This window comes from Monomorium pharaonis, chromosome 5 (assembly GCF_013373865.1).
Source record: "Monomorium pharaonis isolate MP-MQ-018 chromosome 5, ASM1337386v2, whole genome shotgun sequence".
NCBI classification, from domain to species: Eukaryota; Metazoa; Arthropoda; class Insecta; order Hymenoptera; family Formicidae; genus Monomorium; species Monomorium pharaonis.
In genome coordinates this window covers 16,962,551-17,106,729 of record NC_050471.1, presented here as the reverse complement: position 1 = coordinate 17,106,729, position 144,179 = coordinate 16,962,551, and the positions used below count along the sequence as shown (strand labels likewise).

The following is a 144,179-nucleotide window of genomic DNA, read 5'->3' as shown; positions in this document are numbered from 1 at the left end:
ATTTTATTATGACAAAGACGACAAGGAAATTACAATTCCCGAAGGATCGTATGAATTGCGTGATATAGATAGATATTTGAAACGCACAATTTTACAATCTCATCCCAATGTTGCGGAAAAGAGAACGTTTCACAAAGAAGATGAAGAAGAAAGCGAATATCCGGTGGTGATTCGTGCTAACAACAATACAATGAAGAGTGAGATTATGTGTGCTTATCAGATAAATTTCTTTAAACCTAACAACGTTGGATCGCTGTTGGGATTTTCATCGCGTATTCTTGAATCGCGAATGTGGTATGAATCGGATGCACTTATAAATATCATAAACGTAAACATTATTCGCATAGAATGTAACGTGACTGCGGGTGCGTACAGCAACGACAAGTGCGTACACACAATACACGAATTTTCGCCGAGGGTACCACCAGGATATAAGATATCGGAAACGCCTGCACAGATCATTTACCTTCCAATCGTTGCACGGAGCATTACTGATTTGACGATTCGCATTGTGGATCAGGACGGTCAATTACTCGATTTTCGTGGAGAAGAGATTACTGTTAGATTACACGTACGAAGACGATAACGTGAGATGCTCGTGTTGAATGAGCAAGGATACAATTTTTACACCAATCAAGAATATTCGACCGTGTGAAATAAATTGTAAGACAGTTAAAAATATTCGCTCATCTGATAAAAAGAATCTCACCGCGTCAAACGTTGAATTTTTAAAATCATTGGGATTTATCGTACGAAATATCTAAGATGTCTAAGATCTTGAACATTGGAGGCGAGCCGATCTTTGACGACAGCATCGTCAAGATTGAGACTCATACGTACAATCCGTACGCCAACACCACTTTTGGATACAGCGATGAAATAAGGATACCCATACAACAGCAGGATTTATACACGTTACCATGTGAAAGTTTTCTCTACGTCGAAGGAAGATTGGTGGTGAAGAAGAAAGACGATACGGATAAAGATGAGATAAATCTCGGAAATAATTGCGTGGCGTTCATGTTTGATGAAATTCGATATGAACTCAACGGTGTGGAAATTGATCGCAACAGAAACGTTGGAATAACCAGCACTCTCAAGAACTATGTATCGTTGTCATATGACAAAACAGTAATTATGCAGAATGCAGGATGGGAATTTTCGTATAACCTACCGGAAGGATACTTCAACTTTTGCGTACCGCTTAATGTATTATTAGGCTTTTGCGAAGATTACAAACGCGTGATTGTTAACGCTCGTCATGAATTGATTTTGATACGAGCGCGCAACGATAACAATTCTATCGTTGGAAATTCTACGGCTCAACCGGAAATTGAATTATTTAAAGTGCAGTGGCGAATGCCGCATGTTACGTTAAACGAAGTCAACAAATTATCTTTGCTGCAAGCTTTGGAGAGTGGACAATGTCTAAGTATATCTGAGTTTTCGCTCCTGGGATCTGTACGAATATCCTTTGTTGCAGAGTACGACGAAACATTCATGGGCTGTTAAAACTGCAATTCAACTCGAGAAACCGCGCTTCGTTATCTTCGCACTGCAGACTGGTCGAAAAAATATCATGTCTCAAGATGTTACAATCTTTGACGACTGTAATTTAACCAATGTAAAACTTTATCTAAACTCTGAATTTTATCCGTATGACGATATGAATTTAGACTTTCGTAAATCTAGATATGCCATTCTGTATGACATATATCGACGTTTTGGTAAATCTTATTATGGATATGAGTGTGAAACACTGCTCAATGTAATCACATTCCTGAAAAAAGGACCTTTTGCGGTCATTGACTGTTCGCGACAAAACGAATCCGTCAAGAGTGCTACCGTAGATGTACGCATAGAATTTGATTGCAAGAAAAATGTTCCTGCGAATACTACCGCTTATCGTCTCATTTTACATGATCGTGTAATTGAATATTGTCCGTTGTCCAACGTAGTGCGCAAAATCATGTAACATCAAACTGATAAAAACTGAGATATTTGGTATTAAATTACAGTCTTGAAGAGTTACTCATAATGATCGTACCGACATTTGTGGATCTGCAAGGATTCATTGTCGATAAAAAATTTATCGTAAAGGAAGTAGCGGTACTGAGAAAAGGAACTATTCTCACACATTATATTTTTGCTAGCCCCATGCCATGGCGTGTTCTTACAAAATCCGACAAGTCTTGCGCTTCTTGGTTGATTGCAATGGAAAGACGGGATGATACCGTACAGCATGGCGAAACGTCTGATTACATCTGCTGTGTGTAATACGGATAACAGCAATACTATCATATATCTTAAGGGACTTCAGAAACGAGAATGGTTGACGGACATGCTCGATACCGATGATGGGATATATATCAAGACTTTGGATGCAGATTATGAAGACATTGAATCTTTAAATAATCTAGATGTTAGTAATACTATACGATGTGAAAAACATATTAAGAATTGTGCATTACAAAATGTATTTAAAATATATAACTGGTGGTCACAACATCAATATAATTGTGGAATTTTTTCAAAATAAAGAAAAATAAAATGCAATAAAATGTTTTCTATCCTTTCCCCATATAAGATATAAGATATATAGTATGTATGAAATGGATATAAGATATATAGATGTATGAAATGGAATATGATATGTTTAATATGCTTTTTGACTGAGACGTTGACCGAGATAACTCATATAAGACGATCTCGTTGATAAATCACGTACGATAGAAAAAAATTATATGAAGCTAACACAAGTTTTTTCAATTTATTTCACAAGTGATAGTTCAATATCGGTTCGATAGTTGTATGATACACTTTGATAGCTGTATGATACAGTTCAATATCGGTTCGATAGCTGTATGATATAGTTTGATAGCTGTATGATGCAGTTCAATATCGGTTCGATAGCTGTATGATATAGTTTGATAGCTGTACGATGCAGTTCAATATCGGTTCGATAGCTGTATGATGCAGTTTGACAGCGGTTCTATAGCTGTATGATGCAGTTTGATAGCTGTATGATATGATGTAGTTTGATAGTAGTTCAATAGCGGTTCAATAGATGTGTGATGCCGTTTGATAGCGGTTCGGCAGCTGTACAATGCAGTTTGATAATGTATAATATAGATGTATGAAATGGTTTGGAATATGTTTAATGATTTTTATTTCAAACGAGATGTTAACTGAGACGTTAACTGAGACAGCATTATAAAGCTTTGAAATGAGAATGCGTGCAGATAAAAAAAATTCCACAAAGCTGACACGACTTTTTCAAATTCATCTCTCAAGTGAGAGTAACGCACATCTTTAGTCTACTGCTTCTTAACGACGCAGACAGATCGTACAAACTTGTGAGCAAAACTTGTGAAAATGCAGAGCATCCGCATTGAATATCCTGTCACTGGCGTAAGTGATAGTGCAAGTTTATGTGCAGGTGAAGTGTAAAAAATTAAATAATAATAATTATTATTTTGTTTTTAGTATGTATGCGTTGATGGGATGCCGGTTCGACGGGTCGTTATAAACAACGAGGTACGCGTGGAGGTACCACTTCCAGGTCCTCCAATCAACATCCCTTTAGGAGGGTTATTGTCGGTACGCGAGTCAATAACTAATCAAGTAAGTTTTTAGACATTTATATTTTAAAAAGTTGTTAAATTATAAGATTCTAAAAAATGCTAATTTTTTAGCCATGGATCTACCGAGAGGATATCAGAATACCCGGTTTTATCAATATTAACAGGAAATTTTGGACGCATTGGAGAAGGGATTTATTAAGAGCGCAGAACGACGATGTATTAGAACGTTCGTGCGGCCAATTTGGCGAAGCCGACGTGTGGGACCTGCGCCGTCTATTCAGCATGCATCCTTTAATAGACGAAAATCATGAAGTTTGGATATAAATACATAAATATATGAATATATAAATGATTAATTTTGGATATAATTATATAAATATATAAATATAAAGTTATATAAATATATAACATGCGTTCTCTTTCTCACTCCCTTCCCTCGCTTTCAGTTGCATTCATCTCACCCATTAAATACAATATTCTCACTCTCTTACACTCATCGCACGCTCTCGCTCACACATACCGCATGCTACACATCGCATACTATTTATCACGTTCTCTCCTTCCCACCCGTTATATCCATATGCCCGCATGCTCTCTCACTCACACTCATCACGTGTTCTCACTCATACACATCGCATACTATCCATCATATACTATCCATCACGTTCTCTCGCTCCCACTCATCACGTAGTACATTCTTGTTCGCTTGGCAGCGGGCGGCGGCGGCGGCGGTCGCGGACCCCGATTCCCCTTCTCCCGCTCCCGGGTCGCGGACCCGAAAATACCGCGTCAGCAATTTCCGCACCGCGAGATCCCCCTCCCCGCTCCCGGGTTGCAGACCCGAAAATACTGCGTCAGCAATTTCCGCACCGCGAGATCCCCCTCCCCGCGTGACGTCATACCCCCGCGCCTACGGGTACCCCCCGCACACCCGCACCCCCCTCGGAGCCCCGTAGTTAGAACCGCTTTAGTATTAACTACTCATATATAAAAAACACAATACAATATATTTATTTGAAACATTTTTCTTTTAATCATATCACTCTATCAATCAAGTCACTCTATTTCTCTTCTCTGGTGAAAATGGAAAATTGGAGCGTAAGTCGAATGTAAAGGGGGAATAATAGAAGCGTTAACAAACCTTCTACGAAGTGTAAATTAAAACAATGAAATGTAAAAGAAGTGTTAACGCTTCTTTTATATTTCATTGTTTCAATTTACGCTTCGTAAAAGGTTTGTTAACGTTTCTATTATTCTCCCTTCACATTCGACTTACGCTTTTATTCTCCTTTTACATTTAACTTACGCTCCGATTTTACATTTTCACCAGGGTTCCTTTTCCTCTTTCCATTTCCATGCGCTCTTTTGCATGGGCAAGCCATATTTTTAGTGGAGTTGACATTTCTTCGTCGGTTGCCTTAGCATGTGCATTTCTTAACACCTCTGCAAAAAAGATTTTTACATTCTTTTATTTTTTTTATGAATTAAAAAAATATCTCTGTCAACAAATGTGTAAAATTATTTTACAAATTATTAACATGTAATGTAAATAACAATGAAATTAAAAATATAGTTTATAAATATTTTACTTACTAATATTTACTTTGCATATCATTAATTTCGAAAAATTTTCTTTCTTTTTAACACCATACCAGCTGTAATGAATTGCCACCTCATTTGAAAATATTTGCTTCATTATACGCAAACACGAAGCTTTTAAATCTTTACATGTTGAACGTGTTAATTGTTTAATCTAAAATTATTTCAAATTAATATTAATAGTTAATTTCAAAAAATGTAAAATTTAAATTTATTATTTGAACACCTATTTTTTAATCTTTTGTTAGGACAATCCTAATAATTAAAAAGAAAGGATATTATCTTATAATCTGCAATTCTAAATTAAAATACTACTGTAAATATACATACATATGAAAATGCTTTTTCTCTTCTACAAAAAATTATATATATATATATATATATATGTGCGCGCGCGCGTGTGTGTGTGTGTGTGTGTGTAATTTGATATACATATACATATATACATGTAATTAATGTACATCTCACTCTTTTCAGAAAGAAATTATCTATCAATTTTTTAAATCGATTGCCTTTCTTTTTTAAAGAAGTTTTGTAATAATAGAATAGATATTAAGCTTACCATTTCATCTCGATAAATAGCATTATTGGTCAGTTGTACTTTTATTGAGTCTAGATTATTTTTGTCCTTTAATGGCAGATCTTGATATATGTATATCTATAATTTCCTTCCGTTCAGGTTCTGCCGTATTATTTGACATTTTCTGTAGGACAAGTTTTAAATACTTTTCAATGTTATTAACTTTTAAATCAATTTTTATTACTTTTTTAATGAGAAATTGTTTATAATCCTGAGATTCTCCTGCAAGACGTTAAAAAAATTTTACTTATAGAGAAACACATAAATTATAACATTTTTTACTAATCTTTACTTCTAAAAAAAACAAATTTAAAAAATATAAAAAATGTTTAATAAAATTATTTCAGAATAAATATTTCCCACAAAATTATATTAACTTATATTTCTTTATTTATATTGTTACGCGCGCCGCCCGGTACACTCTTCGAGCCCGAGTCAGCTGATGGATCAATCAATAATATCGATCGGCCGCTAGCCGGGTTCGGCTATATAGCAACGTTTGTAAATAAACAAGATCGGCCGGTTGCCGGGATAATTTCGTTAGTGACAAAATATTTGTTAAATAAGATGAAGTGACAGTTGTGAGCCGGACTCCTACCGTGGAGGACGCATCGTAAGCTCGTTCCGTTTCTTTCAATAAAATTAGTGTTTCTTTGAAAACCGCGTTGTTTATTTCTCGCGAGTGAGTGAGTGTGCTCGTGTCTCGACGCAACAATATAATAGCGTCAAAATAGCATTTTCTATGTAAAGACACAAATGACATTGCATAACACAGTAAATTATTTTAGCCTTGACATTCGGCAAACTAAAGGGATAAAATAATTCACTGTATTAACATTGTGTCAATTGTCTTTTCCTGGAAAACTAATTTTATTTAAAAATATATATATGTATGATGTAGGTATAGAGAAAATATAAAATATTTTGAAAAATTTAATACATATGGCAAAAAATGACAGAAAAATATCATGCAAAATTATTTTGGAATAAAACGTCATACATTTAGAATATACTAAACATCATAGACACACGCATTGCTTAATTGTGCTATTTAGATTTTTATTTTTGTACTTTTAAAAATAAATTACAATAATAACCTAATTTATACAAATTATCATTTGCTAACTTCCAAGGGCGTCCGCAGAGGGTGACAAGAGGGGGCATTTGCCCTTCATAAAATTAGCAAAAAATTAAGCATTTGCTCTCCCTTTGAATGGAGGAAAGATAAAGTTGTGTTAATCTTGCCGATTTCTGCCCAGTTGCTACTAAAAAGGGTATAAATTTCAAATTATAAGTATTCTCTAATTCTGGAAGTAACATTTTAAATCATGCCCCTTTTCCTTCCTGGAAAAAATCCTGTGGACGCAATATTGGCATCAAGATCTGCTTTGACCAAGAAATTGCAATTATTCTTATTTTTTATATAAGAAACATTTAGTAATACAAATATATATAAAAAATGAGAAATATAGATAAAAGTTTTACAAGTTACATATAAAATGTTTTGATAATTTAATTAGTTAAAAAATATTAACTTACATAATCCTGGACATAATTATACTCAGCTGTGTACAAATCCGTGAGATTAAACCATCGATCAGTGCCAGTGATATAATGATCGAATAAATCCTGTCGGATTAAATCCTGCCGAAAATAAAATTTTGGTAGCCTTTCAAAGAATTTTATCGATAATTATTAGCATTAGAAGCATTTTTCAATTTTTAATATCAAAGTCAACTTCACGCATTCTCCGTCACTGACTTTCTCTTGTACCTCCGCGCTTATTGACTTATTACAATGATGAATTAAGGTAAAACTATTTACCATATCGAAAAATAGTATTAGACATTTCTTCTTAGATTTTCATTCTCTATCGCATGGTGCTAAGCAAATCCGATGCTTTTGTAACACCCTGTATATTATTATAGTTTACGTTATTATATTATATTTTATGTGCATACCAGTTATCTGAATATAATTCCTGAACGCACATTTAAAAATGATTACGCATCACCTTTACGTTGCCTTTAAACTGAGAATGTTTTGCCGGCTAATAAATAATCGCGACGTGATTTTCGAATAGCGATCACAATGAATTCAAGCGCGGCAGCATCACTCATTACTGTGACAAATTCCGTATTGTCCTAGATAAAGGTATGGTGGAAAAATATAAAACGGATTTACTTACCTCTAATGAAAACCACGTTGTCCTGCGTTGTCTGTAATGCTCGTGAGCTCGTGTTCGCACGTTCACAGGTTCACACGCACATCCCACACTTTACCACGTGCTGCGTCACACGGCAGACGAAAATGCGTAACGTTACAGATCACAGATGGCATTAACATGATTTACTTTTGATATTACGCGGATATTTTGAAAATATGTGATAGATATACATGAGATATATCACATGATATTCTACGGATGTTTTGAGTATATTAGATATAATCTCAGTACATTCAGTAGGAGTTGCGAAGTTCAGTCGCTATATTCTAAGTTTATCTTGAGGATATACCAAAATGACATTCTACTGAGACGTTATATGAATGTTTTACGTATATTCGGTACGATCACACTACATTACGTATGAGAGTAGAATATTCGCACGATATCTGGTGCTGTCTGGGTTATTAATGCGTATCGTTAAGCGAGGAAGGACCAGCGTCATTATCACATTCTACAGGATGCAATTTCAAACAACTTTTTTGTTTTTTATTTGGAGTTGCATATAATATTTTGGAATCCATTAATTTTAAATGTTTATCCGTAGACATGTTTAATGCTGTTTCTTTTTTCGCTTTCAACGCTGACTTGGAAACGCATATAGCGTTAACTGAAGTCGACGAAAAACTGCTCCTGTCTTTACGTTTTAAATTAGATAAAACAAAAAATGTTCTTTCTGGGTCTGCATTGAAATGCGGAAGTGATCTAATTGCACTTATAACTGATCTTAAATTTGGATATTTATTAATATTATCACGTGTTAAAATTTCTTTCCACATATTATCGAAATTTATTGTTGCAAGAGTTTCCTTTTCATCACTTGTGTAATCGGCATGCAACGCGAACCATTCTGTCTTTAAACAATTTTCATTTCTCTATTATTATCAAATAAAGCAACTTGCGGTTCAAAAGTCTGTAATTTTTGTAAAAACACGTTATTAATAGGTAATCTCCTTCTAATCCTCGGCAGTTATATAAAATTGCAAACAATTTTTCCATATAATTGTAATAATATTTTCATGTCCTTGTTCTACTAATTTACAAAGATATTTTTCACATTCTGATCCTAATGTTATGTCACAGAGAGATTTGTGATTATCTATTTCATAAAATAAAATATTTGCGAGTTTATGTTCTGATAATAATTCCGGTTTTATAAAATTATGACAAATTTGTACAAGAAATGTGACAAATTTTATAGTTTGTAACAAGTGAATCCTTGTTTCAATTGCTTGGAAAGAGGCATTAAAAGCATTAAAGAAATTTAAAACATATTTTAAAAATAAAAAATATGCTTTCAAGTCTACATTTTGTATTAACGATGTAACCGTGAATTTTGAATTTTATTGGCTACGGATAGTCGCGGGAATTCAGGGTTCGGGCGGCGGGCTGGTTGAGCGAATAACGAAGGCAAATGATATATGCTTAATACTATGGTATTTATTATACTCTAAACCTAACCTAACTAATATGTACAATGTCCCTACGCATATATATATACAATCCTTATATCTAATATCTCGCTGTGCGAAGCGTGACGTTGCGTGCGTGGTATCTCGATACCGGGTTGGCTGCGGCGGGTGTACGGCCCGTGTGTCGGTAAGGCACTATAAAAGTGAGTATTCTCACGTCCGCCATTTTTCTTCTAACTAGCAGGAAAAATTAGGTATGTTTTGTATATATATACGTCAATAATCTTTGGAAGCACCAAACTTTATGCGACAATGAAACGAAGATATTTATGATCTTGAGACTGTAAAGGTTATTGCGATGTATTATATATATAAAACATTATGCTAGTTACTTGCTAGTTTGAAGAAATGGCGGACGTGAGAACACCTACCTACTTTTTTAGTGCTCTTGGGTGCGTCCGGGGAGACGCTATTAGCGCTACCAGCATCAGTCCATCTTCATTATGCCTGTATCACACTAGCGATTGCTGTTGGCGGTTGCGGTTGTTGTCGCTGTTGCTGTCGTACGTCGACCAATAAAAGCGCAACAGCTCGCGGTTGCTGTTCGCTGTTGCCGTTTAGGCTGAGCTCTATTTTTCGGGACAGCATCAGCAACAGTAGCCAATCAGCGCATAGTATGAAGTCGTGTACATGAAACTTTCGGCGCGAAAATTAAGCGAGCACGATGGCACCGAAGAATTTTAATAACGAATTAGATTTCTACCTTGTTGAGGAAGTTGAACGACGCCCGATGCTTTGGGACTGCACATTAGATGTTTATAGAAGAAACGACTTGAAGAAAAATGCTTGGGAACAAATCGCGACGGCTTTGGGGCCCAACTTTACCAGTAAGTTTATTTTCAGGTTATATCTTAAATTATGAATACTATTTTTATTAAATAATAATAATGCATTTGCAATGCAGCATTTTTGCTCATTATAAGTAAAAACCGATATTTGGGACATTATCGTGAACTCTGCTTTGCATTATCATAACTTTACTTTTCTTTAATTTCTAAATTGTAGTTGTGCGTTTGCAGGCGATTCTGTCGCAGATAGATGGAAAAATATTAAACAAACTTTTATGAGTAACCATAAAAAAGTCAGGGAGTCCAAAAACAAGTGCAGTGGAGCGGACGGGGACGGCATTTATGCACCCAAGTGGCACTTATACAATAAGCTTCTCTTTCTTGAAAAAGCCTGTGTTCAGGCAGAATCCTCGTCAAATCTGGAACCAGCAGTCTGGAATGAGAGGGCTACGAATACAGAATCGATGGTATCTATCTACTTTGATGAAAATCTGCAGGTGAGTCGTGAATGTTTTTGAAGTCAGTAATTGTCAGTAAACAATTCGAACATGTATAAATATAATCTCATCTCCTACTTCCAGCGGTTTTCAATGATCCCTGCTGATGATCCGGACAATGATTTGCAAGCTGTGGGTGAGGATGCTGCAACAATTGTATCTAATCCTACACCATCAATTTCTCCGGTTACCAATTCCTCTTTTACATCTTCATCTTTGACGAGTCCTCCACCTACGTCCCATTCAAGCGCCAACAGTCCTCGACTTTTGACTTCATCTGTGATTGTCCCTCCTCCTCGCCCAGCATCTGCCCCTTGCAACAATTTGTACGAAAACAGAGGAACCAAACGAAAGTCAACTGCCATCATGGAGGAAGCAATTAATCTAATGCAAAAAGTCAGTCAGCCACTGCCTCCTCCTCCACAAGATGATGCGGACATTTTTGGCAATCTCGTTGCAACTCGTCTTCGAGGTTTAAAACAAGAAAAACGAAAAGAATGTGAAAATGAGATTTTGATAGTTCTTACTAGATATTAAATCATGTTTTTTTTTTAAACTTTGAATACACATTGTAAGATTTTCAAATTAAGTTTATTCAATTTTATTTTTTTTAATAATTTATTTTCCAGTATTATCTTAACCAAAAATGGTGCCAAAGAATTTACCTAACTTGTTATGACTAGTTATGTAGATTTTATTTAGGTTTAATTATGTAAGATTTTATTTAGGTTTAATTGTGTAAATTATTATTTTACTATAAAAATCTTTATGTAGATTTTTATAATGTAAAGAGAAAAGAGCACTCACAAACTTGTTACATGCCGACCGTAAATGGCAACATTAATTATACGTGTAATCAAAGAAAATTTGATTAATTTTTTAAAAATGACTGTGATCTATATTTTGTGTGTCATTAGTTTTAGTTACAGAAGAACACGTATTTTATGTTTTTTAATTAATTTTAACTATTTGTCAATTATTGTAATTGATTTTAATTGTTCTAATTAATTGCTTTCTCACGTTTAAAATTGGTATATTGCAATAAAAATGCTTATTACAGAATTACTTGTTCAACTTTTATTTTGGTGGATAACTATAACATTTTTCTATATCATCGTTTTAATCATAAGCCTTGTTTGTTTTGTCTGTTCTGGGTCTACTCGGAGAAAATTCAAGCAGACCAACGCATTCTAATAGGTTGATTCCGATGAAGCCAACCTATTTGAGTGCGTTGGTCTGCTTGGGTTTGCTCCGAGTAGATCCAGAACAGACAAAACAAACAATACTATAGGTTTACATAAATAGTATCACTAATTATCAAAATTTTTACAATTTTAAAAATTAGTAAAAAGATTCGTTTTTATGCATACATTAATGTCTAAATTTATGCTATTAAGAATGAATCATTTGCATCTGCCACGGTACAGCTCTCACTGTATTAAAATATGCACACCACATATCTCTTAATTGCAAGGCTGGATTGGAATGTCTGTTTCCACCTTGATGAACAAAGTTTACAATGCCTTGTACTGACTCATTACGCCAATCTCCAAGCCTCATTTCGCCTCCAAATACATCCTCTTTATCGAGGAAGATAGATGGGGTATACATTGCTCGCCCAACGACTTGAGACCGCAGCATATTGTGCAAGCAACAGCATACAAGAACGATCTCCTTTGCACAGTGGGGGTCGTACCTCATTGGACTTCGAAATATCTGAAAACGAGCTGCCATAACCCCAAAAGCATTTTCGGAGCATCTGCGAGCTCTTGACAGCCTGGAAGGAAAATTTCTATTAAGTATCATATATTTTGAAATACTACTGTTTCCATAATAAATCTCATAAAAACTAAGACCTACCTATAGTTAAATATTCTCCTATCAATACGTCCAGTGCATGAAGCCCCAGGGTAAGGTATGAGTATGTTCGTAGATAGTGGAAATCCCTCATCACCCACAATGACAAAGGGAAACTCAGTTTCTGTACCGAGCAAAGGTGCTGCAGGAGGGATTTTCAATGAATTGTTGTCAATGTGAGCTTTCAGAGTAGACTTGTTCCAAATGCCGGAATCACTAATGCGGCCATTAGTGCCTACATCCACGTAAATAAAACGTAGCTGGGCATCAATCAATGCCAGCAGCACAATACTATAATTATTTTTATAGTTATAATAAAGTGAGCCAGATTTTTGAGGTGGATCAATTAGCACATGTTTGCCATCCAAGGCTCCGATACAATTAAAAAAATTCCACCTCTCTCCAAAATCAGTAGCCACAACTCTCCATTCTTCTTCGCTACATGGAAACTTTAAATAATCCACCTGTAGGACTCTGATTAGAGCAGAACAGGTGTCTCTGATAATACCAGAAATGGTACTTTGCCCCAGACGAAAGCTGAGTGATAAAGACTGCTGTGTCTCACCTGAAATTAAAACTCAATTTCCTAATTGGTCACTTAAAGATTTTGCTATATTCCTTTTGCGATAAAAGTGTACACTACCCGTAGCTAAATGTCGCAATGTGACTGACAACCTTTCAGCAGGTGAGATACATTCCCGCAAGTGTGTGTTTTGTCTCTGAATCAAAAGAGTAACTTTTTGAACCAAAAACTCGAATGTATTTGTGTCCATTCGAAGGCACCTGGACATTAGATCAAAATACAAATTACTCAAGTTCAGATGTAAAAAGCAGTTATTTTAAAAAGTAAATATCATAATTATATACTAAAAAATACCTGCGAAATTTGTTTGGATCTTTTAAAGATAGTTCCAGAAAAAGATTGTGATGATGACCATGATCTTTCCTTCGAGCCACCCAAGGTTTCACCCAAATGTCTCGAGCTGAAGTTTTAATATAGCTCTGGATAATAACACCAAATAATGCTGCTATATGAAGATTTCGCCGCTTTTTTTCGACATAATACTGATACTGTCTCAACTTTTTATTCATTCTGAGTTGAAAAAATTGCCGTAATTGACAGCTAAATAACAACAAATAAACTAACCTCAAAGCAAAATACTATGAAAAACGCGCTAAAGGCGATCTAAGCGCTATCAGCAACAGCGAGTGGAATAGCCAGTGTGATTGGACCAACAGCGACGCCAACCGCAATTGTGACAGCGACCGCCAACAGCAATCGCTAGTGTGATACGGGTATCACTACGGGGTCCCCGTGTACGGTGTCAGGATCGGTCGCTCAGTGCGCGTACCGTGATCCGGGTGATGGGCGGGGCGGTGATCTGCCACTCAGTATGTGGCGCGAGGAAGCGCTCAGTGCGCACTGGCAAGGAAGCCGGTTCTATGTTATGTCGGCACTCAGTTCGTACACTAGGAGTCTCAGTTCAATCCGCTGAGAGGTCGGCTCTGTACGCTAGACCGGGGAGATCTGCTCTCTTATCACCAGCGGAGGGCTTTTATAGCCTCCGTTTGGTGACAAGAGGAGCGGAGACGTGCGGGGAAAAAAATAAGCGGAGGAGGCTACGCAAGGTAAGAGGGTAACGGCCTCGTATCTTTGTGCCTTGACGGCAAACAGAGGAACGGCTCGTTACAACGATAATAAATATTCGCCTGACTTCGTTTTCTCACTTACAACCATTTCATTGAGGAAATGTGTTATTGTCTCCCAAGATTCAAGAACTCTTTCAATACATGAATAGTGTGTAAATCATCGAGTCTCACACACTTTCAATATTTTACGATTTGTACTTGGAAAAAATCACAAAATTTATTAAAAATAGCCATATGCTTTGGACTACTGTTAATATAACTAGCAAGTTTTCTCAAAAATTCATTACAATAATCAGGTATTTGAGCACATGAAGCTCGTGCAACCAATGCAACAGAATGACAAGGACATGAAAATGTTAATAAATTTTTACATATTTCTTTTAATTTCTTTTTAAAAGATAATTTTGTTCCTGTCATAACAGACGCATTGTCGCATAACAGGGCAAGAATATTGGCAAATGGAATTTTATGTTTATTCATTACAAATTGAAACGCGTTAAATAATTTTTTCGCACTAAAATCTCTTGCATCAATGTTAATTAACTCTACTAATTGTACACAAAGATCTAATGTTTCGGAATCTACATATCAAACAAGAAACGTCATCCATTTATTACTAATAATGTCAGACGTTTCGTCAATAAAAATAGAAAACTTTGTTTTTTTAATGTTACAAACTACACGTTCCGTTTCTACAGGAGTCAAAACATTCGAAATAATTTTTGTACATTTCGTTCGACCTACAGTCATGCTGCTCAAGACATTAGGATCTTTTCCAATATTTTGAAAGAAATTGAGAATCTCCTTTGCCGTTTGATAAGATATATTTTTTTCAGCTATTAATGCGGCATACTTAATTTCTGCTATTTTCTTTCGCTCATCAAACGTCAAAGCAGATTCGTCAATTTGTGTTTTTAAATTTTCGTTCGATTTGTTCGCTTCTAAATTGCTTTTTTCACAATTATTTTTGTGTGAATTGGATTCTGCGTGTCGACGTATTTCACACAATGTACCAATCATTTTTTTATTGCACACTATACAAAAAAAGGAATATTGACTGTCTGGTACTTCGCGTAACCACAATTTATATTTCTCAATATCCAGCCAATGTTGTCTAAACTTATAATATTTTTTTGGTTTGGTGGGATTGTCATTGTGTGAAGTAACATTTTCTTTTATATTATTTCTATGACACGCAGAATCCATGTGTTTGGAAACACGCACTGAACGTGAAAAGTTTTTATCACATATTCTACAATAAAACAATGTGTTATCATCAGGTACTTGTTGTATCCAATTCTTATAACGATCATCATGTAGCCATCCGGTACAAAATTTTCGTTTGGGTACTTTTTTCATGTCGTTGCATGTTTTCATTTTTAATAACACAGAAATAGTAAGAGGGAAATAAGAAATAATAGAAAAGAAAATAAAGCAAAGATGTGAAAGAAATTGGTAAAAGAACTGAGACAAAGAATAGAGACAGAAAAATATAAAAGATACAGAAATATACAGAAAGTCAAAAAGAAAAAGAAAAAAAGAGTGAAAAGAAACGAAAATTGAAATGGAAAATGAAAAAATATATTAATACCAAAAAATTTTAGTAGGAGCTCTGTGATAATCGTGATGTTTGCGACAGCGAGACGCCCTGTTGCAAAGGACAAGCATGAGTCGTAAAATAAATGCATATTGAAAAATGAGCGCGAGTCTATCGCGCAGTGCCGTGTTAACAGAAAATCTAGTAAGGCAATCATATTAAAAGGAACATCGCCTTTTTATTTTGATGAAATTGGAATATATTTAAATATATTTTCTAGTTCAAAATATGGAATACGCACTTTATTTTACGTACCCACACTTTTAAGACGTAATGGTTTTTTAAAAAAGATTGGTTTTTCTTTTTTGGAGTAAATTACCGAAATTATCAAAAAAAAAAAAAAAAATTTTAAATAAATTAAAGTTTAAAGTAAAATTAAAATAAAAAAATACAAAAAATATTTTCTAATAATTTCAACTTTTTTTAACTATAATATATTTTTTATTTCTGACATCTTTCATAAATAAGATAAAAGTCAAAATGACCATTTTTTTCTTAAAATTTTAATAACTTCACCAAAAAAAATTGTACAGACTTCAATTTTTTTTCAATTTGTATGAAAAAGTTCATTTTATGATAATTTTGATAAAATTTACGAGAAAAATTTAGTGCACCCCATGGAGCGCGTCAAAGTATAAAAATTTTTGAAGACAAAACACGTTCTTACTTTTGAAGAGATGCCGAAAAGGGAAAAAGAGAAAATCAAAATCTGACAAATGCTCTTTAAAGTAGAGACTTCAAGTTTTAAAATGAAAAAAAGAACTTTCGAATAGGATAAGTTTTCGCGAAGTTACGATTATTTAAATTTGAGTGAAATTTTGGTAAAAATTTTTGTTGCGTTAATTTTGTTGCTCAGTGTATATATAAACATATACACTATATTATTTATGCGTATATTGTGCATATCATAGAAATAATTTTTGTGAGTTATCAAGAGACACGGTAGTGGCTCGTTTTACATTTCCACGAAAAGAAATACTTTTTTTCAGTTGACTATTCTGGCGGATCGATATTATGATTTCCGCGGATCAACTGTTCATATACAAAGCGTAACGTGTATATATATGCTCTACATCAGGTCTGTCCAGATTCAGATTGCGAACCGAACACATTTTCACTTCTCGATAGAGACTTAGAATGTCTATTTTTTTTAGTTTACTATCCCTCTCTATTTCTTTCTCTCTGTCTCACTCTATCGAAATCATAGAGCTTATACTAATGGAAGGGGAAAAGAATCCGTACAAGTGTGTCCAAGAAGTGAGACAGAAAACTAGTTCTGTCTCATAAATACGGCCGCTCATGCGCATTATGAGGAAAAGTTATGAAACTAGTTCTGTCTCATTTCATGTCAAGTCATGTTCTACCTATCCTTGTCGCACAGTTGGAAACAGTTTCATGGCGATTACTTAAACAATTAAAACAACTTTTGAATCGCTTGACGAGTTCCCGACGCTGTTTTGGCAATAAATTGCGGACATGAATTTATGAAGTGGCGGGATTTGCACAACGGACAAGTCGACGCCGCGCTGTCGGATGCCGTAGCGACATGAACACGCGATGAAGCTGCCGATTTTAATGTTGATTTCGCGTTAGAGTTCGAAGAACATTCTTCCAACGCGCGAATGAGAGAAGCAAGAAATCGACTTAACTCCTCGTACGTCGAGGGCGCGTCGGCGTGACTAGTGTGGAGCGTCCATGCCTTACGCGTGGCCGAGTCTAATTTTTGCGACGTCAAGAACACCAAAAAATCGTTCCACAGATCGCTTGGAGTTTGATTTAATTTTTGTAAGGATGTTATCGCGTTGTTGATTTTGTCACACAAAATCTGTAAGTCGGCAGCGGATTCATGAGTCACACCTGCCACGCCGAGCAATGCAGACAGGTGAAATGAGAGTAGCCATCGCTTACTTTCGTACTGTCCGGTCAATGTTTGCATGCAATTTTAAAATTTTTCGCAGTAACCCCGAGATTCGCGAGATGTTTCTGCGCACGGCTCTTTAAAGACGACACGAGAAAATGCATACGCCCGAAATCAGTGAGATCTTTATTGTTAATAATTAATAAAGTAAAGCGATCACGGAAAGTTTCCCAATCCGCGTAATTTCCATCGAACGGCGGTATATCGATAGGCGGCAGATGCCTCAGCGAAAGAGAGGACGCGTCATAAATGCGTCGTAGATGCATTTTCAATAGACAAGACAAATTGTGTTGACTCACGAATGGCTCGAGTTCCTCCAAGCAGTCCGTCATGTAGTCTATCGCAACGTTGTACACGTCCTCGGTCTTGTCGAATTGAGCCTAGCTGAAATAGTCTAGTGTAGTCTGGGTGGTGACCGGAATGACCTGCGTCAAGACAACGTGACCTTCCTGGTAAGATAGATTCCGCCATAGATCCTTAAAAGATACGATACGGGAGCGAATTTTCGCCGCGGTGAGATTATTACGGCCAAGTTTTTTAAAGTTATCAAGCGCCCGTTCTATTGAATGCTGCCGCATCATTTGACTCGAGAGAGCTTTAGCCGTGATGCAATTTACAGTGCGAGTGCACGACACGAAATATTTCCTCCACAAACATTCTCGATCCGGCTCGAAGGACCAGCAAATGTTGCCGACGGCGTACGCTCGCGCTAAATGCCGGAACCGCTCAGAGTTGAGCGCGGAGGGCTTGTTGCGCGAATCCAGGGACTCGCTGGAGGAAAGGATGAGCACAAAAAATGTAGACCACTTAGAAGTTGTTTCGTTTAATTCACAGTCACTCTTTTTATTGGTAATATGGTAATAACAAAGAAAATGTCAATGTACAGTAGTGCTATAGTGACCAAATCGCGATAACGCTTGGGAGCGACAGATCGTTTCGGATAGCCGGAAATCTTCTAGTCGAACGCTCGGTTCCTGCCTATCGTCGTCGCGACGGAAATCTTGCCGGGTGCGTGTTAAAACGCCTTAACGGGACGGAAATCTTGAGCGCGAACGAGACGGAAGAATTGATCACGAGGCAGACGTTCGATCGCGAACGCGAGATCAATGTCGCTTCTCGGAAAATTAGCATCATGCACTTTGCACTCGCGATCCGCGACAAATCTACAATACGAAACAAGGAAATCTTAAATTCAAAATGAGTTGAGTTCAAGTTTGATACTTGCGACGAGGAATACCACCGAGTAGCGGATGTGTTAGAGTTTTAGAGAATGCGAAAAGACGAAAAAAAATTGTGAGTTGCTTGACGGGCAAGAGCAGGCGCAAGACTGACGATCGGCAATTGCGCCGAAACGTCGTGCGATCCCTAAACGCAGAAAATCATGCAGTTTTCGGATGACACGCACGGACTCACAGAGTCTCGATTCATGCCGGGAGTGATCGCTGTGTTACCGTTCGCTCATCACCAAAAGCCGTTGACACGGCACGTTGACAACGCGCGAGATGAAGCAGCGAAAACTCGTGTTTAGAGCTCGAGCTCTAAACACCACATATAAGTTCCAATTTTTTAATTTTTTAATTTTTAATATGTACTATTTGCTATTTATAGTATACCTAAGGTACTATTAGCTATTTATTTTACGTACAAACTTACATACCCCCACCGGCCTAAACTCCCGTGCTCCGCTCCAGGACCCGCGTTCACGTTCGCGAAACCGCGCCCGTTTCCGAAAGCGCGCAAAGACATACCCGATAGCTAGTGCCGCGAACAATTCCGAAACACCGATCCGCGATTCAGCGCATTCACTTACGCGCGACCCACGCATTTTATTACCCCGTGTATGTAATACATTATACTTGATTTATAATCTTCATGTCACTAGTACTGTCCGCGTCTAAATGTAAATTACTCTTTCGTTTTGTCTCAAATATAATAAAGGCGTTGCTACGTTAATCACATAAGAAAACCGAGTAAGATTATTTTCCTTTTTCCCCTCGCTCGAACCGCTTGTGAGCTACTCCGCAGCCACAGGCAGGTAGTTACAGTTTTTTAGCATGTGTTCTGTTACCACGGAGTGTCTCGATGATTCCAATTTAAAATTATTTGCATGTTCTTTAATTCTGGTACTTAAATGTCTCTTTGTCTGTCCTATATATGACGCGTTACAATTTTTACAGCATATTTTGTAGACAATATTATTTATTAGATTTATGTCAATTATGTCCTTGTGCACCCTAATAAACATGTTTAATTTGTTGATGCAACGAAAGCCAACCATGAATAAATCTTTATTAACAAAAAATGAGGCAGTTTCAGATATGTGCCTAATATACGGTAACATAAAATTTTTTTTTTATGCGCTGACTTTTAGTTTTACCTTAACTAGTTTGAGAGTTTGTGAGTTCCACTTGATTATTGAAATGTTTCTTAAGTCTGTTATTATTTCATGAAAAACAAGAACTAATGGATAACCGTTGTCCAGTAATATATTGATGCAAAATTCTAGATTTTTTTGCCAAAAAGATGGGTCTGACAACATAATTGCTCTATCTATTAAACTATAGATTGTTCCTATTTTGTGACAACGAGGGTGATGCGAGAAAAACGACAAATATTTTCCCGAAAACGTATCTTTATGGAATCAATCAATTATGATCTTGTTGTTCTTCACTCTCAACAAAAGGTCTAAAAAGCTGAGACAACGGTCTTTTTCATGTTCTAAACTGAACAAAAGTCTCAAATGGAAGCTGTTAAACATGTTGACAGTTTCGGTTCGACAAAAATTCGGTTTGACAGACAGTTATTCAGTTCGAATACAGAAAATAATGTTGTACAAGCGATATAAATAAATATATTGCAAATTAAAAGTATCAGAAGTAATAAAAAAACTTAAAAATTGCCTTATTTTAAAGTTTAAATAGTAAAGACGTGCTTAATGCGACATTTACTTGTTGATCGCATAATGTATTTTATATTAAAACATCATTTATTAATAATAAACAGCAGAAAAAAAATATATAAAAAAAATAAAAAAATTAGAGCTTGTAACGAGCCGTTCCTCCACTTGCCGTTAAGGCACAAAGATACGAGGCCGTTACCCTCCTACTTCGCGTCCCCTCCGCTTATCTTGTTTCCCCTCCGTTCCTCTTGTCACCAAAGGGGCTATAAAAGCCCTCCGCTGGTGATAAGAGAGCAGATCTTCTCGGTCTAGCGAAATGAGCCGACCGATCCTCTCAGTGAACTGAGCTGAGACTCCAGAGCACGAATTGAGTGTCAAATATAACCTCAACCAGGCTTCCTTGCCAGCGCGCACTGAGCGCTTCCTCGCGCCACATACTGAGTGGCAGATCACCGCCCCACTCGTCACCCGGATCCCGGTACAAGCACTGAGCGACCGATCCTGACACCGTACACGAGGACCCCGTATTGAGGGGAAACCGACGCCGCGGAGAATCATCCACACGAGATGATTCCTAACAACAGCTGATCGCCGTGGCTATTAGGGATGCGCGATACACTAACCGATACATGAAATATCGATGTATCGGCTATTAAATATCGATATTTTATATCGATATTTTATACAGTGATATATCGGTGTATCGATACTCTGCGAGTCGATATCGTCTTTCAATACAATAAAGTATATAGAAATTACTAGAAACATCTTTTAGGGCTTAGACACAATGAAAGGAATAAGGAACAAGGAATTAAATATAGGGAATTAGGAATAGAGAATTAAATTTTGACCAATAGGAAGTCATGCTTTTGCATGTGTCACAATAAATTTCTGTTCACAGTAAATTCTTATTTGGGTGTTTACGATAATGGCTATTCGAGTAATTTTCTCTAGGACCGAAATATATGATAAGCACAACCATCTACTATCATCATGATTCGTGACAACTCAATGCTGTCCGGTATAGCCAAATCATCACGAGCAAGTTGCGAGTTGCGAATTCCGTGAGTTTGTAGCAGGTAACCTAAAAAGTACGACATAAATAATTTGATTATTACAATTAAAAATAATCTGTTTTTAATGTATGATAAGATTATTAACTTTAAAATAGTAATTATACTGGGGGTCTCGTCCGGATGAATGACTGTGTAGTCGTGTCTCTGCGCACGCGTGCTGCAACGAGGTTCAGATTCAAAAATCGCGCCATGAGTGGCGCTGGCCCCGCTGGCGCGCCTCCATGTCATTGTGTTCTTGTTGCACGCAACAGCAACACGCAGACTGGTGTTTTCTCGATTTTTCCTCGATACCTTCTCGCTAGAGGCACAATGGGAAAAACCAAGCACAGACATCGATCCAGGTCTCCTCACCGAAGACAACGATCTCACGAACGACATTCCGGCGATCAGAAATCCCGCCGCAGATCCCGAGAAATACATCGTCACTCCCGCAGCGAATCGAGCAGTAAGTCAAGAAGCCGATCGTACGATCGCCTAGACGACAAAGAAAATATTTCTCAGACCAATAACACTCTCGAGCTAATTCTCGAGAAGCTCGCCCGGCAAGAGGAACGCCTCAGGTCGATTGAGGTTAGGACGCTCAACAGCACCGGGCTCATGGCCACACAAATTTCGGCTTCAGACCGGCAGACAGAGGAGGAGACGGTTCTCCAGAACCGGGGCTCTGAACCAGGTATGTCCTCTCGCCGACCCTCTCTCTGACACTGTCAGATTGCAGGCAAAGGGAGGACATAACCGACTCTTAACCTCACTGCATAACCTACTTTTTTAAAAAACCTTTTCAGATCCTCTCCAAGCGGAAAGCGATCGCTCGGTGACTTTCGTGGAAGCGGCACCACATCAGGAAGAGGTAACTGAGAACAACCCACTAGTCGACGAATTCTTCGGCGTATCCGACAAACCAACAGCCAACATTCCCTGGGCTTCGGGCATATTTAATTTCGCTCGATCTACAGTCCGCACCGGCCTAGAAGAGGAACGTCGAGCTCTTTTACTCAAGCAATATGAGGTAAAAGATAACCTCGCCTTTCTAGGTCCTCCGAAACTAAACAAACTGCTCATCCCAGTCCTAAAAACATCAGCTTCAACGATGAAACGCGATGAGTATCAATCAAAGTTGCAGGCCCAGGTAGCGGCATCGCTAAACGCTCTCGGCTCTGCTATCTCTGAACTACTGGGACAAGGGGAAAACGGCTCCTACCCGAAGAGACTAGCACGTCCTTAAGACAACTAGCAGACGGCTTTCATTTGCTCGCAGACCACCAGTACCGACTCTCGCTAGCTCGACGTGCTTTCATAAAACCGTCGCTCAGCCTAGTCGGAAAAAAAAAAAACGCCACCGACGATGCTCCAGTCGACGAATGGCTCTTCGGAAGCTCCCTTGCTGAAGATCTCAAAGCAGCCCAAGCCTGCGAGAAGGCAGCTAAAGAGCTTCTCAAATCAAATCCCTTCGTAGCAAAGCCTAATACACAACCGATCAGACAATCGCCAACGAAGCCACGTCCTCAACAACCCCGAAAAGCTACGAGAAATGCCAAAGCTCCTGCTCGACAGACTTCCTCGTCGGCTCGCCGTGCAGGAGCGAGTCGTACACCGAGCCGCCACCGGAAATCCTGCTCTCGCTCCCACCATCGCTAACCTCGGACATCGCACCCAGCCTTCAAGACGCTTTCTCTGGGGGCCGCAAAACTATCAGGGAAGCGTTCAGGATGCGTCAGGCACCAGAATTCTCGCTAGACGCCCTGCTGGCCTCACTTGCCCCATCCACAATAAAGCAGTACACACGCCCACTTCGAGCCTGGTAGTCCTTCTGTCAAACACGCCGGATTACACCGTTTGCCCCAAAAGCAACCGAAGTGCTTAGTTTCTTAACAGAAGAACTAGAAACAGCGGGCTCCTTCTCAACAATTAACACCTCAAGATCCGCAGTATCACTGATATCTCACAACGCAATCGGCGAAGACCCGCTGGTGAAACGATTCTGCAAAGGGGCAAGCGTTCTAAGGCCCCCTCGCCCACGATACGATTACATTTGGGACCCAGCGCCGGTCGTAGCAAAACTTGGCTCCTATTTCCCTCATGAAGATCTACCTCTAGAAAGAATCTCCAAGAAACTAGTCCTCCTGCTCGCCCTTGGCTCAGGACAACGCTGTCAAACACTCGCAGCATTACGAATCTCGCAGATTTCAACCAACGAAAGAAAAATGCTAATCAAAGTCCCGGATCGATTAAAGACGTCCGCTCCGGGCCGCAGTCAACCACTCCTATCGTTTTCGCGCTTCAACGAGCGCCGCATAGTAGGCCTGATGGAACATTTCCTACAACGCACAAAAAGTCTGCGACCAAAAGACAGCGACAATCTCTTCATCTCCTTCAAACGACCACACAGGGCGGTCGGCGTTCAAACTCTAAGCAGGTGGATTCGCGAAACTCTGACGGAATGCGGAGTGGACAGCCAATTCGCGGCCCATAGCACACGGCACGCGTCGACGTCTCTCGCGGCCAAAAAAGGAGTCTCAGAGAGTCTAATCAAAAGAGCAGCAGGATGGACCGGCGAATCGCGAGCCTTTGCCAGATTCTACAATCGACCGATAGTCGACCCGAACGAGTTTGCAAGTGCCACAATAGGCGGATCCCCCCGCGACATGCCCGCATGCAATACTAGCGTCAACTAACACTCACTACTTCTCACTCTTATAAGGCTCCACACAAATTTAAGTCATCGGGAAAAATAGAATAAAATAAAATAATAATAAACCATCAGCAAGAACAAAGTGCAAAACACCAGTCTCATCAGCCTCGCCACCCGCTCGCCTGGACGGCAAATCGCCCTCTAAACATCTACACAGTCATTCATCCGGACGAGACCCCCAGTATAATCTAAAGATTAAACGAACTTACCAAGTGAAGTTCGATCTTGATTATACGGGGGGTCTCGTCCGGATGAATCTCCTACCCACCGTCAAAACGACCTCCCTCCCCACAGTCTTTGCTATTTGCCTGAGATCTGAACAATGACATGGAGGCGCGCCAGCGGGGCCAGCGCCACTCATGGCGCGACTTTTGAATCTGAACCTCGTTGCAGCACGCGTGCGCAGAGACACGACTACACAGTCATTCATCCGGACGAGACCCCCCGTATAATCAAGATCGAACTTCACTTGGTAAGTTCGTTTAATCTTTAGATTATATGTAACACAATCATGTATTTTTAAAGTATTGTCTAAAGTAATATCAGAGATTATTTTATTTACAAATATTTATTTTGTCTATCAAGTTTCTATCATAACGGTATTATTTCAAAACCTAATATAATATTTTAATTAAACATTGATTCTCAATAAATGTTATTATTTATTAACTAACATATATATTAGAAAAGTCATCTTTTATTAAACGGATGGTGTTAACACTTTGAAACAAATGAGATAAATTATGTAAAATTACTAAATAAATCATTATTAATATTTTTTAGATTACAAGTAAAATAAAAATTTAAGTATAAATATTTTTCTTTCTTGTAACAACTGTTAATGATAAGTTGCATGGTGTTATCATTATTTTAAAAAATCATATATCTTTATGTATAAATATTATGCATGAATATTTCACTAATGTGAAACTAATAATAATGTTTACAATAAATTTTTTAAATTTGTAATACAAGTGCATAGTAAATTAAGATATACTGTAAACAGATATACGTTAGATATGCGTTAGATATACGTTATAATAGAAACTTGATAGACAAATTAATAAATAAAATATTTGTAAATAAAATAATCTCTTTAATATTACTTTAGACAATACTTTAAAAATACATGATTGTGTTATATAATTACTATTTTAATGAAGTTAATAATCTTACCATACATTAAAAACAGATTATTTTTAATTGTAATAATCAAATTATTTATGTCGTACTTTTTAGGTTACCTGCTACAAACTCACGGAACTCGCAACTCACAACTTGCTCGTGATGATTTGGCTATACCGGACAGCATTGAGTTGTCACGAATCATGATGATAGTAGATGGTTGTGCTTATCATATATTTCGGTCCTAGAGAAAATTACTCGGATAGCCATTATCGTAAACACCCAATGAAAGGAATAAGGAACAAGAAATTAAATATAGGGAATTAGGAATAGAGAATTAAATTTTGACCAATAGGAAGTCATGCTTTCGCATGTGTCACAATAAATTTCTGTTCACAGTAAATTCTTATTAGGGCCACTTGCACTAAACTCTGATTAAGCAAATCTGTCGTTAAGCAAAATTAACAAATGCGATTGGTCAATTCCAATGAACTAATCAACGATTAAGTTAATCAGAGTTTGGTGCAAGTGGCCCTTAGTCGAAATTTAATTCTCTATTCCTAATTTTCTATATTTAATTTCTTGTTCTTTGGTGTAGTCTACAATGAAGATTTAAGCTTTAAGCCGTAAGAAATTGACTAATCACAATTGAATATTTTATAAAAATCGATTATGATTAGTCAATTTTTATGGCTTATAAAGCTTAAATCTTCATTGTAGACGCCTTATTTCTCTTTATTGTGTCTGAACCCTTATAGGCGATGCGCCAAATTTATGAGTTCGAAAGTAGTTGTCGACGCTAGTTCGAAATTGCTGCACGAAATGTCGGCATGTCGCTTCCGTTCCGTTCGTACACACGTACAGGGCGTACAGCGTTGATTTATTCATTTTCTACAGTTTATACACTAGTGTTATAAATTACTTGTTGCACTTAGATTATCTAATATTATGGTGAGTTTTACATATATTTATTTATTTTTTAGTTGTTGCTATAATGATTTTTTGTGATTAATCGATATTTTAATTTCAGAAAACTTTATGACTTCCGTTAGGTTATTGGTGCTAGTGCTAGTGCTTATAGCGCTAATTGTGCCGGAATCGAGCCTTTATAACGATGTGTATAAACAAGGTATGATTAGAAATTGAAACTTTACCCTGGGCGTTTTCCAACAAGTGACATGGAAAAACACCGTGTAACACAGTAGATTATTTCATCCTTGTTTAACATTAACAAACAATAAGGATGAAATGATTCACTGTGTTAAATTCAATCGGGGTGCTCCCAGAAAATTATATGGCAAATCGTTATTCTTACTCCTTACTCTACGCTTATTCCTCTGTGTCGCTTGTTGGAAAATGCTCCCTGATAGCAAAATGATAGCAGATTACAGGCAGATGGCAACAAATTCAATCGCATTCCCACTGCACATTCATAGCAATCTGTGTCTGCATTAAGTTCAGGATTTGTTGACAAAACCTGTTGACATGCTATGCCAGCAGATTGGTGGCAGAAACCAAGCAAGATATGCAAGCAATCTGATGGCAGATTGGCAGCGAAAACCAAGCAGGAACAGCAAATTCTGCTCGGTTTTTGCTGCCAATTTGCTGGCATAGCATGTCATCAGGCTTTGTCATATTTTTGGTGGCAGCTTACCAACATCGTCAAATATTACAGACTGTTGTCACTTTTCTGCCATCATAAAAAATCAGTAGCATGCTCTGCTCAAAATCTGTTACTGCAGGCTTGGCTATCTGGATACATAATTAACATAAATTAAATTAATTTTTGTATTTATATTTAATAAATGGCTTTTATTTTTATTTCAGATTATTAATATCTAATAATTTTACGTATTGGTTTTAAATTGAGAGATAATCACCAGGCTTCCTAACCTTTATACATGCGTCATCCTTATTCCAAATAGTAGGCATACTAATTTCCATTCATCCTATTCATAACACTTATTTATCCATTTCAATCTTATCCTGTATTTTTTATAATCTAATTTTAAAATTTATTACTACATATGCAATAATTATTGAATTCTGTCTGTTAGTGCCAAAAACGAGTATAGTTTGGAAGCATTTCATTAAAATCGATGGAGGTGGCAGATGTAAAATTTGTAAAAAAGTAGTAAAAGGATGTGGCAATACGACCAATTTTTTATTTCATCTCGAAAGAAAACATCAAATAATTGCTAAATCAGAAGCAAAAGCAATTCTAAATAAAAAAAGGAAACAAATGGTAATTTATACGTATAATGTATGTTTTTGTATATTATATACAAATTATAAAATTAAAATATTTAACATATTTATATTTTTTAGGTACCATTTGAAAAGGTACTAGAGGAAGACGAAGATGGAAATTTAGAATCCACGGCTCAACCTATTTCTATATTTAAAGCGACAGCTACAAGTACAAGTGCAAATCATGTCACATTATTAAAATCCAAACAGCCAAGACTTGACGAAAGTTTGTCTAAACAAAATTCGTTTCAAAGTACGTATAGCAATAAAAATTATACTGTAAAGATATTTATTTTTTTTTAAATAATTTGTGTTAATTTTTTATAACTTTTTAATAATTCATTATTGAATTATAAAGTTTAATAAAAATTCTTTTCTTTCATGTTAAAAATAAGATTAGTTAAAAGTTGTGTATTTTTTTACTATGTATTACTTTTATTTAACAAAATTCACTGTACATATGATTTTAAAAGAAAGAAATTTATAGTCTTTGTACAATTAATTATTCTATAAACAATTATGTATATTGTAAAAATAATAAATATATTCTAAATCTAAATATCTAAATATCTATCAGTTTATATATATTAATAATACATTAATTAATAATTTTATTTTGTCTTTTTAATACCTACACTTTTCATTTAAAATTTTTTTTTGTAAAATGTTTACATTTCATTGCACATGCAAAAAACCTGTTTTTTGGAGTGGCCTTCATTTGAACACACTACAATTGGACACAGTGCAAATGGACACGGTGCAAATAAACACAAAATAATGTACACGTTTCAAATGGACATGGTTTATTTCGACACAGGAATTTTGGACACAGGAAAAATAAATTCTGGACAAATTACAATTTGGACACGATAAAAATATACACCGTGCAATTAAACATGTAAAATTTGTACACCGCAAAGTTGTACACCGCACACTTGTATACCGCAAACTTGTACACCGCAAAGTTGTGCACCACAAAGTTTTGCGTGGAAAGTCGTAAATGTGGTGCAAAGAATGACACGCACGCACGCACGCACGCACGCACGCACGCACACACACACACACACACACACACACACAAATATATATGTATATATTGTAACCGTGCTCGCGAGCGACGACCAACTTCGCTTCGTCCCTGTTCGCGGCCCTCAGCCGCCCGGGTGTCGGGGCGACCGTTCTCGTAAGGCTTCCGACACCAAAAATATTCGATTGGGCGCCAGGTACGTTAAGCGTACCACTCTGTTTACACCAAATTACAAATTGTCGTTACGTTAATAAGATCGCGGAAAAGACGGACGCTCGTTAGGTGACCGGGGCGTTAGCGGCTCCGATATCCAGCTGCTCAGCCCTAAAATGGCAGAGAGAGAGATTCGGCGCGGGTGGATGGAATCAGGAAGACGAGAGAATTATTGAAGCAACATAAATTTAACAATAAAATTAACAAATATATTTAACAGTAAGTAATACAGGATTAGACGGCTCTATGGGGCGGCAATGGTGACCTGCGCGCGTTACAAGCTGACGATCGCTTGACATTACATGTCGCGAATACGGGATAATCAATGAACGGATGATTTGACGTACGCGGGAATTCTCCGATGGGTCTAGGGTTTTTATCCGGCGCTGTTGGTGGACGCCAGCTCCCGATGGAATAACAGTATCGCCAAGGGCGATCGGGACGAACAGTAGCTCCGAGTCCACACGACACGCGGCGGGTTCGTGCTCCTCCGTTACAAGATCCCGCGAGTAATATGCGCGATAATTATTCTGAGCTCGCTAACGAAGTAATACAAGATAAGAATATGAAATCAGACGAAAGCGCAATTAACAACGATTCGCGATATCGATGCGATAGATTAAACCAAATTCTTCTGACAAAAATCATAAATGCGCGACAATTTACAGCGCGATTAATAACTTGCGACACAACTATAGGACGAAATCACAATCGACTCGGCTGCGGATCGGGACGTACACGCAACGTAATTAGAACACGCCACGAACAGCACGGAACGAACTCACGCGGGCGGGCGCGATCGGGCGAAGCAACGATACACTAATAAATTCGCGACTCTAATCTAATGATCACAAGATCGTAATAAATCCGTAACTCTTTCGTGAGTCGCCCAATCGCGAAATCGGTGGCTTTACAATTTAGGTTACAACGACGCTCATCTCACCAAGCCGGCTTCTTCGTCTCGGCCTCGTCCGGATCGGGAGGTTTCCGGCTCCTGCGTCCTCTTACATGGTAATCTCAGCTCGGGATCTGGATCGCACGCACAAGACAATACAACGTCCACAGCTCGAGTGTGGGATCCTGGATCCTGCGGAGGCTGCTCGGCGACGCGCCCTACCTTGCCTCCGATACTCCGGGCCCTTATTGGTCGATTTTTCAAAAATCGATTTTCGCGCAGCGCGTGCACGCCGTCGTCGGCTGATCGATCCAGGCGCGGTGGTCGATACTGTTGGGCCCCGTGCGCGGGAATTTCTGGCGCTTTCCTCTGGTAGGTTCCTTTCTCCTGGCCGGGCGTCTTCTCCGCCACCGGGACGTTATTTCCTCCTCGACGAGAGCGTTCACTGATGTTTCATTGTCGTGATCTCCGCCGGGACTAGCGCGGGATCGGATTCGTAGGCGCCCCGTCGGAACATCGACCTCGCGCGCCTTCGCTGGATCCTGAAAGCGTGATTTGGCGGCAGTATCGGAATTCTCGAACGACACGAATTGTAGGCAAGATAAGAGCGGTATTACCTGCAGACCCCCGCTCGAAAAGGGTCTCCGTTATTCCCTCGATGTCCACTCACTCTGCGACCTCCGGGAAGGTTCTCCGTCGAGACGAGACGTCCAAAAATTACAAAGAGATCCAGAGCCACCGATCTCCGCCGCATCCGCGATACAGCGCTCGCAAATATCTCAATAATTAATCGAACGGACAGCACGTGGGACATCACACACACAAAAACACGAGATAACAAGTTTTTGCGTCCGCTCCCGAGCGGGAGGACGCAGGACCCGCGTGATGTTAATGCGTAAGGGCCCTCAGGGCCCTGTGACGGACAGCAGCCTGCGGCTGTCACGTCACAATATATATATATATATATATATATATATTTATTTATTTATATATTCGAACTTTTATATTACAGCGAAAAGCGAAGGCGCGAAGAGCGAAGTCGTACTAAAGACGACAGCGATTTCGATGACGCCACCACAACAAGAAGAACGTGCAATGACGACGCAATCGCGATCACTGTCGTCGTCGCCGCGAGCAGTACAACGTTGTGTGCGTTCGGCGTCGGTAATCGCGATTACGCCGTCGCCGCCGTCTCGAATAGACGAACAATGTGCAAGAGAACGTGATTTGCGTTCGGCGATTGCGACCGCGCCGTTGTCTTCGCCGCGAGCAGATGGATTACGTGCAAGAGAACGTGGTGCGCATTCGGCGACGGCGCGATCGCGATCGCGGTTGCCGCCATCGCGAGCACCTGGACATCGTGTAAGAGAACGTGGTGCGCGTTCGGCGACGGCGCGGTCGCGATCGTCGTCGCCGCTGCCGCGAGCACCTGGACATTATGTAAGAGAATGTGGTGCGTGTTCGGCGATCGTGACCGTGCCGTTGCCGTCACCGCCGCCGCGAGCACCTAGACAACATGCAAGAGAACGTGGTGCGCGGTCGGCAACGGCGCGATCGCGATTGCCATTACCGTCGCCGCCGCTGCGAGCAGCTGGACAACGTGCAAGAAAACGTGGTGCGCGTTCGGCGACGGCGTGGTCGCGACTAAGAAAAGAACCCCCGACGGCGGCACAAAGGACATCCCCAGCGACAGCACGATGGGCACCGGCGACAGCACGAAGCCCCCCCCCCCCCCTCCTCAGTGACACAATGGATATCCGCGGCAATATATAGAAAGTCGCAGATTTCGAAAAAGGTAACCGTGTATATTCATTTCTTTCTTTTAGAGCGGCGAAGTATTTTTGACGCGGTTGCTCCAGTATTAGATTAATGTTTATATGAAACTTAATGACAATTATGCAGCAATAATACCTCACCTGAAAAGATTTTTATTTACTCGCATGCGTATGCACTCATACGCATACATACATGAAATACATGTGCTAATTTTGTATTTTAAAATTTCAGCAACTGAACCACGCGGTCAGGCGAGCAATACAACGAGAAAGGAAGAGAATGGGAAACGCCGAGAGAATAAACGCGCAGCCAGCATATGACATACATGTAGACATGTATGTCATATCCTGCATTTTCTCTGCAGGCATGAGAGAAAGATGGCCATACATGTAATAAAAAATATATATACATATATAAATGTAAAAATACAGAATAAAAAAATAATGATAAAATACCTTCTTTTTTCCTGTGTGTATGTGTGTTTGTACGTAAGAAAAAGAGGGGAGAGAGAGAGAGAGAGTGTGTGTGTGTGTGAGAGAGTGAATGATCGAAACAGAAAGATATAGCGATTAAGTAAGCAAAAGAAAGATATGAGTGAATGAGCAAAAGAAATGCAGATAAAGCAAGTGATATGGTAGAGAAAAAAGGAGAGTAAATGAGTGAAATAAAATAAAAAAATGGAGCGAATAAATGAGCAAAAGAAATGGAAACCGTATAAGACCATAGATCGAGGGCGAATGAATAAGCGAGAGAAAGATAGACAAAGAGAATGATATAAGGATAGAAAGTGAGAGAAATAGAGAAAACAAAGATGCAAAGACATTGTGAATGAGAGAGTGAAATAAAATGAAAGATAAAGCGAATGACTGAGCGAAAGATAAAGAAAGTGATAGATGAGAATGGGAACGAATGAATAAATAAAAGGAACATAAATAAAGAGAATGATATAAGGATTTAATGTGTGAGAGAGAGAGAGAGAGAGAGAGAGAGAGGGAGAGGGAGAGGGAGAGGGAGAGGGAGAGGGAGAGGGAGAGGGAGAGGGAGAGGGAGAGGGAGAGGGAGAGGGAGAGGGAGAGGGAGAGGGAGAGGGAGAGGGAGAGGGAGAGGGAGAGGGAGAGGGAGAGGGAGAGGGAGAGGGAGAGGGAGAGGGAGAGGGAGAGGGAGAGGGAGAGGGAGAGGGAGAGGGAGAGGGAGAGGGAGAGGGAGAGAGAGAGAGAGAGAGAGAGAGAGAGAGAGAGAGAGAGAGAGAGAGAGAGAGAGAGAGAGAGAGAGAGAGAGAGAGAGAGTACGCAAACCGCACTGATAAGAGCGCTGGATGCGATTAGTCATTGACCAACGCAAACTTACCATAATACTTCTTTTTGATTTCTCTAAGGCTTTCGATACTGTTCCTCACCAGCGTCTGCTCCACAAACTACGTCTACTGCGTTGCTCACCCCAGGCAGTCAAATGGTTTTATTCATATCTGCACAAGCGTTCTCAATTTGTAAGTAGTCCTGATGGAACGCGCTCTAATACTTTGCGGACGACCTCGGGCGTTCCACAAAGTAGTGTGTTGGGTCCTCTTCTCTTTTCCATATTTATCAACGATATTTCGTCTGTCTTGACCCACTCCAACTTTATGTTATTCGCCGATGACCTCCAAATTTACTACTCCTTTTACTCTTCAGATTTGAACGGTGCAATTGATATCATCAGCAGAGACGCTGACGTCATCTTTAAGTGGGCTACAATCAACGGCTTAAGTCTAAACGCCAATAAAACCGATGAGATGATTGTTGGAAGCGAACAGTATGTTGCTCGTTTGGACTTCCTTTCGCTGAGGCGTGTATCAATTAGAGATCAGTTCCTTCGCTATGAAGCCCAAGTGCGCGCCTTAGGTGTTATTATTACTCCTACCTTAGACTGGACTCCCCAGGTCAACCAATCCATCAAAAGCATGCATTTTGCTCTGCGCAAACTGCGTTTTTATAGGCACTCTCTTAATTCCCAATTACGGAAAAAACTTGTGGAAATCTTGGTGTTTCTATATCTTGATTATGCTTGTGCTGCGTACTCTACGCTTAATAAGACCTTAACATTGAAACTTCAGTGGGCGCAAAATGCTTGCTTCAGATTTGTCTATGGCAATCTTTCTCATAGATCACATATTACGCCTTATCGTCTCGCTATCGGCTGGTTGTCTGTTTCCTCTCCCTGGAAGTATTTTGTTGGGATCCAGGCGTACTCTGCGTTGCTGCGACGATGTCCTTCACATATCTCCCAGCTATATCAGTTCTGCTTCTTTTTCGATGGTGCGCTCCTCACAGCGTCTTCCCCCTCGCCTTTTCACCTACCCTACCCCCCGAACTGCAGCTATGCAAAATTCATTCTTTATTCAGTCCACTATCCTCTTAAACTTCATCCACGATCTGCTTTTTGATCCTGCTGACCACTGTCCTCACCCCTCTGATTCCTTTTTACTCTTATTACCCGCTTTTAAGACTACCCATACAGCACAAACGTTTTCAGAAACGTTGCAACATTTCAAGTTACAATGTATTATTGCAGAAATAGTACAGAGACATACAATTATAATATTTCACTGAAATGTTTCAGGCTGATTGCAAAAATGTTTAAATGTAATTAAATAAGCATTTATTTATATTTTGGCCTATTTTTTTAGCCACACTGGTCAATAAGTTAGACTGAAAAAATATACTTTTAACTTACAAGTGCAACCGTGCAGCTGAAAAGAAAAGACCATTTATGAAGTTGGCACAACTGAGTGAAGGAAGGCGGAAAGTAGCGCCGCGAGCTCACTGATTGATGTAATGTTGGCCATGATGTTGGCATCGGTTTTGCGTAGTTTTGCGTCGGCGGGTCAAGACATCGAAAGTCGAAAATAGGTCAGACTCGAGGTAACGGCTGCCGAATTACGCAGTATTAAAAAGTTAATTAAATTTAGGGTTGCGTTCGGAAACATTAGCCGAGTGCTCTCATGTATCATTATCCTTATCTGCCGAAACAAGGATCTCTGAGATCAAATGATCTCTGAGACTCAAATATATAATGTTTCTGAATGCAACTTATGGCCGGTCGTTTCATTCGAAAATAATTTTTGTTACAAGGCTTGCAGTTTCAAATTATTCGTGCAATATCTTTCTCTGAACGTAAAGATCTTGTTGACATTCATCTAACCTAACTTTGTGTAGAGTGTATAACTTTAATAATCATTGTGCAAAATATATACATTTTTATAGGTAAGTGCAATAATTAATATACTTTTTTACATTCAGTTTTTTACAGTTGTGCTCTAACCGTTCTATAATAACGATATTTTTTAAAATTTGACATATACACTAATTTTACTCGTGACGGTAATAAATGCATTTGGGACAATGTTAACGGCTCACAACACTCAATGTGCACACTACTTTAATCACAATTATGAGCATGACTCATTAAGCTGTATTCTAGTATTGATAAGGGCCCAAAGCGAGGGCCGAAACGTTGTAGTTTACACGGATAATAAAGAAATATACCAGTTTAGTCGATCATCATCTAATCAGTCTAGTCATTATTTTTTACATTCAAATCTATTGTAAATATTATGTGTATATACATATATATATATTATATAGGCACATATAAAGTCTGCATGCCATGTGTGTATATATACATATACATACGCACGTACATAAAATTATTTTTAATTTTATTTACTTTGCTTCTGCAGACTTTGATGTTGATGCACTTTCATCGATTGATTTGTCAAAACGCCTATATTTAGACGGCAAAGCAATAAAAACTCGATAGCATTGTGAGTGATATTGTTGAAAATTGTTAACTTCCACTGGCAATATAATATCTTTTGAAGCTAAATTATTTTCTTTTTGAATACGTAATATTTTAATACATTTTTGTAGAGAAGAGTCCGTGAATAAAGTCAATTTTTCCAACGATTTTAAACAAAAAACACAATAAGGTTTCACTCCAGACATTTTAACACAGAAAAACGATTTTCTGAATTATAAAATTAATAAAGAAACAACTAAATGCCAATATAAGTTTCATTTCTCAATACTAAAGTCTTAAATAATATAGGCCTTTGGAACTGTACAGTGTAATAACGAAGTGCTTATATGACTCGACTAACATAAGTCCATGAATATAAAACGGGGTCACGTATCGGCTCAGGATACCATCATCGTCTAACAGAAACCAAAGGATGAAGAACAAAAACTGAAAAGTAAAAACTAACATCATCCTTCAAAACGGCCGGTAGGCAATATTATTGTTCCACCCAGACGCCGAAAGAGTCTCCGTGGCGACGACGACCGTCCTTCCACAATTATCTTTTGGCGACATATGAATTGACAAAATATTTCGCCGCCCAATGAAAAATTTTGTAAAGACAAAAAACGGGACTCACTGTCGTTACGAAAAATTCGGTAACGAAAAAAAAAGTATTACATATATACATATATTTATACTTAACTGTATATGTACATATTTTATTATATATATAAATTTTATTATATATTGTTTACTTTTATTAAGTACATTTTAAATTTTAATTAGTAATAAAATAATAATAAATAAAGTAAAAGTTTAAAAAATTTATCAAGGTGCCATCATAAATAATATTAAGCTAAATGTTATAACATATATACTATACAACATTAAGCCGTAGAGCATATTTCAAGCTAAATAACTTTACTTATTTAACTATACTTAACTATACTTTGATTCCAAAGCTAAAATTTTATTTGAGATTAGTTTATTACTTAAATTAAACAAAAAAAAAATAATCAGCTGGGAAAATAGTGGGGAAAGACAGTCAGCTGACGTAATATGTGCTCAACGCAGTACTCGAGTAGATGCAAATAAGTCGCGGGCACGCTACATGTTTTTGCATCACTGTACACATAGCTGACTATTTTTTTTGTTAAATACATTTAATAAACTTTTACAGAATAAAATTTGAGCTTTGCTAGTGTCATTAAACTTTAATTATTTTTTTCACGTTCACGTGAGTAGCTGACACATTTTCCTCCACCATTTTGCCAGCTGACTTTTATTTTTCGCAATCTTGGAATATAATTAAACGGTAAAAAAATTTCAGCTTTGCTAAAATAACTAATTTTTAATCATTTTTTTACGCGTGGGAGGCACTACTGCAGCCACCCCCGCTATTGGACCTGACGGGTCATTTCACTTATTAGCACAATAATATCTTTCTTATAAATGAAAATCAGTTTTGGTGAAATGACTAGGTCCAAACTGTCGCTGGCTCCCGAACTATACTCTTCGAGTATTTTAAGATAGGATCAAAAATAATATTTTTTTCATTCCGCAGTGCCACGAGAAGTTAGCAACTCATATTTTCAAATTTCAATTTCTCTAAGTATTTCGTCGGTACTCTTGCTAATACTTATAAGGAACTCTTTGGGGTGCGAATAGTACTCTTGATAAAACTTCCAATTTTTAAAGATGCAGTGCTAACTTTACACAGACGCTGCTCGGCTGCTCTTATGCAATTGCGACGTTGCCAGCTTTTCGTTCATTCTGTTGTGAGATTGTGTATGTTCTGTGTATGTGCACGGACACGAAGCGCCAGCGTGTGTAGCCCAGTGGTGTTCAAAGGTGTATTTGACGTATTATCTTTGACTGCGTTCTCTCTCTTTTCCGCGGACCGTCTTTGAGCACAATTGAAGGGTACATAATACCTTAAAGCACCGTCAGTGTGACAGGTCATTGCAAAGTAAGACATGGTCCGTGTAACGGGTTTTATTATTGCAAAAGCAAAAATCAATTAACTTTGTAACGTGTCAGCTTGTAATGAAGAAGAAGTATACGTTGGACTTTAGTAAAAAAGAAATTCTCTTTAAGCACCCTTTACTCTACCCATTTCCGGCAGCAATCCCAAACAATGTTCCATGGTCAGGGGCACAACAGAGGATGAAAAGTAAAACATGAAGAATAGATGAAAATTAATTTATTATTAATTACATCATAGAATAAAAAAGTAAAACATTATTAAACATTATAAAATGAAATGCAATGTTTAATTTTTGAGAAATAAGAGAATGCCGTTTTAGAAGGTTTATGCCAGTGTAGTTTTTTTTAAATCTTTTCATACACATACATTTCACTATTAGGCCTGGTCTACAATAGCTGGAGTAATCATGGAATAAGAAGTAAGACCAGGCATAAAAGGGTTAATTCAGTGTAAGAAAGCTGGCGTAAGAACGTAAGCGAAATAATTTATTTTCATTTCGTCTTACTTCTACTCCTGCTCGGTCAATCACAGTGCAGAAGGAAATTACCTTATTCTTACTTCTTATTCCTTGCTTACTCCATGTATTGTAGACCAGGCCTTACATTTTTTTGTTAAAAGATTATTAAGGCACTATACGAATATCAGAGCAAGTTTTGAAAGTTTCCTGTGGTCCGCAACCCATCTTATGAGTGCCATCTTCACATTTGCCCCAATTATTTGCAGCAGTATATTCCCATCTAAAAATAAAATAAATATATGTACAACTTATATAAAATAAGAATTGCAAATAACTCAAAAAATAAACAAAAAATTGGAAAAAAGCAAGAAATTCTAGTAATGAACAATGAAGAATACACTGTAAAGATCAGTGCGCAAAACAATTTTTTGGTCTCCGTCTCCCCGCCTGCACCCCTTCCCGTATTTTTCCTAACCTAACCTAACTCAAACATTTTAAATTTGCTATTTGGTCACAATTTCAAATCTAAAGTCGCAAACCCTCGTGGTAAAGTACAAGCGTGGACGTCGTTTCGCTCTGTAAACAGGGATAGGAGTGTAGGTAAACCTCGCTACACGTGGAAAGTTGCAAACCGATCTGATATACTTCTATACTAAATAATTATGTGTTGTATTTATATAACTTTTTTTGTTAATAACTTTTTAACAAATTAAGAGCGACGGCTAAAATCTTTTGAAGGTTACTCAGGAGGGTGACTTTGATAACATATGTAAAGGTCAAGATCATCAGAGTTGCCTCCCCTAAACTGAATAATTACCATATAATACATCTCGCATAAGGTATGAAATACTTCATAGAAAGATAGACGGGATCAAAGTAAACATGAAAATCCACTATAGTTGGATATCTTCAATGACAGCTGAGGTATTAATTTTTCAAATTGTACGAATGAGAGCGCATCGAGGGAAGCGTTGAGCCGCCAGCAGCCAATGCTTGACACAGTGGGCCGTGCTATAGCTCGAGTGGCTCAGCGCTTTCCTTGGCGCGCTCTCATTCGTACAATTTGAAAAATTAATATCATCGGCTATCATTGGAGATATCCAAAAACTATAGTGGACTTTTATGTTCACCTTGATCCCGTCTATCTTTCCATAAAGTATTTTATACTTTATGCGAGACACTCTCTATATATATATTGTATATATATATATATATATATATATATATATATATATATGTATGTATATGTATAATATTAATGACATCATTCAAGTCAAAATCAGTGTTTTAAGAACGCTATAAATTTAGCTTTAAGAATCTGTAAATGTATGGGATTTAAAAGGACTGATATCTTTAGTCATACAAAGTTGAATACTAACGTAGGATTTTGCTAATGTAGTCTTCTAAGCAAGAAAAAATTAAAGATTAAAAAATTAAAAGTTAGAGGTATGATTGAAGGGAGCGAAAGGAAAGTAGAGATAAAGTGAAGAAAAGGGATAGAAGAGCAAGCAGATTTAGAGATTAGGGAGACGGAGCATAGGAAATGATGGAGAGGAGGGAGAAAAAGCAGATAATGGAAAGGTATAGGCGCTGAGTTAATAAAGAATAGAGAGGCAACAAGTGGAGAAACAGAAACACGGGCTTAGACGTGGAAAGAATAAAGAGATAGAGGGCGACAAGTAAGAAAGTGGAGACGCAGGATTAGGAAGAGAATAGCGAGATAGAAAGGCGATGAGTAGGGAAGTTGGAACACAGGCATAGAATAAGGAGTATAGAGATGGAGAACATGGTGGAGAGAATGGGTAGAAGGAGAAGCGATAGTGTAGGAGATAGTGTGGAAGAACACTCGAAAAGGAAGAAGGAAATATTAAGTAGAGATTTGTTGAAGAGTGAGAAGGGATTAACGGATATCTTCAAATGGAGTAAAGAAAAACCACAAGATCGCCGGAGAAGAAAGAGGGAGATGGAAAGATGCTGATAAAGGATATGGGTGAGGAGCTAAGAGAAGGTATGAGGCGATTAAATAAAAAAAAAAGAGAGGTGGCAAATGAACAGAAGAAAATGATGAAAACGGAGATAGAAAGGATGAAGGATGTATTAACCCTTTCAGCGGCAGACGAAATTTCACTGTGCGTGCCCTTGTGGGCAAGAAATAAAGTAATCGCAATTCAAAAATACCTTGTGATCCAGGTTTTTTGGATTACTGAATATGAATCCAAAGTTAAATTTCAAATTCAAAATGGCGGATCTAATATGACGGATAGAAAAATTTTTAATTTAGTTTATTTAGATTTATAATACAGGAATTTTCGGGGTTGCTAATTACTAATCTGACATCAGAATTTAAAATTCAAATGACGGATTCAACATAGCGAAGTAAAAATTTTTTAATTTAGTTTATTTGAATAATATTTTTAATTCAAGGGTGTATGGGGCGATAATTATAAATCTTACATCAGTTTTCAACTTATTAATTTATATTATTATAAAGGATTGTGTTAAAAAAGGGTCGATTTTTGCCCATCACATGAGTAGTAGATACTACACCGGTTCTAATCCGGGAGCTCTAAGGGGGGAGTGAGTGTGCGGGGGGAATTTGTAGGCGCGCGGGGGCATGACGTCACACGGATCGGGGGGTTTCGCGGTGCGGGAATTGCTGACACAAGATTTTCAGGTCCGCGACGGTCCCCGGGAGCCGTAGAGGGGGGAATCGAGGTCCGTGCCACCCGCCCGCCGCCGCGCCGCAGCAGCCATCACCGCGATGCTCGCGCTCTCTCTCTATTGCGAATCTGTCCCGTACGCGATCTTTAATCATGCAGTCGTATCATTCCGGATCTTTCTTTTTCATTTGTTGCGCCCTTTTATACGCGGTCACCCATTCACATACATGGGTTCCCACCCATCTTATCTATGTACCTCTTACTCGGTTCTGCACACGCCATTATACCGCAAAGAAATAGGAAAGAGAGAAAATAAAGTAGAATTATTTATAAATTTTTTTTCATTTATTCTCTCTCTCTCTCTCTCTCTCTCTCTCTCTCATTTCGTAACGCATTGTATATCTATTGAACCGTTATCAAACCGCATCGTACAGATAAAGAACCGTTATCAAACTGCTTCGTACAGTTGCCGAATCACGATCGAACCGCTATCGAACCACATCATACAACTGTTGAACCGTTATCAAACCGTATTATACAACTATCGATCCACTATTGAACCGCTATTGAATCACTATCAAACTGAATCATACCGCTATCAAACTGCATCATACAGCTATCAAACCGTTATCAAATTGCATCATACAGCTATCGAACCGCATCGTACAGCTACAGAATCGTTATAAAACTGCATCATATAGCTATCGAATCGCATTGTATAGCTATCGAATCGTTATCGAACCACTATTAAATTATATCAAACATCTACAGGGAAAAGGTAAAAATATACATCTTATTGTGCTTATAATTTCATTTTTTTGAAAAAATTTTGCAATTATTTTGGTGTTGCGACCACTAGTTAAATATTTTAAACATATTTTGTAATGCACAATTCTTAACATGTTTTTCACATTGTATAATATTACTAACATCTAGATTATTCAAAGATTCAATGTCTTCGTAATCCGTATCCAATGTCTTGATATATATCTTATCATCGGTATCAAGTATGTCCGTCAACCATTCTCGTTTCTGAAGTCCCTTAACGTATATACGGTAGTATTGCTGTCATCCTCTTCCGTATTACAAACAGCAAATGTAATCAGACGTTTCGCCATGCTGTACGGGATTATCCCGTCCTTCCATCGCAATCCATGATGATAGGCAATCAACCAAGAAGCGCAAGACTAGTCGGATTTTGTAAGAACACGCCATGGCATAGGGCTAGCAAAAATGTAATGCGTGAGTTCCTTTTTTCAGTACCGCCACTTCCTTTACGACAAATTTTTTATCGACAATGAATCCTTGCAGATCCACAAATGTTGGTACGATTATTATGAGTAACTCTTCAAGACTGTACTTTAACACCAAATATCTCAGTTTTTATCAGTTTGATGTTACATGATTTTGCGCACTACATTGGACAACGGAGAATATTCAATTACACGATCATGTAAAATGAGACAATAAGCGGTAGTATTCGCGGGAACATTCTCTTTGCAATCAAATTCTATGCGCACATCGACGGTAGCACTCTTGACGGATTCGTTTTGTCGCGAACAGTCAATGACCGCAAAAGGTCCTTTTTCCAGAAATGTGATTACATTGAGCAGCGTTTCATACTCATGTCCATAATAAGATTTACCAAACGTCGATACATGTCATACAAAATGACATATCTAGATTTACGAAAATCTAAATTTAAATCGTCGTATAGATAAAATTCGGAATTTAGATAAAGTTTTACGTTGACCAAATTACAGTCGTCAAAGATTGTTGCATCTTGAGACATGATATTTTTTCGACCAGTCTGCAGTGCAAAGATAACAAACCGCGGTTTTTCGAGTTGAATTGCAATTTTGACAGCCCATGAATGATTCGTTATACTCTGTAATAGGGGGTACTTATACAAATCCCAGGAGCGAAAACTCACACTTAGACATTGTCCACTTTGCAAAGCTTGCAGCAAAAATAATTTGTTGACCTCATGTAACATGCGGCATTCGCCATTGCACTTTGAATAATTCAATTTTCGGTTGAGCCGTAGAAATTCGAACGATAAAATTGTTATCGTTGCGCGCTCGTATCAATATCAATTTGTGACGAGCGTTAACAATTACGCGTTTGTAATCCTTGCAAAAGCTCAATAATACACTAAGCGATACGCAAAAGTTGAAGTATCCTTCCGATAAGTTATACAAAAATTGCCATCCTGCATTCTGCATAATTACTGCTTTGTCATATGATAACGATGCATAATTCTTTAGGATGTTGGTTATTCCAACGTTTCTGTTGCGATCAATTTCCACACTGTTCAGTTCGTATCGAATTTTATCACATGAACGCTACTCAATTATTTTCGAGATTTGCCTCATCCTTATCCTTATCCTTATCGTCTTTCTTCTTCATCACTAATCTTCTTTCGACGTAGAGAAAACTTTCACATGACAACGTGTATAAATCCTGCTGTTGTATGGGTATTTTTATTTTATCACTGTATTCAAACGTGGTGTTGGCGTATGGATTGTACGTCTCAATCTTGACGGTGCTATCATCAAAGGTCGGCTCGCCTTCAATGTTCAAAATGTTAGACAACTTAAATATTTCGTATGACGAATTCCAATAATTTTAAAAATTTAACGTTTGATGCGGTGAGTTTCTTTTTATCAGACGATCAAATATTTTTAACTGATGTGAAATTTATGTCAGACGGCCAAATATTCTTGATTGGTATAAAAATCGTGTCTTGCACCTGCTCATTTAACACGAGCACGTTATCGTCTTCGTACGTTTAATCTAACGGTAATCTTAAAGCGAAAATCGAGTAATCGATTTGGAAGATAAATGATCAGTACAGGCGTTTCCGATATCTTATATCCTGGTGGTACCCTCGGTGAAAATTCGTGTATTGTGTGTACACACTTGTTGCTGTATTCACCTGCAGTTACGTTACATTCTATGCGAATAATGTTTACGTTTATATTTATAGGTGCATCCGATTCATGCCACAATCGCGATTCAAGAATACGACGCGATGAAAATCCCGACAGCGATCCAATGTTGTTAGGTATATGAAATTTATCCGGTAAGCACACATGATTTCGCTCTTTATTGTATTATTGTTGGCGCGAATATATATACCATTTATGTATTATACTCGAAACATGTCTGAAGAATAATTGCTGGTTGACGAGTTGCATGTTCCGACGAGAAGAAATTTTCCTCGAAGACGCGTTATAGTTCATGGATACAATGATCTGTGGCAGGCGGATGTGCTTGCGATGTGTCCTTATATGCAATTTAACCAGGTAATGAACAAGAGAAGTTATTACTACATATTCACCGTTATCGACGTGCTGAGCAAGCATGCATGGGCCGTGTCGCTCAAGGTCAATAGTGGTAGCGAAGTTGCTATTGCGATTGCAAAGATAATTCGGAAAGATGGAAAATGTCCGAAAAATTTGCAAACAAACAAAGAAAAAGAATTTTATAACGCAAACGTGCAGAAACTATTGAAAAAACATAATATCAATCATTATTCTACGTACTTCACAATGAAAGCATCAATTGTTGAACGTTTTAACCGCACATTAAAAAACGTTATGTGGAAACACACTTTACACTTAATAGAAATTATAGATAGACCGATTTGCTACCACATCTTGTGTCAGAGTACAATGCGCGAAAGCATCGAACTATCGGCATGCGACACATCGATGTTACACTCACAATCGCTAAAAAACTCTTAACCATGGTGTACAGTTACATAAAAATTGCAGCACCCGCGCGATTTAAAGTAGGTGACTCGTGTTAGCAAATTCAACTCTGTTTTTGAGAAGGGTTACACACCAATTTGGACTAGGAAGATATTTAAAATCACCAAAGTGCAGAAAACTAATTCTGTGACATATCTACTGGAGGTTCCTGAGGAAAACCTATTGCTGAAGAATTCTATGAATATGAGCTGCAGCGTGTTACAAATCCTGAACTGTATCTTGTTGAAAAAGTATTACGCAGGAAAGGAGATGCGGTTTATGTCAAGTGGTTGGGATTCGATGGATCACACAATTCATGGATACACTGTTATTCAATTCATATAAAAATTGATTTTATTATATTCGCATAAAAGTACTACGTAACCATATAAAGATAAAATACATTTTATATTAAATACATTTGTTCGGGGTTCAGTATGGACTGAGTTCGCGCCGTCACGTCAGATGGCAGCAGCTATTGATCATCGTCCGCGTAGATCACGGAGCGCTGCGTCATGCGCGCTAGCGCGAGCATAGCACCAAAAATCACTTCGGTACTTGTGCTCTATGGCGGCGGTTCATGTTGCATATCGTGCGATCGTTTCGACGTAGTTTTGTGCTAACAGTCTATTCGTGGGATCTTCGAATACCTACTCAGAGACTACTCAACGGAAGGACTCATTTAGTAATTAAGAGACTCATAATCATCGCTCAGGTACATCACCATCGAGAGACTCACGCTCACCACACTACGCGCACGCCGGCGCCGCGTGATACGGGCATCATCATCACGACCGGTAACAGATTAACATAATCTCTCCGTAAGTGATCAAGACATTATTATCATCCAGACACTCATTCTTGCGCTCATTAAACAGTAAACGCCTGTAATGTGTATCAACCAATATCTGTGATAAATATACGTTACGACTCGGACATCACGATGAGTCCACGTGACACGTAATCGCAGTGCATTTTATTTAACACCTGTTTCACGAATATCCTCTCATCCTGCTTAACATCCTCAGGGGCTAACTAGCGAACTCTTCGCCGAGTCGCGAACAGATATATTTATCGCGGAAATTTTCAAAAATGTCAGCTAACAATAACACATCCGTTTTCAAATATAGATCGCTTGATTCACCTAACGTTCGAACCGAGAATTGCTTCCAGACGTTCTCGGCATGCGCGTAATCGCTCTTGGATACTGTGTCAGAAATTAGGGAACTGAAAAATGATTCGCGCGACGGTAAACACATGTCCTGCTTATCCACGCAGTCAACGTACGCGTACGGAAATACACGTTTTCATGTCAATAAATTGTAATCCTCGTCAGATAAGTATAAAAATTCAGAACGTATTAAGTGTACAACTTTGCTTCCACCGTTTTTTTTTCGAAATTCGAAGCTTTATTGTGAAAAACTGGTTATATATTTATGATTCAAAGTATTGTCCATCCCTGGCCACTACTTTCTCCCATCTTTCTGGCAACCTACGAATCCTGCGTCGAAAAAACTGGTCATCTTTTGAGATAATCCACGAATCGATCCAATTTTTCACTTCTTCATAAGAACGGAAGTGCTGGTCAGCCAGGTCGTGTGTCATTGATTGAAACAAGTGACAGTCACAGGGACCAATGTCCGGAGAATACGGCGGGTGGGGTAGGATTTGGTAGGATAATTGTATGGATCTAATTTATCGGCTGTGTCTACAACATGTTTTGTGAAAGAAATGTACTTTTCTTTCGTGATAGGGAATACGTTGGTCTTCCCTTTGAACGCCATGGCTATTTCCTTAATAATGAAATGTGAATCGTATCCAGATGAATTATGAAAAATAATGTATGATGCACTTTGGTAATTTAGATTACAAAGAGAATGTGCGGGACCGCGGTAACGACCGGTCAAATGGCAATGATAGCGCTCCCGCGTATCGTTCATCACGAACGGCTTATCGCCGATATGACACCGCGTCGCGGTATGCATCCAGTTGTTCCTTCGATAATGTTTTCATGGGGTCATTGGTGGATAAACGAGTCTTAACATTATGCTCTAATTCTTCGAGTTGTTTTGTGAACCACGTGATGCAATCGCGACCGCGACAAAACCTATACGTGGTTAATGCGTCGTCATACGAGCATCGCACGTAGTATCCAATGCTAAATACTTCATGTTGTTGATATGTGTACGACGTTTGCTCTGTATCATGTTGCGTCTTCCGCAGCACACACTCAAGGTCTGTGTAGATGACGAAGGGCACTTGTTCCTTATGGTTTTTATTCCGGAAATTTAGCTATTTGTTTTCTGCGAGCAATGTGACAGCGCAGTCGTTCATCGTCTGGCACCTCAACATTGTGCGATTGCAGCCTCTCGCAAGATAGAAAATAGTACAAGATTCTTCGAATGTACGTGCGATTTTTAATCTCATCAGAAGGTATCAAATGATGTACGTGTCTAAAATGTATTTTATCACAGCTGCCATACTTCGGCGCTTGACTTTTGCAAGATTTACATTCTTTGAATGCATGATTTTTTGAATAATCTCATCAGAAAGTATGTGTCAAATGGAGATTATGAGATTTGTTCCCAGTACTATTATTAATCTATGTAGAGGAGTGTACAATATAAAGAGTTCAGGCATCGGTACCCATTTGTTACAAGACGGATAGTGAAGGTTTCCGAAACGTTACCGCTTAGTCAATCGGCGAAAGACGAACTTCTCGAAAATGAACTATTACGTTCCGATCCAGCAAAATAAAGCGTGTGATAAATCGTAACTATTTTTTATAATTTTCAATTTCTTCATATTTATATTTTATATTTTTCTATACCTCGCATTCTTTTATATTTTTTACAGAACATTACTGGGCTATATTTCTCGTATTCTGGGAAGGAGATTTTGTTTGACGGCTATATCCTACAAATATTTGGATATGGGAATCAACGTGGGGCTTGAGCCTTTTGTGGAGATGATTCTTGGTAACAATAACAAATTTTTGCAATGAGATACTGCTGTCACATCACACATGGATGATAATGATTGAGAAACGGACGGATATCGAGTGACTCCTGCAGGCAGCAACCGCTACATCGCTATGGATTGATAATCTTCTTATAGAATTCGTCAAAATACGTAACGAGAGTGTTATAAAATTCGCCTTAAATAACAAAATTATGTATATGAAATTATCGACTGTACAATTTTTATTAAACCTTGAAGATGTTATCACTAATGCATATTTTAATTTGTCGCGGGATATGTATGTAGTAAAAAAAATATAATCAATTTGTAAACTGCTTGCGGCGAAATAATGTATAATTATACAATAATTCATAACGAGTGCTACGCAATCAAATTGTTAAATGAAATATATATAAAAACTTCGCTCGTAGATTGCGAACTAATGGCTTATGCATCAGACAATATTGTATATGACGCTTTACGAAACGAATAAATGAAAGTCTCGTAGATTGTGAACTTATGCATCAGACAATATTGTATACAATACGTTATGAAATAAATAAATGAAAAAATTTATAAATAATTATTCTACTTTATTTTCTCTCTTTCCTATTTTTTTGCGGTATAATGGCATGTGCAGAACTGAGTAGAAGGTACATAGAAAAGATAGGTGGGAACGCATGTATGTGAATGAGTGATGAGCGTATAAAAGAGCGCAACGAATGAAAGAGAAAAAGCCGGAATGATAAGACTGCATGATTAAAGATATCGCGTACGGGCGAGAGACAGATTCGCAAGAGATTCGCAGAGAGGGAGAGAGAGAGAGAGAGCGCGAGCACCGCGGCGATGACTGCTGCGGCGCACAGTGGTCCGAAAACGTAGTACTTTGGACAAAAATCTGCTGATTTACAATTGCGAAAAATTTGATATACGACCAGGGTAATTTAAGAAAAATATCCAAAGGTGCGGAAAATTTTTGGAATTAAACTGGAGATTCACGGACTTAATTCTGTGGTTGTAGGATTCCTTCAGTGATCAATAATCGATAAATATTAATAAATGGGGTTTTTTTTGGTCGCTGATTATAAATCTACTATCAAAGTCTCAAAATTCAAAATGGCGGATTTAATATGGCGGACGGTTATAACGAAAAAAATACTAGAATCTTTCGAAAATTAGTAGATGGGGTTTTTTTGGGTTGCTGATTATAAATCTACTATCAAAGTCTCAAAATTCACATGTAACCTAAACAAATATAATTTTTTTATTCTATGGGTCATATGGGTTGTAAAAACAATGGTTATGAATGTTTTTCCAAAAACACCCTCTAAGTATCACATTTCATATAAATTGAACAATTTCGTTTATTTTTGACAGTTATTTTAGTTCCGCCAATTTGTGTTTTGTAATTTGGATCTTGGTTTCGTATTTAGCGATTTAGAAAACTCTTAGATACCAGGTTTCATAATAATCGGAAAATTTTGATTATCTTTGACCACCTTTTTAGGTCCGCCATTTGGAATTTTAGAATTTTGACCTTGGATTCATATTTAGCGACTTTTAGATATCAATTTTTATGCAAATTGATCCAACTAATTAAAAAATAAACGATATAAAAAATAAACGCTACATGGCATCAATGCCGCTGAAAGGATTAAAAAGAAGGGAGGATGACTGGCAGAAAGAGAAGAAGCAGATGAGATAGAGGATAGAAGAGAAAGAATGGAGAAAGATAAGAAGTAGGTTTCCAAATAGTCATGATTGGAGTGTACAAAGGGCAATTAGAAGTTATAAGAAGGGAAAAGCTAGCGGAGAGATTGTTATGGCTGTGAGAAGGGAATTAATAGTGAAGGAGGAGGAGGAGTTAAAAAGAGGGAAAAGTATTATAGAAAGGAAGATAAGGTAAGGCAAGAAAATATTACGAATTGATGTACATTAATACGGACAGGTGGAGGAAGTTGGCAGCAGTAAGGGATTGGTTAGAGGAGGAGGAGGGGATGTTAAAATGAAGTGTGTATAGAAATATAGATTAAAATATATGTAAACGGAAACGAAAGTTTCTAGAGATAGATTGTATAATTAGAATACGCAATGAGAATGCGTAATTAGGATGCGTAATAAGGATGTGCAAATAAGCTACGTATTAAAAATAAAGAAAGTAAGTAGGAAGGAGAGAGAGGATAGGAAGGAAGAAAAGACAGAGAGGATATGAGGAGAGAGCATTCAGCGAGTGTGAGGATGCCTACAAGAGAAGGAAAGGATTTATTCTAGCGAGAGAGTTTGTTTATGTTATTGTATAAATTGTATTGAAATAGAGATGGTTGTTACTGTTTGTGTGCGATGCATTATATTGTATGTAAATTGGAGTGTTTTGGATAATGTAAAGGATTCGGTGCATCCTTGAAAACACCTCGTCAACTCTAAGGGGAACACGGAATAAAGAACTAACTATTTAAAAAACCATTAAAATTTACAAAACAATTAGATATAATTGATTCCATATTTGACTCTGACAATAAGATTGAATTGGTGTACCTAAATCCAAGTTATATTATTTTATCTTTTTTATGTGTACGTTTATAAAGTAACGATGAAAATAATAATAATAAAAAGGGCTTCCGGATACATGCCTCATTCTGGTACAGCGTTGCGCCGATGTTTCGCAAACGTTACAGTTTGCATCATCAAGGTTAGAAGCTCTCCGATACTGAGCTCTCTTGGATTGTAACCGTTCTTATATACCCCATGTCCTGGTGGTAGGGATGGGGGTGAGGGGAGGGGGCGGAGTCCAATAGTAGCACAGTTTATTGGTCAACTATTGGCCAATCTTAATACAATATTGGCTTACTATTTGCCAATTAATATGTGCTGTTCGGAAATGTTTTTAATTGATCAATTAAAAATAGTATCCAAGAGTGCTCAGTACTGGAGTTCCTAGCCCTGATAATGCAAACTGCAACGTTTGCGAAACGTTGGCGCAGTATTAGGACGCGGTAAGTATCCGGAAGCCCTTTCTATTAGAAGCAACGTCAATGGCCGTGAAAACTTTAAGTTTATAATAATAATAATATTTGTTACTGTAAAAATATACCGTTATTATCGTAAAGATATCCTTATTTCAGAAAAAATAATCGTTATTAGAGAAGAAGTAATGGTAACGAAAATGGCATTACTACTTCTTAACTGTAATTGTGTTTCTTTAATATACATAAATAATATCATCTAAAGCATTAGAAGCTTATGCATCAGTCTAATAAAATTCACATTTGGAAATAGTCTGTTTAAATGGTTCATGGTCATGCGTGTTTAATGGGTAAGATGTCGGCTATGGAATAAATATTATCATATATTTGTATACATATATGGTATACCACATTTTTTGAAAAAATTGACAAATTATTTTGAAGGCATTTTAGATTGCGTTTGTTGAGGAGTTTATAGTTTTAAAAAATGATTCTTTTTTTGAAATTTCAAATTTTTAGTCTCAAGAATGTACTTGCAAAGTGATTTCACGAAACTCAAGGAATTTATCAATGTATTAACAATTAATTGTATTAATTATATCAGAATTTATCGACGTATGAACAATGAAATACATATATTACATCAATATTGATAAAAGTTGTATGCAAATTAAAAAATTCTACTAACAGTCAGTAGCCGATGGTCAGCAATTTCTTTTTTCCTCTCTTTCTTTCTCTCTCTCTCTCTCCTACACTCACACACACGCGCGCGCGCACGCACATAAATCGATCTTTTCCTATTTTAAATTTTTCTCGAATAATAGAATGTATTCTTACCTGAGTACACAGTGTTCACAAGTAAGGTCCTGTGGCAAATAAGCGTTCATCTTATAAATTCCACTATTAGAACTTTTTAATACGTATTTATTGTTGCCATCTGTCAGTTTCAATAGATGTTCGGCGAAACATTCTTCAGTTTCTAATTCTTTGTCGTAGTTTAAGGGGCAAATTGAATACTGAAAATGACCCATATGATTCGCAGTTAATTTGACCACCAGTTCAATCATTTGACCTGCTTTGTAGCTGTAAACATTTTTCAGTTATTTGTTACTTTTTAATTATAAGAGAAATTCTATTATATATTTTTTAGTGAATCAAAGATGAAATAAAATTGTGTCAAAAAAAAAAAAAAAAAAAAAAAAATTATAATAGTTTATTTTCTTTAAATAAAATGAATATTTATTTCTAATAAATAACATTGGGACTATTAAAAAAGATGCTTATATCAATCTTGCGGATCTTGGCCTAATATTAATAATATTTGTATCAAATGTTTATCTTTAGCTCATGCGCAAACTGCATGCTGCGTATTTATCAATCTTTATATTTTTGTCGATCCTAATTTCATTTATTATTATTAATAACACGTTCTTTAAAGAAAAGATTTTTTAAATACATATTAGTTATTGCAAACATCAAGATATGCACCAGTATCTGAATCGGTATGATCCCCGCACGAAAGTATAGAGAGATTTATATATTTGCATTAACTCTAAAATTTTTCTAAAACGTGTATTAAGACTGTTTAGAATCAAATATTAAATTATGCATAATCAAGTCATATTAATTAAATATTTGATTATATCTACATAAAACATAAAAGTATTTTATATATAAATTTCATAAAATCTAGATGTGCTGAACACATTATATATAAATTTATATATGCTTTTTCCATGTACTAATTATAAACGTTTTTTAGTTATATAGATTTGAAATATAACTGTAACATAAATTTAACGTTTGTGCATGCGTAGGTAATGCCTGTTACCTTAATTATTTCTTTTTTTAGGGGATACACAGTGCCTGAAGAGATGTTAAAGTTGTCCTGTTTTACCGATAATTTTTCTACTAATCTTTTAATTGCATTTACAGAATAAAAAATCCTTCTCCAGAATTGAAGTATAGACGATAACAAAGTCCGACAGAGTAATAGTTTTGTAGGAAAAACGAAAAAAAATTTTTAATTGTCAGGTTTTGACATCGACTCGTAACAAAATATGCTTGATGTAAAAATTTTCGATTTTGTACGCATAAATCAAGCCTGGGTCATTGTTGAGTAAATATTTAGAAACAATGCTACGCTTTCAGATTGAGCGTAGGCGTTCTAATAAAAAAGTTTAACGAATACAAAAATTTCCTGTTAAAAAATTTCGTAAGTCTGCATGAAACGCGTACACATAGCGGTAGATTAATTAACAGATGTAGATTAATTAACAGGTGTGTGTGTAAAGCATTCACTGCACCACATGGGTTTGCGACTTAAATGGTGTGCAATTGAACGGTGTGCAACTGAGCGGTGTGCCAATAAACGGTGTCCAAAAGCACTGTGTCCAAATGAACGGTGTGCATCTTTCTGTGTGCAAATGATCAGTGCGCATCTTTCCGTGTGCAAATGATTAATGCGCATCTTTCCGTGTGCAAATGATCGGTAAGCATCTTTTCATGTGTAAATGATCGTTGCGCTTTACTTGGTGTGCAAATGAGTGGTGGGCAAGTGAACGGTGTGCAAGTAAATGGTGTGCAAGTGAGCGGTGGGCAATTTTTCTGTGTGCAAATATTCGGTGGTCAAATTTTACGTGTGCATATAACTGGTATACATTTTTAATAAAATTTCTTTTGTGTCCAAATGCACCGCAATCATTTAAACCGTGCGCAAGATATTGTGTCCAAAAGCACCGTGTCTAAATGCACCGTGTCCATTTGAACCGTGTCCAAGTGAGTGCCACCCGTACAACTTTGCGGTGTACAAGTTTGCGGTGTACAACTTTGCGGTGTACAACTTTGTGGTATACAACTTTGCGGTGTGAAACTTTGCGGTGTACAACTTTGCGGTGTGTATCTTTGCGGTGTACAACTTTTACGTGTCTAAATGAACGGTGTACAATTTTACGGTGTACAACTTTACGGTATATAACTTGGCGGTGTACAACTTTGCCGTGTACAAATTTTACGTGTCCAATTGCACGGTGTACATTTTCGTTGTGTCTAAATTATAATTTGTCCAGAATTTATTTTTCCTGTGTACAAAATTACTGTGTCTAAAATTCCTGTGTCAAAATGAACCGTGTCTATTTAAAACGTACATTATTTTATGTTTATTTGCATTGTGTCCATTTGCACTGTGTCCAATTGTACTGTGTCGAAGTGAAGGCCATTCATCTGTTATCACGAAGCAAGATAATTTATAGAGTAGTTGGAAGTGCTGGGTTTTTGGAGGATGCTGCTAAAACTAACGCTGAACTTATATATTAGAACTAATGTTAAACAATAAGAATTTGTACTTTTTAACGCAGATAAGTAAGATTCTTAGCATAGGTGAGTATAATTTTTAACGTAGGTAAGTACATTTCTGAACGCAGGTAAGTGTAATTTTGAATACAGGTGAGTATAATTCTTAACGTAGGTAAGTATATTTCTAAACGCAGGTAAGTATAATTTTAAATACAGGTGAGTATAACTTTAACACGAAACGTAAAGCTTAACGAACGATGGCGCTGATAACAGACGGGAGAGGTGCCCTAAGGGTGTTATTGAGGTAATTATTTATTTAAATTAAATTGCACTCGTTTTTTTAGTCCACGGTACGTCTTGATTAGTTTGTGAGGTGGTCCTCTTACGTTAGGCGTTTCGCCTAGCTGGGGAGAAGGTGGAGGAATATTTGCCGCTTGTGTCGTGTTTGCCTCTTCTTTTAGGAAATGAGCCGGTTTTAGGCGTTCTACCGAAATGCTGACGGGTCTGCCATTAATTTCGATAGAATATACTTTGTCTGAAATTCTTTGTAATACTTTAATGGGGCCAGAGTAGGGGCGCTCTAAAAGTCTTTTAACTGCGTCGTTTCGGAGCAAAACGTGTGAGCAGGCTGTCAGTTTTTTGAAGAAGAACTGACAGCCTGCGCGCTTTTTGCAATGATGAACTGCTGGTACAGATTTAACTTGGCGCATGTAATTTCGGAAGTCCTCAATAAATATTTGTAGGTCGATGTTCGAGACTATAACAATTATATAAGAGTTTTAACTTTTCCCCTTTTATCGGTTCTGTTTTATCCGCGAGTAGTGAGAGCTCCTGACAGCCATCGAGCTCCTGGTAGTTCATTTCTTCGATGCACCGAGTCGCGCGGCGCTGTCACTAGCTCCTCACGCGCGCGATTTTTGTTTGCTCTCATCATCGGTAACTATGCATCTCGGTAACTATGCAAATAAACATACCCAAAAAAGGGCACGTCCGAATCCATGCCCAAATAAGTCTCGATATCGGTTCCCTACCGCCCCTTTTCTCGCCTCCGATCGTAATTGTTTTACGATACATAATTTGTCAGTCTCTCGCAGCCCGGCACCTAAATCAGATCGTCCAGCAGATCTCTCCCGTCTTCCGCCGATCCTAGCTGCGGGGATTCACTTCCGCCTTTCCCTATCATTCGCGCCGTGATAGTGCGATTGAGTTATTAATTCATCCGATCCTGCCAAGCATTTCTTAATTTTCATAACCGCGTGAATGTTGTGAGTGTTACGTCCGTGCGTAGGTGACCGTATCTTTCCCGCGAACGTCCTCTGCCTCGCGTACAAGATCTCCGGATTCGCGAGGGCCTCGATCTCGTGGCTCTGCAAGATTTCCGCATCGATTAGGCAGCGCAATATCAGGACGTATCAAGATATCCGACACATTGTAAAAGATACGTTTCGCCCCTCGTTTCGAGCGTTTGGTTTTGAATAAATAATTCAGTGTGAGTGACATCAACGCCTCCTCTTTATTCCTATCACCTCCCGTAAACCTCCCGCATTCCTGACCACTCACTTCGCGTCTCTATCGGGACGGATCCCGGCAATTCTCCCCGTGCGATCGCGTTTACCCTACGCACGCGCGAACAGTCGAGAATAAAATCTTCTTGGAGAAAAAATTCCCCAGGTACTTGGAGTGTAGTGCCATATAGGAATTCTGTTGGTGAAGCTCCCGTGTCGAGGCGCATATGCGTTAACCGAGAAGGACGGTTGAAAGAGTGAGAACCCAGTCTAAAGTGTCATAGTACATTAGGGCCGCTTTTAATGAGCGGTGTCAGCGCTCGATCATGCTGTTTGCGGCAGAGTGATATGCGGTTGTACGGATTCTTCTGCATCCGCTGAGGGACAAGAGGGCCGTGAAAAGTTGAGACTCAAACTGAGCTCCTTAATCCCTGGTTAAGATTCGCGGTGCACCGAAACGAGTGATCCAGTTGTAGAATGCCTTCGACACTGTTTTCACCGTGGTGACGCTAATGGGAATTGCTTCCGGCCAACGCAAAAAACGATCGATCATGGTTAAACAATATTTGTATCCGTCTCTTACTGGTAGTCGTCTACTGGAATCGCCCATCGGGAGCGGTAAAATGAGCGGGCAATTGCTTGACATGTTTTGCAACTTTTGACTGTTGGCAGTCGATACAGTTGCTTGCCCATTTGACAACATCGCGGTGCAGATTAGGCCAGATGTAGCATTGACGGATTACCCGGTCGGTAACTTTTGCGCTAGGATGCGCGGGGTTATGAAATGGGTTGAAAATCTGTTTTCTGAGAGATACCGAAATATAAGGGCGAATAGCTTCCCCTGATAATTCGCAATAGAGCTCTGTATTTGAGGAACCCCAAATGAATTTTTTCAGTTTAAGGGAAGATGTACTAGAACACTAGCAAGTGCTTGAATTCATCGTTCTTTTTTTGCTGGGCTGCTAGCTCCACCAGTTCGAATTTGACGAAAAGGCAAAAGGCTTCTATGCGCGATAAAGAATCGATTACAATATCGTCAGTGCCGAAGAGGAACACGACGTCGGTTGAGTATTGTATTATAAACGATAGTTGGCGAACTTGCCTCGGAGAAACTTTGTCGGAACGTTGTTGAAACGCATAAATCAGTGGCTTATGGTCCGTTAGGATTTTGAAGTTTTGACCTTCTAGGAAGTGTCGAAAGAATTTGATTGCTTCATAGATCGCGGTGAGTTCGCGGTCGTACGTGCTGTAATTTCTTTGAGAGGGTGTTAATTTTTTAAAGAAAAAGGACAAAGGTTTCCACGCATTTGCGGACTTCTGTTCCAGGACAACACCCATCAAAAAATCCGACGCATCCGTCACTAAGCGGGTTTCTGCGGTAGCCGAAGGGTGTGCTAACGAAACTGCGTCCACCAGGTTAGACTCTGCCGAAGTAACCGCGGTTTCTGCCTGCGGGATTCATGCAATTTCGCGCTTATCATTTTTGCGCGAGTCCTTCAGATAGGCGTATAAAGGGTCTTGCATGCGCGCCGCGTGTGGGAGGCTACGCCTGTAAAAATTTAAGGCGCCCAAAAAACGTCGTAATTTTGCGACTGTGCGTGGCTTAGGATAATCGCGGATGGCCGCGACTTTTTCTGGAACTGGTTTAATTCCGTCTCGATTAACGCGATGCCCCAGAAGGGTTATTTCTTCTGCGCCCAAAACGCATTTTGAAAGGTTAATCAAGAGCCCAAACTTTTTGAGTCTGACACACTGTGCGGAGATGATCCCTATGCTTTTAGACTGTGGAAGAAGCGATAAGGATATTGTCTATGTAAACGAAAACAAAATCTAAGTCATTGAAAGCGCAGTGAATATATCGCTGAAATGATTGAGCCGCGTTTCGCAAGCCAAACGTCTTAGAGACGAATTCAAACAATTCGAACGGCGTTTTGGCATGTCTGCGGGAGTCACAGAGATTTGGTGGTAAGTCTTGCACAGGTCGAAAAACAAAAACACACTCTTCCCTGAGATTTGACGAAAAGTCGTATAGATGTGGAATCGGATATTTATCCGGTAGGGTCATAAAGTTTAACCGGCGATAATCGCCACTCGCCGTTTTTCTTGCGAACGAAGTGGACAGGGCTAGCCCAAGCACTGCTAAAGGATGTACAGATGCTTAACTCCATGAGTCGTTTGATTTCTGCCTTTGCTATTTTTAATTTTTCGGAGGCTAAAGCCGCGGGCGTTCCGTGATTGGCGGTCCTGAAGTTAGAATGTGATGCTCTACGTCGCGTACTCCCTGGGGGATCAGTTGGTTAATTCCGGTTATTTTCAGGAACTCAGAAAAGATATTTACGAATTTGGACTCGCGTGGTAATTTTGGTCTCCGGGACGACCCGTATTTTGCCCGAGGCGAACAGCTGGGTAGTGCTGTCGATAAGTCTGCGTTTATGTAAATCTACGAGGAGTTCGTAATATTTCAAAACGTCCGCCCCGATGATTGCATGCGGGACAGCGGCTATGGGAAAAATCCACGTGGGCCGCCGGAGTCCAAAATTCAAGGTGAGGCGACGTTCGTCAAAGATGTCGATTTTAATGTTATTAGCCGCAAATAATTTGATTGACTCGGACGATGTTTTTTTATCACTGAGTGAGGCTGGGAGGATAGAAACTTCCGCGCCTGTGTCAACGAGGAACTGTTGACCGGTAGTGCGGTCCCAAACGTGGGGATGGCTTTGGGTTACTCCCTTTTCGCCGATTGTCTTCGCTCGATGGGAGAGGGGGTTGGTTTTCCGATTCATCCGCAGCTTGCCATGTGCACGGTTTGCAACACGAAGTTGCTCTAGCCCCGTACTTGCGGTGGATAAAACAGACACCTGATTGACTTCGTCGAATTCGGGGAGTGCGTGAGGGTGCGGTTTTGTAAAACGGAACGCTTTTGTTTACTTCGTTTCTCAAAGACGCAAGTCGCTTCGTTACTTGACACAGTTTTTCCTCGAAGTCTGATGGAGCCTCGGGGTCCCGCTGTGCGCGTTTATCGACAGGGGCGACGTATGGAACTACCGAGGTGCTGTTTATGTTCGCTAATCTGTCAGTGATTTCGACCAGTTTTTGAATGTCCGGTTCATTTGTCGCGACTAAAATTGCCTTATGGATCTCTGGTAGTTCTTCGATAAAAAAAGATCTTAAAACCGCTGCGCTACACTGGCCGTCGTTAAGTTTTTTATGAGTCAGCAGGTGTGTCCCTTTAACAATTGCCGTAAACATGACTCAGGCGAAACCGCGAATACTGATATTCTGTCCTTGAGCAACCGGTACAAATCCGCGGGGGGAGGGTCCGCTGTAATTAAATCGGTTACGTGAAAAACCACTTCATGATCGAAGCTGGTTAGGAGGTGGTTAACTTTAGTTCGGTGATATTTGCGACACGTAACGACGCTTCGGCCTGCACCAGACCTCGGGGGCAACAAAAATGGCCGTCGCGCGCCCACCGGGACGGCGATGGTGGACGCGGGACAAGCAATGAACCCGAAAATCGTCGCAAACCGCACCCATGGGCGAACGTGGGAACCGTCCTCCGTAATTACCTAAATTCGAGAACACCACCACTTTTCACGATCACATCGAAGTCACCAGTTTGTAGGAGAAAATGTCGTAGATATTGTGCGTTGTGAGCTCGTTCAGGCTGATGGCCTTACACGCTGCCTCAATGCCAGAATGAGCAGATCGCTGGTGATGAAATAACTGAGACAAACTTAACTTTAGAAAAGCAGCTCGCTAACTGCCACAAGGCGTTGTTAACAGCGCTACGCTGCCACGCGGCGTTCTGGACAGCGCCACGCCGCCACTGGAAGATTTTACTTAGCGCCATCTGTCCATCGACGCACCTTGTGCGAACCTTACGCGCGCACACTCTCTCTTTCACTCTCTCTCTCTCTCTCTCTCTCTCTCTCTCTCTCTCTCTCTCTCTCTCTCTCACACACGCACGCACGCACGCACGCACGCACGCACGCACGCACACACACACACACACACAGCAAGCATACAAAGCAGGCATACATGCACCAGCAAGAATGATGTATATAAATGAAAAATGAGAGAGGAAGAGAAAGAGAGATGAATAGGTAGATTAAGCGCTTATTGACGCTCTAGGGTGAAACCCTCTAAAAACGTGCAAAAGAACAATACGTAGATTAGGATAACAAAATTACAAAACATGAAAATAAAAAAAATGTGACAAAAGAACAGTACGCTGTCAAGTTACATGAATGGCAAAATGAGTGAAAGTGACGGAAACAAAAAGACATAATAGTAAAACAAAGAAACTAAAGTAGAAAAGATATAACCCAAAAATATAAAATAAAAAGTAAAATAACACAAAAAATTGATGTGTGAAATTGCAAAAAAAAAAAACAAAAAGAAGAAATTATATATGTAAATGCAAAGTATCTGAAATACAGACAATCAACACAGAGACGAGTCATAGTTATTTAAATGGGTAATACTCACTTGGACATGGTTCATATGGACATGGTGCATTTGCAAAACGTTCATTGGCACACCGTTCAGTTGCACACGAAAAGAAACAGACACACACACGCGCGCGCGCGCACACACGCACACACACACATACACACACACGGGGCAAGGGAGGCATTCGGCCCTCTCCCGCACCCACTTCGTCGGTAGGGTACCCTCGGCATAATTATTTCTCACTGTGTCTAAGTGAACGGTGTGCAAATAAACGGTGTGCAACTGAACGGTGTGCAAATGAACGGTGTGCAACTAAACAGTGTGCAAATAAATAGTGTGGAACTAAACGGTGTGCAAATGAACGGTGCGCAAAATATTATATCCAAAAGCACCATGTGCAAATGCACCGCTATTGAAATAATTTCTGGAATATGGAAGTTCTGTTTGATGGAATGGCAAGGTCATGCGGGGAGGCGCGCGAGACGACACAAATCGTAATGCAAAAACGAAGGTTAGGAATGCGGGATAGGAATAACAACCGGAGCGGAGGATTAAAGAGAAGACATCCAACGATGTAAGCTCTTCTGTCATCAGCAGGCAGCCATCCCAGAGTATTGTAGTAGTGGGAAACGTTTTCGTCTTTGTGCAAACTAAAAATGAATTGCATGCACGCATTCATCAATTGCCCGAGTTTGAGTCGCTGCTGACCGGTCAAGTTAGTGAAAACTGCAAAGCAATAATCTAAGAAGGGGAAAATCGGAGAGGACACCAATCGTATGCGCAAAGTTGTAGAAAGGCAACTCTTATAATATATAAGTTTTCACAGGGCACCGTTGACTTTACAGGAAGTAGCGCTGATTTGTTCTGTCCAGTTGAAAGAACTGAAGATGTGAACGCCTAGATTTGTCGCCGACAAATTGATTTGTGGTGGACAAATTCGATTGGAGCACCGTTCAAGTGCAGATTTAACACAAAATTTACGCGGGCAGAATTAACGAAACGAGCGCTACCGAAGAGAAACGCTTCAGTTTTGGACGCGTTTTAAACTAAGCTATTGCTGAGCGACTATCGTTCAATGACTGCGATGTCCTTCCTGATCCTATTCAAGGCGATCTCAAGGTTGTAAGGAGGAAAGTGAATGTAGATTTGGAGACCACATAGAGGAGATGGTGGCAGTGCGTTAAGGAATGACGAAGGTCATTAATAAAAATAATGAATAGCAGCGGACCAAGCAGCAGATCCGTGAAAGACATCTGCAAAGACCGATGTCCAGGAAAAGTAACCGTCATTCCCACGCACACGTTGAGTTTGATCTGATAAGTAAGAAGCAAACCATTCTAGGACTGCATTAAAAATATGCAGCAAAACGAGAAAGCTTGCATAGGAGAAGATTGTACAGCACCGAGTCGAAGGCTTTTGTGAAATCGAACAGAACAAGGAGGGTGACCATCCTACGGTCAACGGCAAGCCTGATATCATCGGTGAGTTTGATGAGCGCAGTCTGGGTGTTCCTGCCTTTACGAAAATCAATCTGGAAAGGATCAAAGAAATTATGGAGATGTAGGTAAGAAAACGGTTGATCGAATATGATACGCTCGAGGATCTTAGAGAGGAAGCAAAGAAGAGAGATAGAACGAAAGTCAGAAAAGGACAAAGGGTGTTTAGCTTTAGAAAGAGGGATGATATGGAAGCGTTGAGGTGGCAAGGAGTTCAAGGAAAGGTGTAAAAGATTAAGGATTACAAGGAAAGTAAGAGGAAAACTATCGAGAAGCAGACGGCAGGTGACATCATATGGACCAATAACATTGGATTGACATTTGATAAGGGCTTGACACAAAGTATCAGGAGTAATATAGGAAAAGTAAAACGTAGAGGAGTTGGAAGCAGAGGTAAGGTAGAAATAAGGTGGAGAACGGGAAAAAAGAGTAGGCGAAAAGAGTCGAAGCAGGAAAAGGACGAAACAAGAGAGAGAAAGAAAGAGAGAAAGGGGAAAAAAGAGTACGCGCGTGCATGTGTACGTGCGTGTGTGCGTACGTGCGTGCATGCGTAAAAGCGCGCGGACGAAAATTTTTTAAACACAAAATTTTGGTACTTATTAAATTTTTTTATTAGAATGTCTACGTTCAATCTGAATGCGTAATATTCCTAAATTTTCACTCAAATCTGATCCAGGCTTGATTTATGCGTAAAAGGTCTAAATTTTTACATCAAGCACATTTTGTTATGGGTCCACGTTAGAAATTTTAATAAAGTTCTGGTGGTTTATATATCGCACCTGTAACATCGATTTCGAGAAGGCTGTTTGGCGATGAGCAGCAGGCGAGTGCCAATTTTCCGATCCGGATTTGATTCCTAGCGTAGGTTTTTCCTTTTTTTAAAATACAATCTACGAAAATTTGTTATTAATGTAAGACGAGATTTATTGATTGTTTAATTTTTTATGTACAGAATAATTAAAAGGATCAAGCGAGAATTTGCGCTTGACTATAAATAAATGTGGCCTCAAAACTCTGTACATTTCCTGAAAACTTGATGGACTGATTAAGACAAGCAAAGACAAACTAAATGCTAATAAAAAAACAAATCGTATATAAAATAAGTTGCAACGACTGTAACGCCATACATAGGAACAAACTAATAGACACCTGGAAACTATATTAAAAGAACACAGACAAGACTTTGAAAAACATAAAAGCAACCAGTTTATATAGCATAAGCAAGCATTGTGTATCGCAGAATCATGATTTCAAATGGTCAGTACCTGAAACCTTACATAATGAAAAGAATGTCAAAGAAAGTGTAGGATCTCATAGAAGGACACAATTATGTCTTATTAATGCGCCTTTATTCTGCCGGTGAGATACAAGCAGGAGTACGTATAGCCAGACCGCTTGATGACGTCTGCTCGACATCGTTTGGTACGCACACATATCCACGCAGCACTTGCGCACACGTACCGACACTACCGCTACTCGTTACGAGGCTACTACATCTCCCCCTTATTTCTTAGCCGCTCCGATCGACGAACCGTTGGCAATTTCTTGAGTAACGCACCCTTTTTCTTTTCCTCGTTTTGTTCAACTACCACCAAATCATCACATCTGACTAACTGGTTCGCGTGTCTTTCCAAATTGTCTCGTGTCAATACGAATTAGATATGTAACGCCCGCAATTAATTCTTTCTCTGCGATCCCAGGCCTCCACGACTCTTTTCCCCTCTGTTTATATTTTCGAGCCTTTACGGAGTCTCCGACTTTCAGGATCAATAACTGTTCCCCGCATAATTTTGAATTTGACGTGATTGATGCTTGACTATGAGATCGCTGACCGGCGCTGGTCGTAGTCATGAAAAACGAGTTTTGAGTTCTCGCTGATGATCCAAACTTCATTTCCCATATTTCACGAGACTGCGAGTCGAGCAATTTTACTAAATAATGTACAAGTAATGGATCCCAATGATCCACAGCGCATCCTAGCGCACGAAGAGCGCCGACGATTTACATTATGCTCGTTCGTAGGTTTCTTATTCCTTGAGCACTCTTGACCTTCAATGGCTTTATTTCATAGATTCGATCCAGTTGAGCGGATATCAGAAATGGCTTGTTTTCGTATGTTGATATCAAAAGGTCCCAAGCGACAATAAAATTTTCACTTGAGGCAGGTACATTAGAAATCAAGCGTGCTGCTTCTCCAGTAACGCATGTCTTTAAATAATGCATCTTTTCTGCATCTGACAAATCCTTGTTGTTTCGGATCATTCTTGTAAAAAGATCGTAGAACGAACGCCAAGACTTGTATTCTCCTGAAAAATTTGGCAATTTAATTCGTGGCAAGGAGTTTCGGGGCAGCATTGAGGTAGATGTTTTATGATCGAGGAACGAAGATCTAGAATTTTATTCAGCCATTTCCGAATCTTCTCGATGATTGAGCAGTTTGGCCCGAGCATATACGTAGAAGGCTTGACAGCGTTCTTATACGCGGGTCTTGAGATAAGATTTCTCACTCAGGTTATCACCTCCAGACAGGCATAAGTTTTCATGTTCCTCCAAGAATTTATTCCAATTTTGTTCAAGCATTTCTATGCGAGTATTGATTAATTGATGGTTAAACTGTGTAGCATCCGTATCGTCAAAATCTGCGGCTTCTTGTATTAAATTGAATCTGCTCACTTGCAGAGCAATTTTCGCTTCTAATTGCGACATTTTCGTGTAAAAATTATCCGGCTCGAAGGACCAAAAAAATGTATGGAAACTAATAAATCAGGTTTTGTTCGCTAACTGTAAATAATTTCTAAAATATTATAGAAAGGTTTTATTGGTAGAAACAGATTTAAAAATATAGAATGCAAATATTTGTTAACAGGTAATAGAATTTAAATTCAAATTATAAAGTTAGAATTAGATAAGAAATCCTTGCGTGTATTAAGCGGAAGTTGGAAGCGCTGCGAAGGGGTCTCGGATTTTCCGGGAAAAGAAAGGGGGTGTTGCTCCAAATGATTGCGTGATGGTGTCGTCCTTCACTCTGATACGTTTTCAAAATGGCGATTCGTCTTGCTGCGATGTTCCGGATCTTATGCGTCCTTGTCGTTGTTTTTTAAAGAATGTGTCGGTCCAAAAGTAAGGAAAGTCTAATGAGGACTCTATTATCATGAAAAGAAAGAGAGTCGAACGAGAACTCTATCACCTTGCGGCAAAGAAATAGGCTGAGATAACGTAGCGTGATAGCACGCGCTTACCGTTGCTATGAGTGAGATAACAAATAGCATGTGCGCTTTTCGCGCGTCCGCGCCTTTCGGCAGGTCACCAATTAGACCTAGATGGTAAGAAATGCACCGTGACACGTCTCCAATTAGACGTTGCCACCCAAATATTACAATAGAAAAAGAAGTATTTAAATAACAATTCTTGATAGCAAGAGTCGAAAAGCAGTGCGACAGACAAATTACAAACAACTTGAACTTAGCTCGCTCGACGATCGGCAGATGATCGCCGCGCTCAGCAGCCGCCCGCGACGCCGCTCCCACGCTCTAATTCTTTTTGAAATAAGGCTGATAATGCAGAAAGCCTTTTTTATACACAATGTCTCTAAAATTTCTTCGACTCGCGGTAGGGGATAGCTGTCGAGGGAATTCCGGCGCGGTTTTCCGACAAAGGACGAGACGTCTCACAAGGAATTTTCCCGCCGGGCCGCGCTTCGGGTCCCGCCGTGGGTTGCTACGCACGGGCGAGAGGGATACCGCCAGAATGCAACGATACCGCCAAGAAGGACATGGTCAGCGGATGATGCCAAGGGCACGCCACCGAGCTCGAGACCGGGAGGACGACCGTGCAACGACCACCCGCCCGCCGTAAAGATCGATTCGATCGCGGCCTGGCCGCGGCCGGACCAGCCGAAGCGACAGGGCACGAACGATTCCGCCAATACCACCAGAGTACTGACAGTTCATAGTCCCGGAAAATTCCCGAAAAATAGAGCGACGCTGCAAGAATCCAGGGCTACGCAAGGCGAGCCGATCTAAGCGCTGGAGATCGAAGCGCACGTGCCTGCGCGGAGACCCGAGCCGGCCGCGGTGGGACCGGGATTTGGCACTGTTCGGCGAGCCACGTACCGGAAAGGAGCTACCAGCAGGACCAACCCTGGTGATCCAGCATATTCTGTAAGGCCATCACTCGGCAGCCACGAAAAGATTTTCGTAAGATTCGGGTATGGCGGGCGAAGAATACCGCATTTTGAGTTACCGGTACTTCTGTAGTCCGTTACCGTTTTTGTTGTGCTTACTTTTGAGATTTTTGTGTTAAAAAATAAAGTTTTGTACTGCGCAAGACGTCGTACCGACCGGCCCCGAACTTTAATTAATTATTGTGTCCCCCTCGAATTGCTTTAGTCCCGACAGTCAAAATAATTGTAATTTATCGTGTTTGTTGTTACCATAAGATCAATCAGAGCTGTTTGTGAGAAGAATCGTTGGCCTTCCGCCATTTATAGTATTTCGTATTGTATATCTTTCTCGGGAATAATTATCTTCTGGTTTGCAAGAATATCGAAAAGAAACATTCTGTTGATTAGATACAAAATTAGCGTATCCCGAATACTGGCAAATTCGTGGTTGTTTCCGTCTGTTACATTACTTGTTAATTAATTCAAATATATTTTTGTCATTGTTAAACTATTTGACTTTTGCGTACTATTTTTATTCTGCGACCTGCCTCGATCCGAAATCTCCACATACTATTTATTTACCACGCCCCTCTACCGCCTCGAGTTACAAGCTACCGGCATTCGTAACGCTTTTCCTTTGTTACCGAATTATTGTAAATTATTGTGTGGCGCGGAAATCCGTGCCTGACGCCCAAAAATATAATATGTCGGAGATACCGTTTTGGCGAGTTACCGATATCGTTGAGAGAACACTTTCAAGCAATATCTCGTAGTTACCGTTTTCGCGAGTTACCGATATCGTTGGGGAAGCGTTACCAGTTCATATTAATAGCAGTTACCGATTAATTGGACGAAGTTTTCCTTCGGACCTGGCGGTTCCCGAAGGAAAACTTCGTCGCAAAACATTAGTAACAAAATTCTGTATAATAATCTCCATAAAAAACTAAAAAATGCTCAATTTCGTGAGTGAGTCCCAGATGCGCACAGTAATAAACGGATGCAGCAGGCTGAGTGAAACGGACGCAGACCAAATGCGCACAGACCAAATGCACACAGACCAAATGCGCACAGACCAAATGCGCACGGACCAAATGCACACGGACCAAATGCGCACAGTCGCAAACCTATGTGGTGCAGAGAATACTTTGCACACACGCACACATGGTGGGTGCAAGGGGGGCTCCGCCCCCCCCTCTCGTATCCACCCCGTCGGTAGAGGTGCCCGAAAAGTCGCAACCCATGTGGGAAGTTCGTTGGTTATTGTGTCCGTTTGGTCTGTGCGCATTTGGTCTGTGCGCATTTGGTCCGTGCGCATTTGGTCTGTGCGCATTTGGTATGTGTCCGTTTCACTCAGCCTGCTGTGTCCGTTTATTACTGTGCGCATCTGGGACGCTTCCAATTTCGTGAGTCGCCATATTGAATCAGCTATTTAAAAAAAAATTGTCGAAATCTATTGGGTTCGTACTCAACGACCCAAAAAACCTTTGTGTACCAATTTTTTTTTAATTCAAATAATAGGAAAATGTGTGCTGCAAAAAGTTAAAATAAAGATTTTGTACATCGAATTATAAAAAAAAGAAAATAATAAGTCATTAGTCACGAGATTATTAAAGTTAAAAAAACTCTCCCGGAATATCACCAATGCGTGGAATGAATATGTATCTAAAATCTAATCATACACCTACGTTTAACATTTATCTGATTAATACAATAGAGAATTATGTAAATTACATTACCGCACTTATTTGTTAATCACCTCAACTCTCTTTTCTTTAATTTGAAGAATTTGCACGAATTTATTTGTGTCTGATTGACAATGTGTTTGTTTCTTACTGTGTTCGTTTTTCACTGTAATCATTTCTCACTGTGTCTATTTTTTACTGTGTCCATTTGCCACTGTGTGCTCCGTTTGTCGTTGTATTTGTTTGTCAATGTATCTGACTGATAACCACAATGTGTTTGTTTCTTTTTGTGTTAGTTTTATTGCATCCAAATCATTCACCTTGCTGTATTCGTTTACTACTGTGTGTATCTGGAACGCTCCCAATTCTACTAGGAAAATCCTAAGTGGCAAATCTCTGACATATTTCTATCGAGATTTGATCAAAAGTTGGGAGTCTAAAAAATTTTTGCACTGGTATGTACGTCTAAATTTTCGTAAAACTATTTTATCTTAATAAGACATCACAATTTAACTTTAATAATTCCACATTGTGTATCCTTGTCATTTATGTGTCTGGGATTTCAAATTTTGGGGATATAAATTGTAAATTTTTTATATCAATCAAATATATTATTTTGACATGACAGCTCCACACTTTATTCTTAAAAATTGGTTAATGTATTGTAAATTATAAATTTTTCCCGTTTTTGGCATAAATTTTGCAATCTTTTTTTTATAATTCCAAATTCCTTTTATAATTTCAATGTTGAATTGCATTTATACCTGTTTGCAAAATCTTAGACGTTGTGATATGATTTTGTAAGCTGGTAGGAGGACTGTATCATTTGCAAAGATGGCAATCATTACACCGTTTATAGTTGATAAATCCGCCATATAAAGCAAGTATAACATTGAATCTAACTTGCTCCATTGTAGGATACCCACCGATATTTTATGAAGTTGCGACTTTGCGACAATTGAACAAGTGCATTTGGCGTATTAAATTTAATAAAGTTAAATTGACGCACGTAACTTTCACTATTTGTAGGGATATATCGACCGATAATACACAATGGACAACCTATACCACAAACTGATGTCACGAAATACTTAAGTACACTGCCCGATAACGATTCGATCCTAGACACACTTCGCGAAGGAACGTACCCGTGAAAAAAAGTTTTATATGAATTTAATATAAATTAATATGAATTATATTAAAATTAAATAAGATTTTAATAAGAACTCGGTTTTTGATTAAAATTTTATAAACATTTAAAGCTAACCAGATTGAACTCATAGCTTTGTATCTCAATGCAACGCATATTTTGAAACCATTGAACGTAGCAGTGTTTCATCCATTAAAGTCTAAATGGAAAAAAACAGTCGACGCATATTACTTATATAAAAAACATATTACTCATATAAAAAGAATTATGTACAAAATTTTCAATTTCTTTAAATATTTATTTTAGAGTTAAGTACTAGTGATAAAAAAAATCAAAGTAATTGTGGTGCAATAGATCCAAATATAAGAAAATTAAAAAAGACATAAAAATTCTAATCAAAATGTCAAGCAAAAAATTGTTTTGAAAGATTCAGAATCAGATATCTGATAAACTTCAAGGTTAGTATAAAATTCTAAGATTATTTATTAGATTAGTATCGTAACTTTTTATAACAAGTTTTTTCTTACAGATGCTCATACTAAAACCAATGAAAATGAAGCAATGGAGAACATTCCTTCACCATTTAAAAAGTCTCTGGTTTGGCCTGCAGATATTACAAACAATAAAAAAAGAACCCTGCTAGAAAAGTCTCTATTGTGTTGACTTCTGAAGAGTGGCAAGAGCAACAATTAAAAATACAAAAGAAAGGTTAAGAAAGCAGAAAGAGGCTGAAAAACAAAAAAAAACTTAGAGATGAAGTGAAAAAAAGAAAAGCCAAAGAAAAGCAAGTAAAAAAAGTTCCACTTGAAGAAAAAAATAAACTTGATCAAAAAATTAAAAGATTGATGGCGCAAAAAAAACGATTGGAATAAAACAAGAAAAAGTTGATTGTTTGAGAAAATCAAATGAAGCTTGAAGGTGCGATCGAGGTTAGTGTGGTGGATTGCTGAATGAGAAGTTTGTCAGGTAGCTGTCAGAAGGAGTGTGCGAGTAGAAATGATGCGTGACCAGAGTGAGAGTATGTTGAAGCTTGAGATTTCTTTATTCACAAAGCTACTAAATGCCGATGGCTCCAGACGATTGAATGATTCAGTAAAGTTGAGTGATCTTGCACGATAAGCACTATTCACAGGATTTGAACAAATATTGTGCCTACAGAGTTCGATCGCGAGAGATAACAGAAATCGCTCCAGATATTTGTTTCTCACGGTAGCGCTCGCACGACTGACTTCCTTCGCACGCAGATTGTCGTTGGAATTGGCATCACGGAGAAAGCATCATGTTCGCGATGCGTGATGTTCATGACTTAGTCAGTGTACTCAACCACATTCCGATAGCTCCGTTCCAATGACAATAACATTATTCATATGCTTAAGCTACACATCATGTAAAAAGAAAAGGAAAAATGAAATTTGATTAATTGAAATTCTTAACATAAATTTTAGATGTATCACAAAATAACTTGCTATTTAAACTCTTAACATTAATTAAACATTATACATTTTTTAAATAAATGCTTTGAATGTGCCAAAGATTCTGTCCAACATATGTTTTTATCTTATAAAGTTTTAAATATTTTGTTGAATGTAATAAGTCAAAGTTATACAGGGTGAAATGTAACCGGAAGCCATCCCGTAATAGAAAGATAGAAGAGATCAAGATGAACATAAAAGTCCAATATTGTCTTGGGGTTAGGTCTTGGGTTAAGTCCACCAATAATCGAGGTATTAATTTTTCAAATTATGCGAATGAAAGCGTACCAAGAGAAGAGCTCAATCCGCTCGAGCCATAACACGGAAGAAAAAATTTATCGTAAATGTATAATAAACTTTCATTAAATTACTATTCACAATTACGAAATTAATTAAATTATTTGCCGATTTTATACATTAATATCTCGATTATTGGTGAATGTGGCGGTTTTACGCCACTCCAATCAGTGCGCCTACGCTATTGCGCGCTAACCACTTACGCCGCTGCGTCCACCGCCCACATCGCACGCCGCCGCATCTATCGCCACGCGCTCGCTAGCCGAGTAGTGCGCGGCGCAGTCGACAGATCGGCCGAAGCACTTAGGAGTAAGACGCAGCGGTATATAAGGACCGCTATATAAGGACTACCCGCAGCGCGGATAATTTATTCTAAATTCTAGATTCACCAGCAAGGAAAATATTCTGGAGTAATACTAGATATTTTCTTAGCACCAGCTTTTTTGACTACGACGGGCCTCCATCTCGGAGTGCGCTCGTCGAGTTGATAACTTCGGGCCTCCTTTCGGAGCGTGCTCGTTATCTATGAGCCTCCCTATGGGAGTGTGCTCGTTAGCCCTCCTCGAGTGAGCTCGACAACTGGACTTCCTACCGGAGTGCGCTCGACGGGCCTCGACGGCAACATCCTGCCTCGACGGAAGAAGACATCCCGGCCGGCTCGGCCAGAAGAGCGGCCACGCTCTCGGATCAACACGAGGACTCCAAGACTTGACCTGGGGTGTACAGAAACCAGACTGGACAGAAAGCTCATCGCTTGGGACCTTCCGCCTATTTAACGGAATAGGACTCCACGCTTCCTACAGAGCATGGTGGAGACGCCGACTACACCGACTGGCCTAAAGCCGACGCCAGCGTCCAAACCAAGTCTCCAGGTGGTTCCGACATTTCCTGGCCCAGCACTCCTTCCGGTAAGCCAGTGACTCCACGTGCACCACGAAGGAAGTCTCGAGGCAACCACACCAGGATCAAGGTAAAACCGCAGGAGCTCTACGAGAAGTTCGCTGCCTCACCGTGAACGCCAACCGGCCACCGAGAAGCCTAACAAACCGTCCTTCTGAGGACGCTTAACAAACCGCCCTTTTCAGGGCGACCAAATCGCTCCACGGTAGAATATCTCAAGTAGGAAGTGACATACATTAACACACGATCCCACAGTAGACCTAATCCAAGACAATATTGAACTTTTATGTTCATCTCGATCCCGTCTATTTTTCTATTACGGGATGGCTTCCGGTTACATTTCACCCGGTATATTAATAATGTATTATATTGTTTTTAGATTTGAAACTAAAAAACCGTTACTTATAAAACTGTTTACTTAATAATTATAACTAAATTTATAGAAAACAAAATTATTTGTCTGAAATAGTAATAAATAACAAATCAGACAAAATAAACATTTATATTTTATTATCTCTTAAGTATTTGCATTCGATAAGATAAAATTTTACTTATTAAAATTATTTTTAATACACTGTAAAAGTTATGGCCACTTATTGGGATCTCAAAAATTAGACGCTGGGACACCAATTTTTAAATGGTCATGTATTGGGACATCAGGCTTATTATTATTTCTGTTTATAATTAATTTAATATCGCACTAAATATTGTTTTTCTGTATTTGTTTAATAAAAAATAGCAGTATTTTTTGATATGCAAAAGTTTTTTTTATTATAAAATTGATTTTGTGCATTAGATTTTAAAAAGATTTTCGTGGTATGCTTAAACAGCCAGTTATAGGTACTTTTATCTTACTTTAACAAAATATGATATCGAAGGTTACAACGTAGCTGTAGTAAAATATTCGTGGTGCAAGAAGTGATTATGTTTAAAACATTTCTTCGTTGAGTGTCATTATTGCAATGAATATAATGAGTATAATGAATAATACAAAATATATAAATTAATTGTATAAATATTTAAAAATTATTGTATTAATAAATGTTTAGAAATAATTATGTAAATAACAATCTTATTATGTGAATAAACAAAATATAAAAGTATAAGAACAAAAATAGTTTTAAGAAAATAATCATAAAATATTATAAAGAAATAATATAGAAAAATAAGTAAAATAAAAATTTTACTAATTTTGAAAAAATGTAATAAAAACTATTATAATTCTTAATATTATTTATAATTTGTAATGCTAGAATCAATTACATTGATTTCTATTATGTATAATTTATATTATATATAAATCTGCGCATATGAGCACAGATAGCGTATATACGGAAACATTTATAATTAATTCTCGAAAATAATATTTCGTAACATAACTTTTATATACATAGTTAAATTTAGGAAAAAGAACCCCTTTAATTTGACGAAAAAGATTTTTTTAATTAAAAAAATTAAGGGTAGAGAGTGTTTTGTTAAACAAAAAAATTCCAGGACAGGACTGGTATCTGGTAATCGCGCTTATTTACCTGCCGGGGCGATCCCCACGCGCTCCTGACAGTATGGTGGGAGTGGTTTTCGTGGGGGAAACGTAGACTCTCAAGGAGGACGTCCGAAGACGCCAAGTCCCTTATAGTGGAGCGAGTGGTCGGCTCCGGGACTAGTGACATTCGTCGGGACAAGTAACATAGAAAAAATTTCATTTTAATAAAATTGAGTTTACAGACTGACATTAACACGCGTATTTTAATTCTGGAAAAGGATTTCCAAATCTAAAAAAGATACACACAAAATTTTGTTAATAATGTACACTAATGATAATATAGAATCATTAGCGCACATCATTAGTCTTGTCCTGGCCAGTTTTCGGCATCCGCCGTCACGTTCCACGCCGCGACTCGCAATTCACGGTGCTGCGCGGTCCGCGCGCTCCCGCCCAATCAGCGCACACGCGTAGCTTGTAAATAATATATATATAATGTATATATAATATATATATTAGGTTAAGATCGCGCTAGGTTAAGGAATCCTTGTAATATGAAGGAGTAAAATAAAGTGATGTTAAGTTAACCTCGGTGTACGCAAGTTGGCATCCTCCCTTCTCCCAAATCCTAGTACCCGGCGAGTCTGTCTGAAGTGTTCGGGAAAGGCGAACCGTTACATACACTACTTACCGATTTTTCACGCGTATGTATATGCTTAAATATTTATAGAACAATTTTGTTTCAATAAAACATCAAAATTTAATTAATAAAGACTCTACATTGTTTGTTTGTGCCATCTACTAGAAAATTCGAATTTTGTTTCAAACTGCAAATCTTTTATCAACCAAATATTATTATAACCTGACAGCTTTAAATATTATTTTTGATTAAGAAATGTAATACTATAAATTGTAAAATTTTTTACAATGTTCTTGATATAAATTTTGCAATCAAGATTAATAATAATGCATGTAATTTCGTTCTGGAGAAGGATTTCCAAATTTATAAAAGCAATAAAACGTAATGATTCGGCAAAAATTATTGAATTTTATCGGTAGAGCAGACTTGCCGTTAGCATCCCTTTAATAAGCGAGAAATGTTTCGTTCATGTTTTGTTTATTTTAATCGTTAGTTATCAACATTAATATGATACAAGACAAATTTTTCTAATGAAAGGAAATTTAAAAGTATAACAGCAATTTCTCATTATGATACACTATATTGGTGTAAACTATCTGGAGAAAATAGAGTATAATACGTTAAGGACAATAAGCATTAACAAAATTCTTAAGTATATAAGGGTGTCCCAGAATGAATTATTTCTATTTTATGGAGTGAAAGAGAGTAAAATTTTAAACTAAAAGTTTTTTTTACCAATTTTGGCTTAGATTATTACTTACTAAATTATTAATAAATCAAGTTGATCAATTAGACGACGCGCGGCCAGTGGGGTGATCTCCTTTTGGACACGGCTCGATTGAACACGCACGATTGGACACTCACAATTAGACACCGCACGATTGGATACAGCACGATTGGACACCGCACGTTTGAACACCGTACAATTGGACACCGCACGATTGGACATTGAACGATTGGACACCGCATTATTGGACACCGCACGATTGGACACCATATAGTCTTCTAGTGAAAACTTTTATATACCATATGACAGATTATTTAACCTTAGAAACATCTGACAGAAAAGGGTGACACTCACTTGGACACAGTTCAAATGACCAGGGTGCATTTGCACACTGTGCATTTAGACACAAAAGAAATTTTATAAAAAATGTACACCAGTTATATGCACACTTAAAATTTGACCACCGGATATTTGCACACGAAAAAATGCCCACCGTTCACTTGCACACCGTTCACTTGCACACTATTCACTTGCACACCGTTTACTTGCCCACTACTCATTTGCACATCAAGAAATGCACATTGATCATTTGCACGCGGAAAGATGCGCACCGATCATTTGCACACGGAAAGATGCGCATCGATCATTTGGACACGGAAAGATGTGCACCGATCATTTGCACACGGAAAGATGCGCACTGATTATTTGCACACGGAAAGATGCGCACTGATCATTTGCACACGGAAAGATGCACACCGATCATTTGCACACCGTTCAATTGCACACCATTTAAGTCGCAAACCCATGTGGTGCAGTGAATGCTTTACATACACACACACACACACACACACACATACACACACACACACACACACACTGGGGGGAGTGCAAGGGGAGCCTTCGGCCCCTCTCCCGCATCCACCCCGTCCAAGTCGTTAACCCATGTACACATTGCAAATGCAGTTACAATGTATGAATATTTAATATGCATTTGATTGAACGGTGTGCAATTGAACGGTGTGCAATTGAACGGTGTGCAACTGAACGGTGTGCAAATAAACGGTGTGCATCTTTCCGTGTGCAAATGATCAGTGCGCATCTTTCCGTGTGCAAATGATCGGTGCGCATCTTTCCATGTGCAAATGATCAGTGCGCATCTTTCCGTGTGCAAATGATCGGTGCGCATCTTTCCATGTGTAAATAATCAGTGTGCATCTTTCCGTGTGCAAATTATCGGTACGCATTTTTTGATGTGCAAATGAGTGGTGGGCAAGTGAACGGTGTGCAAGTGAATGGTGTGCAAGTGAGCGGTGTGCAAATCAATGGTGTGCAACTTTTACGTGTTCAAGTGAACGGTGAGCATATTTTCGTGTGCAAATATTGGTGATCAAATTTTACGTGTGCATATAATTGGTGTACATTTTTATTAAAATTTCTTTTGTGTCCAAATGCACAGTGTGCAAATGCACTGTGGTCATTTGAACCGTGCGCAAGATTTCGTGTCCAAAAGCACCGTGTCCAAATGCACCGTGTCCATTTGAACCGTGTGCAAGTGCACCGTTGCCGCAGAAAATAGCGTCGATCTGTCAGAAAAAAAGTGAATTTCAAACGTCTATATACGTATTTTTAGGAGCATCTCGTTTTGCGTGGAAAGTTGCAAACCCATGTGGTGCAGAGAATGCTCGCACGCACACACACACTCGCGCGAAGAAGTGCAAGGGGAGCCTTCGGCCCCCCTCCCGCACCCACCCCGTTCAAGTCGCTAACCCATGTAAACTGTATTAAAAATCTGCAAACACATGTGAATGTGTGTGTGTGTGTGTCCAATCGTGCGGTGTTCAATAATGCGGTGTCCAATCGTGCGGTATGTATGTTTTATTAATGTAATTCAATCATACGGTATCCAAACGTTCGGTGTCCAAACGTGCGGTGTCCAATCGTGCGGTGTCCAATCGTGCGGTGTCCAATCGTGCGATGTCCAATCGTGCAGTGTCCAATCGAGCCGTGTCCAATCGTGCGTGTCCAATCGAGCCGTGTCCAAACGGGATACTCCATGGCCGGTGTAGACAGAGGCGTACTGTGCCATCGGATTCCACGGGTTCTCCACGCGCTTATTACACATTTCCTTACTTAAAATTTTATTTTAATTTTTTATATTAATAAATAATTAAATAAATAAATGTAAATCTAAATTAATAAATAAATAGAGGAATAAATAATTAAATAAACTGATAAGTAAATAAAAATAAATACAATTAGAAACTATTTTAATTTTTTATTATTTTTTATTTTTAGTTGTTAATTATTTATTTGTGTACACGTATTTATTTAATTATTTAAAACATTTATTTGAATCAATTACTTAATTCTCATAGTTGACTTAGCAGCGATAGGCAAAAATAACTACGGAGAGTGTGTTATACAAAGGTATAAAAAAGATTGTTCATAAAAAGTATTAAAATAAATTGTTAGTAAACAATTTGTTTAAACAATTTTTTAAAGAATTATTTTAATATGTGTCAATCATTAAAGTGAATTTTTTTGTAGCAAAGGAATTATCAATTTTTACTTTAAAAAAATTTTTTTTACTGTTTAAACAATTTTTTAAATAATTTTTTAATATTGACATGCATCATGCGTTCCTTATGCAATTTTTTCCGTAGAAATCTTTTTTATATCTTTGTATAACACACTCTCCGTAGTTAATCTTTCCTATCGCTGCTAAGTCAACTATGAAAATTAAGTAATTGATATTAACATACAAATAAATATTTTGAATAATTAAATAAATACGTGTACACAAATAAATAGTTAACAACTAAAAATACAAAATAATAAGGAATTGAAATAATTTCTAATTGTATTTTTATTTACTTATTAGTTTAGTTATTTACTTTTCTATTTATTAATTTAAATTTATATATTTATTTAATTATTCATTAATATAAAAAATAAAAATAAAGTTTTAAGTAAGGAAATGTGTGATAAGCGCGTGGAGAGTCCGTGAAGTTCCATGGCACGCTACGCATATACCGGCCGCGCGCCGTCTGATTGATCAACTTGATTTATTAATAATTTAGTAAATAATAATCTAAGCCAAAATTGGTAAAGGAACTTTTAGTTTAAAATTTTACTCTCTTTCACTCTGTAAAATAAGAATGATTCATTCTAGGACACCTGTATAATAAAGATTTTATCGCATTTATTACTTCATACAATTTTAAATTTCATAAAACAGGTTTATAATGACTAAAATGACTAACAAATTACAGTAAAGCAAAAACAAGCTTGTGTTGCATTAAGATGTAATAATTTACCAATATAGAAATTACTTATATGAATTAATTACTTACGTTTTAACGATAGTACCAACTCCATACGTTCCGCCATTTTCATTTGGTCTAGGCTGTGGCATTCTATAATCGTCACCACAGAGACCACATTTGCCATTATTACTTATTTGTACCTGCATAAATTGAAAAATTATTTTTGTTTAATGCAACATCTATGCACATATACCCGCGAAAAAAGTTAATATAAACTTATAATATAGTTTTTATATAAATTTTATTAAAACTGTATTAAAAACTTTGGAATAAATACTCATTTTTTATTTAAATTTTATAAAGACTTAATTTATATTATGTAGAAATTTTAGTGCCTTATTATAGTTATATGTAATTTTTAAAATTTACCCATATTTGATTTTAATAAAATACTTATATGCTCTTTATGTCTTAATTTGCCACCTTGACTGGTATTAATTCATATAAGATTAAGTAAGAATTATTTAAAACGTAAATAAGTGATATAATGTTGTGTACGTACTTTAAGTGCAGAAAATATTGCATGCTTTCTTTTTAAAAAATAAATTAAAAGATATAACTTCTAAAACAAAAGGCTTTTATATTATATATACAAAATTATAACATACTTTCACAATTTTTTAGAGTGAAAATCTCACTCAAAATGACACACTATGTCACTTGAATTAGAGTTACTTCTCGTTCTTATAGTGAATTCCTTTTATCAAGAAGTGAACATTTTCACTTTTTATTTTAGGGAGAATGTTTTCTTGGAGTAAATATTTCACTCGTAATTGAAGAGTCACTTTACTGTGCCGCCGCGCGCTTGCCCATCAGTTCGTGCGCGGCGGCGCCGCAAATAGGCGACTTAACTTTCTCGGGAGTAGAATGCAGCTGACGTTCTAAATAAAGACTACCCGCAACGCGATTAAGGCAAGCAAAAATTAACTACCTTCCCTGAGCGTGAGGAAGTGTCCGATGTAGTGAAGAACCACGTTATAATACCTTTACATGATTTAGACAAGGCTAGGTTATATGTAATTAATTGTGATAATTAGGTATATTGCAAAAATTCTTTATTTAGATTATATTTAGACTATATAAGAGACACCATGTATAAAAAAATAATTAAGATTTTATTAATATGTTTAATAAAAATTTGATTAAACTGAATAAATTAAACTTAACATGGCTCTAAAGAAACTAATTAGATTATATTTATTTTTATTTAGAATATATAGGGAAAACTTAACATAAATGTATTTCATACTAAATTATATACATAATTCTTATAAACATCATATTAAGAGCACAAAGATTTTTAATAAAAGATATATATGAACTATATGCACTTAATTTACGATTTTTCTAACGGGTATGTGAAAAGTTAATACGTTATAAGTAATAATCAAGCAAACCTTGAGACCAACGTGGCCGTCGGCCCCATCCGTGACGCGACCGACTCGCCGTCGATGTGCGAATGAGCGCAGTACGCGAATACCGCGACAAGTCGGAATCGCGAGGCGCGATACTCGGCCGCAACAGCCCTGGACCACAACGTCCATTGCTAAGCAACCGCCATAGTTACCGTAACTACGGTTGCCCTTTGGCCGATTACCGCGGCATCAACCTTCATACTTCCGGTGAGCATACCGGGCGTGCGCAGTGACACCGCGCGGACAAGTGGGAGGGGTGCGCGCGCGAAGAAACCGACCGAGAGGAAAGGCTCGAGGAGTCTACTCTGGACGTCTTGACCGAATAGACGTGTTACCATCAGAGTCTCCGTTACTTGTTCCTTAGCGTGGAATTTTCCAGAAGCGCGAAATCGACGGTCTAACGCGACAACATCGGCGCGTTTGTACGAATACGAGGCTGAAGCGACGGGCGTTAGTGGTGCGATTTGCGTATCGCGAACTGGAGAATATCCGGAAAGACAAGCGTATGCGAACACGGATGCAACGCGTACATGACCTCGATGTAAGAGGTCATGTAAAAAAACGTATAACGCAATAGCGATCGAACAGTGGACGCGACAAGGAAGTAGGCGCGGCAACGGGACGCGACCGCGATCGAGAGCGAGCAAGCGTGTGTTTATGTGCGTACGTGTGTGCGAGCGTGTGTAAGATTGACCAATTGTTATTATCGTTAAGAGAAAGGTCAATAAATCCACTCAGTGCAGTGAAAGTTACAAGTGTCGTGATTTCGAGCGACCTGCATCACCTCGACCACCATCCCAGTGCATCCCAACGAGCGTTTACCGTAATCTCATTCTAAATAACAACGCCACGATCGCACTGTGTTAAAGAAACCTTTCGACTATACTTAGTCCTCTTCAGTCATAATACATTACCAACATGTATGAACTTAAAACATGAATGAAATGATGGACACAAAAATATAATTAAACAGTTAAACAAGATGACCATATAACAGCTCATTGCGTTTATCTAATTAATATAATGTATTAAGAAAATTTGTCTTGGCTCGATACATTGACCTGTTTATCATATTATTTTTATATATAGAATCCGTTTGGCTACAACCTAATTTAACCTAAAAATTCTAGTTATAATTACAATTTGTTTGGTAATACTTAAGGAAAGCTCACTGTTCACCGAATTTGTTAAAACTTAACAATATTGTGTGTTTTTACGCGTAGAACACGAATCTGGCAGAAAAAAGCATCACTCTGCCCTGCGAGACGAGATATTAATTGTTAAAGTTCACTATTTGATAGGTTATGAAACCTATTATACCGACGAAATGTTGCGATTGAACATGGTCCCGTGGCCTTATATGCGCTGCGACAAGATTTTCTCTCGGGAACCGACAGGACCGAGGGAGCTTCGCCCAATTAATCGGTAACAGCTCAGAACATTAAAGGGGTAACGCTTTCTCAACAATATCGGTAACTTCGCGAAAACGGTAACTACGAAATACTCTATATTTTGGACGCCAGGCGCGGAAGTCCGCGCCACACAATAATTCATGATAATTCGGTAACAAAGAAAAGCGCTACGAAGGCCGGTAGCTCTTAACTTAAGGCAGTAGAGGGGCGTGGTTTTTAAATAATCGTATGCGTGGAGATTTCAGAGCGAGACAGGTCGCAGAATAAAATTGGTACACAATTTTCAAATAAGTCAATGATGAAAGTATATATTTCGAATGATTAAAGAGTGAGGTAACAAACGGAAATAAATGACATTCAAGTGAGCGAAATATGATAGATTCACAGATCTACGCGATAGAAACGGAAACAAGAATCTCAGAACAGAGAAAATGCGGAAACTACAAAAATCTATTTAACTCACGGGGAACCATAATCGCGATAACAATAAACTTTATTCTTAAACTAAAGGTGACTGTCGGGGCCGGCTTAGTCCGAGAGGGACGTACTCAATTAATCGATATTCGGGGCCGGTCGGTCCAACCTCCCGTGCGGCAACGAGTCTTTAATTTCTTGTTCTAATTTCTGAAACACAAACGCAACAACAACAACGGTAGCGGACTCAGAATTACCGGTAACACGAAAAGAAACGGCATTCTTTATTCGGATCCGCACGAGAGTCGATCGCCTTACCCGAACCTTACGTAATTCCTGAAGGGCTGCCAAGTGGTGGCCTTAAAACAAAATTCCTGGTCCACCGGAGTGATTCAGCCAGAGCAGGTCCTCGCCGATACGCAGAACAGTGCGGAACTCCGGTCCCACGCCGGCCGGCTCGGGCCTCCGCGCAGGCGCGTGTGCGCTTCGATTTCCAATAGGTAGATTAACTTGCCTTGCAGGACCCTCGATCCTCGCAGCGCCGCTCTATTTTCCGGAATTTTCTATAACTAGGGCGTGTCAATATTTTGATGGTACACACGGTATCTATCATGCCCTGCCGCTTCGGCTGGTCCGACTGGCCAGGTCGTGACCAAACCGACCTTGGCGGGCGGTTGGCAGTGGTACGGCCGCTTTCCCGGTGGCGTACCCTCGGCGTTATTTGCCCTGCGAATATGCGTTGCGGTATCGCCGCATCCTGGTGGGGTCGGTATCTTGGCTGCAAATGTACGGCAAATGTACGCGTAGCGGGGCCCGCCGCACGGCCCGGCGGGGAAACCCCCTTATGGGGTGCTCCGTTCTTTGTCGAAAGCTCGCGCCGAAACTCCCTCTACGGCTGCTCCGCTTCAGTTTTCGGTACAGAAAAATGGAGCTCTCACTCGGCTCCTTACATCTAAATAAAACTAAATAAAAAAAAACTGAAATAACGGTAACGCGATATTTAAAAAGAACAATAAAGTTGCTTCTCTCTTGGCTCGACGAGGAGTAGCCCCAGACCAACCCTCCTTGATCAAACTTACGCCATTGTGACGAGCGTCATTGAACGCGCCACGTCACAGTGCATCGTCGGTATAATAGGTTTCATAACCTGTCGGTATAATAGGTTTCATAACCTGTCAAATAGTGAACTTTATCAATTAATATCTCGTCTCGCGAGGCAGAGCGACGCTTTTTTCTGCCAGATTTGTGTTCTACGCACAAAAACACACAATATTGTTAAGTTTTAACAAATTCGGTGAACAATGAGCTCCCCTTAAGTATTACCTTTTTTTCTACTCAATAATGTAACTATTATATAACTTATAAAGTTATATAGTATTGTTGAGTAAAAAATTCTAACTAACAATTATATAACTTTTAGTTGGTGTTTCCTGAGAAGTATATATTGTACATGTATTGTATGTAGTATTGAAAATTATGAGAGATGAAAAATTACGCTAAATAATAAATAAAATTTTCTGATAAATATTGACAAAAACAAATTTAATTCTCATCAATTTAACTTTAATATATTATCAAGATATCACTCCGAATAATAATCAAAAAGTTTTAACTGCCGTTTATTAAAAAAATATTAACAAAAACTTGTGTTTAAGTCAATGCATGGATAAAAAAACGTGCAGAAAAATTTTTTACGTTACATTTCATAATTTTAAAACTAAAATTATACGACAATATATTGTACATTACATTTTTATTGTAAAATGTAATGTATAATATATTTTAAAATTAAAATGCGAAGTATAATATATTGTGTTATAATTTTATCATTATAAAAGACTTTTGGATAGATGGCGTGTACGAAAACTGTGTTTTGCCAACTTAGTGACAAATAAACTTCAAATCGATATCAAATTGTCAAAACCATGACTTCAAAATCACATCGATTACGAGATTAATTTTGATTCAATCGTGTCCACAATTTCAAAGTCTTTGTATCGAAAAGACATCAAATCAATGTCTTTTTGATCATTATTTATCATTGCATCCAATCTAAATTTCATATTATATGAGCAATATTTACTCGTATAATTGAGAGGAAATATTTCACAAATGCATACTTTTAATTATAATATTTATTACCAAAATTATAAAAATTCTTCAAAGTGCATAACCTCAAATTGAATTTATATCAAATCAATATCGATTTGATCTTGATTTGAATTGAAATTGTGTGAAACTTTGATTTGTGTGTGTGTGTGTGTATGTGTGTGTGTGTGTGTGTGTGTGTGTGTGTGTGTGTGTGTGTGTGTGTGTGTGTGTGTGGTGCTACGAAAAACCAGAAAAAAATGGAAATCAGATTAAATACTTTTTAATGTTCATATTTTGTAATTACAAGATAAAAGTTTATTACATTTTTATAGTTATATACATGAAAAATAATCAATTGACGTTTCTGAACATAACTTGTATCTCTAGATGTGGATACGGGAGTGATTCAATGATACACAATACAATTGGACACGTTGCAATTGCACACCGTGCTATTGGACACATAAAGCTGCACACCGTTCAATTGGACACGTTGCATTTGCGCACAGTTGGTTTTGGACACAACACATATTTTTGTAAAATGTTTATTAAAATAGCCTACATTAGCATCAATAAATTAAATAGATTTATAAAAGTACACAAAGACCCAACACCTGTTTCTTCACAATATAATGTGGTATATAAAATTAATTGTAAAAATTGTGAAGTTTCGTATGTTGGACAAACGAGTAGATTGCTCAAAACTAGAATATCAGAACATAGAAACCACATTAATAGAAATTCGATCCAGAATTCAGTGATCACGGATTACCAAACCAAGGAGTTTCCGAACCAATGATTTTGACTGGGAGAATGTTTTGGTTTTGGACAGAGAAAAGAATCTATCGAAGAGATTAATTTCTGAGACAATCCACATTAAAAAACAAAAAAATGAACTCAACATGCAATATGATACAGATCTTCTAAAAAGATTTATGACTAGTTCATTAAATAATACGCCTTTGATGCTTCTTCCCTTTTTGCTTTTCCCTTTCTTTTCTTATCGTTTTCTCTCGCCACTACGCACCCCCCCCCCCCGACTCTGACATCTTATCTATATCGCTGAATATGTGCTTTTCGTTACACTTGTTTTTTGAACATCTATAAAGTCAGAACCACTTCACATATACACAATGAACGTAACGACATAAGTTTGAATTGAATCCATTTCATGTAAGTAGTAATTTCGCAATTTCTTTACCTTTTTTTAAATTGCTATCGGCTTGCGGTTTATTACCTAATTAGTTTTGATTTTATGTGTTTAGTTGTCCTGTATTTCGAATTCAATGTATTACAATATGACTTGTGACATCACACACAATGTTCGATTTCCGACCCGAATATTTAACATGATTGTCTAAACTCTTTTATACCTGCGACTGTATTGAAGAGGACTCGAATTATGAGTTTGCGGACTGATGTACTATTAATTGTGTTGACGTTGCATAATTTTTACAATTCATTTTAATTGCGTTTACTTTGCAACGTTAGATTTTTTACACATAATAATCGCAAGATTACACCTTAGTGCTGGCTCTAATTGGCGTTTTATTCTTTCACTCTTATTATATTTCTTCTCATTATTTAAAATTTTTAACACACTCATGCACACATGCATGTGAAATGTGTTATTAACTTTGTTAACTAAACATTTGTTACATTGAATACATTGTTACATTGAAGTGCATTTGCACAGTTCTTTTGCGCATAGTTCTTTTGCGCACAGTTTTTTTGTAAACTTTTTGCGCACAGTTCTTTTGCGCACAGTCAAGCAAATCGCATCTAGATATTCATAAATTATGACTGTTGATACATCTAACATTGCAAACAAAGTAAAGTTCATTTGAAGATTTCCAATACAATGTACATGGATTAGCGACTTGAACAGGGTGGGTGCGAGAGGGGGGACCGAAGGTCCTTCCATTGTTCAATAAATATTATTCTTCTTGTGTACAACGTTTGATATCATAAGTGTCGTTATTTTGCCGTCACGTTGCCGTCATAATTCTATATATGAAATGCGAGCTCATGGCGTGCCGTCAATTTGCTGTTAATGTGACAAGTTTATTATTCCTCAATGCATGTTTTTACAATTTCATAAACTCATACAATCTATTTGTCCTTCTGATGCTAACTTAGTTCCACGTTAGATTCCAATGACAGCAAATTGTCGACAAGTTTATAACAATATGTGCATTGCATCAGTTTGCCCGATATGCTGAATTTCGCTTGGCTATTTGGGAACTGTGCACAAATGTACTATGTTCAATGTGACAAATGTTTATCCAACCCAGATAGCCAAATAAAGGCAACGTGTTGTTATTTTGCTGTCACTTATTGCCTATTAATTTTATCAAACTAAAGCCAAGGTGTTTCCTCAAACTGTCTGTTGTTCTGACATCATGTAAAATTCTACATTAGAATTCAACAAACTGACGGCAAGTTGTCAACATGCATGCATAATTTGCAGTCAATGTGACAAATTTATTATTCTTCAATGCATGCACTTATAATTTTCTAAACTCATGAAGGTTATTTGTTCTCCTGATGTTAACTTCGTTCCACGTTAAATTACAATGACAGCAAATTGTGAGCAAGTTCACAAGATACATGCAGTGCATTAATTTGCTTGATATGCTTAATCTCGCTTGGCTATCTGGGTAGTTTAATAAAGTTAATAACAAATTTTAAATGCATGTGTGCACGTGTGGGTTACAAATTTTACAAAAATATGTGTTGTGTCCAAAACTGTGCGCAAACGTGTGGAACGGTGTGCAACTTTATGTGTCCAATAGCACGGTGTGCAATTATAACGTGTCCAATTGTACTGTGCGCAAATGAAGGTTTCTTCATAACTACTACCGCTTGTGCTTGCCGAGCCGGCTTCGATGCCGGAGCTAACACCGTTGCCAATACCAACCAGGACCACCCCATCAAAGGAGCGGTGCACCGTTTTTTTGGGCACCGTTTATTTGCACACCGTTTAGTTGCACACCGTTTACTTGGACACAGTGAGAAATAACTATACCAAGGGCACTCTACCGACGGGATGGGTGCAGGGACTGAAGGCCCTCCTTGCACCCCCCCCGCGCGCGCGCGCGTGTGTGTGTGCGTGTGTGTGTGTGTGTGTGTGCGTGCGCGCGTGCGTATGCGTCCGTTTCTTTTCGTGTCCAACTGAACGGTGTGTAAATGAACGGTGCGCAACTAAACGGTGCGCAAATGAACGGTGTGCAACTGAACGGTGTGCAAATGAACGGTGCGCAAAATACCGTGTCCAAAAGCATCGTGTGCAAATGCACATTTGAACCATGTCTAATTAAGTGCCCCCTCCCCCATTAACGATCCTTCCGTCTTCCGCTGTCAAAACACGTCAGCCGGCCGCACTGCCACCGGGGCTGACGTCGCCACCACTTGTGTCGTCCTGACCAACACCGCGGCCGCTACCGACACCGCCATTATCGACGCTCTCGTCAACGCCACCAATAATAAAGGCCGCACCAGGGTACTTCACCCCTCATAAAAACGTAATGAAGATTATCCCGTGAAACCACATCCGGCCAGGCCAAAAATACTGCCAGACGCACGACTTCAGGATAATTATAAAGCGTCTACGTGATAGTACCTTTAAATTAAAGTAAGCTTCTGTACGAGGTCAGGGGGAGGTGTAACGAGCCGTTTACTGGTGCCTACAGAGGCACAATAAGTACCAGATCGTTACCTCCTACCTTACGGAGTCCCCTTTGTGTTTCTTTAGTCCTCTCATTACCGAGTGGAGGGTATATAAGCCGTCTACCAGTTTCAAGGAGGCAGAGCTTCTTGATCAGCGTACTGAGATGGTAACACCTCCTGACGGACTGAGTCAGGCTTCCTGGTGCGCGCATTGAGCGCCCTAATCTCGAAACCCGATCCTTCCCGGCGCGTACTAAGCTTCTCCCGGTCGCGCACTGAGCGACGCTTGCACGACACGATTCGTACCTCGAGCTCTCGGCCGCGCACTGAGCGGTCACGCGTCGTCCCGTTCTGAGGATTTTGTACTGAGAAAAAACCGGTGCCGCGAATGATCACCCACGCGCACAATAGGCCGAGAGACGTGATTAAATGGCCAAAGTCGATTTCAGAATTTGATTAAAAGAAATAAATTATTAAAATCAGCAATAATTGAAGTAGTTGTTACGAAAATTATTTGCTGATTCATCAATTCCTGTTCAAGTTGTAGTAGCATAAAGTTAAAAAATAAATTTTAATTTTCGTCTTGTGTGTGGTTAAGCTATTTCGTTAGTATAAATATCAGTCATAAAGATTAAAATTATTTCTGCTTCTCTTTCATTCTTGATATGAACAAATAGGGAAAATGATCATTATATTTAAATTGTTATTATTTCATGAAATAGTGCAATATTCTAATAACATATAATCAGATATTTCAGCAAAGCACCCGCTGCTGATTGTAGATTCTCCGAGATTCCAGCAATTATTTAAAAAACCCTCATACTAATGTGTGGTTAATAATTTGTACTTTGAAATAGATGTGCCCACTTTTGCCCATTTTCATAAATATTATTGAATTTAATATGTAAAAGTAAGTAACCACGTAAGCTTTCTACGTGGAGAGGCCTTCATTTGCGCACAGTACAATTGCACACGTTGCAATTGCCTACCGTGCTATCAGACACGAAACATTGCACACCGTTCAATTGCGCACAGTTCGTTTGGACACAGTTCGATTGCGCACCATTCAATTAAACGCATATTAATATTCATACATTATGGCTGCGTTTGCAATGTGTACATAGGTTAGCGACTTGGACGGGGTAGATGCGGAAAGGAAACCGAAGGCTCCCTTTGCATTCCCCGCCCGTGTTGTGTGTGCTCGCGCGCGCGTGTGTGTGTGTGTGTGTAAAGCATTTACTGCACCATATGGGTTTGCGATTTAAATGGTGTGCAATTGAACGGTGTGCAATTGAATGGTGTGCAATTGAACAGTGTGCAATTGAATGGTGTGCAATTGAACAGTGCGCAATCGAACAGTGCGCAAACGAACGGTATCCAATTAAACTGTGTCCAATCGAACTGTGTCCAATAAAACTATGTCCAATCGAACGGTGTCCAATCGAATTGTGTCCAATCGAACGGTGTCCAATCGAACGATGTCCAATTGAACGATGTCCAATCGAACTGTGCGCAATTGAACGGTGCGCAATTGAACAGTGTGCAATGTTTCGTGTCTAATAGCACGTTGGGCAATTGTACGTGTCCAATTGTACTGTGCGCAAATGAAGGACTCTCATATCCTAATGCTTTTTGGCCACAAGCGCATACTCTATCTAGCACAAGCCATGCAAAAAATACGTAAATATCAAATATCTACATTTGTACTTTAACGAGCATCTTGTTTTGCGTGGAAAGTCGCAAATCCATGTGGTGCAAAGAATGCTTCGCGCGCGCGCGCGCGCGCGCACACACACACACACACACACACACACACACACACACCGCGCACGCATGCGCGCGCGGGAAAGTGCAAGGGGGTTTTTTGGCCCCCTCCCACACCCACCCCGTCCAAGTCGCTAATCCATGTACATTGTATTGGAAACTTCAAACACATGTAAACTTTACCTTGTTTGCAATGTACATGTGTTAGCGCGCATTTTTTGTATGGCTTGTGCTAGATAGAGTATGTGCTTGTGGCCAAGAAGCATGAGGATATGACCACTGCGCATGCTTAAGTAAAACATACATGGCCATTTTGAACGTGGCCATTTCAAACGTGGCCGTTTCGAACGTGGCCATTTCGAATGTGATCGTTTCGGACGTAGTCGTTTCGAACGTGGGCAATTTAAACTCCGTGCAATATTTCCCGTGGCCATTCCGAACGTGGTCGTTTCGAACGTGGCCATTCCGAATGTGGTCAAAACTCGTGGCCATTTCAAACGAGGCCATTTTGAACGCTGCTAAAATTTTAGATGTATCCGGTGTTGAAAATATTGTTCTGCTCATCGATTAGAACTTATCTTGAATATTGTTCAATAATTTGATTTTCTTACCATAGTTGTCACTTAATCTTTCTTGAGCGAATTAAAAAAAAATTTTATAATAAACTTAGTTTCCAATTCAAATGCAGATATAAAGTTATATTTATCGAGTTGAGTCTTTTGAATCTCCATGATAAGAGAATTTTAGCTGCTTTCTTATTTTTATATAAAACCACAAGAGATTTTATAATTTGTCCAAAAGTGCTTTTTTTAATTAAATTTAACGTTCTATCTATATTTTTAAAGTATCATTTTCCTTTTCATGTAAATTTTCATCGAACTTTGTATGGGAGGTGTAACCTAATTAATCGCTTTTCATACGCAAATAATTTAAATATTTCGATTGTTCTACTTAATATGTCTTCTGGTTTTAAAACTTCTGTTACTTTTTCTTTAAGTGGACCTGCCTCTCAAATTTCATTTCTGTTTAATTTTTATTCTTTTAAGGTTTTTCTTTATACTTTATTGTTTTGTCTTTTCTTGTTTACTATGTATAAGTATAGTTTGTATAATTTTATACTAAAGAAATGTGTTTTTCATAAATTGTTAATAAATAAATAAATAAATAATTACGGGTACATAAATATTTAAGCATTTTCTATGTAAAATATTAATATATTAATATATTTAGTTACCAATTAGAACGAATTGATAAGTAAATCAACTTTAACTGGCAAATATTTTTTATTGCGTTTCGGCCCTCACTTTGGACCCTTACCAAATAAAACGTCCAATATAATTATAACGGTCACATAAAATTTACGAGTCGTGCCCACAAACCGCAAAAATGTTCGTTACAATATGATAATGTCCGTTACAAATAATTATTTTGACGCTTACTGTCGTTGACAATAAACATAGTTAACTTTTACACAATGTGCTGTTCTATCATTACTCGACCTTTATTAGAATATTTTATGACTTGACACTTTGATTTAATGTACAGATACGTCATATTATAATGGACGCTTTTGCGGTTTGTGGGCACGACTCATAAAAGATTTTTAATAAAAAATATTTGCCAGCTAAAGTCGATTTCTTATCAATTTGTTCTAAATTAATTATTCATCACTGGCAACGAATCAAGAACATATAATAATCGCTTGATATTTAGTTACTTACATAATGCTAAAACTTAATATGTATTCAATTGTAATTAATAATTTTTGAAGAAAAGTAATTTTTAATTCTTTATTACTGTGTGACGTGCGCGTTCGGCGCGTGCGTCACAAGGGCATAAGTCCGACCGAGGGGCTCGGTCGGGGGCGACTCCTCGCTGAGCCGAGGGGGATACGGTTCTGTTATTTTATTTTCTTTTGATTTTTAGTTTCCGCGATACCGTTTTCCCTTTGTAGTTGCCAATCATTTAAAGTTAAGGCGCCGAGTGTGGGCTCATCTGAAAAGTATGTCAAAAGCGACGGAGGAGCAGCCGTCGTGAGAATTCTGCTACGAACAATCGACAGTGGAAGGAGCGCCCCACAAGGAGTTTCCCCGCCGAGCCGTGCGTCTGGCCCCGCAGCGCGTTGCCGTCCCTGAGCTAAGGGTACCGACCGCGTCGAATTACAGCGCTGAGACACGATGACTCCCTGCAAGGATCACGCCGTGGGCACACGCCACCGGGCTGCAGACCGGAAGAGCGGCCACAGCCATGTCAACCGCCAGCCACCGAGATCGGATTGGTCGCGGCCTGACCAGCCGGACCAACCGAAACGGCCCGGCACAAGAGATCGCACTTATGGAGCACGTTCTTATCACGGACATTTCGAAAGATAAAGCAGCGCGGCGCTGAATCGAGAATCACGCGAGTCATGCGGATCCACCTATTGGGAATCGAAGAGCGTCCGCGCATGCTCGAGCCGGCCGGCGCGGGACCGGGATTCCTCACTGTTCGGTAAGCCGTGCGTCAAGGCGCATCACCGAGGACCAGCCCCGTGCTATCGACTTCGGCGGACGAGGATTTTGGATTTTGTAAGGCCCTCACTCGGCAGCCACGCGGAATTTAGTAAGATTCGGTAAGGCGGTCAACTTTCGTGCGGGACCGGATAAGGGATACCGTTTCTTGTCGTGTTACCGGTGATCTCGAATCCGATACCGTTTTTGCTGTTGTTTGTTCATTAGTGTTGAGAAACTCGAAATACAAAGCAGAGTCTTGTGACCGTACGAGAGATCGGACCGACCGGCCCGAATATTTAGTTAGTAAGTACGTCCCTCTCGGACAAAGCCGGCACCGACAGTCATTTTGTAGTTGATAATTTCGTTCTTTATTACCGCGAATACCGTTCTCGGATATATCATATTGGTTGTTGTTGTCGAGCGGAGGGCCTCGATGGCCTCTCGCCTCATAGAGTAATTCTAAAGTTTCCGCAATCTCTTTGTGCTGACTTCTGGCTTTCGCCTTAACCACATCTCTGTGAACTTATGACGTTTTGTTAAATGGAGTAAGATCCATGATTTTCGTTGACACCGTACTCATTAATCTTTAAAGAAATATATTTTGATATTTGATATTTAATTGACGATTGTGTACCGATTCTCTTCTACGATCTGCCTCGATCCGAGCTCTTCACCCCCCCCCCCTGGATACTAAAGGACCACGCCCCTCTACCGCTTCGAGAAACGAGCCACCGGCAATAGTAACGCTTCCTATCCGGCTACCGACTTATAGTTAATTGTTGTGTGGCGCGGGAATCCGCGCCTGGCGCCCAGGAATATAGAGCATTGCGAAGTTACCGTTCAAGCAAGCTACCGTTTTCTAACGTTACCGATTTCGCGAGGAAGCGTTATACGCGAACCGTTATAGAAATTATCGTTAATTGGTCGTAGCCCCTCGGACCTAGCGGTTCCCGAGGAAAAGCTACGTCGCAATTGATATTAATTAGTTATAGCGCTAACAAAATTATAAGGAAGGCACTGCTAAGGATTGTTGCGTGTGATATAATTAGAAGAAGCGCTGTACCATATAAATATAAATACAAACAATGTTGATCTTCTAAACGAGTAGCAACAATAAAATGCTCAGCTGAATCTTTGCTGAATGGTGTTAATTTATTAATTACTTTCTAATAATTTATTACTACTGTAATCGTAAAACATTAAAAGATTTTCTTATACAATTTAATTTACTCTACTCACAGTGGTCCGTAATCTTTAATTTATAATAAAATTTGTGTAAGCTGTTTTTAAAGTCAGTAAATGTTAAACGCAATTATTGAAAAAAATTGAGTAGTTATGATTTTTTAGAATTAGGTTACCATATAATATGCATAATTTGTATTATAAAATTTATTATATTACGAAAAATTATACAAAAAATAATTGAAACATTCTCATATTTGCTGACAAAATAATGCTGATTTTTAATAATTTTCAAGGAAATATTAAAATTCTTTGATATGAAGGCGTTATCTTTGAGCGCGCATTATTGAATTTCAATGTTTAATCAATACCATCTTTTAATAAATTTATTCAAGTCACCTGATCTGAAGTTTTAGCTTGATTAGATAGCATTTTCATAAAAAAATGATATTTAAACAAAAAAGGAATTGTAATTTTTTCAACATTTGTCTGTGAAAGTGACTATAAAAAAATGTAAAATAGGGGAGGTTTTACTAGTAACTTTGACATATATTATCACCCTCCAGAGTAGCCCTTAAAAGATTTTAGCTGTTTCTCATTATTTGTTAAAAAGTTATTAACAAAAAACCTAATCTTAACTTATTATTATGGAAAGTCGCAGAAACCATGTGGTACAGTAAATGCTTGGGCGGGGTGCAGGAAATTTTGTCCCTCTCCCTACATCTTCGTATAAATAGTTATAACATATCTTATCTTCTAGGCACAGAACAATGAGGAAACAAACAGCATGGATTTATTTATCCTATCTATTTGTAATATTATGGCGAATTCGATTGGATTGCACCAGTGCGCATTAGTGTGCACTGAGAGCGCCCTCGTTTAGTTCAGTTTAGTTTTTCCCATTCTAAATACAAAACAACAGAATACGAAACACTGAACGAGGCGCACTCGTGCGCACTGGTGCATCCAACTGAATTCGTCATTAGATTAAAGACTTCGTCCCTCCCCCTACTCTGCCCAAGCGTTTATTGCCAAGTTTTATTAAAATCAGAATTTTCGGGTTCGCGAGATTCCCTTGTAAGTAAGATTTTGTTACGGAAAGCGAAAAAGGGCCTTACAAGGTACTATTAAGGATGCCTTAGATTTACTAAGTAAGATTTGGTTACGAAAAGCTAATAAGGACAAGTCGCGATATCGAAAAAATGTTAATGCAGTTCTTGGCAATAACTTTTGTAACAGTTAGTTGCAAAAAAAATTTTTTTTACAATTTGTTATAAACAAATTAACAAATAATTATCCTAGCCTGAAATAAACTACGACGGAAACATGTATAATATGTCCATATTTATAACAAATAATATATTGTTTATAATATGTATGTTCTTTGTTTATAACAAATTATTTAAAAAATTTTTTACAACTAATTTTTGTTGCAAAAATTCGTTTTTTCATCAAAACGATTGTTTTTTAAGTTATTCCACATGCTATTTCTCGTATGTGAAAATCAATAAAAAATCTGTTAATTAATATTTATTTATAAAAATATAATTTAACTAAACATGTTTCATCTTTTTAACATCTATTGAACTGATCTACAACACGTATGTATAACATATAAGTATCCACATTAAGGGTTCATGGATCAACTCGAGGTATCAGTTCCTGTACGATCTTAAAAGTCAAGCAGTGTTCAAGGTTCGCAGATGGATGGGTGTTTTTTCGATTGCAGTGAATGCTGTAATAATGACCGAATCGGGCATGCTGGATTTGACGTTTGGTCCTGATCTGGTACAGATCTGGCAACTCTTATTTAATCCTGACAAGATATGATCATAATCAAAACTGTTGATTTGAGCCAGATCAAGTATACCGTATATTTGGTACTGATATGGTATACATAATATGGCCCAAATTTTTTTTATTACATTCCTTATCAGGACCAATTGGGGGTTGCCAGATCTGGCCCGAATACGATATACATGATTTGACCCATATACATCCATTGCGTTACATCCCTAAGCAGGGCCGGGTAAAATAACCGGGTAAGGACCTTACTTTTTAAAAAAGGCAACCTTATACGGGCCTTATGTGACCCCTAGTAAAATTTCTAGTGAGGTAAGATTTTCTTATGAAGTTTTATTAATATTTGCTTACAGGGCCCTGATAATTTTTCCTTTAAGGCGCTCTTAAACCATTTGTTTTACTTCCTTTTCAGGCCCTACTTATATATCCTTACTAAGGCCCGATTAATTTTAAGAAAGCCTTATCAAAGGACTTATCATTGCCCTATTACATTTTCTACTCGGGATGAAACCTTATTCTTCTAGGGATAACATATACGAGTATCGTGCAATTCAAACTAAGATTAAAAAACTAGAAAAAAATTAGCTTTATGAACTTTTTATTATTATAAATCTAGATATAGATAAGATATAAATATAGATAATAAAAAGAGCAGTCTGAAAAAATTTTCTCATTTTATGTATAAAGTCCAATTTATAAGCTGATATTAATACGTGTACTTTAATTCTGCAAAAGGGTTTCCAAATTGTAACAACCGTTTTCGCGCGGAGACGTTAGCTTGTCGGGAAAAGGTCAGGGCGAAAAGAGCTCAGAGACAGCAGAAATGCAATAGTTAGCTGGACAATATACTTTATTCTTTATCTTACAATAGAGACAGGTTCGCGGATATTTACAGCAGAGCGGGGGAATTATGTACAGATGCGTTATACGCGATGAGATTTCGGCGATCAGTACCCGTGCGCGTGACAGCCAGCCGATCGGCTGTTTGAGATGATGGTATGTCCGCGGTGCGCGGTGCCGCGGGCGGTGCGCTTCAACGAGCCCGACATTCGGGCTTGGTGGCCGGCGGGCGCGCGGTGTGGAAGCGGGTGTCTTGCGTCCCGAAGTTTTTCTTTTGAATTGTTGCGGCAATTCTGCGAATTTCGGTTCGTTTTCGAGGAACGGCGTCGGCTCTGAGTACGCTCGGGGGGAGACGGAGAACACTCTGTGCCGGTTACCGGGCCGAGAGGATGTGGCTGGTGTGGATTCTGGCTAGCTGCCGAGAGCTCTCGGCGGAGACAGAGCACGCTCTACCCCCGTTGTTTGCTAGCGCGGATGGGAATGAAACGAGCTAGGCCGAGAACTCTCGGCAATGACGGAGAACACTCCACCGTTTTCTGGCTCGTGAGGTTTTCTCTTCTCGTCGAAGCGAGTCGGACGGGATACGAGAAGTGATCTCTATCGCTGCCGGGCGGCCTTATATATGGTCCCCAGCAACGACTCGGGAGTCTTCGGGACTTCTCGGCCTCCTCTCGGTTACATCTCCCCTCGGGCCGGGATGCTGGCTCGAGAGGAGGAAGGCGAAGCGCCTCCGAGATGCGCGTCATCTCAGCGGCGTGGAGGACTTATTACGGGCACGCTTCGCTCGTTTCTTGGCCCGGCGAATGGCCGGCCGGGCCTCGCGGTCGCTGTTAGCCGCTGAGGAACGTGGTTCGTTACAAAATCTATAAAAGAAATATATATGAAATCTTGTTAATGATATATACGAATGGCTCTACATTGATCCCGATCAAGTTTAACTTTGGTATCCTTTTGAATAAAAAAACTGAGAAAAAACATCAGATTTGGAACAAAGCTGAAAATTATAAGTTAATAATTTTTATTAAGATCTTTCAACATTTTCATACAAATTAATTCTTTGAAATTTTAAGAATCGTGGCCTTTGCGGCAGAAACGGATTAAAGGGAAAAATATTTTTAGCATCTTTAAAAATGTTAAAACTTTTTTCCATAAGATGTTAGTACATCTCAAGATTATGATTCCAAAGTTTTAAAGCGAAATTCGAAGTTCTTTTGATGTCATAGCCTATGAACGTAATTCATCTCCGCTTGGTGCCGGAGTGCACTACAGGTATAATCGAGCGCTTGGAACGAAGATGTCTTTTATAATCCTCTTCTTTTAAATACATGTACCTTTTTACCATTTTGGTGAAGCAAATGTTTCGGAAGAAGTATTTATAAAGTGTTTATAAAGTATTTATGTAGTGTTTATGTGTTTTTTTTTCGTGTTTACGAAAGTTTTAATTCGATCGCTTAGCGCTTTGCTCCAAAGCACCTACATTCTGGGCTGAAAGTTGTTGAAATTGCAGCATATATAGCAGTCAGTTTGTTTTAATGAGAGATATGGTTCTATTTTACGAACCATGAGTACTCTAGATATTATCATTGGATACCTTCGAATCGTTCGACAAAAGCGACGCAGCTCGTTAACAATCAGAGAGGCTCGTAAAGCACGTAGAGAGCAACTTTTGGAAGAAAATCAAGTTTATGAGGAAAGTAAAAGACTTGTATGGTCCTAAAATCGCAGAATAGTCATAAATCATTGAAATCATTGAGTTTTTACTTCTTAAAACTTTAAATGCGTTTTTCTCAAAACTGCATTTTCGAAATTTGTGTAACCAATTACTCAAAAACTGTTTGACCGATTTCATAAAAATTTTGCATACATTTAGATAACAATATTATCTTATCCTTGAACCTATAGATTTTAAACAATTATAAAAAAAAACTTTTTTATTGCAAAATATAGCAAAAATTTTGTATAAAATTCAAATTTTTTTTAAAAAGCGTGCCACTTCTTCATTTTTTTATTTTTCTTAAGTTCACGCACACCACATAAATGTTTATAATAAAAAAGTTTTACGTGTTTTGTTTGAGTGGCACCAGAATGGCCACATCCATTGTTTGGATAATTTAAAATACAATGTTCTAATTAATGGATACAAGAGAAAAGCTATAGCAGCAATCACCTGTGAATGGCTGTGGTCAATCCGAAAGTAACCATTCTAGACGCTCCCGTTTTGTTTCAGACCAATACAGTAGAGGCTATATATAAGTTACACCGTTTGACAACTTGCGCTACAACCTTCCCGAAAGACAGTGTCATATCCGTCATTTTTAAGTATTTTATTAAAAAATACCTTGTGATAGGCAAAAGTAACAATAAATAATAACTAAAGTTTTAAAAATGTGAAACAAACCGTTTGGTTAATACGGCTTATTACTTCCTTACTTTTATTGTTTTCACTGTATTGCTTCCCTTTCCTCTTATATCATAATTCGGAATTTCGTTCATTACATTTCCTAAGTATGAAATATTCATAGTAATTACATCAAATGCGAATATGATGCAATACTCGTTCGGCATCGTGCCGTTTAGTGGAACTTGTCCGGTTGGCCGTTTGGTTGCGCCACGCCTGACGGCACGAGTTTTACGGCCTATCGTTGGAAAGTTTCAAGAGCTCATTATTTAAAAACTATTGACACTTCAACATTTTGCTATTTACATTTTCGATTCAGTTTTTCATGAGAAATACGTACATATCAGCTGCTCCGATTAATCTGGAACAATCTGTATATACCTATAAAACATGATGCATACCTACACGCGCATACACATGTAAAAGCGGAACTTAAGAGAGGTCATTTGATGATTCCTATATTTTATGGAATATATTTTTGAAATAATGGAAATATTTTGAGAATATTAGGAGAATATCTAAGGTTTGCTGGAAATTGACTCATTTTCACCCGCCTAAAGGTATTTTTCTCTTTAATATCAATAATAGAAAGTTAATTTGTAATTACTTTTCTCCAAACATTTACGGATTTATTTATAATTATAATTAAATAAATATTAATATAAGTAAATAAATATCAATATATCATCCGACATATTGGTATGTTTGAGAATGTTTATATATTTGTATCCTGGAGATTATCAATACAAAGATTTTGTATTAAAATATGTAAAACCATAATATATATATATATAAAACATTGTACTAAATTTATAATATATTATATAAATAATAATATATTTTTTGTATATGTTACACATTGACTTAATAAATATATTTCAACTGTAAAAAAAAGTAACTGGTAAAAACCTGACACACACACACACGCGCGCGCGCGCACGCACGCACGCACGCACACACGCACGCACACACACACACACACACACACACACACACACACACACACACACACACACACGCACACACACACACACACACACACACACACACGCGTAGTAAAGTCTAACAGATCCGACCTTAAAAGAAGACACATTGAAATGAAAAGCCGTTTTAATTAAAGATTAAAACCACACTACTTGAAATGGAGCAGTACGGCTGTGCATATAATAACAACAAATATTGAATCGCCTGAATGAAGGAATCAAACTTTTCAAGGTCTTGAAGTGTATCCGACCGGAAACCTTTACATCTTACTACGTACATATACATTGTAGAGCAATTAGAGCGCATTCACATATGAACTGTGTGTGTGTGTGTGTGTGTGTGTGTAAAAAATAGAATGCAATAAAATAAAATCCATTCAAGTTGACAGTAGAATATATGAACAGCCACTGAGATGTATTTGATTGTGAGTGCAACTTCTCATTAAATTCTGCTTTTTCGCTCATATGCAAATGTCTTCCAAGAATGCAAAATATATTTTTATTTTATTTCATGTAATATTATTTTATATTAAGTTACTTTAAATATAATGCAATCTACTTGTTCGCGCGTGCGTAGGGTAAACGCGATCGCACGGGGAGAATTGCCGGGATCCGTCCCGATAGAGACGCGAAGTGAGTGGTCAGGAATGCGGGAGGTTTACGGGAGGTGATAGGAATAAAGAGGAGGCGTTGATGTCACTCACACTGAATTATTTATTCAAAACCGAACGCTCGAAGCGAGGGGCGAACCGTATCTTTTACAATGTGTCGGATATCTTGATACGTCCTGATATTGCGCTGCCTAATCGACGCGGAAATCTTGCAGAGCCACGAGATCGAGGCCCTCGCGAATCCGGAGATCTTGCGCGCGATCCGACGGAGATCTTGTACGCGAGGCAGAGGACGTTCGCGGGAAAGATACGGTCACCTGCGCACGGACGTAACACTCACAACATTCACGCGGTTATGAAAATTAAGAAATGCTTGGCAGGATCGGATGAATTAATAACTCAATCGCACTATCACGGCGCGAATGATAGGGAAAGGCGGAAGTGAATCCCCGCAGCTAGGATCGGCGGAAGACGGGAGAGATCTGCTGGACGATCTGATTTAGGTGCCGAGCTGCGAGAGACTGACTAATTATGCATCGTAAAACAATTACGATCGGAGACGAGAAAAGGGGCGGTAGGGAACCGATATCGAGACTTATTTGGGCATGGATTCGGACGTGCCCTTTTTTGGGTATGTTTATTTGCATAGTTACCGAGATGCATAGTTACCGGTGATAAGAGCAAACGAAAATCGCGCGCGTGAGGAGCTAGTGACAGCGCCGCGCGACTCGGTGCATCGAAGAAATGAACTACCAGGAGCTCGATGGCTGTCAGGAGCTCTCACTACTCGCGGATAAAACAGAACCGATAAAAGGGGAAAAGTTAAAACTCTTATATAATTGTTATAGTCTCGAACACTACTTTATATTGAATATATAGTACGCATACCAATATTAATTAATACGCAAATTAATTGATACAAATTATTAAATAATTATTGAATATATTCTTCCGGATGTATTCAATAATTATTGAATATATTCTGTACATCTCAATTATTCTTATAAAAATGTAATATTGGACACTATTAAATTGATCAGTATTTAATAAAGGAAAAACACCGAATTTGCAACAATTTCTTAAATTGAAACTCCTTTATTTCTTAAAAACTATAATCGCACCGTATGAATATCGATAAAGATATTATCTGTTCACTTAATAAAAGAAATAAAAAAACCTATATTTCATACATTTATATTCTTTTTTATATATGATCTGCTAAAAACAAATCCGTCAAAAACGAGAATTATATTCTTACGATTATGTCTCTCAGGCAAACCTAACGGAAGAACATTAAATCTGTAGTAATTACATAATTCAAGTAAGATGTGTAAATTAATAAAATATAATATTAATACTTCGATTGTTTACAGATTCCAAATTAGATGCCCATTTTGTCAACTGCTCTTTTTGACATAGGGTAGATGTCCCAATTACTGCCAGTGTCCCAATAACTACCGTTTTATTTATTGTACTTGATAAAAAAATAAATTTCTAAACAAACATGTAAAAAAAAATTTATTATTAAATTAATACTTTAATTTATATAAAAACAAACAAACGAAACATATTTGTTTATACTTAGTATTTAAAAATTAATGTTAATTCGGTTTTATATCAAAAATGCGATTACGTAAGTAAGAGGCGATGCAAAAGGCATCCCAAACAGCATTTTTCGGTTAACTTTCCGACTACGGACTACTTTTCTACTAATCACAACGTTGTAAGCGGTCCAAGAAAGTTAGAAAATGTAACTTATAATTAAAAAATAATACTAACGTTTTTTGGACGTTGTCTTAAGTTAAAATTACGACGTGCTTTTTTTTATCACTTTTCCAACGTCAAATATAAAACGGTTTAAGTTCTATTATTCGACGTTAAGGTATTTAACATTCGCCTGACGTTATACTCTGTACCACACTTTTCGAGCGACTTTAATACGTAATTCCCAACGTTAAAGTTTGATATAGTGTGGACGCCGACTTCGCCATTTTCCTCAAAGAGGAAGACAAATAATCCGCCATTTTCTAGTATATTTAGATTAATATTTTTTAACGCATTTTATTAACAATTTAAGGGGATGCTGGACTGCCTCTTAAACTTGATCGAGGTCGATAATGTAGAGTCATTCGTGCACATCATTTATGAGATTTCGTATATATTTCTTTTATAGATTTAGAAATTCTTTTCCAGAATTAAAATATGTATATTTATATTAATCTGTGAATTAAACTAGTGCTCTGTTTCTATCCTCGGACCGCCTTGGACCGATTCCTCACTCACACATATATACAAAATTTTCTCTGAGGCCTTTTTCTTATACCAAAGCTTCTAGCTCATTTCTGCAAGCATTTTATTATTCTTTCAAGTAATAAGATTAGTGCGTCCTAGTTATTTGTACGTACAGAGTTTTTAAAACTTATGTGTTGCAGATGAAAGACACGAGACGACTGCACAAAAATATAATTTTCTAACTTTTTTTGTTTTTTACATGAAATTATAAGGAGGCACTATTTGTTATTGTCTATACTTTAATTCTGGAGAAGGATTTTTAATTCTATAAAATCAGTAAAAAAATAGGCCTAATTAAAAATAGTAACGTTCAATCGGTAAAACAGACGACTCCAGTATCCCCTTAAAGGATTTAAATAATACATGTTAAAGTTAATTTTGACAATATGTTCATTTTAAAAGTAATTTTGATTAAAAAAAAAATAAAAATCTACATTTTGAAAATTCAGTTATTTAATAAAATATTTAGTAAATTGAAATATTTTAAAAGGAATTCGTTTAATTTCGACCTATTATTTTCACATTTATTAATAAAGTGAGTTTTGTTATAAATTTTTAGTGCTGGGTTCGTGTATTTGTGGCAAAATTACAATAGCATCAAAGACTACGCAACTATATTTTTCCTCTAAAGCCATTTTATTTGTGCTAAATTGATAAGTACATATTATGAAACATTTATTACACCAATCCCGTTATATGGTTTGAATAGAAGCACGAAAACCACACCTAAAATATTACGAGTTGTAAAAAAATAACCTCAGGTCTAGCAAAGTGTACAAAAGTAAAGTTCACAAAAATTACTTACATCAACATTAAAACTGGTGAAAAAAATGTAACCTCAATTTAACTTATATAAGTCGGCCCCCAATGTTGGTATAACTTAAATTTGATTCCCCAAATTAGTGCAAAAGAGGGTCTAAACGACGTAGCGAAAACGTTGGATACCAACGTTAAGAGGATGCTAAACTGCTCGTTCAACTTGATCGAGGTCGATAATGTAGAGACATTTGGGCACGTTATTAACAAAATTTTGTATGTATTTCTTTTATAGATTTAGAAATCCTTTTCCAGAAGTAATTGTGGAGAATTTTTAATTCTGTAAATGCAATAAAAAGTTGTACATTGGAACAAATTGTACAATTCTGACGATAAAACAGATAGGATCCTTTTAAACACCGAAAACTTTTTTCTAAGGTTCCTAGACTCATTCTAAAAGCACAATATTGTTCTTTGCTGAAATGCCAAGTGCGCCCCATGCTTATTTTATACGTACAAAGTCTAAAACTTTTATACGCAGCCAATGTTTTCACGAGTCGACTACAGAAGTCGATAACAAAACTATAATTTTCTAACTTTCTTTCGTTTTTCATATGAAATTGATCGCAGCGCACCGCGTTATTATCTGTATTTTAATTTTGGAGAAGGATTTTCAATTCCATGCAATCAATAAAAAGATTTCGGTGTCCGAAAATTAATGATAAAACAGAGCAGTTTAGTATCCTCTTAAGTGTGTTTATCTTAACGTCGGGTGGACGTCAAAATGCTGCTTGGGATATATTAAAGAAAGGGTAATAATTTTATTATATAACCTACATTAATCACACACATATAAAATGAATTAATGAGGTGTATAAGAATCATTTTAATGAAATAATGTATGAAATAAGTGATATTTCCCAGGTAGCAAGCCCACGTCATTTTGACGTCCCAAAATGGTCATATCTGGTCATATGTCGTCAAAATGACCATTTTTTTACATGACCTAAAATTGACGTCATGATGACGTCATTTCGAAGTCATATTTCAGTCATGATCTGACGATTATTTTCCCAGACAGCACACATCCAAAATCGGGACATAAAGACGTCATTAAGACGTATTTTAGACACGGTCTAAAGCGTGTGATGATAAATGAGATTTAAGGCGTAAGGCATAAGCATATTATATAAGCATATTATATTCAACTTTAAGAGAACTTTTTTAAGAAAACATTTAGATATCTTGGAAATAATTTCAAAATGGTCAAATTAACCATTTGAACGCTTCAAAGTCTTAATGCTAAATAGATCGCAATTTCCATCAAATTATAAAGGTTATGGAAAAAGTTAAATTTAACAATGAAATTAATAAGTAAATAAGTTAATGCTACTTATTTTTAATGTTTTGCAAAATTTAATTGCTTTTATAAAAAATAATATAATTGCGACAGTTTATAACATATAGGTATATGTAGACAATAACAAGTACCCATATCGATGAGTCAAATTGGCGTAGCAGATAGAGAACAAGGTTCGTAATTCTAAGGTCTCGAGTTCAAACCTACCAGCGGCAAGTAAGAATAAAATAAAATAATATAATTTAAATTTAATTAATTAATAAAAATTTGTCCTAAATTTAGTATGTGCTGTTGATAAAAATAATTTAAAAAAAAATGAAATGTTTATTTTATTTTATTTTTCTCTACTTGCAGTTTAAAGATATCCGATTTAAGAAATCTTTTAGATATCAGTTTCATGATATCTTTCTTTTCTCAAAAAACGACGCATTAGTTAACATTCTGACATTATAATATTATCTTTTAGAAGTCTCTTTATGTTATTATATTCAGAAACAGGATAATTTAAGAGATTTTTTTGACTACATATTGTTCACGTCATTCCATGACGTCAAAATACGGTACATTTCATGAATTTGTGACATTCGACCGTCATTTTAACGTCATAAGGGCGTCATTTCGTGACGTCAAGAATAGTCAGTAAATGACCATTCTGGGACGTCAAAATAACGTGAGCTTGCTACCTGGGCTGGCCAGTTCGTTGATCGAATAAAAAAGTTTTACTTATAATCTAAATATTTTATACCTTTAAAATATGTTATTAGTCTATGTTGATATTATAAGTTAAAAATTCATTATCTTTTATATTCGTTTGTCATCCTGATGGTTCTTTATGGAACACTTATTACAAAAATCTCAAAATTACAAAAATTATAAAATTTTTTTTAAATTGAGTATATTAGGATTATTATTTTAATTTAATTAACATTTAATTTTGAATGTGACAGTAATCAAAACTCTATTAAAGGGACTGGCAGTTATTTGGTCACAGTCAAAGAGACTGGCAGTTATCGGGTGTCAGTAATACGAAATCGGCTGTCAATCATGGGGAAATCGCAGATTTCTGTATATTTTTATTTATTTTTAATTGAGTACTTATATTTAATGCATAATAATTTTTGTTATAATAATAGAGCTATTAAGTAATATTATGATTAAAAGTGAGACATCTTTTAGTTTCAGCAATTCCCAAAATGAATTAATAAAGTTCGGCTATAAGCTTAATGTGGCAGTAATTGGGACATCTACCTTATGTCACGAAAACATTGATTATTAAAAAAGTACAGAAGTATAATAAAAATTACTATACCATTTGATAGAAGATACTTTTTAATTTGTATTTATGTTTTTAATATTGTTTTTTGAACTATTATTTAAGAAATCTTGTCTAAAAACAAAATGGTGTTTCAAATTCGGTACCATTTCCCTACTTATTTTAAGCATTGCGGTCATGGGCGCCATATAACTTTTTTCAAGGGGAGGGGGGCAGAGTGTACATATACTTAAACACACACACACACACACACACACACACACACACACACACACACACACAATTTTTGTTCAAGTGCCAAAAACTAAGGGTTAGAAAATAAGATACGTTATTTGGAATAAATAAAACGATGAAAAATAATTATTCAGAAAAAGCAAATTTCAAATTTCTTAAATTTTTTGAAAATATGTCTAATACACTCGCTACAAAATTTTCCTTATTATTAAAAATAAATGCCCGATGGATGCTTAACATGCATAGACTATCCAAACGACCTTCACTCATTGTAAATCTGAGCCAAATTTTTACCCGCCTCAAAATGTTAAATGATCTTTCAATTGTGCAGGTAGTAGGTGGAAGGCAAATTAAAATTTCCATTGCTTGTGCTATTGCTTTAAAAAATTAACAGTGTTGCAATAAGTCGAGTATTAATGTCTCACATGTTATAACGATGTCATTATTATTCCAATAATTATATCATATTTCAACTTCTTTATTAAAGTTTTCTATGTGATAGAAGTCATTAATTATTATAATTGTGTCCATAAATTCTTTCTGATTTTTTTTCTGAGATGGATGCAAATTCTAAAGTGAAAACGCAGCATTATTTTGTGAAGAAAATCTGTTATTTAATGAACTTAAGAGAGAATTGAGATAAGGTATGAAAATAGACTTTTTGTAATAATCCATAACAGATTTGGCATCATAATTTGCACGATATGTTTGTTTACCAACCGTCCTTGAAATCTTAAATTCTACTTCAAAATGTTGAGCAACTGCTATTTTAAATATAATGTCAAAAATGCTATCTAAATCAGACTCTCTATGTCACCTGGTTGTATCTAGTAAAATATTTACATGCCTTTGAACTGAAATCATATCCACAAAATACCTTGAAGAGCATTAGTCACAAGTTCAACCATTACAGAATATTTTGCAATAATTTGTATACATACTATAAAAGAAGTTTCTGATGTAGCACTTGACAGTTGCTGTGCTCAAGCTCTAGTAGCACAGTTGACTTCAGCGTTTGTAGGTAAAAAATCGAGAACCTTTTTAATTTTAATAAAATTTTCAGAAAACACTCTAATGCTCTTGTATTTTGCGGACCATCGTGTCTCACATAACATAGGAATGTTACAAATTAAATTCCTTCGAAGAGTACTTTTACGAAAAAATTTAATTACTTCTTTTATGGTGCCAACAGTATTTTGAACATCACGCACAATATTCAGGTCATTCACTACGAGATTAAGTCTATGAGAAGCACAGTGAAAAAATAATGCTTTATTGTGTTTATCTCGAATTAGTCTTTGAACGCCGCCTTCAGTACTAGCCATTGTTAAACATCCTTAGGCTTGAAAGCCTAAAGCTACTAATTTTGACATATTTATATCATTTCTCTTGCAAAGTGAGAGAATTTCGGATGCAATATGCTCTGCATTAAGTTTCTTTAGAGGAACAAGACCGAGAAACTTCGCATATCTTAGTTGAAACGCTATCATTATTCTTTTCTACAAATCTGACCCCTATCGACAGCTGCTCGATTCCTGAAATATCTAGTTTTATCCGCGAGCAATGAAAATGCAATGGTGTTTTCGTTATTAATCTTTTCAATGTTTTTACGTATGACAAGTCCGCAGATGTTAAGCAATTCATTTTGTATACGATGCAAAGTGTATTTTGTTCTTGTACAAGTTTTAAAATATTCTTCCAAAATATTAATTATCACCTGCCTCAATTCTGAATTTTAATAGATCTTGTAAATTTCTGGAGTCTGTTTTCCGCGCAGTGCTAGATTGTGAGTACCACAAAAAATGATACTTCATACTATTGAACGCAGTTTATCTCTATTTTTCATAATTAACTGGTTATTGGCGTTGAGTTGTAAAATCTATTGATTTTTTCTTATTTGTAATAACATCATTAAATAACTTTGATTTCATTATTGCTTCTTTATGCCATTCTGTGAGAATGTTTTTTAGCACTATCGTGAAAATCTTTATATTTAATGAACGCTCTATTAATAAATGCTCCTTAAACTCCTTGTTTTATACTGGGTCTAAAGAGTATACAATGTATACATAAAGCACCTTTTATTTTTTTTGAGTATGCTAATCACGGATATTGGTATAATCATTCCAAACAAAAACATCTGTTTTAGTTTTTTTCTAGATCATCCTTGAAACTATATGTTTTATCAGAATTCCAAGGATTGGTCTACACACACACAAATCATATTTTTCTGCGTCGTTAAGTCTTAAAGCATTATTGATTTCAATGTAGTTACCAATATCATCCAATAATTTATCAGAATTAGATGATTCAGATGTAACATGCTCGGATTTAAGACTTGTACAAGGCGCTACAAAAATATCTCAGGTTTCTTTTTCTTCGACAATTTTGGTTCGGTGATTTATGTCTATCTTCTGTTGTCATCAAACATTAGAACATGCTATGTATATCCTATATGTATACATATAAGGATATTTTATATTCTATGTATATGCAAAGAATGTAAAAAGTATATAAAATGCATATCATATGTATGTGAAATAATTACCACATGTATATGCACAGAATGTTCAAAGTATATACATAGGTATATTCTAAAGATAGGCAGTACATATTCATGATATATGCATATAATGTATACTGCAAGAATGTGCAATGCACATTCATAATATATACATAGGATATATTCCGAGGATATACATTACACATTCGTGGTATATACATGCAATATACTCAAAAATTGCATATTATTTCAACACTAAATGTGTTTGTATTGTAATTTTTCTTTCAATGAATTTTTTTGTTAACTTTATCCAAAATAAATTTAATTTAATTTAAACATACTATATTTTAAAATAAAAGTTTTCGTAATTTTGTCCTTATTTTTCTCGAACCTTTTTATAGACTGACATATTGATCTCAGTCTAATATAATATGGCAAAATCTTACTTGCTTCCACGCTCTTGGTAAACTCCTTTTATTCACTAGAAAGTGCACTTTGTTCACGAGAAGGGTAAAAATCGCTACGCCACGTAGCGGTGATAGTGAAAAGAATAATTTTCACATTCTTTGTATATACATAGAATATGAAATATTCATATATGTATGTACATAAAACATATATAGAATGTTTTAATGTTTATTGGGATTCATATACAGATGTTACGTACGATTCATACAATATCGTACATATATCTATAAATGTATCTACGTCAGTGTATATCGCATGTATGTACATTTCATATAAATACATGGAATATACATGAAATATATCCTATGTATATTTACACCGTGACCTCGGTTGAATATACAAATAAAGTATATCTATAAGATATTTTATATATATCCATAAATGTATGTACATTTATGTATATTTTCTGTATATCTATAAATGTATGTACATTTATGTATATTTTCTGTATGTACACAGTATATATAGTTTTTTTTCACATTATGGATGTCCGATGTATATACAATAGATATTGAATGTTTACTGAATATTTTTCATGTCACAGCCATGAGGTTCTTTGGATGATAGTAATTCACTTTTATTTGCTGCTGGCCTTTTTGTTTGAAAAAACTTTCCTATATCCATAATAATTTCTAATCTGCAAATAGGACTACTCTAATGCAAATAGGATTACTCTACAGCATATAAGTTTTTCTCTTATAAAAAGTAAGAATATATGTATACCAGGTATGTAAATATAAAACCGAAATTTTTGTATAGACAATATACGTTTATTGTATGAAAATGATAAAAAATATTTTATTCGAAATATTGCCCATCGCTAGCTATACATTTTTCCCGTCTCTCTGACAATTTGTGGATGCCACGCCAAAAAAACTGTTCCTTTTTTTAGGCAAACCAGTCATTGAGCCATTTTCGTACATTTTCGTAATGTGAAGCGCTGCTCAGCAAGTGTGTGTCCCATCGATGCAAATAAGTAATAATCGGATGGAGCCAAGTCTGGTGAGTAAGCCGCATGCGAAAGTATTTCCCAACCAAACGCGTCAATCGTTTCCTTGACCGGTTCTGTTGTGTGTAATGGTGCATTATCATGAAGCAAAATCACTTCCCAGTAAACATTGACATCTTGTAGAAATCGAAAAGACATCTTATTCAAGATATCTTTAAGACATTTCTAAAAGATATCTAAAAGATATCCAAAAAGATTTTGTCGAAGATATCTTCATAGAATTTCTAAAAGATATCTAAAAGACATCTAAAAGACATCTTAAAAGATGTCTTAAAAATTTTCGAATTAGACATGTCAAAGATATCTAAATGAAAGATCTATACAAGATATCTTAACCTCTTCCTGGCCAAAAGCCTTATATTAGGCTTATAATTAAATTCACCGAAAACACTATATATTCATTTAGCTAAAATTACTTCTTTTAACATAAATATATGCATTTATTTCGAAATAATTTGATACGTTACTTTAATAACACTTTATATACTGTCTCATACTTCATAAAGTGCAACATAATCATATTTTTATATACATATTTTTCGATATTTTTATTGCAAATGACGCTAAACAATCATTTTAACAATAAATAGTAATATAAAATTCAAATACAACAAAAAAAATCACTTTTTTCGAATTAAAAGCCTAATAATATTAGGCATTAGAGTGATGTTATCTTCTTCGTAGTTTATTTCACTGACAAGGACAAAAATGTTTTAGTATTAAAATTAAAAAAGTCGGCCAAAAAAGGGTTGATCTTCTAGAGGTTAAAGATGTACGTTTTTTATACATATACCTTGTAGACCAATTCTAGAATTACTTTAAGATATCTATAAACGTCTTTATATATTTATTACTCAACATTTAAAAAAAAACATTTTAAATCATAATTTAGTTAGTTCATGTAGCGGTGAAACATACGCCACAATACAATGTGCACACGCGTGCAGCATCCGCAGTCGTGATGTAGTTCGCGGATATAGGCGACGACGCGATGCTGCCTTTCTCGTGATGAAATTTACATTCTGAGAGCTATATAAGAAGATCACTTACGGTGATGAATTAACTTATGATAGCAATCGTAGTAAGCTCTCAACCCTCTTAGAGCCTACGTAATAAATTTTTTGTATCCTGATGGAGAGAATTCCACGGGTCTTCGCACCTCTTCTCGAAGAAAGCTCTCTAAGCCTCCGCATAAATGTATAAACCTTTATAAATGTCAAAAAAGAATTCTAGAAAAGGTCTTCAAGACGTATAAAAGACATCTTTAAGATGTCTCATATAGATTTTTTAGATTTCTAAAAGACATCTTTTAGATATCTTTAAGATATCTTTAAGATATCTTTTAGATTTCTTTAAGATGTCTTTTAGACATCTCCAGATATCTAAAAAATATCTCAAACTGTTGCATAAGACATCTTTTAGATCGCGAAAAGATATCTTTTCGTAAAAAATGCGAGATATCGCAAGAAATTGCAAGATGTCTTTTAGAAATCTAAAAGACATCTTTTTGTCTTGTGACGTAACGTTTTTCGTCAGTCACAAGGGCCGGTTGGCCCGGCCGGGAAAAGGTCATTTAGGGCCGCTCATTACCCCGAGCGGGGGAGGAGCGGCCTCTCCTTTTCTCAATAAGATTTTGTTAGTTCTTAAGACACGTAGGTATCCGCCGAGCGGAAGTCGTGATCCACGGGAGAGGTGGTGCGCCAAGATGACCTTTTGTGATTAACGGAGCTGCCGTCGAGGGAAGATGAATGAGAAGCATAGACGACCGAGCGGCGGGGCCCCGGACAGCCGGAGGACAGCGAGCAAGGGCAAGTAATTGCATACAGTACTGAGGTACGTTGTAAAAGTCAGGGGGGGCAGACACTGCCGTTATACTGTATTGTAGAGAAAGGAGCAGCAGTCCGGTGCAGCCGGAGGCGACGCCGGGGAGGAAGCATGCGCCCCTACATCCGACAACCAGGGTGGAGGAAGCCCCAGCCGGCGCAGTAGCCACGGCCCCGAGGAGTAGGCCGGACGGGGCCTGATCAACCCCGAGCCGGCTCAGCGGCAGCCGAGACAGCCAAGGACATCGTGGCGTGCGGTCCGCGGCCTTCAAATTACGCGGCGTCATGACCAGAGGCGCCCTCGGACGCTGAGATCCTGCAGGACGGGCGTAGGACCCCCCATCGACTAGCGATCGGTGTGCGCAAATCGAAGCGCGATCGATGCGCGGGCCGCTGCCGGCGTCCGCGGCGCCCCCGACCGCTCACGGTTCGTCACTGTTCGGCGAGATAGCAACGAGAGCGGTTCCACGGCCATCGACGACGCTACCCTGCTTGTAAGGCCACCACTTCGACCACGCGGTAAGAGCGAAGACGGCCGGCCCGGCCTTTAGTGAGAATTAATTACCCTACCGAGCGTTCGGTAGGCGGATCTATTATTCTCGGGATACCGAGAGTCGAGTCACCGCGTAGCAGGGCCGTGTCGATCTTCGCCTCGTATAGAGTAGTTATTGCGCCTATTGTCTCCTCCCTCAGGGAATATGTCGAGCCGACAGTCGATCTTTGTATTTGCGTAAGAAGTAAAGTCTCGCGACGGGATAGCGCGTAAAGTAATATCCGCCGGGATTCATCTGCCGCATACCGAGAGTGTGAGCCGGTTGTGCAATACCGAGGCGGGCTTCCGCAGATGAGGATTTCTGCACGGAATGCGCAAGTTACGTAGCGGCCTATCCCGTTTATCGCCTATTAAGTATTGTTAACGTCGTGTGCCGTCATATTGAAGTAGATTGTATTCTATGTAGAGTAAGCTTTGAGCTATTGTGAATGTTGAGCTAAGTACGCTATAGCCGTACCGGTCAGTGCGTTATAATGATTAGATTGTAATCGATGGCAACGCAGTTGTCATTCTAACTTCAATACATGCTTATTATATTTATTCAGTCGATCTAGTTATTCACGCGAGACCTCTCCTCTCCTATTCTGCGTGCCGAGAAAGAACCTCGCCCCTCTGCCATTTCGTGTGGAGGCGGGCTAGCCGGCATTTGGTCGTCGTGCGAAGTACCGAGAGTATCGCGAGTTTTGTGCGGCGCGAATTACGCGCCTGGCGCCCAACCTTTTGTTGAGAAGCACGGCGAAGTTGCAGACGCGAAGAAAATAACGTTGCAGTCTATATGGGTTTGTGTTGCCTTTTTTGATATTCTGGTCATTTTTCACGCAAAGCTTGATTCAAATCGATCATTTGTTGTCGGTAGCGTTCAGTATTAACGGTTTCGCCAGGTTTTAGTAGCTCATAACAGATCACATCCTTCTGATCTCACCAAACATAGAGCATTGTCTTCCGTTTATAGCGATTTGGACTTGCAGTCGATGTCGACAGTTTACCTGGAGTTACCCATGATCTTTTACGTTTAGGTTTCTAAAAATATATCAACTTTTCATCACCAGTCACAATTCGATGGAAAAATGACTTTCTTTTGTACCTGGCGAGCAGCATTTCGCAAGTGGTTTGACGGTTTTCCTGCTGTCTTTCATTCAGTTTATGTGGAACCCATTTTCCTATTTTCTGGATTTTTCCCATGGCTTTCAAACGTATGGAGACGTTTCATTCTTCTCGTGTCACATTTAATTGATTCGCGAGTTGTTGCATTTGAGTGTCATCATCATCCAACAATGCTTGCAATTTGCTGTCTTCAAACTTTTTCGGTGGTCTTCCACGTTCTCCGTTTTTCACGTCTAAATCACCACTTTTGAATTTTTTAAACCACTCAAAGCACTGTGATTTAACAAGAGCATGCTCACTGTAAACTTCGACAAGCGTTTGATGCGATTCTGCAGCAGTTTTCTTCAAATGGTAACAGAAAATCAGTGCTGTTCGCAAATCGTAGTTTCCAGGCACAAAATTCGACATGTTCAACGCTATTAAAAACTATGCTGTTGTATGAAATTTGCATTATTGTAAGTTGAAAATCATTTATCAGATGTCAAAACAAGAAAATGGCGCCAATGACGCAGTTTGACGGTAACTACATTGACAGCTAGCGCCATCTATGGGCAAATTCCGGTTTCATATTTACAACCCTGATATGTACAGTAAAAGTGTAAAATTCAGCGAATGTACACACTTACTAGTCAATATATTTATGTAAGATTTTAGCAAAAGTATCAACTAATGTAAGTATAAAAATCTACTATTCGCAGTAAATGTATTTATTTAGTAGACAATGTATACATTTATTATAACACAGTAGATATACAGGGTCTTACATAAAATAAAAAATACTTTATGGAAAGATAGACGGAATCAAGGTGAACATAAAAGTCCACTATAGTTTTTGGATATCTCCAATGATAGCTGAGATATTAATATTTCAAATTGTACGAATGACAGTGCGCCGAGGAAAGCGCTGAGCCATTTGAGCTGCTGCCGGCAGCCAATGCTTGACACAGTGGGCCGTATTATTGCTTGAGCGGCTCAGCGCTTTCCTCGACGCGCTCTCATTCGTACAATTTGAAAAATTAATATCTCAGCTATCATTGGAGATATCCAAAAATTATACTGGACTTTTATGTTCACCTTGATCCCGTCTATCTTTCCATGAAGTATTTCATACTTTATGCAAGACACCCTGTATAATGTATGCTTCTACTAATAAAATTTTAAATTTCGTTGCTTGTGAATACTTTTACTTATGAAATTAGTAGGTATATACTGGTACATTGACTAGTAAATGCATATATCCAACGAATTAACAAATTTTAATTGAGTTAAATAATAATTCCAATAAAGCTTATTTGTTATTCTTAAAATATTCATTACGTTTCTTTAATAGTTTTAATGCTTTTTTCCAGTCGCGCAAAATTTTAATTCACAAATTATACATTAGCAGCCAACAAGTTATTTATTAAATTGGTCAAAATTTTATGGCTTCAAAGTCTTTGAAGCACATCTCTACTTTAAATGTAGATAATGAAACAAATTTTAAACATCCAATAGATATTTATGTAAGACCAGAATGTGAAAGCTTTTTGCGAACTTAGCCTTGAGAATTTGTACAACAAATAAAATTAAATTGTCTCAATTTTTATAAACTGTTCTTATAAATTTTATAAAACTGTTCTTATAGAAATGTTGAAATGTTTGCATTTTATAATACGTTTTTTGAAGAATTAACTTTTTTAGATCTTAAAATTGCATTTTATAATAAAAAAGTAGAGATACAGTTAAAGATTTATCATTCTATATATATAGAAAATATAGATATTACAAAATTAGCCATAAAATGGAGAACTTTACTAACAATTTTTAGTGATAGTGAGAAAAAAAGGTTAGCTTCTTTAGAAATTGACGAAATGTGGAGAAAATATTAGAGTTTCAAGATTTTAATGATGAAAAAATGTTTCCCAAATTTTGAATTATTAGTTGAGTCTGTTTTTACTTTTTCACATTCAAATGCTGAAGCGAAACAAATATTTTCGATTATAACGGATGTTAAAAATAAAAAAAAAGTTCTTTATGTAATAACACAATTTCCGCAATCTGTGAAATTAGATCTAGTTTCCAGGCTGAGAATATTATTTGCGTTAATTTTAAAGATTCAAAACATTTATAATTATTCAACTTGCAAAACTTATATTCGAAGCAACAGAAATATTAGGTGTACAAATAAGTTTCCGCTGTTTGATAAAAGTTGGCGCCACCAGTAAGTTATGGTTAAAATTGTCAGATGTAAAACGCCATTATCGTAAGGTTGGACATATGTCAACAACATAACTTTGAAATATTAGTGAATTTTTATCAGTATAATATATTCTTTTGTGTACGAAAATGTCGAGTTTTGAGCCGAATAAGCGTCATTTGCGGGAACTTTTGATCTATTTCTTCAATTTGAAGAAATCTGCAGTTGAGGCGCATTGATTGCTTGTAGAAGCATATGGTGAGGCTGCCTTAAGTGAGAGAAATTGTCGTGAGTGGTTTCAAAAGTTTAAAACGGTAAATTTGACATCGAAGGCAAAGAACGTAGCGGAACGTCGAAAGTGTACGAAGACGCGAAATTGGAAGCATAATTGGATCAAAATTCGTGCCAAACGCAAGAAAAACTTGCACTTACATTAGGGGTGACTCAACAAGCAATTTCATATCGGTTGAAATCATTGGGAATGATTCAAAAACAAGGAAATTGGGTTCCATATGAATTGACGCCGAGAAACGTTGAACGCCGATTTTCCACATGTGAAATGCTGCTTGCCAAGCATAAACGAAAGGGTTTTCTACACCGTATAGTTACTGATAATGAAAAATGGATCCACTATGATTATCCAAAAAGGAAGATATTATGGGGACCACCTGACCATGCCTCAACATCTACAGCTAAGCCAAATATTCATGGAAAAAAACTTTTGTTGTGTATTTGGTGGGATCAGCTTGGTGTCGTGTATTATGAGTTGCTCAAACCGAACAAAACCATTACTGGAGCTGTCTACCGAACACAATTGATAAGATTGAATCAAGCACTCAAAGAAAAGCGCGCCCACTACTACTCCAGACACGACAAAGTTATTCTCCTCCATGATAATGCTCGTTCACATGTTGCGGCGCCGGTCAAAACTTATTTGGAAACATTCAATTGGAAAGTTTTACCTCACCCGTATTCACCAGACATTGCTCCTTCTGATTTCCACTTGTTTCGATCGATGATGCATGGCCTGTCTGAGCAGCACTTTACATCATATGAAGATACCAAAAATTGGGTCAATTCGTGGATAGCCTTAAAAGATGAAACATTCTTCTGACGCGGTATCCGTATGCTAAAGATAGAAAAAAGTAGTGGCAAGCGATGAACAATACTTCGAATAAAACATAAGGTTCCGTTCTTTCACAATAAATGCCCAATTTTTGGTAAAAAAACGGCGAAAACTTATTTGTACACCTAATATAATTTTTAATATTTTAAAAAATTTTGGTCTTTACATTTTATTACTTTCTACATTTATTTAATATGTTTTATTATTTTAAAGTTTATTTATTATATTACTTTCTATTATTACTTTCTTAAATTTACTTATTTCGTTTTACTTATTTATTTTCTTACTTGAATTTTATTTACTTATTAACTATAATTTTTTTTTCTACACACCGCATAGCTTTTTATGCATGTCAGTTATAAAACATTATGCCTTTAAATTATTTTTTTATTGCACGTGTGATTTTCTTAAATAAATGTTAATAAAACAATGATTATCCTTATTATGTTTAAAATAATTTATTTTTTATTTTTTTTTACATTGCATGTTGCAATTTTTTGTAATATTAATTTTGAAATATTAACATTTTTAAGTTTTAGATAGATATATTGGTGATGTATCTGTAATGTGTGTGTGTGTGTGTGTGTGTGTGTGTGTAATAATTTAATTGTATTATTTATAATTATAATAACTTTATTCATAGAAAATTAATATAAATGTTGTATGGTTTGGAGTACCGTAGGGATCGTTACTAGAGATCTTACGAAGAAGGGATTGGAGTCACTCACACCATGTATTTGTAATTAACAGTTTATTCACTTCTCCGTTTACAATAAGGCGGTTATATTAAGCCACGACCCCGCAAAACAAAGTGCCGTGTGTCGAACTCGGATTGATCCGACTAATCCGTCCCTCGGTTTCTTTTAACGGTTTACATATTAATCAATTTTGGTTATTGACTTGAAGAAGGGGCGGATTACGCCAATTCGGTCAGTAGTACGAAACTCTGCTTAGGCGATAAGTGCCGTCTAAGGAGCGCTTCGCTAATTTTTCGGACGGATTGCGCGGTACCTCGCGCAATGCGCTCGATGCTGGTGCAGCTGTCCGACTTACGTCATCGCGCTGCTGACACCTTTTATCTGTGAGTATGTCACTCACAACATAAATTAGAATTATTATTTTTTATTATTTTAATAGTTTATAATTATTATTATGGTAGTTACAATAATTACAGTAGATTAAGCTTATGAGGGATTTTTAGTGAGTAAGTCATGAAGGTAGACTTAACCATGTACTTTACATGAAATCTCACACTACCCGGGTGTACGGGCATTCGGGTATCTGCCTTTTTCGGATCAGAATCAAGGCCCACTAGGTTATCGGCCCAAGAAATACAAAGATTTTCCCCTTTGTAAAATGAAAGTATAACTGTTTCGTTATATATGTATATGTATTTGCTTTTAATTTTAACATAAAATATAATTTTTATTTTATAAATTCTGTTGATATTCTTAATGGTTTTCGTTCCTTTAATTGCAATGAATATTGATATAATAATTTCTGCCAAATGAAATATTTTTCTTCATTAGAAAAAAATGTATTTTTCATCATTATATTAACATTTTACTCTCTACTTATTCACGCGCGTGTAGTCACAACAGTCCGCAAAGGACAATGTTAGAAATCATCGATTTTCGGCTCCACTTGCAAACGGAAAAAATCTATTCCATATGATTCTTAGACCCATATACAATACGAAAATACAGCTCAGAAAGCGGAAAACCCTGGGGAAAACTTTTGCTAAGTAAATTTGTATGTCAAAAATGACTTTGCAAGGTGCTGCTTTTGTGGGTTTAATGTCCACTGAGACATGCCAGTTTATTTATTCATTCATTTATTTACTTGTTTTATGACCGAGAAAGGTCATTTACATATGTTACAGATCAGTTTTTGTCTTTCTATGCCATTGGTAACTTATCCGAATACTGACCGTATGATTAATTGTTAATATACGCGCCAGCGCAAGTACGACTGTCACCGACATATGAGCTTTTCTTCGCTTATTTCTTGTCTGAATACTTTTTAAAATCATGTATATAATCAATTTCATCAGTCTTGAGTTTCAAAATACATTTTAAACTCTAATAGACACAATGGAGTTAGAGCAAAACGTTTAGAGAATTTAATGAAAATGAGATATGATAGTTCTTATTAACTTTTGTCAAATGATTTTTGTTGGATGGAATCTAAAATATAGACTTTATTAAGCCATTTTCTATGCTTAATCTTAAATACTTAATTAATTGCCATATTAGGCTAGTTGAAAATATGTAATGATGAAAACATGGAAAAAAATAGTTACCAGGCAAACATTATTAACTTTTTATGAACTATTCATTTTAATTATTCTTCAACATAGATTAAAAATAATGTAGATTTAATAATGTCTTTTTCTTGTAAATATTATATGCTTGTGATGCTTTTGAATAGAACATTATACTATTCATCTCGATTTTCTCAATGAGAATTATTTAAAAGGAAAAAGTTCATGGAAAAAACAGCTCTGAGCTGTATTTTTGTATTGTATATGGGTCTAAGAATCATATAGAATAGATTTTTTCCGTTTGCAAGTGGGACCAAAAATCGACGATTTCTAACAATGTCTTTTGTGATACGTTACTGTATCACAAATATTAACTTGTAAGCGCATGCTTAGCGTGGGCAATCTGGTTAAATTTGGCAGCATATCATCTTGATGTCGACTTGTGCGCACTCGTTCGCTAGTTAGCGCCGCCGATAGACCACTTAACTCTTTCAGGATTAAGATACAATCGACGCGCTGCATAAAGACCACTCGCAACGATTAAGGCAAGCAATAATTAACTTTCTTTGCTACGAGAGGACGACGTGGAAGAGGACCGCCACATAATACTTTTACGATTTACTCATTTTAATTGAGTGAACAATTTGCTACAAGAAAAATGAGACCTTCATTCCAGTGAAAAGTTCATTTATCGAGCGAAAAATTCATTTTTATAAGAAGTGAGATGTCACTTCATTTTGAGTGGCCGTATTTTTAGTATCGCTTAGAGTAAAATTTCATTTTTTTGGAGTGACATTACATTCCAAGAAATTTAAAGAGTACATATAAATTACAAGAATGTTTCTAAACTTTGTAAACTTTTTACGTGGTTTCGAATCTATGATTCCATTTACATAAATTTTAATACCGTTTTTGAGCGGATGTCTACTCGAATATTCATGTAGGTTTCACGATGCTGATCCACGTAGTATTAACGTGGATATCACATACTGTGTTGGGAATATGTTATCACAGATGACATATGGATGGCGACAAATTGCAAAGCAGACAAATTGCCATCAATATAATCTCACGTGCAGATGTCATGCATAACGACGACTTGCTGTCATTATGATATCAAGCACCTTTCGTTGAACGCATACATTATGACTTGCCGTCAGTTTGTTGAATTCTAATGAAGACTTTACATGATGTCAGAACAACAGTCAGTTTGTGGAAACACCTTGGCTTTAGTAATTTTAATTAATTGAATGCGGAATAAGTGACAGCAAAATGACAGCACGTTGCCCTCATTTGGCTATCTGAGTACATTCAAAGGAATCATGGGTCTTAGACTCGCGACACTCGCAAGTGGTCTATAACTCTAAACGCAGGTAATATTATAACTTTAGACGTTAAATGCATGAACGTATTACGTCAAACATTAAATACAATTACATCATTTGAGAGCCATATTCAAACTTTTTAAGTTACACTAAAGTTAAAAGATTAATTACCAGACATATTTCTTTAAAATGGCGTAAAGAATACACCTCTGCAAAACTTTTGACTATTTGCAATATTGGAATACAACTTTTGACAACACAATAAACATTTATGACCAATGGCTATGTTATAACATCTAAAGTATTACAATAAAGATATAATTTAGATTTCCAAAATTTAACACAAAGTATATGAAATCATGAATTCCATAACCGCACGTCTAGTTCATAACAACTTTCTCTTCGTTACAGATTTTCAATGTCATCCAACAAAGAAAGTATATAAAATGAAATCAATGAGACATAGCATGTTTAACAGAGGGTGTAGAGTACTGAAAAACTGTAAAATGATTAGAATAAATAGGTCTTAGTCCCCAAAAAATTTGCATTGAAAGTTGGCACTCGGCAGAATGCTCCTACTGTATGGTAGATGCTAAAACATAATCTCTCCAAGCGTGAAGCGCGGTGACTGAATAGACTGAAATACGCGTGTATGTTTTTTGTCCGCGGCTGACTCAAGTTCGAGCCAGCTCACAGTTAAAAAAAATTTTTTTTTTATAATTTTAATATACTTTTACCATTTTTGCCGTTATAGTAAATATTAATAATTTAATAATATTTTATAATATATAATTTTTAAAAAGGATAAAAGAGAATTTATGTATTTTTAAAGCAAAATGGACAATAAATAAACAAATAAAAAATATTACCTATATATCATATGTCATACAATTAGATTATAATTGTTTATTTGTTTATTTATTGTTTCATAATTTTTCCATTTTCCTTCAAAAATACATAAATTCTCCTTTATCCTTTTTAAAATTATATATTATGAAATATGATTAAATTATTAATATTTATAACAACAAAAATAGTAAAAATAAATTAAAATGATGAAAAAAATGATTTTAAAAAGCTGGCTCGAATTCGAGTTAAGCGCGGACAAAAAACATAAGCGCGCACCTCAGTCTATTCAGTCACCGCGTTTCACGCATGGAGAGATTATGTTTGAGCATTTACCGTACAATCAGCTAAGTGCAGAACTTTTGATGCAAATTTTTCTAGAACCAAGACCCATTTGCTATAATCACTTTAAAGTTTTCAGCACTCCACACTCTTTTTTAAACGCGCTTTTAAACTATCTCATTAAAAAATTTATTTTATAGTCAAAGACTTCTCTTTATAATTTTTTTCTAACCTTAAAAATTTCAATTTAAAATAAGAATATTTCAAACAAAATTTTTAATAATAATAATAATAATAATAATAATAATAATAATAATAATAGGACTTTATTGCTTGTACAAACAGATAGAATACAATAGAAAAAGAAAGTTACAGAGAGTGTACTAGCAACAGGAAAGGCTACAACAAAGAATGTTGCTTTGAAGTCTCCCAGAAATACATTTATGTAGGGATTCTCGTAGGGATTCTCAAAGTAGAGTCTTTGCCCTTTAATTTAAAAAAAGTACATGTAATTTGGATGATTTTTCGCAAAGTTGCATCACTTTGAATATTGTTTAAAAATCGGTCAAAAATTTTGTTTCGTTTTTTTTGCGCCAGTGTATATGTATATATATATATATATATATATATATATATATATATATATATATATATATGGGTGTACTTCCGAAAAGGTGAAACCTCCGATCGCGCTGAAATTTTAACCAAAGCTTACCCTTGATTAGAGAAGAAAGTCCCTAAAAGGATTTTCACCGACAAAGCTTTGTTTGCCCGTTACCACTTCCTAAAGTTGCAAACATTTTTACTGTATATCTCTGAAAGTATTTATTTTAGAGAAAAAAGTTTCAAACAAAAAATGAAGCTCATAAAAGGCTCTACAAAAAAGGTTATATACATTTTTTACGTAAACCTATTATTTTGGCAGTTATAATAACTGTTATGAAATAAAATAATTTTAATTTTGGATTAGCAGGATTTTACTCGTATAAACACACGCGCGCGCGTATCTATTGTAGGCACTCTTCTGGCGGAGTGAGTGTAGGAGGGAGAGGGCCGTAGGCCCTCCCCTACCTCGTGCGCACGCGCGCGCGCGCGCGCGCGTGTGTGTGTGTGTGTGCGTGTAAGCAAAATTTCAAACAAGGTCAATAATTGTTTTGTTTCACATGGGTTTGCGACGTTTTACGCGAAGCAACATTTTATCCCGTGCTTCGGTCTAAAACAAGATCAATTGTTCTCTTTCAAATGCTAGATATTTTTATTTGGAAATACAAGAGGTACGTACGAAATACTTGTTGAACTATTTCATATGTTTTAATTTTGTGAAAAAGTAAACAAGGTTAACACTTATTTGAAATTATTTTTTAATTTCTGTTTGTTGTTAAAAGATGGACAAAACGTACAATTTTTTCACATTGGCGTCTGTTCTGCAAAATCGTTCTTTAACCCTTCAATGGCTTAGAGATGTTGGTTTGATTCCGGCGCAAAGATTTTGCAAGATTCATAAAAAATATATGGTTTGTAACATGGTCAATTGGATATTCATAAACTTAAATAATGACTTAAAATTGATTAAGTTAGAGTTAGGATTACAGTAACAAATGCGCACGAACTTACCACATGGGTTGCAACTTTTCAGGACACCCCTACCGACGGGGTGGGTGCGGAAGGGGGGGGCGAAGCCCCCCCTTGCACCCCCCGCGCGCGCGCGCGCGCGCGCGCGCGCGTGTGTGTGTGTGTGTGTGTGTGTGTGTGTGTGTGTGTGTGCAAAGCATTCTCTGCACCACATAGGTTTGCGACTGTGTCCGTTTCGCACTGTGCGATATTTGGTCTGTGCGCATTTGAAACAAGATTCTTATTATATACGTATTCATTTGAATTTTGCGCATTTCTGTTCAGGGTATATCTCTATTTTTTTCTGAGATACATAATGAAAGCTTTTAAAATGTTGAGGGAAAAAAAGCTTTTTTTCTTCATGATAGCCAAAATAATAGGTTTACGTAAAAAATGTATATAAACTTTTTTGTAGAGCTTTTTATAAGCTTCATTTTTTGTTTGAAACTTTTTTCTCTAAAATCAATACTTTCACAGATATACAGTAAAAATGTTTGCAACTTTAGGAAGTGATAACGGGCAAACAAAGCTTTGTCGGCGAAAATCCTTTTAGGGACTTTCTTCTCTAATCAAGGGTAAGCTTTGGTTAAAATTTCAGCGCGATCGGAGGTTTCACCTTTTCGGAAGTTTATCCATATATACAAAGTATTTACTAAAGTATTATACAATACTTATAATATATTTATACAAAATGTATGAATGGTGAAATAGTAATTTTGGTGTGTGTGATAAATTTGAAACAGATTTGTTTAATACACAAGCTAACATTGCAAATAGAATAGTCGTCTTGATATTAACATATCGGATATATATGAAACAAGACATATGCCGTTGTAAACAGATCTGCTAATCTGAAATTTGTAATATTAATATTATATTCAAAAGCGATCTCAAAAACCAATAAAGTTTCAAGCAAATTGTGTTATTTAAAGATTAAATCCGTTATATTAAATCTGCCATGATGATAGATACAAAGTTTTGAATATTTAAGATCAGAATTGTAAAGAGCGAATTAAAAACTTCAAAAAATCTGTAATTTAAAAATTATATTCCCATTAAAAATTCCCGTCTCTAAAGGATTAAAAATAAAATGTATATAATCAGTATATAAGTCAATATCAATAATCAATCTAACAGACATAATGTTGTCTCACCTCGTTTCGAATAATCTAAATTAGTTGCTGTAACGATTGTTGGCAACATCAAGACATTTGGCTATTTAGGTACAATCTTAATTTTAATATATCTTTTAAAATATATCTGCAATATACATTCAATGAATTCAAATTTTACTGCACATTAATAACTACAAATATCTCAGGAGTAACAAAAATATATTTCAATCAAATTGGTGATATCTCTACAATTTTGATAGAAAAATGCGGATATCATATCCTATTAATATCATTCATATAAATCTGTACAAAATATCTTTTAGATATTATAATATCCTAATAAGAAAAGAATGAATATCTTGATAAAATTCCACAAATTGTATAGACTTCTCTGTTTTAATAAATTCAGCAGTATGACCTCATTCTAGAAGATAAGAGTGGAGATTCGACAGTTTATGTTGACTCAGTTAAAAAAAGAATTTTTTGTTCACAAATTATTACAGATAATAAAAAATGGATATCATATGACAATCTAAACATAAAATATCGTGAGCAGATTTTGGCAAACCGTTGACATCGACTCTGAAGCTTATTAAGATTTACACGAAAAAAATTTTATTATGTATTTGATAAAATATGAAAAATTATGAAAATTTCTAGATTCTGACCAAAATTACCTACTACGGAGTATATTATCAACAGCAACTTATTTATAAGAACGATGCATTTATGCATTGCACAGTGGACTGGAATATCTTTAAAAGTAACCAAAAACTAAATTGAGAATATAAATACAAAGTCAAGAAATTCTTAAAGTAGATACTTAAAAATACTTATTTTTCAAATTATACATCAGAAATAAATATAATTGATATGTTTATAACAGAGAGTCAAATATATGTAAAATTGATATCTTTAACTTCTTTTGATAGAATATTTTTTTATCTTAAAAGATTTCTAATTTTAAAGTCTGTATTATATTGTCTTTTTTATTTAAATAAATGAGAAAAACAAGATTATAAATGTGCAAAGTTGTTTATAATATATTTATAAAATTTAAATATTATATAATTATTTATGTAATACGTTGATTTTTGCATATATGACCACTTATTTATCCCAGATTCCACAAGGTTTCAGAATTTTCTTGGGGAAGACTAATTTTATTATATTTTACAGAATGTCCGCTTTAAAACTGACATTTTTGCAATTTCTTGTTTATTATTTAGATATTTTTCATTAACCTTTTTATGCATACATTTTTTCTGATCGATTTTTATCGAACTTGATGATATATAGAGGTTATTTTGGGTTGCTGATAACAAATTTAAGGCTAAATTTTCGAAATTTAGCATTCAAAATGTGGGATTAAAAATAGCGAATCAAAAATTTCAATATATGAAGCTGAAAATTGGTACTCAGCAATTTTCGAGTTTGCTAATTGCGAATTAGAGGTCATAATCTCAAAATTTAGCGTCCAAAATAGCGGATTTAAAATGACGGATCAAAAATTGTAATGTATAGAGCTGAAAATTCATATTCAGGGATTTTCAAAATCGCTGATAACGAATTTGAGGTCAAAATGATAAAATTTGTCGTTCAAAAAGACAGAATTGAAACAGAAGTTCCAAAATGGTGGATAAAAAATACATATAATATTTCAATATACTTTAAAAATTCATTTTCAACGGATTTTTCCAGGGGAAATTACTATTTATAAATTTGAAATTGAAATTTCTAAGTCTATCATCCAAGATATCGAATCCGCTATTTTGAATTAACCACTCAGGTAGCAAGGTGACGTTAATACGACGTCAATAATTCGTCATTTAAGGTCGCAGACGTCATGTTACCAAATTAAGACGTAATAGTAACGTCATTTTTTGACCTATTAATTACGTCAGTCATTTATCCATCTTACAACGTATTTCCGACGTCATATTCTTGACTAATTAATAACGTCAGTTAATTGATCATTTTACGACGTATTAATAAGATTTTATTAGTGACTAATTACTGACGTTAACTATAATTCTTTGTAATAATTGACGATTTGACCTCAAATGACAAATTATTGTGGTCTAGTGGACGACATCTTGCTACCTATAACTATCATTATTTAAAGATTGGTTAATAAACAACATTATTAAAATTAATATAATATTTTATATAATTAATACTATCAATATTTTAGAATCATCCCAGGCAGCACATAATATTTATGATAAATATTTATTAATATTTATTAATATTTATTTTTTCAAAATATTATATAAATATTTTACACATATTTTATATATACGAAAAAAAATCTTTATTCAACATATTAAAATATAAATTAAATATTTTATATAATATTTATGATAAATAAAAGATAAAGATTTGTATAAGTAATATTTTGTAAATATTTATAAATATTTCATAAATATTTTTATAATATATATGATAAATCTTTATGATTTGTCAAATCTAAGACCACAAAAATATTTATAAAATATTTAGATAAATATTTATAAAATATTTAAATAAATATTATAAATATTTTATAAATATTTTATAAATATTGCGTTTTGTCTGAGGTATAATTTAGCTTTATCAAAAGAACAGAGCAAAAACATATTTCTATAAGTTATTCCACATGTTATTTTGCATATGTAAAAATCAGGAAAAAAACTGTAAATTTATATTTATTTATAAAAATATTAGTTAACTACAAGTTTCATGTTTCTCGCATCTATTGAACTGATCTATAACAAATATGTATTCATGATCATCAAGTGTTCATGGATCATCACAAAGGGCTAAGTAGCGTACGATCTTCGAAGTCAAGCAACGTCGACGGCGGTTCAGAGTTGGATGGGTGACCGCGGAAGTTAGGCAATTCCAAACGTGATTATGGTGTGGTGGGTCGTGATGCTTGTTGAGAAACAACGTAGATTTTTTTTTACATTATAATTATGTTATTTTGATATTTTCATAATGTAAGTACTGCATATATAGGACATGTACCCGAAATATTTTCTAAAACGTCAAAATAACGGCTTTTACTACCTGGGATAGTCATAAAAATGACGTTAAAATGTCGTCTTTATTAAATGTAACCTAAAAACCTATGTTTTTTCATAAAAATAACAATAAAATACCGTCAAATGTACGATACTAGCTTCTTGAAAATGACGTCAATAATATGAAAATAATGACGTATTTTTGACGTCAATATATGACGTCGTTAAGATGAGACAAATGTACGTCAGTTTTACGACATTTAGACGTCATTTTATCTCGACATTATGACGTCTGGTTCGTCATAAAATGACCAAAAAATGCCGTCAATTAGACGTCACCTTGCTACCTGGGCATTTTGACTTTTTAAATTCGGACATCGGATTGGTGATTAGACCCTTCGCATAGAAAATTTTAAGCAAAAAAAGTTAATTGTTATTTAAAAAATATAGGCATTTTTCTCACTTTAATTTAACCGGCATTGTAAATCAATCATTTTGAATTTTGAACTTTGGATATCGGATTCGTAATCAGAGATCCCAGAAACACCTATATAGCAAATTTCAAGTAAAAATATTTAAATAATTGCTAAACAATAAATTTTTTTGTAAAAATGGACATTTTTTAAATTTGTTTATTTATAATATTTAAAAAAAACATGACAAAAAATTTGCTTTGTTGAAAATGTTAAATTCATTAATATTAACAATTAATATGTATATATTTTTACAAAATTTCAATGAAATGTTGCATCCGCTATATATAACCCGCTATTTTGGATTTGCCATTTTGAATTTTAATGTCATATTTAAAATTAGCGACATAAAAAACTTTTATGGACATTTCTATACTTATAGAAAGGTTTTTAGTTTTATAATTTTGGCACAAATGGTACATTCTTAGCTCACTGTGCATTGGAGTAAAACACTGGAGTATGTTATACTGGCAATGGAACTAGACAAGTGATTTTTTAGTATGATAACGTTTGACCGGAAAAAAACGAAGAATGTCATCCATATATTCAGCTGGATTTTCTTAGAAAATTCTCTTATATGGCTTATTCAGATTTAGTCTCGTCGAATTATTACCTATTTCAGTCGTTTCAACATCATATGACTGATAAGCATTTTAAAATAGATAAAATTAAAAAAAAATCGATAATTATTGAATTAAAACTGCCGAATTTTTTTCGCAGAAGCATTTATTAATTACTTGATAGATGCAGTGAAATTATAAAAATAACGGAAATTATTTTGAACATTAAACTTGACTTTTTAAATAAACCTTGATTTTCATTAAAAAAGGATATTGAATTATCTTGTACATCTAATAAATAGGTCAGATAGTCAAACACAATAATACACATAATATACATCCCATTAACACGCAATAAATAGAACGGACATCTCACAAATATTCGTGTCAGAATGTCTTTCAAATGTTCAATAATGAACATCCATGTGCTATGAAAGACAACTAAAATTTGAATTTTGAATTTTGTTACATACAATCTATCAGTCTTATAGCCTTAATTCAATTTCTATTTAAGATAGTTCTATCACGTAGGACCGAATTTTATAGCTTAAAAGAAACCTATTTAAATTTACCAGAAAAAAGGTCTTATTACTCAGTAAAGTAAATAAGACTAATGTTCTTAACTTCATGTTTAATAATGCACACTTACAGATAGACCGCCGCAATAATTTCCATCATCATCATAATTAATAGGTGTTTTAAAGCCTTTTCTCCAAGCACTTGCTCTATTCACAGGTTCCATAAGCATTCCATGTCCATAGACTCCTGTTAGAGAAAAAGCTGCGAAAGCAAAGATAAGCAAAAATTTGGCATATGCCATATTTTAAGTATATATATTTTGTCAAAGTTAAACACGCGCGCGTTACGATTAAATGTATTTTAAGCTAAAGTTGCTTACTTTTATAAGCAGGTGATAAGAAAGTTATTTTTGTATTGCCAATTGACTTTTGATAAGATAAGCAACATTCAGTATAAAATAAATTATAATAAATTTATTCATCTTGAAACATTAATTTTTCATGCTTCATTATTTATGATTATTAAATGATCAGATCATCTGGTATAAAAAAGTGCAAAGTATTTTATGATTTTATTTTGATACTAAAGGGAACCTTGCAATTGCTGATTTTAATGACATAAATGTAAAAAAGATAAATATATGAATTTAGAAATTCTCCGTTTGGTCCCAAAAACGTTTTAAAGGCCATATTCGTCGTTGTTATTTAGCGTCAAATATGTTATTGAAAAATATCAACAACAGTTTGACTATTCCGTGTATAGCTCTTCTTTGTTTTCTTCTTCTTTTTCCACTTCAACTTGTTTGTCCTGTTATAGTGAGTCGCCTTCTTTTTCTTTTGTTGTTTCACGATATGTTTACTGTCATGGGCATTAATTAAGTGTTTTATATTTGAGTCTTTTAGTGTTTTATACCCCGATCCTGATTCTTCCATAAGAACATCAATTTTCTCTTTGGTTTTCCGTTTTAAGTTATCAATTGAATCTTTTATAAGGGTATTAAAAGCTTCTTTGAACGGTATATCTCTTTGTATTATATCACGAGCTACATTTATTCTGGAACGAACAACTTCTTTACCAATAGCCTTTGCACCTTTTGATAAAAGAGGTAAAACATGACGAAAAATACCATTAAAAAAACCACCGATTCCATGCCCTCGTTGATTGGTTATGCCGACATATACGCGTTCGATGTCGCTTTGTTGACCACCATATTGAATATAAAAATACTCGTCGTAATGTGTAATTTTTTCTTTTTTAATGTTTATTTAATCTAACCTTTTAAAGTGTAGTGTTACAGTCAGTGTACCATATTCAAATGATATAGGCTGCCCAAATTCATTTCTTATATCAATCTCAATCGTTTACAAAGCGGAATGAAGTAACGGTATATATTTTAACGATGCAAAATTTTTATATTTGACCATAAACGTACGATTCTATATCTAGAGGCACAGTACTGAGTAATGGTGTTTGTACATCACCTATAATGTAAGATTCGCATATATCTGTATATACAAACAACGTCGTAGGCAATGCTTTAATTAAACTAATTGGTCTATAAGCCACCCAAGGGTTTTTATTATATAAAATATTATATCCTCTTTTATCATCATATCCAAATATTCGTGTTAAAGTTGGTGATAACTGGATAGTATGCATGTATTCCTTGTAATGTTTACAAGAGCGTTGTGCTGGGATATAACCAGTTCTATCTAGTGTAAAAATTAAATGTTGGCTCAACGATGTTTCACTGTTTTAATAAAATCATCAATTGTCCGATAGAAACCACGTGGCACAATATGCTGTTCTACGAATATATTTTGCTTTTCTTCTATTCCCTTCAACGTATCAAGCATCTGTGGATCGCTGATATAGTTTCTTCTTATTACCGTTTTTTTCATGTTTAGAAAGATGAAGGAATGTCATAGGAATTTGAATATTTGTTAAAAAAACACCCTATTCACCTTGTAAACGTAATTGTTGTGGTAATCGCATAATAAAATGTGTCATGTTATCTAGGAAATATGAGATACTGCTGTTGTTAGGTAGGATTACATAAAAATTATCCCTCATTATATTTTTTTTCAAATTGTTAGGATTTATCCATTTATTAAAACTTTCTGGAAAACCACGTCAACTAACGAAGATACGTCTTGCACACCCGCGATCTTTACGTCAAATTATTCTTTCAATCCTAAGATCTGTCTCCGCATAATCTCGTTGATCTCTGGTCAATTCATCTTCGTAAAAAACGCCATCGATGTCTTCACCTTATAAGTCTCGTAAAAAATAGACTGGTGGCTGCGGATGTATGGAAATATGTATTATAAGAAATACTTCTTTACTCCATCTGCTTTCATAACCTTTCGCGAACGCAGCTTTGCTATTACTAATTTACACAAGATCGCCGCCCTTATATTTAAGAATACGAGCACGCCTACAGGCATATCTATGCAAGAAATTTGCTCGAACAATTCGAACATTATTCAATCATGCGGAGCCATTTTAATACCGCTGTGGTACGAGCGATTATAAGCATCAACAATATTTTGTAGTACATCAATATATCGTTTATTTTTTGAATAAGTAAAATATCTCCATATAGGCTTTTTCAGCGTTTTGTTGAATGGTAGACGGCCTCTTTCTTTGCAGACTGATCGAGGTAAAGAATTCGTAGGAACAACCATACAAATTTTCTTGAAAAACGCACAAATTTTCAAGAAGCTTGTAATTCAGATGTGAAAGCAGCAATTGTCGAATTGCTGCTTTCACATCTGAATTACAAGCTTCTTGAAAATTTGTGCGTTTTTCAAGAAAATTTGTATGGTTGTTCCTACGAATTCTTTACCTCGATCAGTCTGCAGAGAAAGAGGCCGTCTACCATTACTGCGGGATTAGAGTCCTATATAAGAGAGAAGCGAAATCGACGCCGAAGTTTCTGATTGGTTAATGCATCGACGCCATGTTGAGCCCGTAAGTTAGCGGCGTTTCAAACATTGAGAAGTTGTTAATTTATGTGTTACTTTCGTGTTGCTTTCAGCTTTAATTGCGGTGATAATTATAAAAATATCACATCACATGATAAGGTTTGTATTTTCAGGAATAATTAAAAATTTGTTTTTTAACACAGCGTGAAGTTAATTTTGATATTTTAACATCTAACATATTTTGTTAATAAACAACTTTGCAGAACGAAATACATATATGTATTGAACTAATGTTTTGCTTTTAGAAAAAATGGTTCGTGTGTGCGTAGCGTTAGGATGCTCTACGAAAGAAGGCGAAGGTAAACTTCTTTTACGATTCCCTAAAGATCCACAGCGAAGACTCAAGTGGATTGAGCTAGTACAAAAGACGAGACCAGATTGGAGAATAAAAACTAACAACTGTTTATGTGAGGTAAAATGTCATATTAACTTGCTACTTTGATGATTTGTGATTATTCTGCTTTTTTTAAATCTATTTTGTGAATTATGTTCTAGTTTCATTTCGATACATGCTCATGGAAAAGAGTGAGAGTGGATGGTACCCGAAAGTTGAAGAAATCAGCACTCCCTAGCTTTAATCTAGATGTTGAGAATTTTCTCTCAGGGTCAGAAAATCAAATTTCTGTTTGCAAAAACTTTAAAATTAATGCCTCTAAGAACTCTCTTTTATCCACGAAACGGAATCCATTGTCTGAGATTTCAAACAATGATGTCTCTCAGATGTTGTTTTCACCTATGAATGTAGTCCCGGACCACGAATATGCACTAACATCCAAGCAACAGTATCTTTCATCGGAGGTTTCTAACGTAAAGGATTCTGGAAATTTGCCTGTACAAAAAAGACAGATATTGAGTACTCATAATTCTTTGCTATGGTTTACTGAAGTGTGTACATCTCTGCAAATAGAAGATTCTGAAAAAATTAATGACAGGTCCATTACTGTATCAGTCTCTCCTGCTATTTCCACAAATTCAGAATGTGTGGCTTCTTTGGAAACTCCAAGTACAGCAACAGAGTCAACACCAGAATCAGTATTGCAATCAGTTTTACAATCAACTCGTATTGTTGAACTTACAAAATTACTAGAGAAACAACAAAAAGAAATTAAAGTTCTCAAGCAACGCCATGACATTATCACCAACACTGCTACCAAAATATATAAAAATTATGTGAATGTGAAACGAAAGTATGGTGCATTTATGAAAAAAATTAAAAGACTCCAACATACCTCAAAAGAAAAAGAAGAAGCTATATATCGCAGATTTTCTCCTGATCAAATAGAGGCATTACGTCGCAAATCTAATCACGGTCTTAAGTGGAACCCTGAAACAGTAATGACTGCATATATGTGGCGAATGAAATGGTAACTCAAGGTTACAGTGACTTTGTAAAACGTCTTCCTATTTACCCGACAGTGAGAACATTGCAGAAGGAGGTACAGCATCTTAAATTTAAAAGTGGGATTTTGTATGAAGTATTCGACGTATTGAAATGTGAATTTGCAGAAAAGTCTTTATTTGAAAGAGATTGTGTTCTTGTGTTAGACGAAATTGCAATAAAACCTTCTGAAGTTTTTGACCCATTAGTACAAAAATTTATCGGCTCTTGCACTTTTCCCACTCATTCAGGAATAGCAAATAAAAGTTTGGTGATAATATTGGCTGGAGTGACAACACGATGGAAATTTATTGTAGCATTTCTCACCGGTACAGTGGACAAAAAAAGCAAAAAGAATTTTAAAAAAGAGTTTATCACAGCCACTGGCAATGTACTTAAAGATATCTTACTTCAAATTATCATAAAGGCTGAAGAGATTGGTCTTCAGGTTCATTGTATTACAAATGACATGGGCAGCGAAAACAGAGCAATGTGGAAAGCATTTGGCATTGGATGTAAGCGTAAAGATATTAAGGTGAGAACTAGTGTAGAACATCTTGTAAGAAAAAACGACCGGTTATTCTTTATGCCAGATCCAGTGCATTTGTTTAAAAACATCCGTACTATGCTTGTAAGCAACAAGACAATTTACCTACCAACAGCTATTTTAAATGCTGAAAACCTGCAACATCCTGAAATAAATGTGAAACATATACAAAACTTAATGGAATATGAGCAGAAATTGGAATTAAAGATTGCCTATAAACTTAAATCATCAAATCTAAATTGCTCAAATAATTTTACAAAAATGAAAGTTTCCACTGCTAGGGAAACTTTCTGCTAGGGCTGTGTTTAACAAAAAAACTGAAATTGGTCTACAGGCATATTCCCTTCACATATGCGACATTGGAATAAAGACAACAGCTTTTTTTGTTGCACTTGTTAATTTTTGGTGTGATCTTGTGACTAACAGAAGTCCTAAACTAGCTCTCAGCAAGAAAAAAGAGATGGACTACAACAAAGCAATTAACCACATAAAGAAGACTGCAATGGTGTTTCGTTTTATGAAAATTGGCATTAAAGGACATTGGAAACCATGTCAGACAGGAATGCGTATGGTTTGTAAAACTGTACTTGCACTTCAAGATTATTTTCTAAACAAAAGAGATTACAGTTTTCTTCTTCTTGGACGCTTTACTGAAGATTGTCTTGAAAATACATTTTCATGTATTAGATTTAGACATGCGTTTCCAAAGCTGTACAAATTCAAAAAATTCAAGTTATGATAATGTTGATAAAAATGAAAATAAAGAAGTAAAAATTGATTTTCTGAAATTAAAAAAAAAAATAGCTGCAGCAAGACAGGCTGAAAAAGCTAATGAAATACTTTTAGAATCATCAGCACTGCAAATACCTCGACTGCAAGATCATCATTTAAATCTTCTGGATCCGTGGGAGTGGCCGGTTATTTATGATATAGCAGGAGCTGTTGTACACAGCGTTAAATCTACTAACCAAAAAATATGTGATATTTGCTTCCAGTCTGTTCTGTGGCATGGTCACAATTCTTATCCTTCTGCTTTAGTAGTAAAATTAAAGAGTTACAAAGAAGGAAGCTTAATTGAGATATCCGATGCTTGCTTCAAAGCCATTATGAAAGCTGAATTATCTTTCAGGGAAACGCGACATCTTTTAGTACAGGCAAAAGAAGTAAAGCTTGTTAATTTTCTGGTAGAGCAATTAAACTACGTATGGGATAATTCAAATGTGCCTACCCGTCATGATATTAGTCGCAAGATTCTTATCAGGTTTTTTCAAATGAGACTGAAAATGTATGCATTAAAACAAAAAGATAATTTAAAACATCTTTGTCAAACAGTTGCATTCAACAGTAAAAGTATGGGCATGTATGCAGCTGTTCTATAAATAACATTTTTTAATTTGCAATATAAAATGAACTCCTTTATTTTATATTATTATTATTATTTTATATTTTTTTTATTAAATGTTAAATATAATTGTATTTGTTTTTTATTTTATATAATATTTTATTTGTTTAATTATTGTAATATTTAAATACAATGTATTCTTATTTTTAACTAAAAGATGATGTACCTGGTTCTCATTTTGCCAAAGTCTTTGGTTAATTTTAGTTATAATATGATTTATGTATTAATTATATCTTAATAATTTAAGATAAGAAGTGATGTTTGTATTCAATTTTATATTCATTACGAATCACTAATTTATGTTTCAGAAATTTTGTATTTATAATTATATTTATATTTTAAGAATTAATACTAGTTAGGTTTTTCTTCAATAAAGTAAGATTAAAATTGTTTAACAAAAATAATTAATTGTTCCTTATTCTGATAACATATATTTTATTCAATTTTATTACAGTATTCATCGGATCTTTATAATTGCTGCTTTTCATTTCACGAAAACTCAGATAATTCTCACTTGTGACGTTATAACTCAGTTGAATGCACGTTCCTTTTGCATTCTCACAAGTGAGATTGAACTGTGAGAGTTAGACCCACAATCTGAGCGATTTCAAAACTTTGTGCTTTACTGAATCTCGTATACTCACATTAAAAGTGAGGTTAATGTATTGTAAAGTTACTGAGCATATTCTCATTTATGCGTTTCTTTTAATCACTGAGTAATGACATTACTATGGCCGGTATTGATAGTCGAATCTTATTCAAGACCCATCTTAAGCACGATCTTGAGACGTCAATGCTGTTATTTCATTGGTTAAGTAAGTCTCAAGTCGGCTCGAAGCTAGACTTAAAACAATTCTTGAACTTAAGATCGGTCTATGAATTCCGTCCTATGTGTGTATAAAATATTCACATTACTGAGTGACTCAGTCTCACTTCCAGATAAATGGAAAGCAGCATATAATTACATATTTCTGCCATTAATTACCATAAAACGTTTAGCAGCTTGGATTTCTCTCTTCATCCAATTTGTCTTATATATAATTTTGCTGAGATGTTGCATGATTCTAACGTCCTTCTCAGATATCATCTGTAGGTGACTTAACAATTTGGCTGCAGCTTGACATTGTTCCTCTAAAAGTTGAATTTGCTCTTCTTCTGACAGCGATGTGACATATTTAGGTGATTTTGGAGAGTTTGTCGCATTTGCCATCACTTCAACTGATTTTTCTTTCTAAGTAAACGAAAATTTTGTTATTTAATAAACGCAGAACGAAATATGCTTTGAATGGAGCAAGGATATTTGGAAAAATTAAATTGGTTGCATCAAAATAAAATAAATAAGGAATTATTAATTAAATTAAATAAAAACAGTATTTCACTTTTAACTTACCCTACAAGAGGTTTTCTTCTGTATAAATTATCTCAAAACAGTTCGGAGTAACTTCTAAATCTTATTTAACAGGTTATGCATGACAACGTATTGGAGCTGCACTGAGTTCCACTATAAACATGTGCTACATCGCAGCGTTGCCAAATCTCAATGGGCTCAAGATGGCAGCCGATTTCGCTTCTCTCTTATATAGGACTCTATGCGGAATAATATATGTATTAAACCTTTTGCAACAACCTAGCGCTTGTTTTATCACGCAGTTTTCCAACCCAAACAAATTTACTTAAAACGTCAATAACAATAAGTGAATATGCATAATTATCATTATAATTTTTAATTGCCCGTAGACTTACAATATTTGCCTCCCACAAATCATTGATATTGTATAAGTTGTAAAACGTTATGGATATCGACACCGTAAAGGTTTGTGTAGCGTATTATGCATCTTGATTCTCTAGTCATGCAATTGTTTTGTCCTTGGAAATCGTTTTATTTGTTTCACGTAATAATTAATTAATAATTCTTTCTTGTTTCCCCTCGGGGTTTACAATCTTTTTACATTTTACAACTACTTCCAACTAATTTTATAACTATTTAACACTAAATGCCGGGGTGCTTCGGCAGTACTAACGCCTCCACACCCGCTCCGCCATGCACACACACACACCGCTCCGTGGACTTCCGTTTCCTCTATCTATCATTCCAATATTACATCTACCCCTACCTCTCGCCTTCCATCTCTCTACTCTCTCTCTCTCTCTCCAATTCCCTCAACCAACTCTCTCCCTCTCCTTCCGCTCCTAAAATCCTCTCCATTGCTTCCTGCCAACTATCGCCACCTCTATCCCAATCTCTGCACTTCACCCACACATGCTTCCAGGTCTCAATCCTCCATCCACATAATCTACACATCTTCTTTTGGGAGGGTCCCGTTAGTGTACGGCGATAGCGCTCATCCCGATAGCACACCTCCCGATATCACACAGTAGAAAAGGCATATTAGTCCAATAGCACACAAAGTAAAAAGCGCATTATCCCAATAGCGCACATCACGATAACACACATCCCGATTGCGCACATTTTGATACCGCACAATGAAAGAGGCATATTATCTCAATAGCGCACAAAGTAAAAACTGCATTATCCCGATAGCACACATCCAGATAACGCACATCATGACCCTGCACATCCCGATAGCACACATCCTGATAGCGCATATCCTAATAGCGCGAGTGAGTCCCAGATGCGCAGATCAAAATGAACACAATAGGCTGAGTAAAACGGACACAACAACAAATGAACACAGTGCGAAACGGACAGAGTAACAAACGGACTTACCACATGGATTTGCGACTTTCCAGGGCACCTCTACCTACGGCGCGGCGTGAGTGCGGAAGGAGGGCGAAACCCCCTTGCACTCCTGTGTGTGTGTGTGTGTTTGTTTGTGTGTGTGTGTGTGTGTGTGTGTGTGTGTGTGTGTGTGTGTGTGTGTGTGTGTGTGTGTGTGTGTGTGGCCACAGCAAAGGAGTCCACACTTTGTACTGTACCACATGGGTTTGCGACTTTCTACGCGTAGCAATGTCCACCCATACTCCCCTTTCCCCCCCTCTTTACATTCGACTACATTAAACACTACATGCCCATAAATTTCATTGACAATATTACTCGAATTTATTTCTGTCTGATAGACACTGTGTCCGTTTTATTCTGCCTGCTGTGTCCATTTTAACTTGTTCGCATCTGGGACTCACTCGCGCTATTGAGATGAGCGCTATCAGGATATGCGCTATCAGAATATACGTTATCGGGATGTGCGTTATCGGGATGTGCGCTATCGAGATGTGCGCTATGGAGATGTGCGCTATCGGGATAATGTGGTTTTTACTTTGTGGGCTATTGGGATAATATGTCTCGTTCATTGCGCGGTATCAAGACGTGCACTATTGGGATAATATGTCTCTTTCATTGCGCGGTATCGGGACGTGCGCTATTGGGATATGTGCTATCAGGATAATGTGGTTTTTACTTCATGCACTATAGAGATAATATGCCTCTTTTATTATGCGATATCGGGACGTGCGCTATCGGGAATTTACTAAATCTTTATGTGTGCTATTGGGATGTGCGCTGTCGCACCGTACGCTAACGGCACCCTCTCTTTCTTTTCTTCGTCCTCCCAATATCTATTTCCTCTCATCCCATTGCCTAATTTAAACCACATGAATCTATTCCATCTACTCTATCCCTACCTTTTTTTTAAATAACCTGGAATTCCTTTGTTTTTTACTCATTTATACCATTTGTTATATTCCGACTCTCTAATTCTCCCCCATCTTTTCTCCTTCTGCAACTGCCTATCCTTACTGATAATCGCTTCTAATACCTCTTCTTTGTGTTCCCCTTCTCTTTCACCCTCTATGCTCAAAAAATCCCTTCTCTTCTCTTCCTACCGATAAGTACGGCCTATAAGTACGGTTTCACCAGCACGAGCGCTTCCTGTATGCGCCTGAAACCGTGCCCATGTGCGTCTCCAACCGTACGGTTTCACCAGCAGACACCCTTTTCACCCGGCAGAAAATCTCCTATACTCCCCCTCGTTTCCCACCTGATTTACATTCCCCCCTCGACCCCCCTCGGAGCACCCGGTTGCGACCGTGTACAATTTTCTCGTCAAAATTTCTATACGGTCCCCCACTCTTCCCCCCCCCCTCATTTCCCATTTGATTTACTGTTGCGCCTTGCGGTACAACAAAATATTTTTGCCGTACCTTGCGGTGCGACAAAAGATCTTTCGGGATTCGTTGCTGCCCAAGGAGTAGGAACTCGCGGAAAGAGGCGGCTTTTGTTGGCAGGGTCCTCAAATCACTCACTCACTGATTCTAAGTCTGTTTGATATAAAGATTTATTTCACTGCGGTTCGTACATTGGTTGCGGTCGGCGACGGTGCCGCGTCGTATTACACTTGATTAGATACGGCGCGTGACTTGGAGTTAACGCGTCGTATCTTTACTCGCTTGAGATTTGCTCGCGGCTAAGTCCCGAACTCGAAATTCACTTGTGCGGGCCGTACGTATCGGCTTGATTACTATTCACTGATCCCGCTGGCCGCTGTTCGGCAGCGGCTTAAATAGTGTCGCGGATTTAATTATTAGTGGGGGCATCGGGCCCTCCGCATGACCATATATGGTCATTCCCGCGCGCATCCGGCGCGCGGGAAATATTTGCGAGTTTAGCAACAATTGCCAAAATGCAGGTATGCATTTCCGGTGGCATGATTGTTGCTAAGCTGGCTTCGCTACTTCGTTAAGGTGGCTGGTGCGTTGCCCAGTGCGATGACCGGCCGGCAGCGCACGAGGCATGTGTCACCTGACACCTTGTGATAGCGAGCCTTCCTCGGCGAGCTATCTTATAATTTTAATATTTTATTTCCTTTATTTTATGATATAAATTTATTGGTTGTGAGTGTTTCGCTCACAACATTACCTTCCCCCCGCGGTACCCCTCCAGCACCCGACCGTAGAACCCGCATAGAATAACTACTCGTGTCTCTTGATAACGCAAGATTGCAATTTTATGAATAGCGTTCGTCCACAATGGCCACAACAATACCAACGTATTTATGTATGCGTGTACGCACGTAAAAAAAATTTTACGCGAAAACATTATATTGAACATCTTCGCGTAAACGTTACGAAAACTCAGCCTCCTCGTTTTCTTTTCAATAAGGGGAAGGGATGTTGTGAGTGTGCAACATTCACACTGAGAATAGCGCGAGCGATAAGGGTGTTAAGTGACACCTCGCGCGAGGACACCGTCCGGCTTTCACCGAACGTCGCACCGGGCAATGTAGTACAATGTATTCGATTGCCACCCGATTGCCACCCGAAATCTCCTAATTTTCGGTGGAATGCACGTAATCAGCAATTACTGGCTAAGCAAGTGCACGGGCCATAGGCTTGTGATCGCGGGAAAAATCCCCTAGCAACAATCCGAAAAGCGGCGTATATAAACGCCGCGAAAAGAGAACGAGCGGGCTCGTTAATAAAATTAATACAGCGACGAATCGCTCGTCGTAACGCAAAATTTTATATATATATATATATACACACACACATATAATGTACTAATATTTATATTCTTGATTTATATTCTTGATTTTTTCAGTTAATAAGAGAAAGAGAAAATACTTAAAATATTATATTTTCAATTTTTTAGATGATGGATCTAAAGCTGCAGACAAATAAATTTCTCTTCATGATTGCTAAGGACAACTTGCGGTTTCGTACAGTTAAAAAACAAGGTTTTCAAGCATTTTTGAATTCAATATTGCCCTTATACAAGATTCCTAAAAAAGGATAACTCATCTTATGGAAGAAAAATACAACCTTTTATCAGGTATGACGAAAACACAACTTTCACAAGTAAAAAATGTATCTTTAACTACTGATTTATGGACCGATACATTATATACGAAAATTTTTCTGGGCTTGACTGCACATTTTTTAGTAAAAGAGCAGCATAAATCTGATACAATTGGTGTTGAATTGACAGAACGACATCAGTCCGAATATTTTAAAAATTGTCTATTAAAATTATTAGAAGATTGGAATATATATATTGAAAATATAATTGTTGTTGTCTGATAACAGTGCAAACGTAAAAAAAGCCATTGTTGATGCTTTTAGTGCAGACAAGTATTTGCCATGTTTTACACATACCTTAAACTTAGTTCTCGCAAGAATTATTGAAGAAGATAAAAAAGTAAAAGGGTTTTGCACAAAAATAAAAGATAGTCACATATTTTAAAAAAATCTGTTATTGTTGCAGATCAATTACAATCGCATTCGGACCTAAAGCTAATTCAAAGTGTTGAAACACGGTGGAATTCTACATATGCTATGCTAAAGAGATTTATAGAATTGTCGGAAAAAATTAGTTATATTATTTTGCAATGTCCTACGACATCTCCAATGCTGACTGCCCTAGAGCTGCAATCGGCAAAAGAATTTCAATTCAATTTTTGAAACCATTTGAAGCCGCAACAAAAATGTGATGAAAACTATCTTACTGCGAGTAAGGTAATTCCTATAGTAAATATTGTAAAAAATAAATTTGAAATAATTAAACCTTTTACTGAGATAGGGCATTATTTGAAAAAGATATTAAAAAATCAATTTGCAAAACGATTTGAAAATATTGAACAACTTTCATTATTAGCTATAGCTACAATTCTAGATCTGCGATTAAAAAATATTAATTTTATCGATAAAATTGCTTGCTCACAAGCTATTAACAAAATCACGAAAGTTATAAATTGTCAAATTGCAAAAACTAATGTTAAATGTCAAAATGAACAAAAAGTTACAAGTAATGATGATAATACAGACTTTTGGTTTTATAATAAAAAACTTGCAAATTTGAATATAATTAAACAAGTTGTTAATCAAAATCCGGATCAAATGCCAGATGACTTTTGTTATTATTTACATCAGCCACTAATAAAAATGGATGATAATGTTGTTAAATATTGGAACATAGCCAGAGATTCTCATTTAAAAACCTTGGCAATTAAGTATCAATCATTAATTACTACGTCAGTTCCTTCCAAAAGGCTCTTTTCCAAAACAGCAAAAATAATAAACAAAGAGAGAAACCTATTAACAATCATTTAAATCAATTATTTTTTTTAGGCAGCGTCCGAAGTGGCCACTTTAGAAATGGCCACACGTAAATTTGACCACGTTCGAAATGGACATGTTCGAAATGGCCACGTTTGAAATGGCCACGGGAAATATTGCGCGGAGTTCAATTTGTCCACGTTCGAAACGGTCACGATCGGAACGGTCACATCTGAAATGCCCACGTTCAAAATGGCCACGTGCTTCTTGACTACGTCGCATACCCTCATGCTTCTTGACCACAAGCACAAGCTCTGTCTAGCACAAGCCATGCAAAAAATGCGCGCTAACCCATGTACATTGCAAACAATGTAAAGTTCACAATCAGTGATTGCTGAAAGATTTCCAATACAATGTACATGGGTTAGCGACACGGACGGAGCGGGTGCGGGAGGGGGGTCAAGGTCCCCCTTGCACCCTCCGTATGTGTATGTATGTGCTGCGACGTAGCTTTCCGCCGGGAACCGCCAGGTCCGAGGGGATACGCCCAATTAATAATAATTGACAATAGTTATCTAACTGTTCGCGAGTAACGCTTCCCCGCGAGATCGGTAACTCTCGAAAACGGTAGCCTGTGTGAACGGTAACTCCAAAAATACTGATTTTCTGGGCGCCAGGCGCAGATTTCCGCGCCGCACAACAATTAACTGTAAATATAACTATAAATCGGTAGCCGGATAGGAAGCGTTACTGATGCCGGTGGCTCTTTTCTCAACGAGGTAGAGGGGCGTGGTTCTTCAGTACTCGAGGGGGTTGGAGAGCTCGGATCGAGGCAGGTCGTAGAAAAGAATCGGTACTCAATGGTTAAAGTAGATATCAAAAATGTTAAATATATTTCGTAAGAGATAACGAGGTACTGTCTACGACAATCGTGGATCTTACTCCACTCAATGCAATTGTTTAAATTCACAGATATGGTTACGACGAAAACCGGAAGTCGGCACTAAGAGAATGCGGAAACTTTATTCTTTCTCTACGAGGCGGGAGGCCGTCGGGGTTCTCCGCTCGTCAATCACAATAATTATAATACAGTCTAGATCGGTATTCGCGGTACTAAAGAATGCAATGATTAATTACGCGAGGACTGTCGGTGTCGGCTTTGTCCGAGAGGGACTTACTTAACAACTAAATATTCGGGCCGGTCGGTCCGATCTTCCGTGCGGCCACGAGACTCTACTTCGTACTTCGAGTCCTCTACACTAATAAATAGGCAACAGCAAAACGGTATCGGATTCGGGATCACCGGTAACACGACAAACGGTATCCCTTATCCGGTCCCGCACGAAAGTCGACCGCCTTACCGAATCTTACGGAATTCCGCGTGGCTGCCGAGTGATGGCCTTACAACAATCTCCAGATCCTTGTCCGTCAAAGTCGTTCGTAGGGGCTCGTCCTTCGATACGCCTTATCGCACCGTCAACCAAACAGTGAGGAGCCCCTGTCCCGCGCCGGCCGGCTCGAGCCGTCGCGCAGGCGCGGACGCTCTTCGATTTCCAATAGATGGATCCACGTGACTCTGCGTGATCCTCGATCCAGCGCCGCGCTGCTTCATCGTTCGGAACGTCCGTGATGACCACGTGCTCCAACAGTGCGATCTATTTTTCCGCCGTTTCGGTAGGTCCGGCTGGCCAGGCCACGACCAATCCGATCAAGGTGGCTGGCGGTTTACTTGGCTGTGGCCGCTCTTCCGGTCCGTAGCCCGGTGACGCGTGCTCACGGCGTGATCCTCGCTGGGAGCCGTCGTGTCTTTCCGCTGTCATTCGGCGCGATCGGTATCCTTACTCAGGGACGGCAACGCTCGGCGGGGCCCGATGCACGGCTCGGCGGGGAAACTCCTTGAGGGGCGCCCCTCCCACTGTCGAGTGTCCCCAGCAAAGTCCCCACGACGGCTGCTCCTCCGTCGCCCTTGGTACACTTTTCCCATTAGCCCACACTCGGCGCCTCTACTTTAATGATTGTCCACAACAATCTCAAAACGGTATCGCGAAAGCTAAGAAATAAAATAAAATAGAATAACAGCCGCATCCCCCTCGGCTCGGCGAGGAGTCGCCCCCGACTGACCCCCTCGGTCGGTCTTATGTCCTTGTGACGCGCGCGCCGGATGCGCCACGTCACAACTCCCCCTTCCCTGGGGGAGACCGAAAAAGGTCTTGAGCTTCGGCGGTCAAGGCTGACCACCACTCTGGCAGCCCCCGGGCTTCAGCCCACGGGAGGCATTGCTCCGTCCAACAACACCCCAATTAAAACAGGAATAGCAGGAAGTTTCTCTAGCAGTCAAACCTCTTCCACACTCTCCAGATCCAACAGTATAATTCCCACATTCAATCAAAACGTCGCAAACTAGTCTCGCATTCTCCGCGCGTCTCCTAGCGCTAAAAGGAAGGGATTAAGAATCGGGTTGTGACTCCAGCAATATATACAAAATGTGATCTTTACTCGTTTCCTCAGTATACATAAGGCGACTAGATTTGACTAGGCCTAGCTTCGGTAACCGGGAATGAACACAAACAGAAAAGGGAGGCGGCACAGCCGGGCGTATCACATAACGAAAAGACAACAAAACACAAAAAAAAGGAAAAGAAGGAAAAGCTAGAAGGAGGGCCTCCTAATTCTTGAGGCCCCTGTCCCTTGGTCCTCGTGGGCCTGTGTATGGGAGGGTCTCCCTATAGATTGGGCCGCAGCTCTGGCACGTCCGCACCGTGACCTCCGGTTCCCCGCAGCCGAAGCAAAATGGTCGTCGACGGGCGAGGCGGCACTCCGCGTACCGGTGGACCTCCGAGCCACAGTTCCAGCATCCCCGCTGGGTGCGTGGCCGCTTCGTTTCCGGAGGTGGCGGGCTGACATCCACCGGTCTTGGCCAGGCCATTTCAAAAGGCCCCGGAGCCTGGGTGGCGACGGACTGCCGTCCGGCGGTCGCCGTCTGGGTTGCCCGGTGTGAGGTCTCGAACCGAGTCTCCGTGCTCTCGTCCCTCGTCCGGAGGAACTCCCTCACTACGGCCCCCCGGTCCGTCCACTGGGCCTCTCGCACCTGCCTCGCCGTATCCTCTAAGTCTACCCAAAATCCTTCGTCGTTTCGACGGACAAACTGCCACACGGCTAAGTGGCGGGCGTAGAACTGACGCCATAGGCGCCTCGTATCGGTGTTCAGCATAGTGACGGTAACTTCTATTCAAGCGGAAACCGGGACAATGTAAGGCTTAAGGTCTTGGATGTGGATCTTTCCAACGGGTGACCCCTCTAGGTTCTCTAATTCATAGATTACCGGGGAGATCACCCGCCGTATTTTTAAGGGTCCCTGGAATTTCGGTGCCAGTTTTGCCGCTATATTCTGTGCGGCCGAAGACAACACATGTTGTCGCCTCAAAACCAAATCGCCGACTCTGAATAAGCGAGATCGTCTACGCAAATTATATCTCTGTGCCTGTCTCTGATTTGCCCCATCTAAATTTTCGGTAACCCATTGTCGGATGATCCGTAATTTTGTCATTCGTCGCGACCAATTAGCGGTATCACCCGGAACGACTTCGGTAGTATCTTTATCTCGATCGCGTAATAACTCTTTCGGTAACAGTTCGCGTCTCAGATTTAAAAACGCTGGAGATGTTCCCAAGGACGAGTGGAAGGCGGTATTATAAGCAAACGGAGGTCCGCGAGGTGTAGGTCCCACTCCCGATGATCCTTCTTAATGAACGCGACTATCATGGTTTTCAAGATACGATTCACGCGTTCCACCGGGTTCGCTTGTGGGTGGTATGGCGGTACCGTCGTATGCGTAATCCGGTTTTCCTCGGCGAAATCTTTCATAATCCTGTTAATGAATTCGGTACCATTGTCCGTCAAAAGGATTTTCGGAGTTCCCCATCGCGATATCACTAATTCTTCTAGGGCTTCCCTAATTTTTGGGCCGGTAGCTGCCCTCAATGCTTTACATTCCACCCATTTTGTAAAGAGATCCTGAATAACCAGCAGGTATTGAAATCCAGCCTTACTTCGCGGTAACGGTCCAACTATATCTGCGGCCACTACGACCCGCGGCCCTTCCACTACTCTACGTCCCATCAATCCGGCAGGGCTAGCCTGTTCGACTTTAGTGCGTTGACATATGTCACACGCCCAAATATACTTGGCGACGTCGCGGAAGATATTAGGCCAAAAATAAGAGACGGCAAAACGCTGATA

At 37.2% G+C, this 144,179-nt stretch overlaps 3 protein-coding genes and 1 long non-coding RNA gene across 4 annotated transcripts; 2 read left to right on the top strand and 2 right to left on the bottom strand.

Annotated features, from left to right (window-relative positions):
• Window positions 1-10,123: 10,123 nt before the first annotated feature.
• On the top strand, window positions 10,124-11,281 carry LOC105828745. The gene is made up of 3 exons (XM_012667230.1): window positions 10,124-10,286; window positions 10,479-10,744; window positions 10,829-11,281. The coding sequence occupies exons 1-3, from the start codon at window positions 10,124-10,126 to the stop codon at window positions 11,279-11,281; spliced, it is 882 nt and encodes a 293-aa protein (XP_012522684.1).
• Window positions 11,282-12,136: 855 nt separating this feature from the next.
• On the bottom strand, window positions 12,137-13,693 carry LOC118645774 (protein ALP1-like). The gene is made up of 4 exons (XM_036287481.1): window positions 13,479-13,693; window positions 13,245-13,384; window positions 12,605-13,166; window positions 12,137-12,521 (listed from the first exon to the last, which is right to left on the bottom strand). The coding sequence occupies exons 1-4, from the start codon at window positions 13,691-13,693 to the stop codon at window positions 12,137-12,139; spliced, it is 1,302 nt and encodes a 433-aa protein (XP_036143374.1).
• A 24,043-nt stretch (window positions 13,694-37,736) lies between these two features.
• Window positions 37,737-126,974, bottom strand: LOC105833911. The gene is made up of 4 exons (XM_036287787.1): window positions 126,749-126,974; window positions 76,896-77,008; window positions 51,117-51,362; window positions 37,737-38,220 (listed from the first exon to the last, which is right to left on the bottom strand). The coding sequence occupies exons 1-4, from the start codon at window positions 126,917-126,919 to the stop codon at window positions 38,106-38,108; spliced, it is 645 nt and encodes a 214-aa protein (XP_036143680.1). The 5' UTR covers window positions 126,920-126,974; the 3' UTR covers window positions 37,737-38,105.
• Window positions 117,830-140,596, top strand: LOC105833770. Its single transcript, XR_003625478.2, has 3 exons — window positions 117,830-118,255; window positions 138,538-138,717; window positions 139,150-140,596. It is a non-coding gene; the product is annotated as an uncharacterized LOC105833770 (long non-coding RNA).
• Window positions 140,597-144,179: the final 3,583 nt, after the last annotated feature.

Excerpts from the sequence above, each read along its gene's own strand:
- LOC105828745 (XM_012667230.1), top strand. The coding sequence starts at position 10,124 with ATGGCACCGAAGAATTTTAATAACGAATTAGATTTCTACCTTGTTGAG. Across the intron at positions 10,287-10,478 it reads TTTGGGGCCCAACTTTACCA|GCGATTCTGTCGCAGATAGA; the intron begins GTAAGTTTATTT and ends GTGCGTTTGCAG. Across the intron at positions 10,745-10,828 it reads ACTTTGATGAAAATCTGCAG|CGGTTTTCAATGATCCCTGC; the intron begins GTGAGTCGTGAA and ends TCCTACTTCCAG.
- LOC118645774 (XM_036287481.1), bottom strand. The coding sequence starts at position 13,693 with ATGAATAAAAAGTTGAGACAGTATCAGTATTATGTCGAAAAAAAGCGG. Across the intron at positions 13,385-13,478 it reads GATCCAAACAAATTTCGCAG|GTGCCTTCGAATGGACACAA; the intron begins GTATTTTTTAGT and ends TCTAATGTCCAG. Across the intron at positions 12,522-12,604 it reads AGGAGAATATTTAACTATAG|GCTGTCAAGAGCTCGCAGAT; the intron begins GTAGGTCTTAGT and ends TTTTCCTTCCAG.
- LOC105833911 (XM_036287787.1), bottom strand. The coding sequence starts at position 126,919 with ATGGCATATGCCAAATTTTTGCTTATCTTTGCTTTCGCAGCTTTTTCT. Across the intron at positions 77,009-126,748 it reads ATTATTGCGGCGGTCTATCT|GTACAAATAAGTAATAATGG; the intron begins GTAAGTGTGCAT and ends CAATTTATGCAG. Across the intron at positions 38,221-51,116 it reads TGTGAACACTGTGTACTCAG|ATGGGAATATACTGCTGCAA; the intron begins GTAAGAATACAT and ends TTTTATTTTTAG.